This window comes from Triticum urartu, chromosome 1A, assembly GCF_056163025.1.
Source record: "Triticum urartu cultivar PI428250 chromosome 1A, HENAU_Tu73, whole genome shotgun sequence".
Classification (NCBI taxonomy): Eukaryota; Viridiplantae; Streptophyta; class Magnoliopsida; order Poales; family Poaceae; genus Triticum; species Triticum urartu.
The window spans coordinates 529,626,702-529,770,880 of NC_141873.1; the positions used below are offsets into that span (position 1 = coordinate 529,626,702).

General features: G+C 46.1%; 4 protein-coding genes across 6 annotated transcripts; 2 read left to right on the forward strand and 2 right to left on the reverse strand.

Moving 5' to 3' along the window:
* Positions 1-16,242: 16,242 nt before the first annotated feature.
* On the forward strand, positions 16,243-17,723 carry LOC147992258 (uncharacterized). The gene is made up of 2 exons (XM_087540097.1): positions 16,243-17,206; positions 17,277-17,723. Exons 1-2 carry the CDS (start codon positions 16,562-16,564, stop codon positions 17,721-17,723), a joined length of 1,092 nt encoding a protein of 363 aa, XP_087396223.1. The 5' UTR covers positions 16,243-16,561.
* Positions 17,724-27,297: 9,574 nt separating this feature from the next.
* Positions 27,298-45,464, reverse strand: LOC125530749 (protein ROS1C-like). 3 transcript variants are annotated; one of them, XR_015608872.1, is made up of 32 exons: positions 45,207-45,464; positions 44,872-45,094; positions 42,763-44,760; positions 42,140-42,230; positions 41,017-42,025; positions 40,676-40,755; positions 39,945-40,029; positions 39,779-39,870; positions 39,628-39,696; positions 39,457-39,493; positions 39,273-39,355; positions 38,521-38,952; positions 38,328-38,364; positions 38,190-38,253; positions 37,958-38,097; positions 37,282-37,347; positions 37,063-37,177; positions 36,951-36,989; positions 33,880-34,131; positions 33,177-33,297; positions 31,046-31,148; positions 30,807-30,958; positions 30,510-30,711; positions 30,226-30,420; positions 30,078-30,134; positions 29,895-29,979; positions 29,459-29,804; positions 29,176-29,371; positions 28,998-29,087; positions 28,658-28,914; positions 28,514-28,588; positions 27,298-28,437 (listed from the first exon to the last, which is right to left on the reverse strand). XR_015608872.1 is itself a non-coding variant. In XM_048690811.2 (19 exons), exons 2-19 carry the CDS (start codon positions 45,062-45,064, stop codon positions 33,971-33,973), a joined length of 4,791 nt encoding a protein of 1,596 aa, XP_048546768.2. In that variant the 5' UTR covers positions 45,065-45,094; positions 45,207-45,464; the 3' UTR covers positions 33,603-33,970. The 3 variants fall into 3 exon arrangements, 1 of the variants encoding a protein (XP_048546768.2); XR_015608877.1 differs by lacking the exon at positions 30,510-30,711; XM_048690811.2 differs by lacking the exons at positions 27,298-28,437; positions 28,514-28,588; positions 28,658-28,914; ... (8 more) ...; positions 31,046-31,148; positions 33,177-33,297 and having other exon boundaries at positions 33,603-34,131.
* A 35,259-nt stretch (positions 45,465-80,723) lies between these two features.
* On the forward strand, positions 80,724-82,929 carry LOC147992259 (uncharacterized). The gene has a single exon (XM_087528849.1). It carries the CDS (start codon positions 81,133-81,135, stop codon positions 82,642-82,644), a length of 1,512 nt encoding a protein of 503 aa, XP_087384975.1. The 5' UTR covers positions 80,724-81,132; the 3' UTR covers positions 82,645-82,929.
* A 37,936-nt stretch (positions 82,930-120,865) lies between these two features.
* LOC147992260 (silicon efflux transporter LSI3-like) lies at positions 120,866-121,572 on the reverse strand. The gene is made up of 2 exons (XM_087540106.1): positions 121,444-121,572; positions 120,866-121,041 (listed from the first exon to the last, which is right to left on the reverse strand). Exons 1-2 carry the CDS (start codon positions 121,570-121,572, stop codon positions 120,937-120,939), a joined length of 234 nt encoding a protein of 77 aa, XP_087396232.1. The 3' UTR covers positions 120,866-120,936.
* Positions 121,573-144,179: the final 22,607 nt, after the last annotated feature.

Sequence of the window (144,179 nt, forward strand, 5' to 3'; positions counted from 1 at the left end):
GTACCTTGACCTTATGACAACTAGAACCAGATACTAAATAAAACACACCCTTCCAAGTGCCAGATACAACCGGTGATCGCTCTCTCACAGGGCGACGAGGGGAGGATCATCGGTTAGGATTATGCTATACGATGCTACTTGGAGGTCTTCAGTCTACTCTCTTCTACATGCTGCAAGACGAGGCTGCCAGAAGCGTAGTCTTCGAAAGGACTAGCTATCCCCCCTTATCCCAGCTTTCTGCAGTTCAGTCCACATATAATAGCCTTATTCTAGTTGATACCAATGCATACATATGTAGTGTAGCTCCTTGCTTGCGAGTACTTTGGATGAGTACTCACGATTGCTTTCTCCCTCTTTTCCCCCTATCCCTTCTACCTGGTTGTCGCAACCAGATGTTGGAGCCCAGGAGCCAGACGCCACCTTCGACGACGACTCCTACTACACCGGAGGTGCCTACTACTACGTGCTGCCCGCTGACGACGACCAGGAGTAGTTTAGGAGGATCCCAGGCAGGAGGCCTGCGCCTCGTTCGATTTGTATCCCCATTTGTGCTAGCCTTCTTAAGGCAAACTTGTTTAACTTATGTCTGTACTCAGATATTGTTGCTTCCGCTGACTCGTCTATGATCGAGCTCTTGTATTCGAGCCTTCGAGGCCCCTGGCTTGTAATATGATGCTTGTATGACTTATTTTTATTTGTAGAGTTGTGTTGTGATATCTTCCCGTGAGTCCTTGATCTTGATCGTACACATTTGCCTGCATGATTAGTGTACGGCAAATCGGGGGCGTCACACAAAGATGGGCCGAAAGCAAGGGCAGACTTGAAATCAATGGGCATCAGGCAGGAGCTTCACGCTAATGATGATGATGATGATGATGATGATGATGATGATGATGAGGCGAAGCAGGATACAGAAACTCGTCGCAAAGGAAAAAAGGCCAAGACGACCGGAAGTGACTACCCTCCCGCTTGCTTCACTCTTAAGTCAGGAGGAGATCGAGCAGTTTTTCACCTGCCTCGTAGGAGTAAAACTTCCTTACGGTTACGCGGGGAAGATAAGCATATACCTAGACCCAGCGAAGCAGAAGTTCAGCGGGATGAAGTCACACGACTGTCATGTGCTGATGACGCAGATACTTCCAGTTGCAATCCGTGGGATCATGGACGCCACGTCCGTGAAACGCTATTTGGCCTATGCAACTTTTTCGACGTCATCTCTCGGAAGTCGATTGGCGTGAGGCAACTCAGAAGGCTACAGGAAGAGATCGTGGTGATACTATGCGAGCTTGAGATGTACTTCCCGCCCGCATTCTTCGACGTTATGGTGCATCTGCTGGTCCATATCATGGAGGATATCATCCAACTCGGGCCGACGTTCCTGCACAGCATGATGCCGTTCGAAAGGATGAATGGTGTCATCAAAGGATACGTTCACAACATGTCACGTCCAGAGGGAAGTATAGCCAGGGGCTTTCTGACCGAAGAGTGCATCTCCTACTGCATGAATTATCTAGGCATCGAGAACCCCGTTGGTCTGCCCGTCAACAGGCACCTCGACAGGCTCGCTGGATGGGGTCACCATGAGGGTCGCCGCGAAATGCATGTCGACTTCGAGGGTCGACTCGCTGACTTTGAAAGAGCAAACCTAGTCGCGCTACAACACATAGACGTGGTCGATCCTTGGGTGGTAGAGCACAAAACCTTTATTGAGAAGACGTACAATGACCAAGGCCAACAGAGGACGGACGGAGATATAATCAAAGAGCACAACTCATGTTTCACGCGTTGGTTCAAGCAGAAGCTTCTGTCGTACCCTTTACATGAGGATTCTTCCGCGGAAGAACAGCTCATATTCGCCTTGTCACAGGGCGCCAAGCACAACCTGATGACCTATGAGGCGTACGATATCAACGGCTACACATTCTACACCGAGAACAAGGACATGAAGAGCGATGGTTATCAGAACTCCGGGGTAACGATGGAATCCTACACCGGTAACGACAAGGACAGATACTACGGAAGGATCGAGGAGATCTAGGAGCTGAGCTACGCTGGAGAGAAGGTCCCGATGTTCCGTGTCAGATGGGCCAAGAGCGTCCTAAAATAAGACCGGTATTTCACCACCATGGTTATACCCGAAGCCAAATCCAAGACCGCAGGCGCAAACGTCACCGCGAAAAATGAGCCATGGGTACGGGCTTCCCAAGTGGACCAATGCTTCTTCATTACCGACCCGTCAAAGCTCAGTCGTGTTGTCGTGAAGAGAGGCAAAAGGAAGATCATCGGAATGGATGGAGTAGCCAATAAGCAAGACTTCGACAAGTACGGCAACCCGAAGATCGAACATGACGACGACGATGTAGTAGCAGCACACACCACAAGAAGAAGCAGGACCACCCTACCTAAAGGACGTCCGTTCCACAGAAGAACTCCATTTGCGAAAAAGAAGGGCAAGAAGATTGTGAACAGATAGCTAGCTAAGATCGATTGTATTTAAATCGTAGTCTTCATTTCTCGATTGTATTTCATGGGCACTTTTTGATATCATGAATATTTTTAAATTTCACGGGCACTTTTTGAATTCATGAGGACACTCGATCTCGATCCCCCTCCACCGCCGCCGACGAGCACCCGGCCCCCCGCACCCTCCCCCGCTCCACCGCCGCCAACGGGCACCCCCCGCACCCTCCCCCGCTCCACCGCCGCCGCCGATGATATTTTCAAGTAACAAATTTGAACATATTTTTTAAAAAATTATTACTATTTTTATAAAAAATATTACTGTTATGATTTAAACAAGTTTGAACATATTTAAACACAAATAAATATCAAACAACATTTAAAATGCAAAAAAATATCGCGGAGCCTGGGAATCAAACCCAAGACCTCCTGGTGTGTGTGCTGCGTGCTGACCAGTCGGGCTAGTGGGCGGGTTCTAATGTGGATTGGGTTAGGTGTAATATAACCTGTGCTCGAACTGTAATAAAAAAACATTCTAATAGCGCACCGCTACGGGGTGCGCCATTGCTATCTAAAAAAAGATTTCTAATGGCGCACCGAGGTGTGGTGCGCCATTAGTAAGCTTCCCCACCGCCGCCGCCGATGATATTTTCAAGTAACAAATTTGAACATATATTTTAAAAAATTATTACTGTTTTTATAAAAAAAATATTATTTTTATGATTTAAACAAGTTTGAACATGTTTAAACACAAATAAATATCAAACAACATTTAAAATGCAAAAAAAATATTGCAGAGCCTAGGAATCAAACCCAAGACCTCCTGGTGTGTGCTATGTGCTGACCAGTCGGGCTAGTGGGCGGGTTCTGATGTGGATTGGGTTAGGTGCAATATAACATGTGCTCGAACTGTAATAAAAAACATTCTAATGGCGCACCGCTGCGGGGTGCGCCATTGCTATCTAAAAAAAAGATTTCTAATGGCGCACCGAGGTGTGGTGCGCCATTAGTAAGCTTCCCCCTAGCTATCCTCCCTCTCCCTCGCCATATCCCCTTCGACCCTCTCTCCCTCGCCGCTAGATCCACCCGCGCGCTGCCCCGACCCACGACGCCGCCGCCCCGACCCTCACCGGACTCCACCCCCGCCGCCCCCGCGACCCCACCCCTGCCGCCCCGACCCTCGCCGGACTCCACACCCCCGCCGCCTCCAGAGAGACCACCCCTCGCCCGATTCCCCCTCTTTCCCCATCAAGCCGCCTCCTCCTCAGCTCGTACTCGAGCGCGAGAGCTCGTGCAGTGACCGCGCTCGCCGTCGTCATTGTCGCGGCCACCGTCGTCCCCACGCCAAGATAGTGTGTCCCCTGGCTTCACCGTCGTCTTCCACGTCGTCTACAAGTCCAGATCGAGCCAGGGCACGGCCGAACGACGGGATCGAGATCGTCTTCTTCCTTCTGCCGTCGTCGATTTCGCCTCGATCCGCGCCGCCTCGACCGCCCCCGACCTCACCGAGTTCGCCTACACCCCCCCCCTGTGAGCCCATCCGCCGATCCCCTTCTTCCTTCGCGTGGATCCATCGCCGTAGACGCTGCTTCCCGCCTGACCCGAGCTCGCTCCGCCCCCGCGCCCTCTGGCCGCTTCGCCCGCGTCCTCCTGCAGTCACCTGCGCCCGTCACCGCTACTGCTCTATTGCCACCGCCTGTTGCTAGCTGCACCGCGGCCGCTGCTTGCTAATGTTGCTAGCGCTGCAGCTACTGGCGGTCATGGCCATGGCCGTGTGCTTTGTGTGCGTGTGTGTACAAAGCCGTATGGACTTTGTTTGCGTGTGTGTACAAAGCCTGTATTGATGATGCTAAACAGAGATAGGAGTAGTAGTGGTGGCCATCTAGTTGGACTACTACTGCTAGGACTTGCTCCAGATTTTAGGATTTCTTTTCTTTTAGGATTTATTTTCTTCTAGGACTAGGTTTTTATTATTTTTCTGTTGTGATTGTTTTTTGAGCTCTTTCTTTTTCATTTCCTAATTATCTTAAATTGTTATGATGTGTGTAATAGGATTAGATCTTGGATTTGCTAGTGGACTTTGGGAGTTTCTTAGCCAGCTTGGTGACTCCATATTTTTCACTATTTCAGCAAGTCTTTTGTAAGCATTAAACTTTCAGCACTACATTTCTATCTTATGTGTACATCTGTTTGCTTCCAATTGCTATATATGTATTGTTGTTACTAAAAATGATGAAGCTCCTGTCAATTGCTATACATATATATGTGTATGATGATCCTCCTTTCCTGCAGTAGTATAACTAGGATATAAAGCACATTGAACTAACAATCTTGTATGGTGCCTAAACTACAATGATTCAGGAACATCAGATGACATAGCATGTGGATATTTACATAGGATGAGTAGATTAATAAGTGAGCCAAAAGTGATGGACAAACCTCATGCTAGGAATTCTCGAGGGTTGCAGTACATGGAATGCATTTGCAAATGCAGCCAAAACCTGATATATACCAAAAAAATTATATAGAAATATGCTGAATTTTCTGCTCTGATTGTTGCTCAAAGAAATTTAGCAAAAAAATGGGGTCCTGGGAGACGCCGCTGCTGCTTGAGGCCCTTGAGAGGCCCTTCGCGTCGTGATGATTTTGCAGGTACCCCGAGAGGCCCTTGAGTTTGCCGGAATGTCGATTAACTTCCGTTCTGGAAAATTCGGGTACTCCATATGTCCTATTTTCAGCAAAGGTCATGCTGAAATTTTCCGTGAATTTTAGCATGACTTTGCTAAAAATCGGACATATGAGGTACTTGCTACTAATGCATGGGCTGGGGTATCTTAGTACTTAATTAAGTAGGATCAACTGCCCCTTTATTCTTGCTGCATTAAACCATAGGTGGCAATAGAGCCAAGTTATTAGGCCCAACTTAGAAATTCTCCTCGGCATCGATAAACCCTAGATGATAAACCCAACATAGGTGGCAATAGAGCCAACTGATTAGTGCCAAGCGATTAGGCCCAACCTAGGGTGCCTCGGCATCGATAAACCCTAAATGATGAAAACTTAGCATTTAGGGTGCCTCAGCGTCGACAAACCCTAAATGATGAAACCTTGGCTTTTAGGGTGCCTCGGTGTCGATGAGAACCTAAATGATGTACGCTTAGGCTTTTAGGGTGCCTGGGCATCGACAAACCCTAAATGATAAAAGCTTAGCTTTTAGGATGCCTCGGTGTCGATAAACCCTAAATGATGAGACCATGATCTTGTTCCTTGACAATAACCAACTTTTTGACCAAACTTTTTTCCTATTTAGAGCGAAACATGGCCCACAACGATGAGGCCGGCGGTTCGGGCGGCAAGCAATTCTGGGAGTTGTTCCAGGAGTTGGAGGAAGAACCTCACCGCTATGAGGACGCCGCGGAAGACACAAATCCTGACTACACAACCCCTAGTGGTGTCGGGGATGACACCACTGATGATGGCGCCGCGGATGCCACCACTGATGATGGCGGCGCACGCACAGATGGCAGGCAACCGAAGAGGCAACGGAAGGACCGGCGCCCGAACGTGCTCGGCACCATCAGGGAGGAATTTACTGAAGTGAACTCCGACGGGCATCCGACGACGCCCAAACACGTAGTCAAGGGGTACTCGATTCAGCTCGGGTGCATTCTCCGGAGCACCGCCTCGATCAACACCGAGAACCTAAGGCATAAGGACCGAGGGAATTTGCGCAGCCTCCTCTTCACGAAGCTGCACGAACGATACAAGTTCCCCGCTGAGTTCGCAAACACATTCCTCTCGGGTAATAAAGTGAACGGTGCCGCCCTCATGACGATGAGCACGGCCCTGTCTACTTGGAAAAGCACGGTGAAGGCAATGATTGACAAAGGTGATAGTTATGAGAAGATCAAGGCGAAATATCCTTTGATGAGCGAAGATGACTACAAGGAGTTCAAGATCAAGTGCGAGAGCCCCGCAACCCCCGAATCAAGTCAGTGGGGGAAAGAAATGCGGCAGTTGAACATAGGGGTCCACCAACTTGGTCCCGGCGGTTACAGAGTGGCGGAGCCTGTATGGGACAAGGAGGACGCGGAGCGTGCCGAGCAAGGCCTACCGCCCCGCTTCGAGAAATACAGTGACAAGCAGACCAGGAACTTTCTCAGGGCCCGGTACAAGGAGGACCCGGTAACAAAGGAGCTTACCATGGATCCGAAGACCAAGGAGCTTGAGCTTGTTCTGGTAAGGAATACACCCCCGCGTAATTAGCTCCATATGGTTGCATTCTAATTAATCCCCAATATTTCTAAATGGTTCACGTTCCTTCCGCAGGACAAAGAAAGTAGTAGCGCGGGGTCGTCCCAGAGCTCCCCTTTCGACACCCCTTTGAATAGGGCATTGAACGTAATGAAAAATAGGGATAAGCTCAATAAGCCGACGTCAGCTGGTCGTGTGGCCGGCAAAGGCTTGTCCACAAAATGGTCGTCATACTATGGCGCTGGTGGGCGAAAGGAGAAAAAGACCAGCTCGGAAAGCCAGTCGCGCGAGGTTGAAGCACTCAAGGCGCAAGTGGCGCGGATTCCGGAGATGGTCCAAGAGCAAGTGCAACAACAACTGGGATTGACGCTTACCGGCATTATGCCTACCTTGATTCATGGGATAACGACGTGGATTGCGGGTGGCCAACAGGGGCCGCCCCCGATTCCCAGCTTCACGGCCAGCAACTCACACAACGCGCAGGCGGCGCCATTGGTGTCTCCGGCGGTGGCGGTATTGGTGTCTACAAGCGGCCCCTCCGTCAGTTGCACGCCCTCCGTTGGCGGTGCCTCGACATTAGCCGAGCTCGATGGCATCACGGTAACTAAGCCTCTCGGCCGAGGACTTTATCTCCTTGCCTTTGACTGGGCATCCCTGACGCCCTACATGTTTTCGCAGGGCGCTGCCAACGTTCCTTGCACTCTCCTGCACTTCGTGGGCGGCGAGTTGGTCGATGTCGCCAAGGGCAGAATCGTTCAACCGGGCAACCCCGTGTTCCACGGTAATCCGATGCCACCCACAATGTATAGGGTTGAAGTGGTTCGGGTGCTGCCAGGCTGCGATGAGCTGTAACCTCCGATTCGACCCGCTGGGGCCGACGAAGAAGATGAGATGACCCTCAGCGCCTGCGTAAGCTGGCCCCTGCTTTGGCCGAAGAGCCAGATTCATTTGGGGCAGGGGACACCACCCCACAGACAAGACCGCCAGTCGTGCCGGCCCCAAGCCATGGCAGAACGCCGCAACGCTACCGGACATGCCGGACATCCCTATGGCACAAGATCCGGACATGCATATGGCACAGGATCCGGACGACGACGACAATGACGATGGTACATTTACCAACGTCGATAAGTACTTTGCCGAACATGGGTACTGTGACGAGTTCTGTGGGCCTCCTTCTCAAGAACCCAAACAGGACGACCGTGATCTAGCTGGTACGGCGGAGAAACCCAATTGCAACAGGCGTCGTCTGGCGTTCAGTTCTCAGGAGACGCCTCCAGCTGCCGCCTTCACCGAGCCTCAGATAGCGGAGGTGCCAAATATTATCAGCCCCAACACGCTCAAGAAGGCGGTCTATGAGCAGAACTCGGTCCCATTACAGCAGATCAAGAAGAAGGGCCGGAAACGGCCGACTAAAAAGGCCGCCGGTGTGAGCCAGCCGGCACCGAGTATGATCCGTGCTCACGACGGGCCACCTTCACCTAAGGATATCTCGAGGAGGGTGCATGTAGCGGGTAGGGCGATGCTACCGACAAATATGCTCAATGCTGCAACCGGTGCTATGCGGAGTCTGCACGACAGTGTTCTTTCTTTGGAGAAGTGGCGTCTCAGAGAGAATGATGTGGCATACCCAGTTTTCGTGGCCAAGGTGCCACAGGGCAAGGGCTTTGTGGATGGCGCCATCGGGGGTACGATCGTCCTGCGGTTTGATGACATCTTTGCTATGTTCAACTTTCATCCGCTACACTACACCTTCGTTCGGCTATTTTCGCTGAGTATGGAGATGCTGATCATTAGAGACAAGATCCCGGACATCGTGATCGTCGACCCCTTCTACATGCGTGCCAAGCTCTTGAGCAACGCTGGGGACCGCCAAGTCGCGAGGTCACACCTCGAAGACGTCATTCTAGCAAACCCAGATAAGGATAACTTCCTTGTGCCTTACTTTCCTGAGTAAGTCATCCCTTAACCGCCCCGTAACATATGATTTCTTAGATTTCGATCGTTCTTTTTTTTCTAACATTCCGTGTTCTGTGCAGTGACACACATTGCACACTCATCCTCTTAAGCCCGAAATATTCCATGGCCACGTATTTCGACCCGAACCGTAACTCCAAGATAGACTACACAAATATCAAGAAAGTTCTTGATGATGTTCTCCCTGGCTACGCCAAATCTGGAGGCACCTTCATCAGGGCAGTTCGTAAGTACGGCAAGCACGTGTTCGCCCACAATACGACGCTCTGCTGCGTCAAGCAGCCGCCTGGCGGTCAGAAGGATGCCTACTACGCCCTCCATCACATGCGGGCGATCGTAAGGGACCATCATCACCTTCTGCTACCAAATAATCTCAAAGATTGGGCCACGAGCTTGTCGGCAATCCAGGACGCGGACATCAGACAAGAATTCTTTCGCATCCAGTCAGAGTTTGCGGACATCATCCATCAAGATGTCCTTCATACCACGGGGTAGTTCTTCCTTAGATATCAACCGTCCAACATTGAGATAGACGGAATGCTACAAATACAGGCTGACAACGCCCGCGATTTCATGACCATCACGACAGACGGCGGCTTCATCCGCGCTCCTGTCCATGAGTCGAGTCGAAAGTAGTGATGTGTACTTCTGAAACATTGATTGGCTCATGTTGTAATTAAACTTTAATGAATTGTATGTCTCTTTGGTTTGGACAGTCATTCAACTTAGATGTAATCGATTCTATTTATTAGTAGGACCATGAATCGTGCTATTAATGTCTTGCTTTTCTCTTCCGATCCTTTTGTTGCATACTTATATATTGCTTATGTATGTATTGTCAGTTGTTTGGCTTGTGCATAGAGATGCCGTCGTATGTCGTGTACAAGGGTAAGGTTCTCGGAATCTACGACGACTGGGAGGAGTGTCGGAGACAGGTTCACCGTTTCAGCGGTAACAGTTACAAAGGGTAAACCACTAGGGCGGAGGCCGAATCTAGATACGCCCGCTATCTAGCGGGAGAGAGGAGGGAGCGTTGGAGGAACCGGATGAAGACCAGTTTGATCGCGATGATGCTCATCGTGATGACCGCAGCTCTCTTCTATGTGATGGTAGTTTAGATGATTGATATCGACTTGTAATGTGAAGACAAACTCGATACTCGCGGTCTCGAGACTTATAATGTTTTATCTTTGTTCGGTCTTTTGAATTTGGAGACTAATATGATGAATTGTATTCGGAGACTAATCTTCTATTGTATTTGATGAATCTGTTGTTGTTGTGTGCTACTGTCTATATTCTGTCAAATAATATATTTTGTAACCTGTGCAAAAATCAGAAAAGTAAAAAAAACCAAATATTCATACTAATGGCGCATCACCACAAGGTGCGCCATTAGTATGCCAAAGGATACTAATGGCGCATCAAGACAGAGTGCGCCATTAGTATGCCAAGTATACTAATTGCGCATCTATCCGCAGTGTGCCATTAGTGTGCCAAAGCACATGGTTAAATATGGCCCCTGGGAGGCATACTAATGGCGCATGGTGTTATATACTAATGGCGCACTGGGTGATGCGCCATTAGTATACCAGATACTAATGGCGCACCAGTGGTGCGCCATTAATAAAAAATACTAGTGGTGTGATACTAATGGCGCCTCAGTGATGCGCCATTAGTAGGCAAAACTGGTGCGTCATTAGTAGGCCTTTTCCTAGTAGTGCGCGCCGCTCAGCCGCTGACGTCAAGAAGGCTTCGGCTAATACCATGACGTCAAGTGCCCATAACTGTTCCCGCGTAGTTGGTTAGTGCATATAGGCCAGTGGCCAGACTCAGATCAAATACCAAGATCTTGTTAAGCGTGTTATTTTGACGTAACCGCGGACGCCGACCAGGGCCAGGCTCACCTCTCTCCTAGGTGGTCTCAACCTGCCCTTTCGCTCCGCCACAAAGTAACAGTCAGGGGCCATCGGGAACTCAGGCCCACCACTATCTGGATGGAGCCACCTGTCCTTTCAGCCCTCATATCAGAATCACTTGCGGATACTCTACGAGCCGACCCGACTTTAGTCACCACATGTATCATATAATATGTATGTAAATATATACCCGTCATCACCTCCCGAGTGATCACGGCTCGGTAGTATAGCATGGCAGACGGACAAGAATGTAGGGCCACTGATGAAATACTAGCATCCTATACTAAGCATTTAGGATTGCATGTAAGGGTAACAATTGTAGCAATAATGACAGACTATGCAGCAGAATAGGATTAACCGAAAGCAGTAACATGCTAGACTACTCTAATGCAAGCAGTAGAGAGAAGGAATAGGCGATATCGGGTTGATCAAAGGGGGGGCTTGCCTGGTTGCTTAGGCAAGAAGGATGGGTCGTTGTCGATGTAGTCGATCACGGGGTATCGGCGGCGGTCTCGAGGTCTACCGAAGAGAAGTAATGGAGGTGGAACCCAAATAAATAATAGAGCAATCAAAGCAACACAAAGCATAACATGGCAATACGCGGTGCTAGGGGTGACCTATCGCAGTAGTAGGCGATACCGGCTAAGGGGGGAAACATCCGGGAAACTATTCCCGGTGTTTCGCGTTTTCGGACAAACGGACCAGAGGGGGAAGGTTGCAGGTTCGCTATGCTAGGGACTCGTGGCGAACGAATGGATTGCGTATTCAGATTCGTCTCATTTTGATGATCAACTTTCATATATAAAATATTTTCATCCGAGTTACGGATTATTTTATATGATTTTTCAGAGTTTAATTAATTTTTTGATATTCTATAGAATATTTTTAATTCGAATTTAAATGGAAAAATGGCTATGGATCGAAGGGGGAAGTAGGGGAATTGGAGGAGGGGCTCACCATGGAGCTTGTGGACGTGGTCAGGAGGTCGGGGGAGCTCGGGAGGCGGCACATCTAACAACGAACGTCGGCGGCCGTGGCGAAGAAGACGGGCGATGGCGAGCTTCCGGTGCGCCCCTACTCGAATCGAAGCAAGCAAACGAAGGAGTCGTCCATGTTGAAGCTCCTGGACATCCTCCCGGGCGACGAGGAGGCCAGTGGCCGCGAGGACGATGATGGCGCGGCAACAACGGCTCAGACATGATCTAAACAGAGAAGAGGAGGGCGAGCAACAGGGATATGGCCTGCTAGGGTTTGTCTACAGCGACGGGGGGCTCTTATCCTACTCAGGGGTGTCGGCGGATGATCGACACGGCGACATCCGCGGCCATGGAGGCGTGGATGTGCGCCACGACACGCCCCTGTCTCCTCCTCTGTACTGTACAGGAAGGGGAAGGCCTCAAGGTGGGCTGGCCCATGTACTATAGCACTCTCAGCCCACACGCCCAGTAGGATTTAGTATTTTCACTTTTCTTTTCTATTTTATTTTCTAGCCTCTGTTTTGCATTTAGTTGGAGTACTAAATGAATTTTTCCAGGGGTGGAACTTGACACATAATTCCATTGCAGTATTTTGGTGTTGTACAAAAAGTCTCCAAGCATTTGGAGTTGTTTAAGCATTTTTAGAAATTGAAAAGGTTGGTTAAAATGGCTGCTGGTCCACTGTTTAACTTCCAGGGGCATTTTAACAACTTCAAAAATGTTGGTTTCTTCATATCAAACAGTTAGTGAATATTTGCAATAAAATGAACATTTTTATTTATTTATTTGAAGAAGTTTTATTTTGACTTTATTTTAAATTTTGAATTTGAACTTGGTTTGGACCAAAGTGAGGTTTAGTAAATTAATAGCGATGACATGGCACCATTAGTGTGTGATTACTGTAGATGAGCTACCGGGGTGTTATAGTGATCGATCACTTGTTCACCAACACATGTATGCAAATCAATTAATTGTCATGACATCATAAATACGAAAGAGATATCGCTTGGACAATATCAAAATGCTAAATTTCATAACAAGTTAAGATGCACCATAGTTACTTTATAATTAGCAATTACAATACAATAATGATAATTAAGGATGACAGATGACTCACAATGAGCAACATAATTGCTCGTTAAACAGCCACACATAATACTGATTCCATTTCACTAAGCAAAATGTACATTCATGAAGACAATGTACTCCACTACAAGACAAAGCACTCTTGAAGAGGGATGCATACATAGGGTGAAAGAACAAAATGGATTCTAAGTTTTGATTGTAGAGACTGTTTGACAAAAGCGAACTCTTCGAATGGTCATACAAAAGGTCACAATGTATCTTGGAGGCGAAGTAGGTATTTCTCACTATTCGTTATATTAGAGAAAAGGCATCCACCAAATACGATGGCCAAGTTTAGGTCAATGCAATATTGACGTGGAAACATGCACTCCATCAGAGGAAGAAGACCTTGCCTACTTTAGAAAGGTTGAATATAATCGTAAGAGTCAATTGCAAGAAACCACCACATTTGTGGCTAGGTTTGCAGGAAACTACCAAGTCGTTAATCTGTTGCAAAAAACACTGTAAAATCTCTTAACCCATTGCAAAAAGCACTGAACAGCCGTTTAGCCTCGTTTGATCTCTTTTCCGACAGGTGGGCCCCAAAAACGCTGACGTGGCATGACGGACAGGCAAACGGCGCCATTAGGAACAAAACGCTCAAGACGCCACGCCGGTCGGTCCTTGTCAGACAGTCCCCCCGCGCCCCCTCTCTCTCGCCCCGCTCGCCTCTCCTCTCTCGCCCCGCTCCCCTCTCCTCTCTCGCCCTTGCTCACCGCCGGTGATGGCCACCTCGCGTGGTGGTGATGATGGCGGTGGCAGTGGTGCTGGCGATGCATCTGGTGGCAGTGGTGCTCCTGCAGATCCAACAGAGGTTTGCGGCAGTTCAAACCCATCTCAGGCTCCGCCTCTTCCACAGCCACCGTCGCCGTCTTACTGTGTTGAGTACGCGGCGGCGAGGGCGTTCGCCAAGGCCGTGAAGGAAGATCCAGAGGGGAGCCATCACTACGCATCCTCCTTCGGCGGTGTCTCGTAAGTTTTCTCTTTCCGTACCCGGATTTAGTTTCTAGGGTTAGGGTTCTAGGGTTAGGGCTCTAAGTGTTATAGGATTATTATTGTAGGTTGTTTATGTGGTCAGACATGTAAGTGAAGTGTTTATGTAGTTCTAGGGTTCTAAGTGTATGTAGTAGGCACCTAAACATTAACTGAAATTACTGAATGTTAAACTCAATTAGAACCTACTCAATTACATGAAATTACTGAATGTTAAACTCAATTTCAACCTACTCAATTACTGAATTTACAACTGAATATTTAAATGAAAATGTTACTGAATTTATAATTGAATCCTGTACTGAATTGTTAAGTGAACAAATTACTTTAATTGTATTTTGGACTGAAACTTTAACTGAATTTTTAACTGAAACTGTAATTTTAACTTAAACTGTATTTTTAACTGAAACTTTAGTTAAATCTTTAAGTGAAACATTAACCGAATTGTTTATACTAACTGAATATATAACTGAGTCTTTAACTTTTAACTGAATTTTTAACTGAAACTGTAATTTTAACTTAAACTGTATTTCTAACTGAAACTTTAGTTAAATCTTTAAGTGAAACATTAACTGAATTGTTTCTATTAACTGAATCTTTAACTTTTAACTGAATTTTTAACTGAAACTATATTTTTAACTGAATCTTTAACTTTTAACTGAATTGTTTACTTGAACTGAATTGCTTTACTTGAACTGTAGATTGAATGATGAAGTGTGGGAAGTCAGATTCCATTTCCATGACAGAGATAATCTTGAAAGAAGCCTAAATGTGGATGATATCACATTTTACAATCTGATTGCACTAATAGAGCTTGAAGGTTATGGGATGGCAGACTTTATGTATTATGTCAGAGATCCAGGTGTTGGGGTTTCAGGTATGGAAGAACTGACAGATAATGATAAGGTGGAGGAAATGTTGGATGACCTAGTTATCAAAGGCCAGAAGGTGGTGAACATAACCGTCATCAGAATCGATGCTCCAAGACCTAGTGATTTGAATATTGGACCAGTTTGTGAGGAGCAAGTTCCATTATCTGAAATAGGTGTGCCAGTGCTGTATGAGATAGATACAGCAGGAGTACTGTTTCCTAGCCCAACAAAGCCACAACCAGTGCCAGTGCGGGTCATTAACACATAGGAGAGTTCATTTTTGAAGCAGAAGTGTGCACCGGTACCAGAATTTGCAATGGAGATTGGTGAAGAGAGGCATGAGTATTTCATGGAGCAAGACCAAGATCAAGAGCAAATTGAGCAACTGATGGAGCAGAAGAGGAATGAAGAGATTGAGAAGTTCAGGAAAAAGGGGAAAGAAAAAGAGAAATACAAGGCAGCTAAAAGAAAACTTCCAGAGCTAATGGCTGAAGATTTCACTGATAGTGACAGTGACACAGATTTACTAGCAGATGAGGATATAATTGCTAGGCTTGAGGCAATGAAGAAGCATAGAGATGATCCACTTCATCATATTGAAGGGGACACTGATGTGGATGAGCCATATGAAGCATATGAGGAGGAGGAGGAGAAGGCACCAGAGGAGGAGGAGGAGGAAGGGAGCAGCATAGGAGGAAGTAGCAGAGGAAGTAAAAGAAAGGGGCCAACTACAAGATCTCATGCTAGTTTGGATGAGATTATTGAGGAAGATTGGTTTCCTTCATCTGATGAGGAGAGCAATCCTGGTGACCTAAGTCAGGAGGATAATGATGGGGCTCAAATACCTTGTGTGAAGCTTCCAACTGATAGGAAGAGCAGGGCTAAAAAGAAGAAGCCTAGAGTTTGGTATGATGAGCAAAGGGAGAACCCGGAAGAGCAATTTATGAAGAAGCTTTGTTTCCTAGATGTGACCCAGTTCAGGAGGGCACTTCTTAATTTTCACATCTCACAAAATAGGAACCATGCCTTCCACAGGAACTGTCCAGACAGGATTATAGCTGTCTGCAAATTTGAGAATTGTCCATTTTTCATTGCAGCTTCTCAGATAGCACATGAGAAGACATTCTGTATAAAGAAACTGAACTTGCTTCACAGCTGCCCAGTAGTACAAGAGAGCACAAAAGTTACTGCTAAGTGGTTGGCACATGAATGTGAGCAACAGTTGAGGACAGACCCCAACACACCTGTCCAGACTATAATTTCAAACTTGAAGCAAAAGCATGGAATAGAGGTATCTATACATATGGCCTATAGGGCAAGAAAGCTAGCCAAAAATGTAGTCCTAGGAGATCAGAAGGCACAATATCATAGGATAAGGGATTACCTAGAAGCTGTGCTAGAAACCAATCCAGGAAGTAGATGCATTGTCACAATAAAGCACCTGAAACTACATCCAAGCAAAAACCCAAGATTCCATGGCTTGTTCATCTGCCTCAATGCTTGCAAAGAGGGTTTCCTTAATGGTTGCAGACCATTCATAGGTATGTGCACACCTACTAATTAACTAGTGACTCTACATTTATATGTGCACACCCAATAATTTGTTGGTAATCTACTTGTGATCTTGTATGATAGGTGTGGATGGTTGCTTCATAAAGTTGACCACAGGGTAGCAAATCTTGGCTGCCACTGGAAGAGATGGAAACAATAACATATTTCCCATTGCTTTTGCAATAGTGGACAAGGAAAACACAGCAAGCTGGTCTTGGTTTCTTACTCAATTAAAATATGCCATTGGTGGTGAGTCAGGCAAGTTTGGCTACTACACTATTTTATCTGACAGGCAAAAGGTACTACTATCTCTACTCCAATCATTGCTTGCATTGCTTATTAATTGTCTTTGTTTATTAATTTCATACATGGCATTGTTGTAGTATTCTCAAACTATAGTTCATTCAAACAGGATATAAGTGAAGTTTTTAACAAGATGATACTTGATGTCAGAGCCAAACCCATTAGAACCATGGTAGATGGGATCAGGACAAAGTTGTTAGTGAAGTTCAATGCAAATAGGACAAAGACTAAGACTGCTAAGTGGCAGATATGCCCAACATATGCTGAAAAGCTAGAGGAAGCAAAACATCATTCTAGGTTTTGTCAGTCTATCAAAGTTGGACCTGATCTCTTCCAGGTGACAAGTGGAGAAAGCACATATGCAGTTAACTTGTTGCATCATACATGTGGTTGTAGGAAGTGGGACATGTGTGGAGTACCTTGCAATCATAGTGTTTCTGCAATCAACAAGGCAAAACTTGTGCCAGAAGATTTTGTTCATGATTTCTTCAAGAAACCAATGTATAAGGCAGCTTATAGTCCAATAGTTTTCCCTGTGCCTGGGCCTGATTTGTGGCCAAATACTAGAACCCCTGACATTGAACCACCGGTGTTCAAAGAAAAGCCAGGAAACAAAGAGACAAAGAGGAGAAAGAGCAAGTTTGAAAAGCCAGCTCCAAAGGATACATCTAGGATGGCAACTATCACTTGTAGCAATTGCAATAGGACTAGGCATAGATACACTAGTTGCAAGCAGGCTCTGAAACCAGCCCTAGCTATGAGAATGAACCGGCACCAGGTAACTATTGTAGTAGGTTTTTGTACAATTTCACATACCAGTTTCTAACATTTGTATGCTGTAATTTCAGGAAAACAGGAGAGATGATACACCCAGAACTGTATCTGCTCCTGCTCCCATGCCACCAAGGAGAAGTGCTCCTTCTGCTCCTGCTGCTGCTCAAACTGCAGCTCCAGCACCACTAGCTCCAAGGGCTCCAAGGGTAGCAAGGAGAGCTCCTTCTGCTCCTGCTTCAGCTCCCAGTGCACCAAGGAGAGCTCCTTCTGCTCCTAGTGCAGCTGCTGCTCCTCCTGCTACAAGGGCAACAAAGAAAGCTAAAACTACAAGGACTGCAACTTCTACTGCTGGTGCTGGTCCAAGTTCTTCTACTGCTGGTGCTGGTCCAAGTTCCTCTACTGCTGCTGGGCCAAGAGGAAGAAACAAGTTCATCCCCCCAAGAGTTGCAAGTAGTGGAAGAGTGAGGAAGCCATCCTTTAAGATGTCTGAGTGGTTCAACTGTTCTCAAGGGAGCAGGTGAAGTTGTGTTGAGCTGATGATGTTCAAAACATTTGCATTTTGGTTGTGATGACACCTTTCATGTAAGGTACCTAGTGGACTTATTGGGCTGCGAAGAAAACTTGTGTTGCTTCTGGTTAGCTGTTGATGTTCTAAACATCTTTATTCTGGTTGTCATGAGTACTTTCATGTAAGGTACCTAGTGGAATTGTTGGGCTGTGATGAAAACTTGGTGTTGCTTCTGGTTAGCTATGGCTTAATTTTGGTTGAGTACTTTCTGGTTAGTTGTGGCTCCTAATTTTCTTATTGTTTGCTAATAAGTGTGATGAATGTGGCTACTACTATGATCCAAGATAACCTAATTTGATCATCTAGGGTGCCTCGACGTCGACGGCATCCAAGATAACCTAATTTAATCATCTAGGGTGCCTCGGCGTCGACGGCATCCAAGATAACCTAATTTGATCATCTAGGGTGCCTCGGCGTCGACGGCATCCAAGATAAGCTAATTTGATCATCTAGGGTGCCTCGGCGTCGACGGCATCCAAGATAACCTAATTTGATCATCTAGGGTGCCTCGGCGTCGACGGCATCCAAGATAACCTAATTTGATCATCTAGGGTGCCTCGGCGTCGACGGCATCCAAGATAACCTAATTTGATCATCTAGGGTGCCTCGGCGTCGACGACATCCAAGATAAGCTAATTTGATCATCTAGGGTGCCTCGGCGTCGACGGCATCCAAGATAAACTAATTTGATCATCTAGGGTGCCTCGGCGTCGACGGCGTCCAAGATAACCTAATTTGATCATCTAGGGTGCCTCGGCGTCGACGGCATCCAAGATAACCTAATTTGATCATCTAGGGTGCCTCGGCGTCGACGGCATCCAAGATAACCTAATTTGATCATCTAGGGTGCCTCGGCATCGACGCCATCCAAGATAACCTAATTTGATCATCTAGGGTGCCTCGGCGTCGACGGCATCCAAGATAACCTAATTTGATCATCTACGGTGCCTCGGCGTCGACGATATCCAACATATCCTAATTTGATCATCTACGGTGCCATAGTTAATATCAATGACATAGTTAACATCATACTTAACAACTCTAGTCACTAACATAGTTAACATCATACTTAACAACTCTAGTCACTAACATAGTTAACATCATGACACCATAGTTAACATCATACTTAACAACTCTAGTCAACAACATAGTTAACATCATGACACCATAGTTCAAAGCTTACAAGACATAGTTCAAGGCTACACCCTACTTCAAATACTGCAAACTTCCACTAGTTCACACATGACAAGCCATAGTTCAATGCTTGAAACTTAAGATAATGACCCACATGGTCAGATTACGAATCACTCTTCATCACAAATATCCTTGATGTCCTTCAGCTTTCTCTTGTTCTTGTCACTAGCTTTGACAAGATCAGCAATGTGAAACTCCAAATTCCTCCTCTCAGTGCTCAACTTTTCCTTCTCTTTCAAATGAGCAAACTTCAGATTCCTAATCACATTACCTTGGGCAACCTGAATGCTCCTCAACTGGTCAACCTTTTACTTCAGTTCTTTGTTCTCAGCATCCATTGCACCCAGCTGTTCCTTCAAAGCTGAAATATTGTTGTCCAAAGGAGGAGTGATCTCCTCATGTTCACCTTGTTGGACCTCATTTTCCTTGGGAATATTGTCCTGGGTATCAAGTAGGTTGTTCACATCCTCAACAAGCTTCTCATAAGTCTCCTGTAGCTTGTTCTTCTGTGATGTGAGATTGTGGACAAGTGATGCATGTTCCAGACATGCCATCCTATTAGCACGCTGGCAATCCTCATACAAAAGCCATAGTTTGTGAAGAGCATTCTGCAGATGCTCTGGCCACTCCTCATCTACCCACTGAACAACACCACAGCTGCTTGCTTCCTGCAAAACAACAAGTACAAATGCATTTACTTCCTTTTTCACTTCACTTCTATTCAGTCCAATTCAAAACAACTATTGTATACTGCACATGCACAATTCTGCATTTATATCTGAATTTTTAACAGCATACTACACTGAATTTACTTCATTTATACCTTAATTCATTTAACAGCACAATACAATTCACTTCAATTCATTTACTTCATTTATATCTATGAACAATGCACTGTGATACTTTTTAACAACACAATTTACTCACTCAGTCACTATGGACACCTTAATTTATATCTATGTACTTAATTTTTAACATCGCAATTTAATTCATTTACTTCATTTATATCACTGTGGTGTTGTTCATTTATATGTATGAACAATTCATTTACTTCACTCACTCACTATGGTATGGTACATGACAGTACCTTTAACTAAACTACTAGGTGAACAGTGAACATGAACAGTGAACAGTGAACAGTGCATATGAACAATTTGTAGTTTTTTCACAAAATAAGCAAACTACAGATTTTTGCTAGCACTCACATCAAGTCCATAGGCAAGGAACCTCCTCCCAGTGCTAATGCCTGAGAAGCAAACATGCCTCTCTGCCGGCTGGCCATGCTCACACATCACCATCACCTCATCGTCAACACCAGAGTAGTTCGGGTCCTCGATTGTAGCCGGGATCTACATCAACAAAAGAAACGCACAAAATCCATCTCACGGGTTCAAAATGAGCAGGAAAAACAAAATCCCCAAACCGAAACCCTAGCTCAGAGATCACTAGCTACGAGTACACATCACTGACCTTGATAAGGGAGCCACCTGAAGAGTACTCGTAGCCCTATTCCTCGCTGTCGTCGCTCCACGAAACCATGGCGGACAGCGGCGAGTTGGCTTCTCACCGACGGCGACCAGAGCCAGAGAGAGGAGACAGAGGAGAGGGGCGCGCGCGAGAGAGAGAGAGAGGGGGGGCGCGGGGGGGACTGTCTGACAAGGACCAACCGGCGCGGCGTCTTGAGCGTTTTGTTCCTAACGGCGCCGTTTGCCTGTCCGTCATGCCACGTCAGCGTTTTCGGAGCCCACCTGTCGGAAAAGAGATCAAACAAGGCTAAACGGCTGTTCAATGCTTTTTGCAACGGGTTAAGAGATTTTACGGTGTTTTTTACAACAGATTAACGATTTGATAATTTCCTACAAACCTAGCCACAAATGTGATGGTTTCTTGTAATTAACTCATCCATTCACCACCAGAGAGGGCCTTCATGACCCGCTTGAAGGGCATTAACCCGTTAGATATTAGAGAAGCTCGTTCAAGATTTCAAGAATTCATATAGGAATTGACGACTACGTTGTCAATGGAAAAGCGACTGTGAGCACAACTACCACCATGAGCCGAGACCACACCGAGGGTCACCGTCGCCTACCAATTGACCACTATTTGGAAGAAACCAAAGACTCCTATTATGGTGCCTCCATTTGGCAACGACACCATAGAGTCACGATCACTAGTCTAACAAACTGGACCAATATATTTTGTGAATTTTGGTCAGTGCCACTACTAAACTTGGATATGCGAAGGGTGCCACTCTAGTTCAATCTGTGCCACCAACGCTTGCGTAAAAATTGGCAACATAACCCTGCGTGTTGTCTCCACCAGTTGGCATTAACCTGCCATCTCTTTCACGTCGTTCACTTCAATTTAGGACCCACCACTTCGTCACGTCAATAGGAGATTCGGTTGAACCTTCATCCATCGTGTCTCAAAAAAGGGCTTTCATCCACTAGGCCAGACGAGGAGACTTAGTTGGCCAGTCAAAAAAAAAGGAGATTCGATTGAGCCTTCATCTGCGCGTTGGGACCATGAGCGGCACTCGAGAGTCGCATGTTTCTAAATTTTCGCAAGTAGAGCCCCTTTTCTTCCAACCACTTCCAATCACATCTCCCGCTACTCTCACACGGCCCCTGCCTTGCTGCTGCCATGACCTCCATCCGCCTGATTCTTGATAGCGGCAATGAACGACAGCCTCCAGAGCACAGTTCAAAGTGTGGTTATGATCGGAGCGCACTTTCAGTGCACGGCGGCACTGGCGCACTTTATCAACGCCGTGCGCTGCATGCATCATGATGGAGCTAAAGAGCGACAGTGTGTAATACGTGGAACATATACTACTCGCATGCGGTAGCTATTAACTGGGGTTACGGTCCAGTATCTCGTGTCCTACGCCACCGAATCCTCTAGCACCCGTTCCAGATTTTTTAGTACGGGGCCGAACTCAGAACAGGTCCCTTTGCGTGCACTACGTTGTATGGCACAACTAGGGCCCTGTTTGGTTCATAAGTCCTAGGACTTTTTCTAGTCTCAACTAAAAAGTCTTTAGTTCCTAAAAAGTCTCTTCCTGTTTGTTTCCAGAGACTAAAAAGTCCCTAGTCCCTTTCTAGAGGTTATTAAATGACCATGTTGCCTCTAGTATATAGAAAAATAACAATCAAACAACACCATGGGATGGCGGGCCATTGAATACATGGAGGGGCATTGTTGGAAAAGTCCCAAAAAAGACTCTCATTGACAGTCTTTTTCATTTAGTCCCAAATGACTAGTTTAGTCCCTAAAAAGTCTTTTCCGACTTTTTCTAATCCCTACATAAAAAAAAGTCTCTGGAAACAAACACTTCCTAGTTGTGGCCGAGCAAGTGGAGTGCATGAAAGTTCCGGGTAGGACCAGCCAGGCCGTGATAGTGGACCTCAGCGGTTCGGCCGCATTGCATGCAGCGTGCTGGCCTCTGTACTGGGCTATGATTTCTCTAGCTCCATGGCATGCATATGCTAAACCCCAGGCACTCGGTTTCCGTCTATGTGGCGTGCTTGCACAATACCGCAACGGACGTGACTGCTCGAGCCGGGCTGTGGCTTACTATATATCGTCTCTTTTAGCAAAAATATAGTGCCGACGCTCAAACAGAGGGCCAGCTCACGGGGTCAAGTGTTGCATGCATCCACTGAACGTGCCTTAAGTGTGTGCTGGATCTGGTCTAGCATGTATCTTGGCCGTTATTCTGAAGTTCAAAAAATTTCAAACGATGAAGAGCACTGCGTGTGGTAACCGTACTTGGTTCCCTATGTATGATGTTGTGCTCGTGTAAACAATCTGTTTTTAACCTCCTGCATGGGCTCTAGGCAATCAAAAAATATGTCTGACTGGCATAGATTATATGGGTGTGTTTAGGGCACATCTAGATGTGCTCTAGTTATTGCACATCTAAATGAGTGAATCAAACATAAAGAGGAAAAGAAAAAAGAAAAAGAAAATATCCACACGGATCTCAACGTAAGATCAATGACATAGAACTTAGATGTGCAATACTTATGGCACATCTAGATGTTGTCATGTGGGGCGCTGCGTACAGGCGCGGCGCCCAGGGGCAGCAGCCGACGGCCACAGCTGGCGAGGCATGACAAGGAGTCCTGATCCTACGTTGATTCCTAGAGTCCAGGAGTAGTTAGTTTCCTAGTTTGTTAGGAGTCCAGGAGTAGTTAGTTTCCTAGTTTGTTAGGAGTCCAGGAGTAGTTAGTTTCCTAATTTGTTAGAAGCCCATAAGGCCTTTATATATCCTGTAATCTGCACCCTTGGACGCAGGCAATAAATCATTATCTCCTACCTCCTCCTCTATTCCTAATCTCTTCTCCTGCACCATTGAGCAGTTAGGCAAAAACCCTAGCGCTCCTATCAACCGAGACTACGAACTACGTAGTCGAGGTCCTGTTGTGTTGGGCACCGAGGTCCTTGACAACTTGGTATCAGGTTCCAGGCGATCCTCTTCCTCGTCCGCGCTCCATCCGCAGCCCGCCGCCACCCCTGCGTCCGCGCCAAGCACACCTCCATCGCCACCATCCGCCGCCGCCTCGGTCACTTCCGGCATGGCAGAACCAACCACCGCTGATCTGGCCACGATGATCGAGGCCTTGACTGCAACGGTGGCGTCCCTGCAGACGTCCGTCGCCGCGCTCCAGAAGGACAAGTTCACCTCCTCATCGAGCGCTGCCGGCGCCCACGATGGGCAGCACCACAATGATCGCCCGCCCCGGTTTCAGAAGATGGACTTCCCCAAGTTCGACGGCAAGTCAGATCCGCTCGCTTTCCTCAATAGATGCGAGTCCTTCTTCCATCAACAACGGATCGCCGAGGAGGAAAAAGTCTGGATGGCGTCCTACAACCTTGAGGGTTCTGCCCAGCTGTGGTACATGCAGGTCCAGCGTGACGAGGGCACTCCGCCGTGGCGCCGCTTCTCCGAGCTGCTCAACCTTCGCTTCGGGCCACCTCTACGCGCTAACCCGCTGGGCGAACTAATGGCGTGCAAGCGCACAACGTCCGTAGTCGACTTCCAGGAGCGGCTTGAGGCGCTCCTCCCCCGGGCAGGCATCTTATCAGAGACACAGAAGGTTCAGATCTTCACCGCGGGACTCCAGCCACCCCTCAGCCTCGACGTGGAAATCCACAACCCGCAGTCCCTCGCCGTCGCCATGAGCCTCGCCCGCAAGTTGGAGCTGCGCGACCAGTGCGCGCTCACCTCCGCGCCACCGGTGCGTTTTCAGCAGAAGGGCATCCTGCCGGCGCCCGTACCACGCCTCGCGCCCCCCGCACCGGCTCTACCAGCCGCACCCCCTGCTCCTAGTCTGCCAGAAGGGCGCCCAATCAAACGCCTGTCACAGACAGAGATGGAGGAACGCCGTCGCCTGGGCCTATGCTTCAATTGTAATGAGAAGTTTGGCAGGGGCCACAACCGCGTCTGCCAGCGCATCTTCCTCCTCGACCTGGCGCCGGACGACGACGACGACACGACCTCCGCCGCCGCTGATGCCTCGCCGTTCGACCCTCGGATCTCGCTCCACGCGATCTCCGGCGTGCGCATGAGCGAGACCATGCAGATGCATGTCACCCTCGGGGGTGTCTCCCTCCTCGCCCTGATCGACTCAGGCTCCACCCACAACTTCATCGCCGAGGAGGCGGCCGCTCGTGCTACACTGCCATCCCCCACCACCGAGAAGATGCATGTCACGGTGGCCAACGGCGAGCGTGTTTCGTGCCAGGGCGCATACCGCGCCGTCTCCTTCTGCATCGACCAGGAGGCGTTCTCGGAGGATTTCCTCGCCTTGCCGCTCGCAGGCTACGACGTCGTCTTGGGCACGCAATGGCTGGCGACGCTTGGACCGATCCTGTGGGATTTCCGCGCCCTCTCCATGACGTTCTGGCGGAGGGGCCATCGGGTCTGCTGGCGCGGCCTTGCCGGACCGGACGGGCCAGCCCTGCAATCATGCAATGGCCGCGATTTCCTCGACGCCATCCTCACCGAGTTTGACGGCATCTTCGCCGAACCCTTCGGCGTACCACCACTCCGCAGCCGCAACCACGGCATCATCCTGCTGCCCGGCTCCGCCCCGGTGGCCGTCCGTCCGTATCGCTACCCGGCCGCGCACAAGGATGAGCTGGAGCATCAGTGCGCCGCCATGCTCGCCCAGGGCATCATCCGAGCAAGTCGTTCCGCATTCTCATTGCCGGTACTGCTAGTCCGCAAGCCCGACGGGTCCTGGCGCTTCTGCATCGACTACCGCGCCCTGAATGCCATCACCATCAAGGATGCGTTTCCAATTCCGGTGGTGGACGAACTCCTCGATGAACTCCGGCGCGCTCGTTTCTTCACCAAGCTCGACTTATGCTCCGGCTACCACCAGGTGCGGATGCGTGCGGAGGACATCCCAAAGACTGCCTTCCGTACCCACGACGGCCTCTACGAGTTCCTGGTGATGCCGTTCGGCCTCTGCAACGCGCCGGCGACGTTCCAGGCACTCATGAACGATCTACTGCGGCCGTACCTGCGCCGTTTCGTTCTCGTCTTCTTCGACGACATCCTCATATTCAGCGAGTCGTGGGCCGATCATCTTCGCCATGTGCGCACCATCTTTACCGTACTGCGCCAGCACCGGCTCTTCGTCAAGAGGTCCAAATGCTCGTTCGCCGTCGAGTCGATCTCCTACCTGGGTCACACCATCTCCGCGGCCGGAGTGGCCATGGAGCCGGAAAAAGTGCAGGCCGTGGCCGACTGGCCGCAGCCTCGCTCGGCGCGCACGGTCCGGGGGTTTCTCGGTCTTGCAGGGTACTACCGCAAGTTTGTCAAGGAGTTTGGCGTGGTCGCCGCGCCCCTGACGGCCCTGCTTCGCAAGGACGGCTTCTCATGGTCGCCGGAGGCGGCAGCAGCTTTTACCGCCCTCAAGACGGCGGTCACCACGGCTCCCGTGCTCGCATTGCCCGATTTCACACGGCCGTTCATCGTCGAGTGTGACGCGTCTACATACGGTTTCGGGGCCGTCCTTCTCCAGGATCAGCACCCGGTGGCTTTCTTCAGCCGGCCGGCCGCGCCTCGTCACCGTTCTCTGGCGGCATATGAACGGGAACTCATTGGCCTGGTGCTCGCTATTCGCCATTGGCGACCGTACCTCTGGGGGCGCCAATTTGTGGTAAAAACTGACCACTACAGTCTCAAATTCCTCCTTGACCAACGCTTGGCAACCATTCCGCAGCACCACTGGGTCGGCAAACTACTGGGGTTCGATTTCACTGTGGAGTACAAGGCCGGTAGTACAAACACGGTGGCGGATGCCCTTTCCCGCCGCGACACGGAAGAGACGGGGGTCATGGTTATATCTGGTCCTCACTTCGACTTCATCGACCGCCTACGGCACGCTTCGTCCACCGACCTAGCACTCGTCGCGTTGCGCGAGGATATCACGGTAGGCGCTCGGCAGCTGCCGTGGGCGCTCTCCGACGGCCTCGTCACTTTTAACGGCCGCCTCTACATCCCGCCAACGTCTCCACTACTCCAGGAGCTTCTCACCGCAATGCACGATGACGGACACGAAGGCGTCCTGTGCACGCTGCATCGTCTCCGCCACGACTTCCACGCACCTAACCTTCGCAAGACGGTGCAGGAGTATGTCCGCGCCTGTGGTACTTGCCAGCGGTACAAGTCCGAGCACTTGCACCCCGCCGGTCTGCTGCTGCCACTGCCGGTGCCCACGGCCGTGTGGACTGACGTCGGCATCGATTTCGTAGAAGCGCTCCCTCGTGTGGGCGGGAAGTCTGTTATCCTCACCGTGGTGGATCGCTTCAGCAAGTACTGCCACTTTGTGGCGCTGGCCCACCCGTACACGGCGGAATCAGTGGCGCAGGTGTTCTTCGCTGAGATTGTGCATCTCCATGGCGTCCCGCAGTCCATGGTCTCTGACCGCGACCCCGTCTTCACCTCGGCTTTTTGGCGGGAGCTCATGCGCCTCACCGGGACCAAGCTGCACATGACGACGGCGTTTCATCCACAGTCGGATGGCCAAACGGAGGCTGCTAACAAGATCATTGTGATGTACCTCCGTTGTCTCACCGGGGATCGTCCCAGGCAGTGGCTCCGATGGCTTCCCTGGGCCGAGTACATATGCAACACCGCCTACCAGACATCAACCCAAGAAACTCCGTTCAAGCTTGTGTATGGCCGTGACCCTCCCACTATTCGCTCTTACGAGCCGGGCGATACACGGGTGGCCGCAGTGGCCAGGAGCATGGCGGAGCGCGACGAGTTACTCGCAGACGTCCGCTATCGTCTACAGCAGGCACAAGCGGGTCTACAAGTCCTACTACGACAGACGCCATCGGGACATTCGGCATGACGTGGGCGATTGGGTCTGGCTTCGTCTTCGCCAGCGCGCCGCGTCCTCTCTCAACCTGCCAACCAGGGGCAAGCTCAAGCCACGCTTCTATGGGCCGTACCGCATTTCAGAGGTCGTCAACGACGTGGCCTACCGCCTTGAGCTTCCGGCACGCTCGCGCCTCCATGACGTGTTCCACGTGGGCCTCCTCAAGAAGTTCTTCGGCACGCCTCCAACTGCACCACCGGGATTGCCTCCGATCCACAACGGGGCGGCTGTTCCAGAACCGGAGCGCGTGACTCGTGCACGACTAGCACGCGGCATTCGCCAGCTGCTCGTCCACTGGAAGGGTGAAGCAGCATCATCAGCTACATGGGAGGATCTTGACAGTTTCATCGAGCGCTACCCCGCTTTTCAGCTCGAGGACGAGCTGCTCGTCGAGGGGGGGAGAGATGTCATGTGGGGCGCTGCGTACAGGCGCGGGTCGTGCGCCCAGGGGCAGCAGCCGACGGCCACAGCTGGCGAGGCATGACAAGGAGTCCTGATCCTACGTTGGTTCCTAGAGTCCAGGAGTAGTTAGTTTCCTAGTTTGTTAGGAGTCCAGGAGTAGTTAGTTTCCTAGTTTGTTAGAAGCCCATAAGGCCTTTATATATCCTGTAATCTGCACCCTTGGACGCAGGCAATAAATCATTATCTCCTACCTCCTCCTCTACTCCTAATCTCTTCTCCTGCACCATTGAGCAGTTAGGCAAAAACCCTAGCGCTCCTATCAACCGAGACTACGAACTACGTAGTCGAGGTCCTGCTGTCTTGGGCACCGAGGTCCTTGACAGATGTGCTTTAGCAAAACTGTAGATTATATTGGTCTGGATACTAATTGCTACGGTACAGTACATAAGGATGTTTGTGCAAACCAAACTCCTGCTATCTGACTTGATAAACTATTGAGCCGACTAGGGGGGTACATTTCTCATCTGGTTTCTGAAGATGTCTACCAAACTACAAATTGTTTACAGTTGCTCTGATGTGCTGCATTGCCTTGTACGATGTGTCCGATTTGCTGTCCTCAAGCTTCAGAACGTCTTGGAGGATGGCTCGGCGATAGGCACATATGTTTTCCTGGCAGATAAAAACATACTGGAATGATTATATGTGTATTATAAATATGGTTGGAGAGTTGTTCTAGCAGACAAACCTTCGTGGTCGGGTTCCGTAGTGTCTCGCCTCATAGTGCCTTGCCATGAATAACGAATAGATGGTGGACTCCTCACTGAAGATGATAGCAATACATATTAACGTTTGATGGCATCAATGAACATATGTTAACGTTTAAAAATACCTTGCAATTTTTTCTATCATCAAAGTAGGAAACTCTCTGTTCCATCCATCAGAAGTGCATGGCCAACTTGAGAATAAAGTTTGCACACATTTGAAGAATGCCCCATGGATAGCATGACTGATTTGTTCATGGAATTTGACTCTGTCGGATGTAAATCCAAATGGGCCTGCTTGCGGATCTAGAACAACAATCCTCTTCCTCAGCATATCTAAAATATAACAGCACCATCCATAATGCAGAGGGGTGTGGAAAATGAACTGCATTGCAATGTAGACAGAAATGAATATTCATTGTAAAATATAATAGAGCAGGGGGCAGGGGAAATATATATGTGACGTACCATTCGGCACTGGTCGATGTGTTTCTCCATTAGGAGTTCTGTTTGGACTAAGACGGCGAACGTTGGGTCTATGTTGCGGATGGCAAGTGTCTGCAAACATTTGGTATTATTATCAGAACTGGTCATCCTGAAAAAAAATTAAAGTTGCATAGGAAAAATAACCAACATAGTAATGTACCGTAAAGTCTGGCTCGACGAACTTTCACCAAATTGCAAAATCTCCATCTTTCGAATTGGTGTGTTGGATTTGTGCTAATCGACGAACAATGGGAGTCAAGCATTCATGGCTTATTGCATCTTTTCCGATGATCTAGTCACATAAAATATACCCCTGCACTAACAACAGCCTGGGCGTGGGGTGCTCGATCCATGTCCTGGTACATAAAAAGGCAAGTAGAGGGAACATGAGTTAGAACAGTATGTTGATCATAATACAGTTTTGTTTACTGATGGGATATTACCTAGACATGCTGTCAGGCTGATCATTAGAGATGCAGAATGCAAAGATTTTGCTTGAATCAGCCAGTGGGGTGTGTGACGGTGGAGTCGAAGACCATGGGTCTGACACAAATGATTTTCAAGATAAATGTCTGGCGGGTGGGGTCGTGTCTGTTAACTGTGAGAAAGAAACTCCCGTGCAATCTTGGTAAGCGAGTACGATACTGGAAAAAAGACCATCATGATAGAAAACAAGGCTCATTAGGTCAGCGGATGAGTCGATGCCCCTTTCTGGAGTGGATGGATTGTCGTGGTTGCCGTCATGAACATAAGTGCCTTGTTGGTTATAATAGTGCTTCTTGTTTTGGCCTGAGATTGGGCAGAAAATAGATTCAGTTGGGCAAAATGGTGCATGCTTATAATTAATTATATATAAAAACAAAATTGATTAAAAAATACCGTTGTGCGTGTCGTCCATAATGTTATCACTGCTCTGTACATATACCCTTTTTCCGAGCTTGATGTACATGCCCAGTGGAGCTGCCTGTTGTTAAGTTGATGAAGGGGAAATCATAAGGATTCAATCAAAGGGTGCATATCGCTGTATTGGGTGTGAATTAGCTTTTTGTGACGAGAAACAACCTTCGCTGTCGGAAAGATCGTGCTGTTGTCCCAGCCGGTCATTGACAATTATTTGTCCTGTGTTCCATGCCGATGATGACTTAAACGAAAACATCTAGACAGAAAAATGGATCTACCCGTACGACAATAATTGATTTGGTGACAGTACCTGCTGTGTTGGTATCTACCAAACGGCATGTCGTAAGACCGGCAAGTTGGCAACATATGCATCTGCTGGACAAACATGCCCCTAGCTCGTCGAGAAATTTTAGCATCCCAATTTGGGTGGTGTGCGTATCTCGGAGATGTTTGCCATAAGCCTGGTATTGTGCTCCTTCAGAATGATTCCAACGAGGTCATTTGCCTGCATGACAACAATTAAAACTTTGCACATAGATAAAATTTAACTGCTGCCTAAATCTAAGATATTAAGGTTTCAATCTGGTGTGGTACCATGTTTGGGTACTTGCGTCTCATTATGTTGGCAAACTCTACAGGGCCAATAGTGCTTCGTGGCTTAATTAATCTTACTAGCAGCACGAAGGGGGACCTTTGAAGATGAAGGGTCACATATCTTGTTTGTGACATGGTTGGGATGGTGAACTTTTATATTCGATATAATATTCTCTGAATGAACAACCTCCTTCAGATCACACTAAAAAACAACAACACGTAACATGTGTGAACAAAAAAAGACTGCAGGCAAAAGGAAGAATTAATGGTGTTGAATAAAAATGCTTTTGAGATTACATCTGTGCCAGCAAAAAAACTTCTTGTCCTTCGTGGGATGTAATTGAGTCAATTGCCTTCTTTACTGATTCGTGATCGAAAACTTTGACATGGGGGAGGATATTCTGTGCAATGTGCCCGCTTGATTTTTCGATCTTGTCCAAAGCAATTACCTGCATGGACAAAATAATGTGAGGTCAACATGATAAAAAAATGTCCTACCTAAAAAAAATATTTACAAGATTGTTGAGCATGAATACCTGGAGGAGAAGGTGACATCCAACTATGTGAATTGTGATGTTGCCATTGGCGATATCGGATTTGATCTTTCTGACGCCTTTCATCAAACTTTCCGTGACTAACCTACACCAGTTGTACGAATTAATCTCTGACGGGACAACAAGTGCTGCCCTGTAATCAACACTAGTATAATTGTGCTTGGCGCATGGGTTCAGGACATGGCCAAATGAGAAGATTACAAATGCTATCTTAAAGCAGTCACATTCCACTTTGCTTGAATTCTCATCTAGATTCTTTGATAAAATAAATTCAGCGGCCTTCAAACTATGCACGCCTTTGATACTAATGCTTGAAGCCAATCTGCTGAACTCTATGCAAACTTCAGAAAGATCTGAATGTCCTGGAGGAATGACCCTACTTCCTTGGGGCAAACCAAATGCATCGTTTACTTCTTGGTCTGTGATTGGAATTTTCTTTGATTGATCCAATTCTAATAAGCATTGTTCTGGATCTACTCTGACCATCAATGAAGAGCTGAATTTCAAATTCAGTTTGTGTGTAATTTTTAAATGCATCAGCCCTCCGAAACCATCAATGAAGAGCTGAATTTTTAAATGCATCGTTTACTTCTTGGTCTGTGATTGGAATTTTCTTTGATTGATCCAATTCTAATAAGCATTGTTCTGGATCTACTCTGACCATCAATGAAGAGCTGAATTTCAAATTCAGTTTGTGTGTAATTTTTAAATGCATCAGCCCTCCGAAACCATCAATGAAGAGCTGAATTTTTAAATGCATCGTTTACTTCTTGGTCTGTGATTGGAATTTTCTTTGATTGATCCAATTCTAATAAGCATTGTTCTGGATCTACTCTGACAATCAATGAAGAGCTGAATTTCAAATTCAGTTTGTGTGTAATTTTTAAATGCATCAGCCCTCCGAAACCTGTTTCAGAAACAAGACGGCGCTTGAAGTTACTAAACTGGGATACCACACAACAAAACTTCTGAATAGATATGTGAGAAGTAAGAGTTGCATCTGCTAGCGTGATCCTGACAGATTCTTCTTCTCTGCCAGATATTGGGCTCGTTACATCTTGGGGGGTGGCTCTCCGTCTGCGTTGCCGTGGCTGGACATCGTTCTAATACTTGACAATCTGGCGATGAGAGACTACATCTTAGATAGGGCAAATACAGCAGACTCGATAAGGCAACACAACCAAAAAAACTGGATTGCAGAGCCGCACTAGCTATGGGGAACTATGATTGCAATGCCTACTGAAATATAAATGGAGATGGATTTGTCGATCCAAGAGAAATTCACGGTCGATGCTGCACTTGATATGCTTAAAATCCATACCTGGTGTGGGACGAGTGGGGCTGGAAGCATCGAAGAAATTGGGGCGCTGGGGGCCAAGGGTAGAATCCGTGACGGCGACGGGGGCCGGTCGGAAACACTTGAGAGTTTGATCTCCGCCGCCGCCGTTAGCGACTTTGGTAGGTGAAAGATGGGGAGGGGGAGAAGAGCAGTAAATGTTTTGCCTGTGCGTGGGGCTAAGACGATAAGGGCTGGCTGGTCTGACCAAAACAAATGGTTACAGTCGTACGTATCGGGCGATTTGTCTTGGCAATTAGAATCTCTAATGGTTCATATTGGAAGATATTAAGTTTAATAAATAAGAACTGTCAGCGTAAACCAGGTTGACGCTGCATGAATGTGTCTGTGAGGCTCGTACAGCACTGCACGCGATCCTCGGTTAAACGCACTTGATTAGATAAATAAAGCGGGAATAATTAACAACTAATTGTTGCATTAACATCTATAAACAAATGTCAACATGGCCGACGTGCGTTGAAGACTTATTTTGCTAAACCTGACAAGCAATCCAGCCGAGCGAGCTGGCATAATTTTACAGTGGCCTAACTTGTGCTCGGGGCCGGTTGGTCCAATATGCAACCTGTTCTAAATTGCGGCCTCTCATGGTGCTGGGTCGCGGGACATCTGCTGCGCATGCGGAAGGATCCAGGACCAAACCGGCTGGATTACGCGGGCAATACAGCCCGGTGAAAAACAAACGCATCACTACTATACATTGCACAGTTAATGCAAGACGATGATTCACATGCAACCGACTGGTGAGGATATGCATACCAATGGACGCCGTGCACCAAAGGAGCTTTTCGGGTTATGATCTACTACTTCGCATAGGCTAATACCTTCCAGTAGCTTGATGACATTGTTGAAGATTCGGCATGGGTGTCACACCCATCACCTGCCCAATGGTATCTTACAGTTAGTGGTAGTGTTCGCTCCTGAGTCAAAACTCTAAGAAAGGAATTGTCTTTATAGATTATAAATGAATTATTGCACAATTTTTTAATGAATTTAGAAATGATTGTGAATTTCAAAAAATATTACTGCATGTTCTAAAAAATATTCATAATTTTAGAAAGTTCATCATTTTTTCCTAAAAAATCTTTATTTTTAAAAATATTCATGGATTTAAATATGTATTCAGGAATTCTTAAAGATGGTCGCGCCTTTTAAGAAATCCCATCTTAAAAAATGTACATGGGCTAACAAAATTGTTCACAAATTTATTAGTGAATTTCTTAAAATATTCATGAATTAAAAATGATCATGAATTTTTAAAAATGAAAACTAAAAATTAGCATAAAAAGGAAAGAAAATGATAAAACAGAAAAAAGGGGTAAAGGAAACCCCTAAAAACCAGAAGAAACCCGATGGCCAAACCATAAACGAAATGAAAAAAAATCTTCATCAACCCAGTCCATCTAAAATCAGCCCCAAACAACACGTCTATAACCACAAGCGGCGGAGCGCGCTACCCTACCTGACCGTCCAGCATGTCCAGCATGGTTCATCCGACAGGAATTAACTAATACGGCCCATGCGCAGATCGAGAACTACCGGGGTTATGATACTTATGAAGCTGATGCCTTTGCTGAATCCGACTTCTGCTCTGCTGCTGCTGCTGCTGTTGTGTTGCGTCGTCTGGGCACTTTGCTTGCCACGACGTGCAGATGTTGGCATAGGGGCCTTGGTGCCCCGGTTTCCCTCTCGAATCCCCGCACGCACACAAATCCTGCATCGCATCACACTCTTTGTCAGGGAAACTCGAGATAAATCATGGAGAAAGATCATGTGCAATAACATCTTCCACCCAAATAAGTTTGGAAGCAATCATTTGCACATAAATGCAAAAAACGATGAGGTCCCTTGCTTTGTATCATTGGGAGTGTGGGAGAAGAGGAATATTGAGAGCTTAGTAATATTGATAAAAAAATTAAAAAAAGGAAAGAGAAAGAAAAATAAATTAAAGAAAACTAAAAAAATTTAAAAAGAAGTTATTAGTCCCTCCGGTCCATATTACTCCCTCCGTTCCGAATTACTTGTCGCAGGTATGGATGTATCTAGATGTATTTTAGTTCTAGATACATCCATTTCTGCGAGGAGTAATTTGGAACGGAGGGAGTACTTGTCATAGTTTTAGTTCAGCTTTAATAGTAAAAATGATATCTTTCATGTGTTGTATATATCAGTGCACGGGCCGTTTGGGCCACGGCCAATACCTCTGGGGCTGCTGCCATGGCCGGCTCATGCTAGTCATGATGCATGGCGTGTGGTGGCCTCTTTAGCGGGGACAGTGGGGCAACCAGTTTCCCGGGCCGGCGCAGTTGTAGGAGGTGCTAGGATTGTGCTGCCGAGTTTCCATGGAGTCGCACCGATGCATGTGTGTGGTCGTGGTGCTTCGGGCGAAAGCCCTGCTTGATACTTGTCCATGCCGACGACGATGTGTGTTGTTCCTATCTTGGTGGAACCATCGAGGACCCTCGATTCAACCCATCCTTCAGGGTCTAGTACCCCGGGTGAAACCAGGATCTAGCTTGCATGACATCAGCGTCGACGACGATGCTCCCTTGTGGAGGCGTTGTTCTTGGAGGTCTGACCCAAGGTTGGGGCGTGAGCCGGTGGCACTCACCTTTGCTCTAGCTAGTACTCTCTCCGTTGCTAAATATTTGTCTTTCTAGAGATTTCAACAAGTGACTACATACGGAGCAAAATGAGTGAATCTACACTCTAAAAATATGTCTATATACATCCGTATGTGGTAGTCCATTTGAAATCTCTAAAAAGACTACTTGATGGCATGGGTAGCAGACCATGAAGGATCCCGGCGTGGCGACGTTTTGGAAGCATAGGGTTACTCCATGAGTACCGACTGATGGTTCCAGGAGTGCGTTGCGATAGACCATGTATGTGGCGATGTGCGGTGGAGGAGTGTTCACGACGTAATTGGCGTTTGGCTGCTTCTGGGCCTTGGCACCGTTGCGGTGTGAGACCGGCGGCCTGCAACATCATCGACATATTGTCTTGGTCCAAGACGTTCGCGATGTGAAACCGTCCACAATGCTCCCTCTACGACCGCGCCGAGGAGGCCGGGAGGATGTCATATTGTTGGTTTCTCTCCTGTCACCATAAGCGAATCCCCGTCGCACCAAGAGGGAAATGCCTATATAGGGAGGCTGCGGTCGGTTGTAATCCCTATGTCCGAGATCAAGTCATTGTGTTCCATTACCACTTGGCGAGCAAAAAAAAGAGCCATAGAGAAGCCATGCCGCTGGCGTATGCTTTGCCACCACAAACGCCTGACCTGGCAACAGGAGCACACCGGCTGGCTGGGCGTGACACCGACGCACCACCCTTGCACTGGTCCTTTTTGGTCTAATTTAGAGGACTCGATGGCTGACCAAAATGGACGTGCCGAAAGTAGTCCCATCGCCACCACTATCCAAAAGGTCCCGCTCCACCAGGAGCGGACATACAAAGACCTGACCATGTGAGCGGTAGGAGAGGAAGAAGATAGATTGGTGTCAGCAAGAATTTAGTTGCCCCTCCAATTGCAGCAAACGGAAGAGGCATGGGAAGCACAGCTGTGTTGCCCACGGGAGAGACATGGGAGGCGCTTCAATCTGTGATTCTCTTCGAGGGCAGTGGTTTGGGCTTCAGCTCCTGTTCCAGATCCGGATGCTTCCCTTGGAGATCGATGATGCTGGCCTTGAAGAAAAGCTTGGTAATGTATTTAAGTTGTAATTTATTGACGGTGTCCATACTTCCGTGTGATTGAGTTGCTTTTTTTTAAGCATCGTGTGATTGAGTTGTTGCATGTTTCTTGAGGGCACAATTCTCCCAGAAAAGCATGTCCTCTGACTAGCTCCACAAGCTATCAACATATAAGGAGGGAGGGCGTGGATACCACATACAAACCACCAATCGTAAGGAACCCGAAGGAAACGGACACTACCAACTAGAGATCAGAAGGTCCAATAATTGCGGCAAACGTTCTTCAACCACAAGAGTGAAAAACAGAGGAGAACGGAGTCACTCCTGAGATCTAAACTAAAAAAGTAAGCCAGGCCTTAAGAGTATTTAGTAGCTGTATAGAATGGGATCCTCACCGACTTGTAGCCAGCAGAAGGATGGGGGTAGAGGGGAGGATAGGTGACGGTGGATTGCAAGAGTTTTTCTGTTTTACCAACGATCGCATGCAGGAGTCTCTGCTAAATTGTTTGGGGAGAACAAGAGCCTTCCACCTTTTAAATCTAAGAAGGCTACTATTTTTAATTTGGAACCTGGAAATTAATTTGCTCCACAGTGCATTTTGAAGATAAATTCCACTATAGTTAGTTCAGTGCTCCATTTCATACTGATGATCTAGCAGTTCTTTTTTTTTAGTTGGACATCTAGAAGTTATCAGTGTACATGGGTGCATGGGACGGGATGTGTGTTCAACCATTAATTTATACCCTATACTCATAAATTGTTCTTTGATGAGAAGAGGCAGCAAGATCTTCCCCCACGGTAAAATACATTTGGCAACCTACTGAAATATATTGTTCTTACCTTTCCAGAAGCACTGCTGTATTTCTTCAGTTGTTAGACCTACAGAAGTAAAATAAGAGCTGTTGGTAAACAGATAGATTTGTCCGAATTGGTGATGTATGTTGGTCACAACCTTTGAATATAGAAGACACCGAAGTCCCAAAGTAGACCATACGTCTTTCCAAGGGCCATAAGTCCTTCCTTACAACGTATATGGGATCATAGCTAGATTTATGGTCAGCAAATACCTGCGTCAATAAATTCACAAAAGCATTGTAACTTTGTAAGTCGACTCTGTAGAAATATCTACCCTATTCTTGAGGAAAAAGAAATATCTGAGTCTGCGACATACCTCATTAACTTGAAAATAAGTGCCGTTCAGTGGGAAAGTACCCTTCGTACCTGTTCGACATGGAACCTGTTCATGTTCCAGTAACTCGTCATTAGTAGACTGGAGAAGCGCATGCAATTTTTTAGACAACAGTGAGTTGTTAATATTATTACTAAAGCTTTAGTATTTAAAGTACCTCACTAACAATATTCTTTTGCATAGATGTAATAGCTAAGAAACTCAAATTTATGCAACCCTTTTTCAGGGCCAGTACTATAGATTATTCTCATACGATAAATACAAGTTACATAAAGAACACAAGTGCATTTGATCGAACAGCAATCAGTTATTCATATTTCTTAAAATGTTAGTAGAGTAGGTATTATGTAGCTTACCAATATATTTTTAGTATGTCTGAATTGGCCCAAAAGGCCAAAAGATACATAGATGTTCTTCTTTGGAGCAAAGATTATAGATTATGATCATGCAACAAACACAGGCCAACACAAATGTGTGTTTGAGCAAACACTATAGATTAAAAATGCTTTATGAGTTAAGAGGTTGAAAAACAACTCTGTTTTATTTATTTATTTTGTCAATTCAGTAATTTAGATGTAGCCTTCTGCTTTTAGGATGGCAAACTAACATATCTACTCTAAATCAGTGTTCATGATTGCCAGGTAATTTATTGCTTTACCAGAATCGTGGCTTTGACATATCTAGATTGGTTTTCCCGCTCAAGCACACAGTGCTGACACTTCTCATTATTACAAAATCCATCTTCCCTTCGAAAGTCAGAACATGGTTTGGGGGCCTTGATCATTGCATTTATGTCATCTGCATTGAGCCAGAATATCCAATAAAGATCAACTTACAAGTGCAGTCAAATTACATGTGCGGGCATGCATTCTCAAATAAAATATACTTGCCTTGCATCCATATGGTCAATAGGTAAGGGCTTGGATCGCCGTCTTCCCGTTGATGGAGTCCAAGCTGTAAATCAGTTTCTAGATCAGGAACAGGAACAATGTTTTGAAATGCTTAAATGAAAGTGGCAGAATCAAAACCTGTTGCACAAGGGAGTGTGAATCTGGAATCTCGTAACTGCAGGCAAAATCTTACTTCAGTAATGAAAGTTACAGAACTGAGCATTTTCTAGATAAATAAAATAATTTGCATGGGAAAATAATAGCTATATAGTAAGTGTAAAGTAATGCAAGTTTAAGCCAAAGCAAAATCAGTTCACTGCTTAGTGCTTACACATAGTGTTCTGTCCGAAGCCTGCTCACGTTCTTTAGTTTAGGGACAGGAATTGAAGCTGCTTCAGTGCTAATAGCAACAAGTGCTTTCTCGATATCATCAGACTGGAGATCCATATTGCTTTCTTTAATACAATTTTCCAAGTTGTGAGCAAAAGCTTCCATGTTAAGCTTAATTAGTGGGATTTCATCTGGATCATAATCTTCAATGTCATTTTCCCAAGTTTCTGGAAGTTCTTCCCGTGCTGGACTTGTTGGCTCCTCAATAATCGGCTCTGAATTGTTAGTGTGAAAAACCTTTCCACGGGTACTTTCCTCAAGCTGAGGAAGCACAGTTGAGTTCGGAGTAGGCATGCTACCGCTCTGAAAACTGAATTGATTGCTCGGATTCACCAAGCTTTTCTCCTGAGGTGCAGGAAGTGCAAGCCGTGCACTTCATTAAAAGGAATCAGGAAAACATAAGAAGATTCAGAAGGACAAGAAATTCACAAATCAATAATAAGTACACAAAAGAGCTCCCAGTTAAGACCAAGAATCCAAGATAAGTGCCACATAACTTTTGGTTGCACAAAAGAAAAGAAAAATGATGCATGATGCATGTATCGAAACTAACAGAAGCATCTGTTCAGAAACAGGTTATATTCTGAGTGGAAACTAATATGTGTCTCACAAATCTCAACCAACAGAAGGCAATTTGGTACAAGGATCGAATATAAGTTACTATTTCTGAAAGAGGATAAAATGTGATAATACCTCGCGAAGGCACTTGCGAAATGCCTACAATCACCTCTCATTGGACAAGCATTGCAATTTGGCTTTGTTTTAGTACAGAACACCTGCATTGATTGTGTGAAAATATTTATTTACCCTTTTTAGGGAATATTTATCTAGTACTTCGGAAGGAGAACCAATTCATCTCTAGATCCTAATAAAGTACCTTTCCAAAAGTGATCATATGATAATGTAGCTCGTACCTGTGAAAAATGTTGACTCTGTTAACTACTTTAGTTATTATTTACAGAGATTGAAATTTACATGGAAAGAATAACATATAATGTGCCAGTAAAAAAAACAAGTGCAGAATTTAAGCTAATATTACTATACTCACAGTGTTTTTTGATCAAGTTTACATAGACGAGGCCAAAGGTACTTTTGTACAGTCTCCAAGACAGGATATCTTTGACAAGAAAATCAATATGAGCAAATTTTAATTGAATATACAAGATGAAATAAATCCTTAGACAATGGAGGACGCTTACAGCTCGAGGAGATGTAGTTGTAGAGATTCAGGAAGGGGTTGAATAGGAACCCATCCCAGTCTTACACATATGCGGCCAACATTGGTGTCAACCTTCAGTGGCCAAAGCATTGTTGTGTAAATATGAAAGTGATTGAAGGTGATTTAAAAGTTTAGAAATAACTTACAGGGAATGCGAGTTGATGTAATGTCAGTAGACGAACACATTCAACACTTTTGAGCCCCAGTCCACGTATGCTAAGCAAATAATCCCTGAAAAGTGCACCAAATCGTTTTTAATAGGAAATCTTGTCATGCTGGATGGAGCTTGTTTTCCATGCTTTTTTGAGAAAACGCAAAGGGCTTTTGCGTTTCATTTCATTGAAAGGGGGGGGGGGGGGTGAAAAAAGCCTCCTAGGAGGTGAGTTTACAACAGCATTGGCCAGTTAGTGTACATCCCAGGATGTGGGCAGAACAACCCTAAGCCCCTGGGCACCGGCTCTAACCCAGCAGCGGGCCTCTTCTTTAATCCTATCCACTAGGACATCAATCGAGGGTGTCGCATTGTCGAAGACGCAGGCGTTCCTGTGCTTCCAGAGCATCCAGGGAACAAGCAAGGCAGCATGGAAAACAAGCACTTGCTCTGGTCAAGTCGGTACTCGGTGCTTGTTTTCCATGCTAAAACTGAACAAATCTTTCACTACTTTAGTCAACTGCACCACATTTGACAAACTTTTGTTCTATTCACGCAACTTCTACATTAGCAGTTTAGCACATAGTGCTCAGTTTTAGATATTAAATGCAACATCCAACTTGTTGTACTTCTTGCTCCATCTCATTCTTTCACACTAGGTTATAGTATTTCAAGCACTAGAAAGTGTCACCCACAGAAAGTAAAGAGATATACTCATTATCTTACTTTGCTGAGTCAGGGGGGGTATCTCTTAACCACTCCAGATCAATGGTTCCATGATCTCTGACCATTCGATTCAGGAACTCCTGAAAACAATAATTTTTGTGAGCATAACTGATATCTCAGTCCTACAAAAGAATTCAGTCCTGTGCTTGCTATTTCAACAAAACATCAAATACTGCATACAGAACTAGTAAATCATTGTCTCCTAGTCCTAGTTAGTGCTTACAATTAAACCCTAAGGTTACTGTGGCCTTAATTCTAAGAAAGAGAATAGCCATATAACTATCAACAAAGCATCAACCAGTCCAAACATAACTTATTAAATCCTACTGTTCAGTTTGTACCTGGATTCGCTCTGCCAAAACATTGTTTATTCCTCGTCCCCGGATGGCGCTAGAAATTGCTCGTACATCTGCACACCGTACTGCTTCCCAATCAACAGAGTCTCTTCTTTCAGACTTTCTTTCTTTCATGTGGCCATCAGCACAAGCCTGTCTTCGAAGTTTATCCCAATCGAAGTTTTCAGTTTTTTCTTTCCTTGTGGTTCTTGTTTTCTTTGGTCTTGCTTCTTTATCTGGTCCTCCATTATAGAAAGGAAAACCAGATTTGACAGTAGATTCATCCACCGTGTTTGCTGTTTCTGCTATCGTTCCACCAGTGATAGAGAGTGATTCATGCTCCTGGAAATCTGATGCTTCAAAAGTAGAGGGAATTCCATGCTGACTTGCACCATCATCATTTACTGTTGTTGTTTTGATTCTTTGGCATTCAAGTTCCTTGGTTGAGGCATCATTTCCTGCTAATGAATCGAAATTGCTTCCCAGCTGCTGAGAAGCTGCACCACCGACACTACCAACAGAACTGTTATGTGAAGGATTATCCCCAGAACTCGATAATTCTGACTGAAGAATAGTTTCCGAAATTATAACACTTTTAGAAGATGACATATCCTTCTGGAACTGTATCGCTCGTGAGCTTTTTTCTGATGTTATTAATTCGATGGAGAAATCTGGAAATTGTTGTGCTTTGGGGTCAACTTCTGCCTCTTGGTGGTCGCATAAATCTGCATTTGCTTCTTTGGAGTTGAAGGAATAATTTTCACCTTTAGTCAACTCATAAGCACTAGCATTGTTCTTTGTTTCTACATGTATCTTCTCATTGGTTATTGACAGCTCCTCAAAGTTCTCTCGTAGATCTGGTCTTGCACCGTTGTCAAAAAAGTCAAAGATTCTTACCCCTCCTACTGCAACCGTGCTAACTATTTCCTCATCGTCTTGACTGATAATATCATCCTTACAATTTCTATTAACTGTCCTTGGAGGAAAATTTGCAGCAAGTGACATATACGCAGAGCTGTATTTTGAAGAGAAAGAAATAGCAACCATAACCAGAGTTTGTAAACAAGAATAATTATTCATTTGTTTTAAAGAACAGAGAGTATCAGAGTATTGGATGTGACTATCATACCTGGAAAGATGGTCAGACACATTCTGAGTGAGGAAAACCCCTACTACGGAGTCAACTACTGATCCTTTCCATGGAGAAAAGTGCCTGTCGCCTAATAAACATGCAAGTCAACATAAGCTATATATCTCAACCATCGGCTCATGGAAATTTGAATTTAAATTTAAAAACAATATAACACTTTCACACCTATCTTTCACGTATACTGCAATTTGCTGTATTCAGAAATCATATACTACGAGTCTAAAGATTACTATAATATTCTACCACCGGTGTTAATGGAACATGAAGGTTTCCACATTTACCCTTTATGAAATTAAGCCAAAATCCAGGTTTGGAAGCAAAATGCCAGCTTCCCAAAAGTTCATTATGACAACATCATCCACCACATTGAGCAGTGGGGTTACTTCAGCGTTAAAGATTTTCAAACTAGGATGTCTGATAGTTGTTAATGTGGATATTTCAACAACTATATCAACCAAGTCTCTTTGGTTGGCAAACCTTTGAGATAGGTGTCATGTGGTAGAAAGGGCTATGAAGAATGTTCAAGGAAAATTGAATTCAGCATATCATGGATGTTAAAATTGATTTGAAATCTTAATGAATTTACACCTCCAACAAAGTACCTTGAACTAGTCGCATGCGTTCTACAAATGAATTAGCACGGCCTTGAAAAACTTTTCTTTCTTGTTGCCACCATCTCTCTTTCTCAACATCATTCCCATCTACAGGCTCATCAGTTGCTTTCCCCATCAAGAGGTTCCAAACTCTAGTTGTCTCAAAATCCAAGTCAACTTTAGCTCGAGGGCGCTGCTTCTTGACTAAATCCAACGGCCACTCATATGGGAAGATCATCTGACTATCAAATGGTACAAGAGAATTTGATAGACTACCTGTTTCTCCATAAGGGACAACAGCGGATGTGGTCAGGGATGGATACATCTCATTTGTATGTACAGGCTCGGTGTTCAAATCAAGATAATTCAGCCCTGATGCAACTCCTTGAAGGAAATCCATATATGTAGTTGATGTATATCGTGAGTTGTGTGACCTTTTTCCTGTTGCTTCATAATAAATATCATGGTAGAAATTTTTATTATTCGGAGGCTGAAAATTTCCCTCTGATCTGCGGTAATGACATCGTACCCTTCGTGAACGTTTCTTGGTAAAAGGTTTAAAACTGGGTCTTCCATACAGGGCCTCCAGGCATGACTGAGATGATAATCCTGGCGATACTTTTGCCCTATTCATCTCAACATTCATTATAGGAACATACGAAATCCTGCGGACTCGGACCGTTCGCTTCTTTTTTATCCCACCAGCTTGACAAAATCCTAGCATCTGAGCGGCAGTCCTTAAGATGATCGAGTCCCGTGAGCCGGCTAGAGAGGACTTGCTCTCTCTACGTTGTTGATCCTTCTTTTTCTCCACTCTCGACACCTTAGTCATCTGAAATTCTGTGGATGTTGTTTCACGTACAGACGTAGCTGAGCGACGCATAGAAAAACCAGCTTTGTTAGAGTCGTTCACCTCCAAGTCCTTGTTGTTCCCTTCCAGTATGGTAACCCCAATCCTTGTGGCATCAAGACTATGAGTGCTTCCTACACTGTCTTGTTTTCTTGGTGGCTCTCTGCTAAAACATCCAGAAGTTGCAGGTGAAACTTCTTGTGTACAGTTTATTGCCATCTCTGGCAAATGTATGTACTCATCTAACAATTTGTTCATCTCGCAAATCATGCCAAAAGCTAATCCTCCTGGTGAATTTTCCATGTCCAGATGCAGTCCATGTGCACCCTGCGCAGTTGATACAGTGGCGGTTGAACAGAAAGAGCTTTTAGCATGAATGAGTATTTCCTCAACGTGGTGGCATGAGTTGCCAGCTAATGATTTGCCTCTCAGCACTCCCTGTTCACAAAGTTCGGACTGCAACCTTCTTCGGACTGATGCAGCTCTGCTTCTAGCAGCATCTTCTGCTTCCCTAGAGACTGATTGGTCGCTAACAGGTCCCGAGCAATTCTCCAGAGAGCTGAGATTCCTTTTCTTCCGAACATAACTTCTCTTGGCTTTCTGATTTGGTGGTTTTCCTTCTGGTGTTGTAACAGCAGGCTTTTGCTTCTTGATTTGCTTGTCTTCGCGTATTACCTTGGCTCTATGTTTCTTCCTCCGGGGCTTCAGTTTTCCTGCAGGGGCCTCCTCATTTTCCTTGAATGCAGCAGCTGCTGCTGCTGACAGAGGTGTGTGATCGTTCAGTTGGCTTTGGGTCTTGAGCTTTTCTCGTGTCTGCTGATACGTTTGCATGTTCTGATCAGTTACACCTTCAGCAAGCAGTGAAGCCAATTCATTATTAGTATTTGAAGGAATAGCTGATTGTAATTTACTGTGCCTATCAGAGAGATCTGCTGCTGATGATGATGATTGTTGGCTATCATGTACTTGGAATAGTGCTTCTGCATCTAAACCATTTGGCTGAAGATGTATTGGTGTATGTTCAGAACTGCAATTAACTGAAACTGCTAGTACTGTCGAAGGATCTATGGCCCTGTCATTGGCAGCAACATCCGAGTCCCTTCCAAGTGACAAGAAATCCCTTGGAGCAAGCTCAATAGAAACATCATCTTCAGAATCTGCAGAGGAAAAACAGAATGATTCTTTTTTTTTTCAGCCCAAATTAAGCTTGGACGAAGCTATATCATAAAACTGAAGATGCAATGTTGCCGTGAAGAGAAAATGCTCACCTCCTGCGATGCCGGGCAGGGCAGGAACTAGAGTGGGCGTATGAGGTAGTGGCCTTCCGGTCAGCATTGGTGCAGGCAGGTTATGGGGCGGCCAGACGGAGTTGCCACTGCCTTGCTCGGCGGCGCCGCTCATCGCTACGGCTGTGGCAGCAAGATTTTGCCACGTGTTACCAGGAACGTTCTCTTGGTTCATTGCAGGATTTGACTGCTTCTTCTCCGCAACCTGAGCAGAGAAGTGGATAATCGAATCTGGTAAAAAAAGGACTGAATAGCAAGTGGATGATCGAATCTGATAAAAAAAGGACCAAATAGCAAGAGGCGAAAAAGAGAGAAACCTCCGCAAACCCCTGGAAACGGAGCGGCGGATTTGGGGGTGGCGCCGTGCCGTCCAATCTGCCGGAGAAAGATTGATCCGGCTGAGAGAGGGGAGGGCGCCAGAACAGGATGCGGAAGAGGCAGAGCTGCAGGAGGGGAGGGAGGGGCGGAGCGGCGGAGGCGCGGAGCAAAGCGGCGGCGAGTTTGTTGATGAACGAGAGCGGCGGCGGCCAGAGGTAAAGGGAGAAGGATGTGTCTCTTGCGATCTCTCTACTTAATTAAAGCATCTATAACCGATCCTACAAGATTTTAACTTCTTTCTTATCTTGAGGAGTTAACGGCACCTAGTCGAGCCTTCTTTTAACTTCTTATTATCTCAAGAAGTTAACGGCAACTAGTCGAGCCCTAAACTTCTTATCTTTAGGAGTTATAAGAGCGTCTTCAGCCGTTCGGCCCCTCAGAACTAGAAATAGCGTCGCCCTAAAAGTAAACCGGCGATAATTTCGGCGTGGGGTGATTAGGTTCCCAGCCGCCGCCTCTAGACAACGTTTTCTAAAGGTTTTTAAAAACATACTCGGTCAAAATTTGGCCAAACACGACATAGATTCGGCGATATTTAGACATTCCACCATCTTTTTACATATTGAAAATTTAATCTAAAAGAGAAAAGACTACTGCTGCCGCGCCGCTGCCGCCTGCGCACGCCTACGGGCCGAAGAGCTTGCTGAAGGCGTCGTAGTAGCCGCCGTCGTCATCGTCCTCCTCCTCCTTCACACTACGGCCGTCCCTGCTGGACCTCTGCCCGGGGTCGCACTGGCGGACGGGTTTGGCTGGCGGCGGCGCCTCGTCGTTGCTGTCCTCAAGGACGATGACGCCTCCCTCGTCGCAGCCACGGCGCCGAGTGGCGATCTCCTCTAGGGTGCGGCGCTGGCGCTCCATCTCCAGCCGGGCCCAGTCCTCACGTGCCCACTTGATGGTGGCCTCGTCGGCGGCGGCCTTGTCATCGTGCTCGCTCTTCACGGCGATGAGCCCCGGCTCCGTCTTCGGCTTGACGAGGCAGGAGGTAGGAGCAGAGGAGGCACGGCCGCCTCGCTGATGACGGGGGCGGCGCCACGGGTGCACTGGCCGAACGGCATCTCCACGGGCTCGGCCTTGACGCTGACGAGCGCCAACGACCCAGAGGAGTGGGAGGAGAAACGGGAGGAGGAGGAGGAGGAGGAGGACCTGCCCACCATGCGCCTTGGCAGCCACGGGCCGCCACTCCGGCGGGGGGGCTGGGGCCGGGGCCGCCGGGTACTCGAACGGTGGGTCATTGCCACCCTCGAGGTACTCGAGGACGGTGTGTAGCGTGCGGCCGGGGCCGCCCCACCACAGGCGGCGCCCGTCACTGTTGTTGCGACCCCTTATCACTAGCGCGTTGTTGGTGGATGCGAGCTGCTCCTCGTGGCGGCGTTGAAAGTACGCCGCCCAGTGTGCGTGGTTGCTGGTGGCGTACTCTGGGAGGTCCCGCTCCTCCTCCTGCAGAGAGGCCCGAACACGCTCGATCTCGCGCGTGGAAGGGGCTGGCCTCGATCGGCTGCGGGGAGGCGGGACGCCTCCGGCGCTGAGCCTCCACCGCCCCGGCACATGCATGTCAGGCGGCGCCGGGTAGTTCGCCTCGTGGAGGAGGTGGGCTTCCCACTCGTGCATGTCTCTTCCATCGTCGGGGAACCGCTCTCCCATCGGTGGGGCGTACATGTGGTGGCTTTAGACCGGGAGAGAGGGAGACAGGATGGGGGGCGTCGGCAACGAGAGAGGGGCTGCGGGAGAGTGCGTCCACCGATGAGGGAGGGGGCGGCTTTTATAGCGGCCGGCGGACGGCAAACGTGTGTACGCGTGGCGGGAGGAGGCGCATCGCCGCACTGTGCCTCCCGTGAGGAATCAATGGAAGGCTGACCGGCGACAGCCTTGGCATTGATTCCCCGCATGAAACCAAGGCGATGAGGAAGACGAGACGAGGCTGGTCGCTGACTCGGCGGCCTCACCAGGCTTTCGCGCCAAAACGCTTCCCCCGGGGCCGCCGGCGCTAAATTCGGGACTAACCGGCAAAAAATGAGTTTCTGAGGACGCGACTGTGCCGTTTTTAGCGCCGGCGATAAAAAAGGACCTTGGGGCCTGTTGGGGTTTGGGGGGGGGAGTGGAGATGCTCTAACGACTCCTAATCGAACCCTCAACGTTTGGAAGAACGAAATTATAGGAAGTCAAATCAAAGGTCCAACCCAGCTCTCTCATTTTTTTGACATAAATTTTGCTTCTCCAATCCCATGAACGGCGATTCCTCCTTCTGCCTCCGCCCCCGCAGGTTACCACCACATCCACTGGCCGCCTAAGAATGAAACTTGCACCGCCCCACACCTCGAGCATGTCTCTTAGGCGTGAAATCTCGCTGGTGGCAAGGGATTTCACGAAATCGACCGTGAGAGGGTGCGAGATGGCGCATATCCCTCCTCGTCCGTGATCACTGCCGCATACCCCGGTTATCATAAACCATTGTTGACAAGAGTTGCCGATGATAAAAAAACGATTGATTGATTAAGAATAAGGTTCTTCGGGACGCTAAGTATATCCTGGCGGTGTCGCGATCGTGGTTGTCTATGGAACAAATGCTAGTTACCATGATCCAAGGTTATTTGGACGGACGAACATGGTTGCGGGGTATCGCTTGAGTCCGGCGAGATCAGGAGTGTTGCACAAAAATCCTCCACCTCCAAATAATACATGCAAAACCCCCCGAGAAGTATGCTTTAGCATACGTTACGTTACAGAAATATGAGTTGCCATGATACAGAGTCATCTGGATCGAGGGACTTGGTTGCAGAGTATCACTCGTGTCCCTAGTACGCTTAGGAGTTAAACATCGATAGGATGTTACATTCTCTTCGTATGTTTATGATAATAATCTTCTCGATGTTGAGTGAAGTTGACCACTCAACATTTGCGTTCATGGATGAAAGGTTATTACTAACAGTTTGATGGTGGGTCTGCGGAGGTACTCTGGTGACAGAACTTATCTTCCTCCTTTCTTGACCATTCGATACGGGATTAACGAAGACTGCTTTTAGCTACATTCATGAGGAGACCATTAATCACCGTTGTTGAAAATGGAATGTGAGGAGGAATGGTAGTCGCATATGTGATACATGGCTGCTGCATATATGCACGCGTATGTAATTGGCTCCACCCAATTGTAGAAGCATACAAAGTGGATTAGAGATCATAACCTAGATAAGTTTTAGCATACGCTACATTAGATACATACTAGTGGAGAATACAGACACCCTGGAACGCCTTCACTCTAACTATTCCAAAAATCTTCATTACTCTCTTTCTCTTTTAATTTATTCTTGCACTTCTATTTTCAGTTGCTTTTCACCTGCAATATTTTAAACTCTGTATTCGCTTTGCTTTGGACCATCATTAACTTGCATGCAAATCTTAATAATTCTCCACAAGAAACCAAGATTATTTTTTGTGTTTCCTGTGGAATTGATACTTTTACTTTGAAAGTGCTATAACTAAGTTGTGTGCACTAGCAGGCTAACCGGGTGGTTAGCTTCTGTGGACAACACCCACACCATCTGCCGTGAGCGTTGGTAGGTCCGCGTCAACGAGGCGAAGCATAGACGGCACTTGGAGGGATTGGTGGTAGAGGGCACTGACACAACATGACAATGATGCGAATGAGGCCTCTATCATCGGCCCCGCCTAGTTCGCGCCGGCCACGAGCGACGACGAGACTGGACTGTCCGGCGCCAGGCCTGTCAGCCTCACTTTTGACGGAGAGCGGTAGAGTGGAATTTTTTTTGTTCTTTTAGTGTTCTTTTTCTATGTCAAATTATTTTGAAAATCAACAAAAATTCAGTGTATGTTTTTTTACGAAAAGTATCAAAGCTTTATAAAGATTCAACGAAAGTACAAAACACGTCAAACATAATAAAAATTACATGGTGTCTGCTTTATTTGGCTGACTCTGATTGGATGGCCGGGGCTGCACTCTGCCTGCACACACATTTCAACATGTCTATGGACATTTGATGTCATCTGTTTGGTGACCCGTGTTGGAGATGCCCTTAAGATGCATTTTAATATGAAAAATGCATCTCCCATTCTTGTGTTGAAGATGCATTTCAACACGATCTCCAAATAAAGAAAAATGGTATCCTTAGGGCATCTTCGACGCAGACGCTCAAACCACCAGCAACCTTCTAGACCGCGTGGTTCGAACCTGTTTTGCCATCCAACATGGTCTTGTATCGGTCCGCCGACTAGTCTAGATGTGTTTTTTCCTGCATTCCGGAAACAAACCGGGGGGAGGGCTTTGCGGGGCATCTGCAGCACTTTCACGCAAACGTCCGACAACCCTAACCCACCCAAAACCCTCTCCTTCGCCTGCACTGTAACGCCCTCGATGCGGCTATATCTCCCACGTGTCGAGTCACGACTTAGAGGCATAACCGCATTGAAAGCAATGTCGCAAGTTAGGCAATCATCACAACATCCCATGTAATATAGATAATAAAAGAGGAGATACATAGTTGGCTTACACTCGCCACGTCACACAAAGTACATAAATAGCATTACAACATTCAAACACTCATGACCCGACTACGGCGCCAAAATAAAAGATAACCCAACATGCGACACGGTCCCGATCACCCCCAACTGGGCACCACTACTGATCATCAAGGAAAGACACGTAGTATCGTTGAGAGTCCTCGTCGAACTCCCACTTGAGTTCAAGCGCGTCACCTGGAGCGGAATCATCAGGCCCTGCATCTGGTTTGGAAGTAATCTGTGAGCCATAGGGACTCAGCAATCTCGCACCCTCGCGATCAAGACTATTTAAGCTTATCGGTAGGACAGGGTAAAATATGTGGAGCTGCAGCAAGCGACTAGCATATATGGTGGCTAACCTATTCGCAAAAGAGAGCGAGAAGAGAAGGCAAAGCACGGTCGAATAACTAGGGGGCAACCTGCGACAAACATTACTCCAACACCGTGTTCACTTCCCGGACTCCGCCGAGAAGAGACCATCACGGTAACTCACACTGTTGATTCATTTTAATTAAATTAAGGTTCAAGTTATCTACAACCGGACATTAACAAATTCCCATCTGCCCATAACCGCGGGCACGGCTTTCGAAAGTTCAAATCCCTGCAGGGGAGTCCCAACTTAGCCCATGATAAGCTCTCACGGTCAACGAAGAAATAAACCTCCTCCCGAGACGTTTTGATCAGACTCGGTATCTCGGTTCTTCAAGACACTTCGACAGGTTAAAACAAATCCAGCAACACCGCCCGAATGTGCCGACAAATCCCGATAGGAGCTGCACATATCTCGTTCTCAGGGCACACTCAGATTGTCCAAACTTCCGGTAGGCCAGCCCAGAGTTGCCCCTGGTGGCCACCGGCGGCTGACGAGGTGGATCAACACTCAGAGGAGCACTGGCCCGGGGGGGTTTAAAATAAGATGACCCTCGGGCTCCGGAAACCCAAGGGAAAAGAGGCTAGGTGGCAAATGGTAAAACCAAGGTTGGGCATTGCTAGAAAAGCTTTAATCAAGGCGAACTATCAAGGGGTTCCCATTATAACCCAACCGCGTAAGGAACGCAAAATCCGGGAACATAACACCGATATGACGGAAAACTAGGGCGGCAAGAGTGGAACAAAACACTAGGCGAGAGGCCGAGCCTTCCACCCTTTACCAAATATATAGATGCATTAATATGACATGGCAATATAATGGTATCCCAACAAGTAAATAAATGTTCCAACAAGGAACGGTCTCCAATCTTCACCTGCAACTAGCAACGCTATAAGAGGGGCTGAGCAAAACGGTAACGTAGCCAATCAACGGTTTGCTAGGACATGGTGGGTTAGAGGTTCGACATGGCAATTTGGGAGGCTTGAAAGCAAGTGGTAGGCATCGTAGCATAGGCATAGCAAAAGAGCGAGCAATCTAGCAAAGCAAAGATAGTAGTGATTTCGAGGGTATGATCATCTTGCCTGCAAAGTTGTCAGAGTTGACTAGATCCTCGAAAGCAAACTCAATGGGCTCCTCGTTAGCGAACTCGTCTCCCGGCTCTACCCAAACAAGACAAACAAGCAAACGGAACACAATCAACCACGTGCAAAGCTCAAACAATATGATGCAAAGATGGTATGCGATGCGGGATGCGATGCGGGATGCATATGCAAGATTTGGCAAGGTATGAATGAACCTAGCCTCAACTTGGAAATCCAAGTGTGCCACTGGAAAGAAGAGATGAAATCGCTTGAAAACAATATAAAGAACGCCGGAATCGGAGTTACGGTTTGGAAGTGGCAAACAATTCAAATATGGCCATGTTCTGCGATTTACAGCAAGTAGCCATCTAAATGCCACAAGATGAACATGCTACAGCACCCAAACATGGCATCAAAATACATGGCAGGGATCCATTCATGAATCTTAACAAAAGTCTAGCACTGAGCTATGGCCAATTCATCCATTAACATGTTCAAACAAGCATGGCAAAAATGCATTTGGTAAACAGATCTCAGACTTAGTGAAATTAACACTTGTCTGGAATTTCAGATCAGATAGCACTTTTTGGAGCATGAAAACAATATGCTACAGGACCTGAACATGGCAAAGTAAAGCATGGCATGGAGCTACTCAAAGAGCTTAACAAAAGTCCCTTAGTGACCTTGAGCCAAAAGGGATCAGAAAATACATTTGCAAGCATGTGAACATGGCAAAAACATAATCAGATCACAGACTTAGTAAAAACTGGAGCATGCTGAAACAGATATCAAGTAGGCATGTTTACGAGCTCGATGCACTCACTACAGAGCAAGTCATGGCAATCTAAGCATACAGCCATCAAGAATACACAAAATGCAAGCTGGACATGGCAAGAACAATAGCATAGCATGCACGGATCAACTACAACATCATCGGCAAAATCGCTAACAAGTAGACAATCTGCCCAGATTCACGAAATGACAAAAGTAGAGCTCGATTGACTCAAGCTAGGGTGCTCCATAATTGCAAACAAAGACATGGATGGATAGAGCACTACAAGATTAACAAAATATCCTTACTGAACATCCTCAAAAGAGGCACGGATCACTAGGAAACAACATGAACATATGGCAATATGAGATGAACAGATCAAGGACTTAGTGGAAATGCTAAGTCCCTGAAATCAGCATTAATGAATGCACCACTTTGCAAGCTTGTGCTAGTCACCACACACATCACAAAAATAAATGGGTTGCACCTCTGGAAAGATGGCAAAACCCTTAACAAAACATATGTAGAGCTCAGGGGCATGTCATGCACACAATAATCATGGCAAAAATGACAAATAGCTAAATGGAGCAGCAGATCTGACAATTATCTCAAATAGCATTCTTCTAACAGCATTTCAGACATCAAGATGCACTCAAATGAAAATGATGCAATGAGATGAAATGATGTACTCTCTGAGATGGACATTTTGATATGCTATATGTCCAAAACGGAGCTACGGATGCGGAGTTATAGCACGATGAACAGGAGCAAATTATTAGGGTTTCGGGGCAAAAGTCAACCGAGCAATTTCTAGATCTGAGATCCGGCGGCACGCTTCCCGAGGACGGCCGGAAGTACTGTTCACCGGAGGGCTCGGGTCGCCGGACTTGGAGCTTGAGGGCGCGCCGACGACGAGGTAGGGCAGGGCGGTGGAGGCGGCCGGTGTGGCCGGGCGGCGGAGGCGCGGCGCCGGAGCTCGGCCGGCGCGGTGGAGCGGTGGAGCGGCAGACCGCGGCGGCGAGGTGGCGGCGCCCGCCGGCGAGGAAGGCAGGCGGCGGCGCGGCGAACGTAGGCGGCGGGGAAGCAGCAGCCGGGCGTGCGAGGCGCGCGGGCCGGGAGGGCCCGATCCGGGCTCTCTGGGCCGGAGGAGAGAGAGGGCCGACGGGGACACTTGGCGCCCTCCTATTGGTGCGGAGCGACGGCGGGGTTCGTCGGGCGGACGACGGACTTGTCCGGCCAGCGGCGGAGCGGATTTTTAGGGTTAGGGAAGGAGAAGATCCGGGAATTGGAAATGGGGTTCTATTTATAGGCATAGAGGGAGTTAGGAGAGTCCAAATGAGGTGCGGTTTTCGGCCACGCGATCGTGATCGAACGCTCTAGATGATGGAGAGGGTTTTGGTGGGTTTTGGGCCAAATTGGAAGGGTGTTGGGCTGCAACACACACGAGGCCTTTTCGGTCCCTCGGTTAACCGTTGGAGCATCAAACGAAGTCCAAATGGTACGAAACTTGACAGGCGGTCTACCGGTAGTAAACCAAGGCCGCTTGGCAAGTCTCGGTCCAATCCGGAAATGTTTAATCCCCACACATGAAAGAAAGGTAGAAATGACCACCGGAGGAGAACGAAGCGCAGGAATGCAAAACGGACAACGGGGAAAATGCTCGAATGCATGAGATGAACACGTATGCAAATGCAATGCACATGATGACATGATATGAGATGCATGACAACAATAACAACACACGGAGACAAAAACCCGAACCCGAGAAAATAAAATAACTTTAGCCGGAAACGGCAAGAGTTGGAGTACATATTGGGTAAATCACATCCGGGGTGTTACATGCACCCTTTCCTGCTCGAAGCAGCTAGCCCTACCCCAGAGCGTCAGTACCGCATTCATGCCTCGCCCAGAGCGGACGCGATCTCTTATGTTGCTTCGACATTGAAGCAGTGCGTCGGTCGAGAGCACCGGGAGCGCCGCTTCCCGATGTACATGACTGCTCCGTGTTCAAACGACAGCCCGTCGTTCTGCATCCCTACATTGAACATGTGTGGTTGCCGAGGAACCTACTTCGGCGCCATCCGTCCGCCTGCCGCCAACCATTAAACACCCCGCTGCTTGCCTTGCCATCCGCTTCCATTCTCCTCTCCGCACCATGCCTGCCAGCATGGCCTCCTCGAGATCCAAATCCATTTTGGACAACCTCTCATTTGAGCAGAAGAGAGAGATCGCCGCCATTGCTACCAGTTGGTAGGCTGATCGACAGGCAGACAGAGGCCAGCACTGCGGACGCCCCAATGAAGGAGGCGGCCGACAACGAGTTGGAGCCACCCTCCTCGCCGGTCCATGCCGGCATCACCATGGGCGAAGCCCGTGCTCACTACACCGAGATGGTGTTGGCCGAGCGGGAGACCGCGTTCCGGCCGGCGCAGACCGACTAGGAGTACAACCTCCGCCTCCTCGACGAGCACCAGCGCGCAGAGGAGTAACTCACCTTAGGCACCGCTATTGCACCGGACGCGGACGTGGCCGAGCAGGAGATACTGCTCAACTCCTATTGCTCCACCCATGACATCCGCCGCAACCGCTGGTGGTACCGCCTCCTCCAGGTGGAGTTAAAAGCCGCCTTCTAGAAGATTAACGGGGTGACATATGAAGTCTACGACAATGTAACACCCTCGATGCGGCTATATCTCCCACGTGTCAAAGCACGACTTAGAGGCATAACCGCATTGAAAGCAATGTCGCAAGTGAGGTAATCTTCACACAACCCATGTAATACATAAGGGAAAGAGATACATAGTTGGCTTACAACCGCCACTTCACACAATTACATGAATAAAGCATTACATCATCCAGATACAATCAAGGTCCGACTACGGAACCAAAATAAAAGAAGACTACCCCAAATGCTACACAGATCCCCGATCGACCCCAACTGGGCTCCACTACTGATCAACTAGAACGAAACAACACAAAGGACAAGATCTTCAACGAGCTCCTCCTTGAGCTTGGTTGCGTCACCTGCACGATATCATCGGCACCTGCAAGCTGGTTTTGGAAGTATCTGTGAGTCATGGGGACTCAACAATCTCACACCCTCGCGATCAAGACTATTTAAGCTTAGGAAAGGTAAAGGTATGATGTGGAGCTGCAGCAAGCGACTAGCATATATGGTGGCTAACATATTCGCAAAAGAGAGCGAGAAGAGGAGGCAAAGGCACGAGCGACAAACTATGATCAAGAAGTGATCCTAGAACAACCTACGTCAAGAATTACTCCAACACCGTGTTCACTTCCCGGACTCCGCTGAGAAGAGACCATCACGGTTACACACACGGTTGGTGCATTTTAATTAAGTTAAGTTTGAGGTTATCTACAACCGGACATTAACAAATTCCCATCTGCCCATAACCGCGGGCACGGCTTTCAAAAGTTCAAATCCCTGCAGGGGAGTCCCAACTTAGCCCATGATAAGCTCTCACGGTTAATGAAGGATATTCTTTCTCCCAAGACAATCCGATCAGACTCGGCATCCCGGTTACAAGACATCCTCGACAATGGTAAAACAAGTCCAGCAACACCGCCCGAATGTGCCGACAAATCCCGATAGGAGCTGCACATATCTCGTTCTCAGGGCACACTCAGATTGTCCAAACTTCCGGTAGGCCAGCCCAGAGTTGCCCCTGGTGGCCACCGACGGCTGACAAGGTGGATCAACACCCAGAGGAGCATTGGCCCGGGGGTTTAAATAAAGATGACCCTTGAGTCCGCGGAACCCAAGGGAAAAAGAGGCTAGGTGGCGAATGGTAAAACCAATGTTGGGCATTGCTGGAGGAGTTTTATTCAAGGTGAACTGTCAAGGGGTTCTCATTATAACCCAACCGTGTAAGGAACGCAAAATCCGGGAACATAACACCGATATGACGGAAATTAGGGCGGCAAGAGTGGAACAAAACACGAGGCATAAGGCCAGCCTTCCACCCTTTACCAAGTATATAGATGCATTCATTTAAATAAGAGATATTGTGATATCCCAACAAAAAATCCATGTTCCAACAAGGAACAAACTCCAATCTTCACCTGCAACTAACAACGCTATAAGAGGGGCTGAGCAAAGCGGTAACATAGCCAAACAACGGTTTGCTAGGACAAGGTGGGTTAGAGGCTTGGCTTAACAATATGGGAGGCATGATAAGCAAGTGGTAGGTATCGCAGCATAGGCATAGCAAAAGAGCGAGCAACTAGCAAGCAAAGATAGAAGTGATTTCGAGGGTATGGTCATCTTGCCTGCAAAGTTCTGAGAGTTGCCTTGATCCTCGTAAGCGAACTCAACGGGCTCCTCGTTCACGTACTCGTCTCCCGGCTCTACCCAAACAAGAACAACACGCAAAAGGAACACAATCAACCATGTGCAATGCTCAAACAACATGATGCAAACATGGTATGATATGCGGGATGCGGTATGCGATGCACATGCAAGATTTGGAAAGGAATGATTGAACCTGGACTCAACTTGGAAAACCAAGAGTGCCACTGGAAAGGTGAGTTGATTTCGGTTGAAATCGATATAAAGATCACCGGAATCGGATGCACGGTTTGGAAATGGCAAGCAAAACAAATAGGGCACCGGTCTGCGATAAACAGCAAGTAACCTTCTAAATGCATCAACATAAATAAGCTACTGCACTCAAACATGGCAACAAAATACATGGTAGGGATCCACTTATGATGCTTGACAAAATATGAACACTGAGCTACGACTAATTCGCTCATTAACAGGTTCAAACAAGCATAGCAAAAGTGCAAAAGATAACAGGTTTCAGACTTGATGAAATTAACAGCATGTCAGGAATTTATCATCAGGAAGCAATGTTTAGAGCACGATAACTACATGCTACAGGAATATATCATGGCAAATCAAGGCATGGCATGAGGCTACTCAAAGCACATAACAAAAGTCCCTTAGTGACCATGAGCCAAAAGGGATCGGAAAATACAATTGCAAGCATGTGAACATAGCAAAAACATAAACAGATTCAGACTTAGTGAAAAACTGGAGCATGCAAAACAGATAACGAGTAGGCATGTTTACGAGCTCGATGCACTCACTACGAGGCATTGCATGACAAACTAAGCATACACCCAACAAATAGACATGGCACAGAAGCTAGACATGGCAAGAACAACAACATAGCATGCACGGATCAACAACAACAAGCTCGGCAAAATTGCTAAACATGTTAACAATCTGCCAGGAACATTTTATAGCAAAAGTAGAGCTCGATTGACTCAAGCTAGGGTGCTCCATAAATGCAAACAAAGACATGGATGGATAGAGCACAACATTATCTACAAAACATCCTTACTGATCATGCTCAAAAGAGGCACGGATCACTAGGAAACAACATGAACATATGGCATAAAAATAAAGACAGGGCAAGGACTGTGAAATTCTAAGTCCCTGAAATCAGCATCATTGAGTAAGCTACTTTGCATGCTTGTGCTAGTCATCACATAGATCACAAAAATACATGGCATACACCCCTGTAAAGATGGCATGACATTCTTCAAAACACATGTAGAGCTCAGGATCATAGCATGCACACATTAATCATGGCAAAATGACAAGTGCATTTGCTGAAACAGATCTGAAACTATCATCATATAGCCCTCTTCCACCAGCATTTCGGGCATCAAGATAAGCTTAAATGAAAATGATGCAGTAAGATAAAATGATGTACTCGTCGAGACGAACATTTTGATATGCTACACGCACGAATTGAAGCCACGGTGATGAAGTTATGATGCGATGAAAAATGCACAAAATTACTGGGACTTAGACGAAATTCAACCTCCGGAGAAAGTCAACGGGATCTCGTGGTACGGGACGGCGCGGTGCAGATTTGGGGGGTGGCATTTGGATCGAGGGTCGAGGCAACTCCGGGACGACGCGGTGCCGTGGCGGGCCGAGGACGTCGGCGGCGAACTCGACGCCGGAGGCCAGGACGACCTGGATCTGGCCGGATCCGGAGCGGGGATCGCCAGATCCGGCGGCCAGCAGTGCGGGGACGAGCGGCGTGGGCTCGGGCGCCAAGGCGGGCGTGGTCGCCGAAGCTCGGCAGCTCGCCGGCGATGGCGGCGCAGTGGCGGAGCTGGGCGGAGGCGGCGGCCGGCGGGCGCGGACGGGCGGCGCTAGGCGGCGGAGATCTAGGGTGCTCGGGCGGCGGAACGCACAGGCGCGGGGCGGCGGCGGTTTGGGCCGGGCGGGCCCGCGATGGGCTCCGCCGGGCCGTGCGGTGGAAGGACGCGGGGAGGCCAGGTGGCGGGCGCCGGTTGGTCTGGAGCGGCGGCGGAGATGACGTGGCAAGCCCTCATTGGGCGGAGTGAGGTGGAAGGCGATGTGGACATGTCCGGCGGCGCGGGACGAAATGTCTGGCGGCGCGCGGAGGAGGAGGTTAGGGTTCATCTGCGCGAAAATTTCGGGAGGGACACATATTTATAGGTAGAGGGAGCTAGGAAGCTCCAAATGAGGTGCGGTTTGCGGCCACGCGATCGTGATCGAACGCTCTAAATGATGGAGGGGGTTAGGTGGGTTTCGGGCCACTTTGGAGGGGTGTTGGGCTGCAACACACACGAGCCCTTTTCGGTTCCTCGGTTAACCGTTGGAGTATCAAACGAAGTCGCAATGGCACGAAACTTGACAGGCGGTCTACCGGTAGTAAACCAAGGCCGCATGACAAGTCTCGGTCCAATCCGAAAATGTTTAATACCCGCACATGAAAAGAGGTAGAAAGGGACACCGGGTGACATAGGAGCGCCGCATTGCAAAACGGACAACGGGGAAAATGTTCGGATGCATGAGACGAACATGTATGCAAAAGAAATGCACATGATGACATGATATGAGATGCATGACACGCAAGCAATGACAAGGCAACAATAGCGAAAAACTGGCGGACATCTGGCACATCGGGCTCGGGGCATTACAGACAAGAGCGAGGAGGAGGAGGAGGACGTCGCCAGCTCCACCATGGTCGTGCCTGGCACCACGACCATGAAGTCGGCCCGTCCACGGGCAGCACTGACAACGAGGATGAGTAGAGCATGGGAGGTCACTGGCGCTCGGGTCCCAGGAAGGCCATCACTCTTTTGCTCCCGCTGAAGCCAAGCTTGGCGGGCTCATGATCGTCGGTTGATTTGTCGCTTACAGGTTGCGGAGGAGGAGCTTCATTTTACGGAGCTCATGGTCGCTCAGACATGTGGAACGGGTGCCGGCAGGCATTTAGACTAAGTTTAGAGTATAATTTAGTTGAAATATGTCAAAATGTAATTAGTTTGCTCCGTTTAGATAAAAAGCATCCGGTTTATATAAAATTATCCAAGTATGAATGAATAACGCCTGGTTTGTTTAAATATACATCAAATTTGTTCACTTTTGTTAAATTATTTCTAAAATGTAACTAGACATATGCGAATAGCTTTGGATAGCCGTGTCGGCTCCCGCATCAGTGTCTGTAGACTAGTCCCCCATATTCGGACAGATGCAGTGTCCAGTTTGAGAGTCGACGTTGGAGATGCCCTTGGCGTGCATCAATTACATATAGCACGTGTTGTTGTTGGATTCATATTAGATTCTTACTAGATCATGATGGACACGCGTTGCCTTGCTTGCCTATTTTATTGATAAAATGGTAGGTGATTCTACAAAATACTTTCTCTGTTTCTAAATATAGTTTTTTTTAGGGATTTCAATATGGACTACATATAAATGTATATAGATATATTTTAGAGTGCAGATTTACTCATTTTGCTTTGTATGTATTCTATATTGAAATCTCTAAAAAGACTTATATTTAGGAACGGAGGGAGTATATAGCAATGTGAAACATAAAAGTTACTCACTGTATAAACTTTTATAAGAGGTAGTACATGAGAAAATTAAAAGATACAACATTTAAAGTGGATATAAAGTATTCATTCATAATAAATGCAATTATGTACTAAATAGAATGGTTCAACGTTAAACGAGTTCATTTCGTTCACCACAAATATCTGGTTCATCTCCCCGCAAAAAAAATATTATATCTGGTTCATCTTCTATGGAATTTTTTCATCCCAAATGAATTTTTCTGGAAGACGAGGTACTCAACAGATTGATCCCCAGATACCTGCAAGAACATGAATTCTAGAACTCAGTACCAAAAACAGAAATAAAACATGCAAGAGCCATATAAAAGGATACACAAAATCTATGGTATCTATGATCAAGAACCCAAAGTAATAACTCACCTCAAGAAACTATAAATAGTACAGGCCAAAGCACTTGAGAAGTTGAGAGTGACACTAGTGTGGAAAGCAAGCATGACAGAGACCACGCCGGTGTAGAACACGTACGCGAAGGAAGGAAAATGTTCTGCCTCCACGATTGCATGCCCATCATCGTCGACTCGCAGCGCGCCGTGAACCGTCACCTCGGCATCGCCGAGAGAGCGCCCCCTCATGAGAATCATCAGTGACCAGTTGCGCGCTGCCGATGTTGCCTGAAGAATTCTGTGTCAAAAAAAGGAACGTTGATAAAGCCAATCATCGAGCGACTACGGCCGGCCGGTCAGCGAATCCTGAGTTCCCGAGGTTAGGTATGTAACTTACCGAAGCGATTACAGGCTGTGCAGTCATCGGCGCACAAGATCCAAAGAGACAAGTTGTTCAAAGCCTGCAAATATTTCATGGGAGATCTTCGCATATCTAGCTTTTTTGCTACGAAGAATGCCGATTTGATCTTTCCGGAGCCACATACATGCCACCCAACATTTTCTACGCATAGGTGTTCCTTGGACCACCCTGAAATTTCCCGGTATCCTATATATATGGCATAGGAAAATAGGCAAAATTTGAAAATATATAAATAAATTCGCGTGAGTAGTTCCACTGCTGAACCACTGGGCCATTGATTGGGTTGGATGCGTAGAGCTAAGATGCAAGACGCACCTGCTGTTGGAAATAAACCCTACGTAGTTACCGTGTCCAGATCGAACACGGAGCAATCACCTACACCTGGAAGGCGCTGTTATCATCATGCTACACAACATTGATCTATGTAGAGTACATCAGTTAATCATCAAATGTAAGCATGATTAGTCTCAGAAACATATGAACGCACTTGCATATCAGGGGCTGCCCTGTGACTGTGAGACGCATCCTACGTTTAGTATGGACAGATATATAGCTCACCTATTTGGATCGGAATTGAGAGAGCAGCTGAGGCAAATGGCAGGGCAATTCTCCTTTGGCACGCACGGCTTGCTAGCAAGCTGCACCGCACGCTCACCAGGCTACCACCATCATATGTACATGCATGCCACCGTGCCAAGGGAGAAGCGCCCTGTGATTCACACACGATCGGTCAAACTTGTCATGCCTTGCTAAACAAAGCTCTTTGCCTTTTTTCAAATATTGTATTTGCTAAGGCATGCTAGATGTTCTGAAGTTCTTGCGCTTGTCGCTGTGCCTCGGCCTCAGTTATGTACCGCGGGGTTGGCCTCGGATATGGATCTTCAGGTGGCATATGCGCCAAGAATGATCAACTATTCTAGAGAAAGAGCTGCTTTCCTTGCCAGTGGTCTCTCCATGGTTCTTCCTTTGGAATGTGCGCCAGGAATAATTGTCCTTCTCATTGCTCAGAACAACAAATATTCATTTCTTACAGGTTATCTTCCGGGCCACTACACTGATCCATATGTGGTCGCTACTCACTCCGACGGAGGCCAGGGAGCGTTTGGTTACTGGATCTATCCGATGAGAGACGGTAGCACGGGATATCTTCAACCGGTTTGGATGGCGGTCATGTAATAGGATAGGTGTTTAGCTTTCCATCTTATCTTTTTGCCTCCCGGTTGTGGCTATCCTGGTATTTTGTTTTTGCTCTTTGTGAGCCTCTTTATTTTTTTTAGACCTGAAGACTTTTGTTGGACCCTTTGCTTATAAATAATATGACCGTATGCATCGTTCTGATGCAGAGGCCGGGGGATGACCCCCTTTTCGGAAAAAAAAATTGCTCAAAACCTTGCCTTGCCGATCTCCAGTGCGAGTACCTTTTGCTGGTGCGGCAGCAAAACGTCAACGCATTCGATGCTAGATATCAAGAGATTTTCTTCTTTGATTGGCGACCTACGTAACTGGTTTTTTAACTGAGTTGTTGTCGTCGAACTACTCACCGTGGCATTCCACATGGATCAAGAGAATAAACTGATTTATGCTATTCTCTTGGCAAGCCACAAACGCAAATGTTCTTTCCAACGGTCCGAGATGGTACACTCAATTGGATAATCTCTATGCAATCAAACCCATGTAGCTGGCAGTTATCCCTGTTTTGAGGAATCGAGGTAGCTTTTCCTGACTGAAACACAGGCATAAAGGGGGCAAAGCTTTGCAGGACCAACACCGGGTACATAGCTCTTGGTGCATGGATCAGCCAGGTTTGTCCTTGTAGATGAAGATGGAATTTGCTAGCAAATGAGATCTATATTAATCTTTTCATAGTTTGACATCGGTTTTATTTGGAAATCTTGTATTTGAGACGTCCAGGTTTTATATCAAGTCGTAGACTCAAGCTTCACAATGTTCTCTGGACCTTGTTTCAACTGCTTTGCATTGTTATCTGAAGTGTCCCTCTAGCTAGTTAAATTCTGAAGTTGTGCTTCACTAGACACCCCTTTGAAAAATCTACAATTTCTAGGACAGAACCTACCCCTTAGTTAAAAAGGGTAGTGTAGGAAATACCGTGTACTAGGCCCCAAGTAATTCGTGAGAGACAAGTACCCGATTTGAGAGGACCCATCTTGCAGATGCAATGTGGCCTGGCAGTATCTTGCACGTATCTCGATGGGAGTCAATGACGCAGATAGGGGGTGTGGGTAAGCCCGGAAGCAGCCTAATCCTTCCGCTCAGTTAAATCATCATTTTTCATACTGCCACTCATCCCTACGTCAGATAAGGAATGTGTCCCTGTTGGTATCTTGCACGTATCTCTATGGGAATCAATGGCGTAGATAGGGGATGTAGGTAAACCCGGAAGCAATCTCATCTTTCCGCACAGTTGAATCATTTTTCCCGGTGCCGCTCATCCCTATGTCAAAGGTCATGCAAAAATAGCGACTGGGATAGTCTGTTTATTTGTTTGCTCGGGTGTATTGGTCAGGTCACCCTTCACATCTCTAGTCTAGCATGTAAAGAGGGCAACGACATATATGATGGTGGGCTAGTAGAGGTGTCGGCTTTACAAAATCATTATCAGACGTACAATAGCCATTGATGTGGTTGGCATGCATACCGCTCATACCAGGGAGGGAGGGTAAAACTCAACACCCACCGGCAAATTCAGACTGCCCGTCACATGCATCAGCCTTAATTTGGGAGTTGCTTTCTTCAGCATATGCTAGTGGGCGTAGAGCATATCCAAGATCTGCGATCGATCACAAGTTCACTAACATGTGCATGCAGGTCGATTGAGCAGGGATGGACAACAAGCGAGCCCGGCCAGCCGGTTGCCGGATCCAAACAGAACATACCAACGATTGGCTGTGCAACGTCGAGTCATCGAACAGAAGAGCAAGACATTTCATTCCGAGGCGTAGCACCAAATATGAGGCGTGACGTTTGAAAGGCCGGATTTGAGTCTGGCTGTAGATGCTCTAACTTGAGGTACTAACGATCGTCTGCACACAGAGCCATCAAAGAACAGAAGAGATAGACGTTTTGTTCAAACCGGCTTGCAGCCGGACGACCGGCTAACTTTTGGCAAGCACTATACACCGGCGTGTCGGCCCAATAGTTCGGCCGGTCACGTGACAGCCCTCAGATTCGAGCGCTGCGAACCGTCTGATCTCGTCCCCTTTCTTCTCTAAGGCACACAGGACCCTCCCCCCCCTCCGAGCGCTGCAGCCGGAGCACCGCCCTCGAGCTAGTTGGATCCCTCGCACGGCTGTAGCAGAGAGCACCAACGCCCCAGCTTGGCTGGTCCCCCGCCTTGCGTTGCTGTGCCTGCCAACCATCTCACTCATTCGGAGATCCATCATGGTCAGCTCCCCACCAAACTTGGCCATGTCCCACACAGAGCCGCCGTCAGCAGCAGTTGAAGCCCCTTGCCCCCGTGGTTGCAGCACTTGGTGTGCCACCCCCCTCCATCCTGGCCCTCGAGCTCGCTGCAGGGTGCATGTTGCAGGCACCGCCGGCGTCTTCTTCCCTGGGTAACCCAATTCTACATGCCGCCGTTGTAGCAAAACTGCCCGGCGTTTGTAGCTTTTCAAAATCCCCGATGTAGCAAAAAAAAAAACAAGCGCCAACACGTCGTCCAGCATCACTCCCTTAGATGTAGCAAAAAAATCACAGGTTCCAGCTTCTCTAGATGCTGATTCCAGCAATTCTACTTGCCGGTTGAAACCTTTTGTGCTGCCCCTTCCAGCAAAAACGGCGGCAACAGAGCAGCCGCTCTCCACCAATGTCGTGGCTGGTTCCAGCAAAAATATGGATCCAGCAAAAAAATCAAAAGACGTGGGTGGTAACAAAAATCAAAGACATTGGTAACAAATTTTTGAGTGGTTCCAACAAAAAGATGGATCGAAGCAAAAAAAAAATTCAAAGACGGGGACAGTAGCAACAACGAAGATGGTTGTAGCAAACATTTGTAGTGATTCCAACAAAAAATTCAAGGGCAGGTGGTGCAAAAAATCAGAAGGACGCTGGTAGCAAAAACAAGAGACAGTGGTAGCAAACATTTAGACTGGATCCAACAAAAAAGTACCCCAATTGTAGGATCGTAGCAAAAATGATTTTGATTCCAGCAAAACAACAAACTCGTTGTAGCAAGAAATCTCGCCAAATTGCAGCTCCTGTCGAGGCAGGATCCAGCATCTCGTCCATCAACAAATATCCATGGCCAGGGAGGTGGCCTCCTGTCACAGCACCGGCCGTCATGACTCGATGCAAAGCACCCCCTGCCCCCTACGCAGCTCCCCGACCTCTCGCCGTTGCGGATTTTCCAGCCATGGAGAAAAGCACAAGGAGGAGGGTTCTCTGCCGCCCAGGTGGTGTTGGCGGCCATCGCCGGTGTTTCGCTGGTGTAGCTGTGGTGTCGGGTGGCTGGAGCAGGACAACAAGGGGAGAAACAGATAAGGACGAAGGAGAAAAATGAGTGGTTCAAAGTTGTTCCCGTGTTTGGGAAAAAAATTATATGAGACCAGGTCTCACAAGCCATCACGTGAGACCCGTTTTAATGGATGACATGTGGCATTTCACAATCTCAAAGCAGCTACTCCGAGTTCGTCCATTAATTTTCATTCCGGACTGTTATTCCCGGTTGCAATTCCTACGTATGCTTGAACATGTACGATACACAAAGATTTAGGATTTGGTTGTTCGCTCTCGTACGTTCATGACGGCCAAGCCAACCTCGTCGCTGGCGGCCGCTCAGAATGACGCATTAACGACTTGTCGTCCGTTGCCGCGTCGAATGATCTCGTCACCGGCATCCGCACGAGATGAACCAGTGGCGGCTTCTTGTCAATGGCCGTGCTGGAAGACCTCACCACTGGTGTTGCTGGCTGGGCGGACTCCTCGTCGACGGCGGCTACACTGAAAGACAACTCCTAGTCGACGGCGGCTACGTTGCAGCTTATTAGATCCACAGACTTGTGTACAGGTTGCATATGACTTCCTATGCTTGAGCAGGCTTGTGAGACAAGTGACAAGAGGAGGAGCGGAGCTTCATCACACACATTGATGGTGTCGGATCTCGATGGCATGGCGCTCTGGAGATTAGGCGTCTGATGTGCGATGATGGACTCGCGCAGGAGGTCGTCGCTGTTTGGCGTCGTGGTGGCGTCGGCGGCAGCTAGACCGGGCAACGTTCATGCAGCAGTACAACTCTAAGATGGATTGGTGGCAGGTGGCTGCGGCGGCCTCATACCTGGCAGGCGTCCTGGTTGAGGAGCACGCCAGACTGGTGGGTGCCCATACCCGGCAGGCGTCCTGGTTGAGACCTCAGGTCTTAGATGTTAGGTTTGGTTGCGAGGTCTGTTTGGTATTAGGCCCAGACTATCAGCATCCCTTCATCAATTGGATAGGAGTAACGACACTTTTGTTGCCTAGACGGTGGCTTCAGTCTTACTATTGTATGCCTTTGTAAGGTCTTGTGTGAATAATTAATAAAGTGGTTGCATGCATCGTCCAGATGCAGAGGCCGGGGTCCTCCTCCATTTCTAAATAAATAAAATACGTGTAGGGTAATATTTTATTTTGTCCGGACATGCAGTATATATGGAGGTATTTATAAGAGAGCATTAGATCTATCACAACTATTTACTTTTAATCTTGTCATACATACTATATTTGTATACCCCAGTTTATCCTTGACAGGCCGAGAATTGAGATTGAATTATCCTCTTACCTCTTAGGAGGCAAGTAGAGGCTCGCGTATTGAGGCCGCTTGAAGGCCCCGCTCACCCGAAGTGATTTATAAAAATTCTTCTTTCTTGATGGTGATCGGTCATGGTACCCATAACGTTGCATCTTTTTTGGTCAAATCCGGATTTCGTTTTGCTTCTCCCGGTCGATCGACTCGACTCTTTTCCCTCCCCCCCCCCCCCTCCCCGGCCTCTCACTTCGTTTCATTCTTCCTCTGTACCCTCGCTTGAATGAAGACACACGATCGGCCCGACTTTCATTCTTGTTGAAAAATATATGTCACCCAAGGATCTAAGAAATCGAAGTTAGCAAGCAATTAGACTAATAATATTTGAGCCGAAAATGCCAAACGGAGACCGAGCTCCATGGAGGCCTTTATTTGAAAACTTTAAAATTCAAACTTTTCAGTTTCGAAAAAACTGCAAATAAATACACATATACCTAGATACATAATGTACATGTGTGCAAATTTTCATGTCGAAATACATTATAATGTGAGCTGCACAAAAAAGACAAATCTGAGGCTTTTTAGCATATGCCCTATTCATCTTTAAAGTCCATGATTTTGTGTTTTTTTGTGCAGCTTGCAGTTTAAGGTATTTCATCCTGAAAATTTTCACACATACACTTTACATCCTTGCATACATGCGCATTTATTTTCAGAATTTTTTGAAATTGAAATTTATGTAATTTTGATTTTTTTTTAAATAAAGGGCTCCATGGAGCTCGGTCTCCAAAATGCCCTACTCTATTTGAGCCATGTAACAAAAAATATATCATTTGAGTACAAATATAATGAGCTATCATGCTATTTTGCTATGCCACTATTATCTAATACTACATGTTTTCTTAGCTTTCCAGTGGCGTTTCTAGTGAGATGTTTTTCGACTCTCGGACTAACCTCAGGTCGATCACCGTTCCTACATATGAATCCTTTTAAGAAATCCAGGATGGTGTTTCCTACTGTGCATCTCCGGACAATTCATCGTTGATTGAGGACTGTTGTGGCATTCCATCACCAGTCAAACTGGTTAGTGCTAGCATGCACCAAGGCGTGTAGCATATCCTGGTAACATGGTAGACACTTACGGTGAACAAGTCATGGAAGTTGAATTGTTTTTCCCGGTGCCGCTCATACCTAAGGCATGGTCATGTCAAAACAGCAACTGCAACAAGGTTTTTCTTCACATCAAGATATGAAGCTTGGGCAAACAGAGTGATAGTCTGCATATTTGTTTATGTGGGTCATGTCACCACTCACCACGCACATCTCTAGCATATAAAGAGGACAAAGGTATATTTGATGGTATGACTAGTAGTTGCGGCTTTACTCATTGCACCAAAATTTTCAAGGGTAAAATAGCTAGTGTTTTTATCTTTTCAAGTATAATGGTGGATGTGCTTTACACCCTCAAGGGTTCAATGGCGAGGACTGCATCTCTGATGTGATGGTCGGGTACGTGCATGAAGACTTCATGGTTGTTGTCAGCAACGTCAGGCTACATCCAGCACGGGAGCGCTTGCAGAGGCACCTAGACACCTCGTTATGAGGCGATAGTGGTCATTCGGTGGTCCAGGGCCTCGATGTAATTCTTATTATGTATGGATGCTTTGTACTTCTGGACCTTTATAATAGATCCAGGTTTTTTTTGAAAAAAATATATACAAATACAATGATAATATTGAACCCCCAAAATTTTAGCATAATAAAAATTTGCACATATGTAGAACACATCTATATATACTTGTGGAGTTTTTTTCTACCTTTTGCACTTATAAATATGAACCTAAAAAAGTTGAAAAAATGGCTCACTGGAGCTCGGGTTCCTAAACATTTGCGCTTATAAAATTTCATAAAAAAATATAACTATCTGTGGTCTACAAAGAAAAAGAAAATGTTAACCAAATAAATATCGCAAATTAAAGTGTTCTAATGGTTTTCTTTTCCAGGAGCTATGTGGTCCTAAATTTGATCTAAACTTTAAAAACTTGCGTGCTACATCACGAAGCAGAATCACAATTTTTGAAAACTTTGAGGTGCCTCCGATGATATGGTGTATACAAGATAAAAAAAATTCCACACTCCGAAAGTTAACTTCAACGAAGCCCATGCGAGTGAGACCCCTCTCTCGTCCGTGATGTGCGTGCCACCGATCGACGTCCGGGAGCAAATCAGGACGGCCAGATCGGAGAGAAAGCTGATGAGTCTCCGCAAAACTGAGAAACCAAGAAGCACCAGGGAACATCTCTAGACTACACATTGCATTATTACTGAGTAAAAGCCAGCACGGCCTTACTGAGTCAAACAGATGAGATAATATGGTAACATGATCTCCTTTCAGTTAACAGTATATCACTAACTTGTCTGAGAAGGTGCACGTCGATTTGCCATGCGTGTACGCTGACGTGCGGACACGTCTGAACGTCGGAGCAAAAGTTACGGCGACCGAACCTAAGAGCCGGGACGATTCTCCGCGCGCGAGATCTGCCTGGAACATGCTCTTGGATATCCAGTCGTGATTTCCTTTCTCGCTCGCAGATCGCATCGCCTTTCGGCCTTTCCGCGATTCCGTTCCATCTTTACGCCGGTGTGTTGATCCGAGGGGAATAACAAATCTGCAGGGCATTTGCGACAAACCAGTAACATGTCCAGCCTTGGATCACCGTCGGCTAGTGGGTGGATTTCACAGACTAGCCTCCGTAAATCAGCTCTCTTCTCATTAGTGCTGTTGTTTACTTCGTTTTTCGTAAAGATAGAGAGGACCTTGTACTGCGAGAGATGTCCTCATCATGTCAAGTGTGAGCCCTTTCACACTACTCTCTGTAAAATGTTGTAAATGAAATAAAATCTGTTGCTGTTGAAATAAATAGTTTCGTAGAAATTCTACAATATTTGTATTACGTATTTTGGAGTAGACGCTCATAATTACACCTTTTTTGATTTTTTGACTGAGCCATCTGATGCACCACCACCCATAGGCGATTCAGACTGCCCGTCACATGCATCAACCTTACTATGAGCTGCTTTCTTCAGCATATGCTAGTGGGCTTAGAGCATATCCAAGATGTATGATCGACCACAGGTTCACAACTCATGCATGCAGATCATCCAGCCCGGGATCGACAGCTATAGCGAGCCGTCGTTCAGCCGGCCACCCCATCCAAACGTGATGTACTAATGATGAGCTGTGCACATAGGGCCGTCGAACAGTAGAGATAGACGTTTAGTTTAAGCCGGTCAGCACATATACTTTGTAGAAGATCTTCCCTTTCTTTTAGAGTTAATTGCACAGAAATACTACAATTGAGGCATCACATGCAGACACTAGTAGAAAACGGAGCTTTAGCGCCGGTTCGTAAGGGCCTTTAATGCCGGTTCCATAACCGGCACTAAAGGGTGGGCACTAAAGCCCCCCCCCCCTTAGTACCGGTTCGGCACGAACCGGCGCTAAAGTGCCACCACGTGGCGTGAACTCGCGCCCTGGTATGGGGGACCTTTAGTACCGTTGGTGTTACCAACCGGTACTAAAGGTTTTTTTTGAAATTTTTTTTGAAAATTTTGGAATTTTTTTTATTTTTTTTATTTTTAATTTGTTTTGAATTATTTGATGATTTAGTCTCTAATCACCTCTCTTAACTGCTCAAGTGTGGATCACTCATTCCAAATCATCTAACTTCCCGACCGGTCACCCATCCCTCTCACTACTCCAGCCCGAGCACGCTTAACTTTCGGGTTCTATTCTCCTTTGTTTCTGAGTCTACACTTGTTGTTTTCCTAACAATAGTAAGATGTCAATCCTATTAACCCTCAGGAGTTTAGCTTGAGCATGAAGTCACACATTTCACCGTTTGAGTTTGAAACTATTATTCTAAAAAACAATAATTATTTAGTAACGCTAATATTTCTTGAAAAGTTTGACCATAGTTTGACCAGATTTGACCAAAATTCAAAAAATTGAGATAATTATTTAGTAACACTAATATTCTTGAATAATTATGTAGTAACATTAATACTTCTTGAATAAGTAGTTTGACCAGATTTAACCAAATTTTTTTAAACAAACTTAAATTTGACCATATCTTTTTTCCTTTTGGAATCTGAGGATTCTAAAAAATTGCAAACAGGCCGTAGGCGGTCTCCATCAGATGCGGATTTTCGTGCTGAATTTTTTGATATATTATACGTTTTTTTTCTGACATCGTATGCAAAAGTTATAGCCGTTTTATATTTTCCCTACACTTTTTGCAAAACATGTCCAAATTGTAGTTTTTAAATTTTCCTAACTAGTAGATGTAGTAATATAACTACCTCTCGAAGGATTTTATTTTTTGAAGTTTTTATCATTTTTTTGATTTTTTCAGAACTGAAATGGCGACACACCGGGGGGGGGGGGGGGGTAGAGTTTGAAAATTGCCCTATAGTGCCGGTTTGTGTCACAAACCAGTACTATAGGTCAGACCCCTTTAGTACCAACCTTTAGTACCGGTTCGTGCCACGAACCGGTACTAAAGGTGATCGTGGGGCCCCGGCCTGACGCCAGCCTGCCACCACCCTTTAGTACCGGTTCGTGCCACGAACCGGTACTAAAGGTTCAACACGAACCGGCATTAATGCAAATCCGTTCGAATCGGCACTAATGGTACCATTAGTACCGGGCCAAAATCAAACCGGCACTAATATGCTTCACGTTTGACCATTTTTCTACTAGTGAGATTGATACCACGATTGCTAATTTTTGCGTGTCAGTACCAACATTGGTTCAGATTTTTGCAAAAAAGGCTAAAAGGCTGATTTATACGTATTGACAGTGTATCTGACTGTTGGGGCCCATCGGTCAGGTGCAGACGTGGCATACTTTTTTGCAGAAAACCCCCTTGTTTTATACGTAATCACATAAATACCCGTTATTTTTGCGGAAAAAATGTTAACATGAGAGTTTTTTTTTCGTTAGGACTTGTTTGAAAGTTTCCAACGAACTGGACAAATATAAAGTAAACACGAAAAATCGCGCTAGCCAGGTTTCAACCGGCACTAATATGCTTCACGTTTGACCATTTTTCTACTAGTGAGATTGATACCACGATTGCTAATTTTTGCGTGTCAGTACCAACATTGGTTCAGATTTTTGCAAAAAAGGCTAAAAGGCTGATTTATACGTATTGACAGTGTATCTGACTGTTGGGGTCCATCGGTCAGGTGCAGACGTGGCATACTTTTTTGCAGAAAACCCCCTTGTTTTATACGTAATCACATAAATACCCGTTATTTTTGCGGAAAAAATGTTAACATGAGAGTTTTTTTTTCGTTAGGACTTGTTTGAAAGTTTCCAACGAACTGGACAAATATAAAGTAAACACGAAAAATCGCGCTAGCCAGGTTTCGAACATGCGACCTCCAGAACGCAGGCCGAGTGCGCTAGCCAAAAGGCAATAGAGAATCTTTCGTTGGAGATTACAGGCGGGTCGCCCTTTATATTATAGTAGACACGCTGGGAAAGTTTTTGTCAAGGAAGCATTACAGAAAGTGAAAGAAAACAAGGCAGCCTATAGTTATGCAGAGAACATCGGCAAGCAGCACCTTTCTTCAGACATTGTTGGCTTGCGGCCGCAGGTATCCTTGCTTCAAGTCAGGTCCAGGAACTCTATGTGTGCAGGCCAAAGGCAGAATGGCAGCCTCGGCTGTCCAGCTTGGCTTCGCTGCAGGAAAAGGAACAAATGGCTGAATCATCTTGGCAGAAACAAAAGGACAAAAGTGCACACTAGCAGCAAAGTGAACATTTTACAATCTAAAGTAACTTTTTTGTCATATATGGGCATCATTTGGATGCTTGTGCTCCTAAACCCCCTTGTGCCACGGAATGAACATTTCTCAAAGAAAAGAAAAAACATGCATGTTGCCTCTCAGGACAAGCTATGTGTTTCTCTGAAGACAAATCATAGGTTCTTAAACATGTAAACCTACCTACAGAATGAATCATGCTAGTCAAAAGTGTTGTATGGACTGACGAAAAAATATCGATCACTCAGTCCATTAACAAAAATAAAGAAATAGGTGGATGTCATCTCGATATTGTCGCTAATTAAGACTTTCCAAGTTCATCAAGAATGCATGCTTATTGTTTTGCTAATTAAGAGTGCCATATTTCATTGTCAATAACAGCGACTTCAGGCCCTCCCGATAAAATTCTCCACACGCCCACCCAGTGTGGCAAACACATATAAGGCTGAGCTTTTTCTTTTAAATTGACTGATTTGCTGAATGAAAGCATGCCGTCGCTTTTAACTTAGTTGATTGATGCAGCCAGGAGAGAATCCAGTAAGGAAACATTAAGGAATGCAATGAAATCGTTGTTGATTTTCTCAAAATGGAGAAACCATTGAATTCACACTGTATCATAACAAGAATTGTGCAGAATGTCAGATAGAAACCTGGCGAACAGATTCTTACACCATCAGAGGAATGGCAAACAGAAATGGAATCTGGAAAGATTTTCTGTTGATAACCCATAATGTAGGCATAGCAAAAATCAGAAAAACAACATTTACTGCTTTAGTTACTGTTTAATATGCTATTGCAAAGATAATTGCTTCAATTTGTCTGAACCCGACTGAAATTGACAAACAATGACTGGTAATGGAAAAGACAACCTACACTTGGCCCGACAGGCATCATCATAACTACATCGCCTTTCACAATTAGGTCTGAATGGTCATGTAAAACCATCTCTGCATGTTCATCGTCGCAAACAAAGCAGGAAAATCAAATGAGATAGTACCTTCCAGTATACTGTGTACATGCCACTTCAGGCTTCTTGCTTAGAACCATTTCGGTCGTGGCCGTCATCTTTACCGATTGTGAGTTGGCAGTCAAGTAGACTTGTGGCAGAAGCATCTTCATGAGCAGTTTCATCTACCGCAGCATCAGGGGCCTGACTCACTTCTTCAGAGGAGCCAGTGGTGGCGCTCTGCACCGGTGACGTGATCGTGGCGCCGAACAGCTGTATGCTCCTCCTTTCTAAAAAAAATACTTTCTCCGGTTCTTTTTAGTTTGCATATAAGATTTGACTGAAGTCAAGCCTCGTAAAGTTTGATCAGCTTAGTAGAAAAAAGTGCCAACATTCATAATCTGAAATCAATACCACTAGCTGTGTCATGACTTAAAGTTTCATATTATATAACTTTATCATGGCAGACGTTGATATTTTTTTATACAAATACGGTCAAACTTTATGAAGTTTAACTTTAGAGAATTTTAATATGCAAAGTAAAAAGGATCGGGGGGAGTAAGTAATTCAGAGCACGCAGCCGCGCTGGGCTCGGCCGCCGGCCCAGCGTGTCTACTAATATAAATGACGACCCGCCTGCAAGAGAACACAAGCTTCGCTGTGGCCTGGTGGCTAGCGCGTTCGGCCTGCGTGTTGGAGGTCCTAGGGTCGAAATCTGGCTAGCGCGATGGCCTCGGTGTTCACACAAAACAACAAAAAACGTGTGTTGAATACGGTTGATCCTAAGGCATCTCTCTCTTCCTCCCTCTCTCTCGCTCGCTTTCTCTCACTCTTGCCATGAGAAATCTGTTGTTTTCCCTGCGACATTTTTCAGAAGTATGCATGTGTAGTTATCGATGTTTTCTTTTCCGTATATGGTCATAGTGGGGTGTTTATTTGCAATCCGGATCGCCGTCGGTATGAAAAAAAAGAATCTTGCGCTATAAATTATAAGTTTACTTTCATAATAATATTTTAAAAATATTTAACAGGTAAAGTTAACATCATATTTAAATTCCACACATTTTCTAATAAAATTTCATATATAATATGTTAAAATCAAAGTTATGGTTTAAAAGATACAGATAATTTAGAAAATCATTTGGTTCGACTCAAATAGATCCCAAAAGAATATTTAAAAATACTTAACAGGTAAAAATAATCTCATATTCATATTCTACATATTTTTCTAATCAGATTTCATATATAACATGTTTAAATCGGATAACGGTCTAAAAGATATGGATGATTTAAAAAAGCATTTGTTTGATTTAAATATGATCCATGGATGAATTACCATAAACATCAGGGGGGGTTTCGAAAAATGTAAAATAACGGTTCGGGTGTGACTTAAATCCAGACGACGGGTTGATTTTAGGAAACGACAAGGACTTTTGTGTAAAACACAAAAATAATGATTCATTTTAACTTAAAAAAAGACTGCGGGTTGAATTCTCTGAAATAGAAGGACTTTTCTGAAAAATGCCATAACAGACGAAAGAAACCCAACATGTTTTGATTTTTGGTTAAAAACGGATTTCGGCTAAATTTTGACCATTTTCGCCTAGGATGGAAAGTACCGAAATGTTTCAGCCGAAAATTATATATTTTGGTCAAATTTCGGCCACATCGCTTCGCGAGTCTGCCTTCCCCACAACTTATAGTTTATGGACATGTAATGCTCCTAGTATTAACTGATATTTCAAACGGGCAAGCAAAATCATAAATCTAAGCTCTTAAAGAAATAACTCATTAATTAATATACAAATACAACATAAAAATGTCAAATATTTTAGCCGCATTTCTATTTTCTTTCCCGCCAAAGCAATGTTCGTATAAATATTCAAACGACAATCAAACTTTCTTTTTATTTAAGTAGCCTTACACAATCCTTCACGTTTGTATAAATATTCAAACGACAATCAAACTTCCTTCTTATTTAAGTAGCCTTACACAATCCTTCCTTTTTAAGGATCTGAACCGTTTGAATCTGTCCTTATTTCTTGATCACACAATCCTCCTTCCTTTTAACTATTATTATTTCGGCCATTTTGGTCTAGGGCGAAAAGTACCTTTTGGCCGAAAAATATATAAATTTGTCAAATTTCGGCCACACCGCTTCGTGAGTCTCTGTTCCCCACAACTTATAATTCATGGACCTGTAATGCTTCTAGTATTAATTGGTATTTCAAACGGACAAGCGCAATCATAAATCTAAGCTCTGAAAGAAATAACTCACTAATTAATATACAAATACAACATAAAATTTCAAATATTTTAGCCGCATTTATGTTTTCTTTCCCTCCAAAGCAAGGTTGATATAAATATTCAAACGACAATCAAACTTCCTTTTTATTTAAGGATCCGATCCGTTTCAATCCTTCATTATTCCTTGGTCACATAATCCTCCTTCCTTTTAATTGTTAGTATCACATTCCTTACATTATTAAAGATCCCATCCATTTAAATATTCTGCCGAGCCCACCACAATCCTTCCTTTTAATTATTAGCCTCAACATAATCCTTCCTTACCTTATGATCCCATCCATTTAAATATTCTGCTGAGCCCACACAATCCTTCCTTTTTTAATTAGCCACGTCTATTTAGACACAATCCTTTCTTCTTTAATTATTCCCCTTAATTAGCTCTCCTTTTTTCACGTCTATTTATTCATTACTTCAGCGCCTGGTATATTAACCGGTCTGAGTGTGTTTAAAATCGCGAGGTGGGACTATTCACCATGTAACATGTTTATCTCAGTTGGTTGTTGTGGCTGAAAGAATTAGAGGAGATCCAAGTTCGATTCTCCATTGTAATTGATTTTCATTTTCATTTTTTGCGTCCAGTTAGATTGGCTGGTGTCCCTGCCGGTTTGGCCCGCTGCCAGATTTTATGGGCTAAAGCCCAGACGGCGACGGGTGAGTTTCGAGCTGAGCCGAGAGAAAAACTTTATTAGTACCACCTCACCAGCGAACGAAACGGTTTTAGTACCACCTCGCATATATGTTTTAAATTCAAACTGAAAGCGTAAAATCACGGGAAGAAGCGTATTGTGACGGTGAACTCACGGAGTCAATCCGTGCTTTATTATTAGGGAAAGATTTCGGCAATAAAAATAACTTAAAATACCAATGTAGCAACTGCAAGAATAAAAAAATTCACATTGATACTTGCCATAACCAAACAGATACAACATTTTTTTTGAAACTATAGTAATTTAATACATCATTATTCCAATGCCTGCGCTGTGAATACTTCAGTTACTAATACCAAAGCTTTCTAGTTTTGGTTTAGAAAAAAGAGACGTTGAGATCTTTTTCAAATACTCCAAAAATACCATGATACTGGGACTTTGATTTATGAAACTACTATATTACATGATGGCAAACGCGTCAAAGAATTTAAAACCGTGGTTTAAAAAACTGAGCAGCCAAACATGGCCTAAAGCATTGTCAAAACATACTCTAGCAGACCATCGAAAGACCAGGAAAAGAATCTACACTTCATCCTATGGAAAGAAGAAAAATAAACTAATGAAAGACAAATAATAGCTCAGCTGATTCCCTATGTATTGAACTTCAGCACAAGCATATTGACGGTATGACAAAATTTTACATTCTAATATAACTAACCATTTCCGGATCAGCCTATTTCTGGCGTACACATCAGCCATAATTAAACTACAATGTTGTTGTCATAATAAAAATGAAGAAAATGGACAGAAGAGCAAGATCGAACAAAAGCTGCTTCAGCTATAGCATCTGGGATTTTGCTACACACACACAACAACAAGCTGAATAACGAACGAAGAATATGATATGTATCAGATAGGCCTCTAATTGAATTGGAACACGATGATTTTTATCATTTTTCTAGAGCCCAAATTGTTAATTAGACCCGCTATACAAAGCAACATAACACAACATTGTTTACCAATAGACTTTTGGACTGCTTGATTAAAATCAAAACCACCAGCAAGAAGAACAGGGAGGTGAAAAGAAAGATGAAATCATTGCAAATAAATATCAGCATATCTTTCCCTAATGATTAATCTATTTAGTTACCTAATTATGAAAAGCCATGGCATGACTGGTTGCACAAAGAGACTGAACAAACTTCAGTTCTTAATTGTAGCTCCACCTTCTCGACCTATGCACGTGTATATCATAGATCAAACATGAACCAATAATCATATATCCAAATTCATGTGCATAAATAGGAACAAAGGGGATTAACTAACTCCTAAATCTGGCAAGTACAACTCAAAGAGGTGCTTGCCTGAGTCAACCCTTTATTTTTGACAGAAGCAAAACCCAGCTTGGCTGGTTCTTCCCTACGATTGTAAACTGGAGGCTTGGGTTCGATCCTCGCAAACCACATACTCCCTCCATTCCTTTATACAAGGCCACAAACTTAAATTACAGGTACCTAGGTAAAAATTTAATGACTACTTTGCAAGCCAACTTTTCTTCTTGTTAACTGGGATCATTAATACGTCTACATGCATGCAAGGAAGAAATGAGAAGAAAGTAGCACTGAGTCATTATGACTACATGCATGCAAGTATTAAATAAGTTGCTAGTACGAGAAAACGTCATTAAATTTTGCCTCGGTTACTGTTAGTGGCCTTGTATAGATGCAAAATGTATTTTTCATACTGACCTTGTATAAGGGAATGGAGGGAGTATTATTTTTCGTTGATCGGAGCGGCACAACGTCAAAGCTTTAAAGGGCCGGCCCATGATGTTGTTCGACGATCCAAACGTTTTTTCCCCTCACGTACCAAATTTTATTAGTACCACCTCGCCTATATGTTTTAAATTCAAAGTGAAAGCGTAAATTCACGGGAGGAAGCGTATTGTGACGGTGAACCCGACAAAGTCAATCCGTACTAGTAAAAGGGCCCGTGCGTTGCAATGGGTGAAAATCGCATCGGCCAAGCATAATCCAGTCACTGTGAATCCGCCAAAAAAAAATAAGTATGACCTAAAACATAATGATGATTTGATTTATGACCCACGTAAAATATCTGTAACATGAAGAAGAATTTTCTTTGAAATTCTTTGTAAAAATTCTTAACGTATGTGTGATTAAAAAAAAGTCTTACCGTATGCGTTGTTGGACTTGTGGGCCATGCGGCATGGCTCTCTCCTCCTTTGAGCATCACAATTTTTGATTTTACAAATGCTTTTAGGGCCGCTGTTTGTAAGCATTTTTTAGGTCTGCACTCTTCTTTCCATCTCTTTCCATATGCAACTTTTGCATGTCTTCCTCACACGTGCACGTCTTTCTCCATCATGTTAATTAGTCGACCATATATATAGATCTCTTCCTCCGCGTTATCCCTCTCTTACCGGGCCAGAGCCTTCATCTTTCCTTATTATCTCGTAATTATCCAATTATAATTGGCTGCGTGCCTATTTTAATCGGATGCGGCATGGCTCTCTCCTCCTTTGAGCATCACAATTTTTGATTTTACAAATGCTTTTGTGCTTTAATGGAAGAATTAAGAAGGCCCTGAAAGAAAAGGAAATCGATTAACCGATTAAAATAGGCACGCAGCCAATTATAATTGGATAATTACGAGATAATAAGGAAAGATGAAGGCTCTGGCCCGGTAAGAGAGGGATAACGCGGAGGAAGAGATCTATATATATGGTCGACTAATTAACATGATGGAGAAAGACGTGCACGTGTGAGGAAGACATGCAAAAGTTGCATATGGAAAGAGATGGAAAGAAGAGTGCAGACCTAAAAAATGCTTACAAACAGCGGCCCTCCGCGTTATCCCTCTCTTACCGGGCCAGAGCCTTCATCTTTCCTTATTATCTCGTAATTATCCAATTATAATTGGCTGCGTGCCTATTTTAATCGGATGCGGCATGGCTCTCTCCTCCTTTGAGCATCACAATTTTTGATTTTACAAATGCTTTTAGGGCCGCTGTTTGTAAGCATTTTTTAGGTCTGCACTCTTCTTTCCATCTCTTTCCATATGCAACTTTTGCATGTCTTCCTCACACGTGCACGTCTTTCTCCATCATGTTAATTAGTCGACCATATATATAGATCTCTTCCTCCGCGTTATCCCTCTCTTACCGGGCCAGAGCCTTCATCTTTCCTTATTATCTCGTAATTATCCAATTATAATTGGCTGCGTGCCTATTTTAATCGGTTAATCGATTTCCTTTTCTTTCAGGGCCTTCTTAATTCTTCCATTAAAGCACGCAGCTGACCCGCTTCCTTTCCAAGTCTCTTGGTTCTTTCCAGGGAAGAACAGGCCCATCGTTTACCCTCTTCTCCTTTTTAATCCTTAAGGCGGCTTATTGATTTGAATTCGCAGATGTATATAAACTGGTGTTATTGCAGGTAAAGACGCGAGGTGGTACTATATAAAAAGAGCTGAGACTCTACTGTTTTGAACAAGCATGAGATAGGTCAGTTGGACCACGTGATTTTATCCAAACGCAGGTTGTGAGTTCGAATCCTGCTGCCGCATCTTTTTTTGGCAGTAACTTAGTCCTCGAGCGACGGCCCAACTTGGCCCATATGCGTGAGACATGAAAAGAAGAGGCCTGAATTACCTGATTTCGTGGACAGGTCAAGGTGGGCCGGACGTACGAGACGGGAGGGTGCTCGATCACGCAACGCACGAAGCTCAAAATTTAGTACCACCTTGAATATGTTTTAAATTTAAACTGAAAGCGTAAAATTACGGAAAGAAGCATATTGTGACGGTGAACCCACGGAGTCAATCCGTGCTTTATTATAATATATATATTATTATTATTATTATTATAGGGAAATATTTGTCCAGTTCGTTGGAAACTTTCAAACAAGTCCGAACGAAAAAAAACTCTCACGTTAACATTTTTTCTGCAAAAATAACAGGTATTTATGTGATTACGTATAAAGCAAGAGGGTTTTCTGCAAAAAATATGCCACGTCGGCACCTGACAGACGGGCCCCAATAGTCAGATACACTGTCAATACGTATAAATCAGCCTTTTAGCTTTTTTGCAAAAACTTGGACCAATGTTGGTACTGACACGTAAAAATTAGCAATCGTGGTACCAATTTACATGGGATGCCTCAATTGTAGTACTTCTGTGTAATTAACTCTTTCTTTTACGTACCAGAAAAACTAACTAGCATATCTTCGGATATATCTAGCTACCTTGTGCTCCGCATAATGCTGGTTCCTTCTCCTGGTCCGGCAAACACGACCGTTGCGCGCCCTACACTTATAAATTCCTTGATCAACGACGAAAAACCTCAGACAAGCTTACAACAGTGAGCTTGTAGCAACCGCGGTACGGGCCCATGCATTACTGGGCGGGTCTCCTTTGGCAGTGGCCTCAGCCAAAGGAGACTTGCCCAGCGATGCAGCTTTTGCGCCCCATGAAAAGGTCATGCATCGTGTATAGTTTGCATAGTTGCTTGCTTTCAGTACGTTGTGATATGTGTAGTTGAAATTTCAAGTGTTATCAGGGCTTGTGGCTGGCACTGAAGGGCCGGTCCGTTTCCTCTCTGCAATGCATTCATGAACAGAGGGCGACACTGGAGAAAATCCCAACTAGTTGCAAGTTGCAGATGTAAATGCTTACAAGTTAATGCACTTCTCCACTCTGAGAGCATGACTCTCGCGACCGCGATCGTCCCCGCGTGAGTCGCGCGGCCGCCGCCGGCCGGATCTCCATGCTCCGGCCACCCCGCGTCTGCCGCTCCCAGATCCGGCCTTCACGTCGTCTGCTCCCCCCTTCCCTCCTGCCAGGAATCAGGTGTGGGAGCTGCGCCCCGGCGACCCCGCGCCGTCACTCCCGTCTTCACCGGCAGCTCCCCGTCGGCCATCCCCAACGCTGCTCCACGCCCCAGCGAGCGCGCTGTCGCCGCCTCCCGCTGAGATGTCTGCTGGCTCCGCGCCGCGCGTCGTCCCGCAGCCAGCCCCGTCTGTTGCTCGATCCCATCTGGATCGGGCCCCGCCGGCGCCGAGCCGCTCCGTCCATGCTGTTGGCGGGTCAGGGAAGGTGCCGGTGGTGTCCCCGAGCAAGTTGGTTGCGCCTGTGCGTGCGCCCGCGCGGCTGCCCGTGCAGGCCTCTGCTGCGTCGATATTGGAGGGCCCGGAGGGGATGTGCTCCCTCGTCGCCGCGCCACCGCATCTCGGCTCGGGTCGGCCAGATCCCGAGTCATGGACCTCTCTCGCCGCTGACGGCGACGACGACGATGAAGAGGAGCTGGCCCCTATGACACCGCCTGCTGCCAAGGCCTCGGCCCTAGTCGCTGCTCTGCCGGACGTGGTGGTGAAGGCGAGCGAGGGATGGCAGGAGGTGTTGCCCCGGCGTGGTCCGCGTCGCCCGACGTCGCTAGCCCCTGCAATGGCTCCCCGTCCAATCCCTGCTTGGCTGCACGGTAGATGTTGCAGATGCTTCGCTCCTGGGCATCGTGCGGCCGATTGCAGAGATCCGCTTCGGTGCTCCCGTTGCTTGGAGAATGGTCACCGTGCTCGCGGATGCCGCAATCCTTGGCGTCCTCTAAGTTTTTTGGCATGTCTTGCCATGCCGCCAGTCCTCGGTTCCATGCGCCATCCTGCTCTAGCTTCATGTAAGGATGCAATGAAATCCGTGCTCCCTTCCAAGGCGATTCACCATGGGTCTTGGGCGTCTGTCGTCTCTACTACCGTTGGCTCAGCAACCCCACCCGATATGATGTTGCGGTCCTCTCTGGCCGATCAGACAACATTGTTGCAGAGTTGTCTGGCACGGGTTCAGAGCTTTCTCGAGCGGGCGGAGGCTGCTCTTAGCAGGCTCTCCCTTGCACCGGCTAGGTCGCAGACCACTCTGATGTCATGCCCTTCTGGTGTGGAAGATGTTGCCTCTATGGAGGAAGGGAGGCAAGAGTTATATGGATGTTTCTCCCCTCGTGTTGAGAACGGTTCATCGTCACTCTCAGGCGAGTCCATTGTCGTGCTTGAAACTCCAGTGTTGCAGGTCATGCCCGAGCTACGAGAGCTATGTCTTCGCCCTGGTTCGCCTCTCTCTGTAGAGCATTTGGAGGTGGTCTCATCGGCGGCCTCGTGTGAGGGGCATGTGTTGCCAAAGTCATGTGAGCAACTGAAGGTGCCTGAGTCCATCGTGTTGGCGCTTCCTGTGGTCGATGAGGTTGCGTCAGTGATTCCTTTGGTTGAGGTTGTTGATGCGGTCAGTGTGTTGATGTCGGCTCTTGGCAGCGTCTTGGTTGATGACAACGAAACTAAGAAATTCAATGAGTTTTATGATTTTCTTGACAAATGGGTGGCTCATCAGCCGACATCTGGCAAGACAAGTGACCCTCCAAAGAAGAAGTCAACTAAGAAGAAACCAAAGAAGAAAAAAAACAAGAAGTGTGGCGCCATTCGAAAGGCGTTTGTGGGTTCATAATGGAGGATGGCCAGTTTTCGTTGGTGTGCTCGCTAGGAGTTTCATTGTGTTCTACAAGTATTGAGGGTTGCGGTTGTTGCTTGTTTAGAGGGCCGCTTGAGCGGTTTTGGGGTTTTGGTGTTTCGTATTTTGCGAGTAGTCCGTATTTAGGAGTCTGTATCGGTTTTCACTCGGTTTTTCGTAAATTAACCGGACAACTCTCTTCTTTTTAATTAATCGATGAGGCAAATATTTTTGCCTCCGTTTCGAATTTTTTTTTCAAGTGTTGCTTCTTGTCTGTAGGCCCGAACAGTCTAGGACCTGATCAAGGTGTGAGAAGAATTGTTATGCTCTACACGTACGCAAGCCGGCTGTAGGCAGGCGCGGTCGTGGTTGTTATCAGCAACTTCGACAAGTGATACATTGTTGAACTGACATCTCCGTATGCATATAGTCAGTATTCTGTACTAGTGGAAGGTACAAATGTTTCCCAGACTTTTTGTGATACAAACCATGCTAAGTTGTATGGTTAACACATACAACGATAATGTAGACTTCTAAATTTGTGAGTGTAAGACATAGAGAACAAGTGTTACAAGAAAGTTTGACTGAAAGTGGCTTTCGCACTGCTTTATATGGAATGCAACAACCAAGCATTACAACACGACAGTGCACCACACAAACGACAAAGGAAACTGCAAGATATAACGGTGATGAGGCTGGCAAGAAAGCCCCAAAACAACAAGCAAACAACAAAATAAAGATTAGAGCACCGCTTGAATCCTAGGAGCCCTTATCTACGATCAGGTAACCGGAGTCGAGAATGGAGCCAATTGGAGAGGGAGACTAGCCATCGGAGGAGCCTATGCTAGAGCCAAGCGTTGAGTTGTTCTTCTACCAGTTGACCTATGTTTAGTCGGTGCTGAGCAACCATTTAGTTCTTCTGCTTATGCAGCACTAGCTTTGCATGTCATCGCGCGTAGGTTGCTAGTTGTTACCCTTACAACCCAACTTCTTCTTTTTACCTATCAGTGAAATGATACACACTCTGTGTATTCACGATAAAAAATCCTTTTCTCAACGTCTCTCGTCCATAAGTCATGGCCATGCCAAAATAGCGATGGAAGCATGATTTTTTTCTTCTCAACGGACGATATGGAGCTTGGAGAAAAATAATAATAAAGAGATAGTATGCATATTTATTTGCTTAGCTACAGGCATGGATCACGACAACACTCACATCTCTAGCATATGTAAAGAGACCCTGGTGGTGGGGCAGTTCGAAGGTCTGGAGACCCTCCTTAAGATCCCCCTTTACCGGAAAGGTCACCTGCAGGTACTTCCTTAGCTCTAGAACAAAGGAAGCAAGCCACCTCTGTTGGCCTAAACCTCGACCCATTTGAGGGTAGCCGCCCGCTGGACGGCGGCGAATGGGGGGCAAACTCCTCAAAACGAAGTTCTACTTTGTCTTTCGAAGAATTGTTATGCTCTTTCTACCTATCAACAAAATGATACACACTTTGCATATTAGCGATTGACAAATCATTTTCCCAATGCCGCTCATCCCTATGTTATGGCCATGCGCTATGGGAGCAGTGTTAGCACTAATTTTGATTCAGTGTATCCGCATATTTAGTTTTTCTATTTGCATGTACTCTTAGACGGTCTAGGGAGTAGCTAGGCGGCAAGGTTTCAGCGGAGGCGCGCGGAGGAGGCGAGATGCCGGGCTGCCGTGCGATATGGCACGCACGACGAGATGCCGATGACAGTGTGAAGCTGCAATGCTGCACGAGGCGGCAAGGTCGTGTGATATGGCGATGCCGTGACAGTTGGTAATACGTGACAAGGCTGGAGCATGATGGATTGGTTCAGGTTGAGTCGGATGACATGACAAGTTGTTCGGTTTATTGGAGTAGCTTTACATGCGAAGAGTTGTTAGCTAAATGCATGGAGTTAATTTGTTAGTAGTGGACGGTCAAGTTAGTGGCCGAACCATCTAAACCTGGAGTGATTCTAGGGATGATGGACGTGTGCTAACCGTAGTGGGTGCGTGTGCATGGGTTGTGGACCAGGCCGTTGGCCCTGGCCGTGTATAAATACCTTTGATTTAGTAAGAATGAAAGAGGCCGTGAGGGCTGAGGCAGAAACAATGTAGCCAACGTATTCATCAAGGGGAAGAGCCTCTGGGCAAAGCTTTCTAGGCTCCTCCTTGGTCCATACGTGTGTGTGTTCCCCTGGTTGTGTGAGGTAGAAGAAGTGGCGCTGCGAGGAGAAGCGGCGCCAACAATTGGCATCAGAGCCCTGTTGATCCGAAGCGGCGACAGCGACGCGGTGGACTCCATGTGAGGTGGAGGACGCCGGCGCGAGGTGATGGCCGGCGGCGGCGCGATGCCGCCGGTAGGATGTTGCGGCGCGATGCTGCAAGGTGATGATGGTGTGGTGATCGGCGCCGCGATGGCGCCGTCCAAGTCAAGAGGAGGACCCCATGTGCGGCAAGTTGCTGTGGTGACCGGCACTGCGATGGCGTCATCCATGTCAAGATGGTTCATGGCGGGCGGTTGGCGCAGCGACGGCATCATCCACGACAAGTTTGTTGCGGTGCTGCGATGGCGCCGTCAAGTTGCTGCGGGTGATCCGCATCGGAGATGGAAGAATCAAAATTAGGGAGGAAATTATTAGCACTAATTTTGATTCAATGTATCCGCATATTTAGTTTTTCTAATTGCATGTACTCTTAGAAGTAGCTAGGCGGCAAGGTTTCATGGAGGCGCGCGGAGAAGGCGAGATGCCAGGCTGCCATGCGATATGGCAAGCACGACGAGATGCCGATGGCAGTGTGAAGCTGCAATGCTGCACGAGACGGCAAGGTCGTGCGATACGGCGATGCAGTGACAGTTGGTAATACGTGACAAGGCTGGAACATGATGGATTGATTCAAGTTGAGTCGGATGACATGGCAAGTCGTTCGCTTTATTGGAGTAGCTTTGCATGCGAAGAGTTGTTAGCTAAATGCATGGAGTTAATTTGTTAGTAGTGGACGGTCAAGTTAGTGGCCGAACCATCTAGACCTAGAGTGATTCTAGGAATGATGGACGTGTGCTAACCGTAGTGAGTGTGTGTGCATGGGTTGTGGACCAGGCCGTTGGCCCTGGCCGTGTATAAATACCTTTGATTTAGTAAGAATGAAAGAGGCCGTGAGGGCTAAGGCATAAACAATGTAGCCAATTTTATTCACCAAGGGGAAGAGCCTCTGGGCAAAGCTTTCTAGGCTCCTCCTTGGTCCATACGTGTGTGTGTTCCCCTAGTTGTGTGAGGTAGAAGAAGTGGCGCTGCAAGGAGAAGCGGCGCCAACAAGCAGAATGTTTTTTTCTCAACTGACGATATGAAGCTTGGAGAAAAATGAACAGAGATAGTTTGCATATTTATTTGCTTAGCTACATGCATGGATCTCGGCATCACTCACACCTCTAGCATATGTAAAGAGAGGTATATATATATATATATAGGGTCACGCTATTCGTCACCCTGGGTGAGGAATAGTTATTCTTCACCCTTTCTATTTTGACATTAATGCACCGTATTTTTACGTTTCGTAAATTATGTCTTATTTCATACATAAAAAGAGAATATAAGAAAATATGTACTCACCGTAAAAAAATATTTTATGTTACGTAAAATTACAAATGTAAAAACATAGTGTAAAACATACATAAAATGTGATTTTTCTGATCCTATAACCTACATTTTTGTTTTTTTATACAAAATTTTACATATTGAATTAATATGCATATAACTATTTATATTCTAAACGTAATTTATTTACAAAGTGGTCGTAAGATTACCTTGGGTGATGAATAACTTATTCTGCATTCTGTATGATGAATAATAACACTATATATATGACAACACTATTTTAATTTTGAAATTAGAATAACTATTTGGATCATGGTCGGCCCTATATATATATAGGCGATCGGTTGTTTCCCAAGGTTCGAAACCCAGGTAACCAGTGCGCCCTACCTTATCCATACTGCCCACCACTACCCCGCGAGCCACCGCTGCCTCCCTGCCTCCCGGCGCGCCACCGCCCACACCACGGCTCCTCGCCTCCCCGCCGCCCGATGCGTCGCCTCCCTGCCGCCCGATGCGTCGCCTCCCTGCTGCTCGACGCGCCGCCGTCCCACCCCACGACGCACCGCCTCCCTGTAGGCCGTCGTCCCCACGCCATGGCGCATCGCCTCCCTGCCGTCGAACGCGCCGCCGCGTCGCCTCCTGGCACAGCTCCTCCCCGCCTCCCAGCGCACCGGCGCCGCGAATCACGCGTAACTCGCCGTCCCTCGGGTGCTAGCCACCGCGCGCATCATGCCCGCCCCCACCACCTGAACGTCGATCCAGTCGAGGGGCAGCAAGATCCAGCCGACCGCGACCCTCGAAGACGGACGGGAAGCGGCGTGCGGGGGATTCCCTCCTGCTCACAGCCGATGGAGTCGTTGTTTCCGCCGCCGTCCTCCGGGGCGACCATGCCGGACGCCGCTAAACCGCTTGCTGGATCCTTATCTTCCCCACGTCCTGCATCGTGCGACACAACTGGACTTCAAACTGCATGGCAGCTTCCTTCCGCGAGGACAGCTTGCCGGTTTCTCTTGATCTTGCCCCAAAATCTCGAAATAGCCATGACTTAGTTTGGCCTCGCAAACCACTTGAGTTTGATGTTTTTCTTTGTTTAGAACAGCTTCAGTTAAATGTGTGTGTGCTGATGTGTTCGTCTGTGATGCATGCTCCCGTCCTCCCACCCTAAATATGCACCGGCGCCAAATTTTCTTGTTGTTTAGCCGCAACAATATTTCTTGATGCCTGCTCTTTTTACGGTGATTAACTGATGCTTGTTGATAATGGTGCATGATGTTGCCTGTATAAATAAAGTGTGCGGCTTTGAATTGATGGTTCTTGCTGATGCAATGACCGGTGCTTTGTTTCTATTCTAAAGCTTGAAAGTTTTTTATTTTCAGCTGGTGATCTTGTGCTATACGTGACCACTTGGTCGATGTTGTGTTGTTTCTTGATGACATATTATTTGTTATAACTACATCTGCTTTGCTTGTTTCTTACTTGCATCTCCTTGGCTCTTGTAATGGTACTTGCTCTGGTTGTAAATACGCGAAATTAGTGTACACACGACAGTTGCTGGACGAACTCTGGACGATTGAAGAATTGAACGGTACTGTTTACCTTTGCTCTACACATTGATGGCTTGATGCGCTACATCGTCTGAAGATCATCGATGCGCTACATCGTCTGAAGATCGTCCAGAACCCTTCGGCTGTGTAGCAGCACTCAAATGTACGCAGTCTGATGTTTGTTATGTGATTGAAATACGGTGCAAAACTGGGTGGAGTTGTTTCTCACATATGTATGTTCTCGACATGGTTGAAGCTTCATAGGACTTTTTTCCTTTCCAATGTCAGAAGTTAATTCGCGAAAAAGGTTTCGTAACCTCATTTACAGGAGAAGGTACACATAAAACCCGAGGTTCAAAATTTTTAACTACAATTGTTTGTGTCTGAAAGAAAAACTGCACAAAAGTTCGGAATTGGTAAAATTAGAAGGAACGGCAACACTAAGAAAACATCAATATGTTTGTTGAAAAAACAGGCCCCCAATATTTTGAAAGTTCACGCTAAAAAATCCATTAAGTTGGAAGAAGTTCAAAATAATAGACAACAATTCGTGTTTATAAAAGAAGGATTTTTCCATTTTAAATAATAAACAAGGAAGTTCAAATTTAAAAAGGTAAGCAGTTTGTTGTTAATAAAATAATCAGATTTTCTCATGCCTAAAAAACCCAGAATACATTTTTTTTGGATTTTCCATGTTTCTAAAAATATAAAATCACGAAGTTCAATTTGAAATAAACGAACAGTCCAGTGAGTATAAAACCCTAGTATTTTCCTGTTTCTAAAAAAATAACCAACAAATTCGAATTAAAATTACAGAGCAGTTCAAAAGTTTATAAAAAAAGCAGATTTTCCTCATTTCTAAAAAAACCATAAAGTTCAAATTAAATTAACAGACCGGTTCAATGTTTGTTATAAAACTGGGATTTTCACTGTTGCGAGCGGAAAGTACCAAAGTGTACGTCCATCTTCCCATGGATTTTGTATTCCTAGAATCTTTCTCGTGGATTAAAATGTCAATTCTTCCATGACATTTTTATTTTGGTTTTTGTTACTACCAAATTCTTTTTCATGGGTTACCTCCGAAAAATTTAATCAGCTTTGTTTTAAATGTACCAAGTTTCATAAAAAATGTGAAAAGTTAACACGTAAAAAAAGAAAGGTCAGACACGATTAGAAGATCAATTATTATTTTTAAATGCAAACGAGTTTCTTTGAGTAACTTTAAATGCTAATTAGTAACTTTGAATAACCAAGAAGTTCAACTTAAAAAAGCAAAGAAGTTCGAAGTTTTTAAAAGTTAGATTTTTTTTCTCGTCACTAAAGAATAAAACAAAAAATTTGAAATTAAAATAAAGGAACAACTAAAAAAATTTTAAATAGATTTTCTACATTTTTAAAACACAATAAGCTCAAACTAAAAGAGCCAAGAATTTCAAGATAAAAGAACAAAATGGTTCAATTTATACAAAAATGATTTCTTTTCTGTTTTAAAAAATAAAACCAAGAAGGTCAAATTGAAATAATATAGCGGTTCCATTTTTTAATATAAAACATATTTATCCAATTCTAGCAAGACTCCTAGAAGCTCAAACAAAAAAACTAGGAGTTCAAATTTAATATACGAAGCGATTCGATATTTATTATTAAATTAGAATTTTCCTCGTTACAAAAGAATACCCAAAGAAGGTTGAGGGAGTCCTGGATTAGGGGATGTCCGGATGGCCGGACTATACCTTCGGCCGGACTCCTGGACTATGAAGATACAAGATTGAAGACTTCGTCCCGTATCCGGAAGGGACTTTCCTTGGCGTGGAAAGCAAGCTTGGCGATACGGATATGTAGATCTCCTACCATTGTAACCGACTCTGTGTAACCCTAGCCCTCTCCGGTGTCTATATAAACCGGAGAGTTTTAGTCCGTAGGACGAACAACAATCATACCATAGGCTAGCTTCTAGGGTTTAGCCTCTCTGATCTCGTGGTAGATCTACTCTTGTACTACCCATATCATCAATATCAATCAAGCAGGACGTAGGGTTTTACCTCCATCAAGAGGGCCCGAACCTGGGTAAAACATCGTGTCCCCTGCCTCCTGTTACCATCCGACCTAGACGCATAGTTCGGGACCCCCTACCCGAGATCCGCCGGTTTTGACACCGACAAAGGCCAAAATAAAAAAAGAGCAACTCAATTTTTTTTAGAGAAAATGGATTTTCCTTGTTTCTACAAAAAACTTAGAGGTTCAAATTTAAATAACTGAGAAGTTCAATGTTTCTAAAATTACCAAGAAGGTGAAATTAATAAACAAGTAGTTCAAAAAGTTTACAAAGTTAGACTTTCCCTTTGTTAAAAAATACCTAGAAGTTCAAATTTAAATAATTGAGGAGTTCAATATTTATGATAAAACTACGACTTTTCTCGTTACTAATGAATAACACCAAGAAGTCGTAATTGAAAAAATGAAGTTGTTTGATGTTTATAAATACTTAGATTTTCCCCAATACTAAAAATGGTGAAGTTTGATGTCCATAAAAAATGCAGATTTTTCTCATACCAAGAAGTTCAGTTCGAAAATATCCAAGAAGTTGTATGATGTTTATTACAAAATTAGGATTTTTTCCCATTACAAATGAATAACACCAAGAAGTCCAAACTGAAAAAACCAAGAAGTTTAATTTTTAAAAAATACAATAGTTCAATGTATATGAAAAAAAATCATATTTTCCTCGATAATAAATAATAAACCAAGATGTTCAATTTCAAAAAATGGAGCAGTTCAATATTTATCACAAAAACTTAAATTTTTCCCATTGCTAACGAATAAACCAAGAAGTTAAGTTCGAAATAACGAAGAAGTTGTATAATGTTTGTTACAAAACTAAGATTGTTTCCGTATAAAAATCGAATACAATTCTTTACTCAAAATATAAAAAGGTAAAGTTCAAATTGAAATAACAGAGAAGTTTGAGTTTATTAAAACCTAGGATTTACCTATTGAAAAAATAAAAAACACAACACCATTTTTTGCACTTTTAAAAACAACTCATAAACGAAAAAATGGCTGCTAGAAGTTCAAGTGCTCAGCGAGGAAAAGTTTAAAAAATTTGTGTGAGAGAGGTTCACCGTGTATTTAGATGTCCAAAATACATAAAAAGTATGTTGTTTTTTGTGTTTTAAAATAATTCTCTCAAACCAAAGAGAAGTTCAAAAGTGATAACAACCGGAAGTTCACGTACTACATGATGTGTATTTCATATAATAAAAAAACAATAAAGTGAAACAGAGTGAAGTTCAAACAGACATGCCCTAGAAGTTCAACTACTTCACGCAGTGCAAAAAACAACACGTCAAAAATAGAGTGAAATTCAAATAGACATCCCCGAGAAGTTCAACTACTTCAGGTAGTGCATTTCCATTCGTGATGAAGGCATAAATCATGACCTCGTCATTTTCTAATTTACTTCAAAATGACAGGAATATCATTTGTGTAAGTTCAAGTCCTCGGTCGGAGAAAGTTAAAAAATATATTTGTGAGAGAGATTTGTACAAAAGGAATATCATTTGTGTAACACTGACGAATGAATGAGATAATTACAAAAGAAAGTATGTCACAGAAGTTCAACGTGAAAACAACACGAAGTTCAACTACTACACTGAATGAATTTCAGATGAAAAACTTTTAAAATCATCGCGAGTATGAAAAAACGATCAACACGGGAAAGTTGTGTGCTTACAGCAGCTTTCCACCGATATATCACTTGCTCAATTCCAGTGAGTGGATGGAGAGCTACGAGCAGTGGATGGAGAGCTACGGGCAAAAAAAGCACGTGAAAAACAGAGTGAAGTTCAAGTAGACATGCCGAGAAATTCAGGTTCTTCACGCGGTGCATTTTCGAAGAATCTGTTTCTCGATAAAGGCAGAACAAACGATCTCGCCATTTTTGAAATTACTCGAAAACGGCAAGGAATCACAGAAAATCATCAACATGAAAAAGTTTCAAATTTTCCGTAGCTTTTCAGCGGTATATTATTTACCCCATTCCGATAAAGTTTGTAGAAATTACGGCAAAAATACGTTTTTAGCTATTTTCAAAACTGATATAAAACTGTAATGAATTAGGAGAAACAATATATACAAAAAAGTTTCGCATTTCTTCATGCTTTCCAACGCCATATAATTTGCTGCATTTGGAGGCACGGTTAAAAATTAGCTCGAAAATACGAACTCGGTGAAACTAGTACCGTTTTCTAAATTACTTTTAAACCGTTCAAAATTAGAAAAAAAAACTTTTAACATGAAAAAGTAGCGCATTTTGCATAAGCTTTCCAACACCATATTATTTGCCTCAATTGGATTAGCCGTTTAGAAATGACATCGAAAATACAAACTCGGGTGTTCCATTTGCAAAATTCTACGATTTTCCGAATTACTCTTTAACCGTAGGGAATTAGAGAAAACTTTCAACATGTGCAATGAGCGGTTTTTCAGCAGCTTTCCAACGCCATATTATTTGCTTCATTCTGATAAACGGTTTAAAAATGCGATCGAAAATATGATTCATGTTTTTTGTATGAAGAAAAAGTGGTTTTCAAAACTGCTCTTAAACCGCTTACATTTTGCCAAAAATTTAACTTGGGTCATGATACTGATGTCCATAGTTTTCCAACGGTATATCGCAAGCCTCATTTGGACACCTTTTAACTGAAGTTCAACCTAGTACTCGGGAAAGGTCAGGCGCATTACTCGGGAAGTTCATGTTGTGATCAGAATATTATTCTGATTATATATAGGGCTGGACTATTCTGTTACCCGTAACAGAATAATATTCTGTTACCCTCGCGCCCTATATAGAGGAGGTGATCCGTTTGTCCAAAGCCCACCGGACCTCTTGCATCTGGTCAACCCCGACCTTCTCCATCCCGAGCGCACACCACCTCCACCTTCCCGCGCGCTGCCATCCACCACCTCCGTCCCCCGCGCCGCCGGACGTCGCCTTCCTCCCCCGCCCCGCCGGACGCCGCCTCCCTCCCCCACGCCGCCGGACGCCGCCTCTCTCACCAGCCCCGCCGGACGCCGGCGCCACCACGACCACCCTCCCTGATGCGCCATTGCCATGACCACCCTCCCCGACACGCCATCGCCACACCCCCCTCCCCCAGCGTGCCGCTGCCACGACCTCCCTCCCCAGCGTGCGCCGTTCGTCCCTCTTCCCCACCGCGTGCAGGCAGTTCAACGTGCGACCATGGGCCATTCAATGTCTCCGCCGTGGACACGCCCATCTACCTCCTTCTGGTTGCCTGTCATCCTGGTGTGGCCAGGGCGTTGGGTTCGTCGCCAGTGTGACCAGCAGTCCAACCCGGCCGCCCCAGGCCGTTCACTCGTCGCAGCTCCTAGGTCCCTGCCCACCCCCTTCTTTCTTCTTCACTGCATAAGCTTTTGCTAAGTGCATGCCATGTGTTTGCTAAAATGTCTCAGTGCACTCGCCTACTAGTTTTAATATGTTCATGTTCGTTTGTAGCTAATGTCAAATCTGGTTTCGCTTGAGGCAGGGACAAAGAAGTGAGCAAAAGGAGAAATTGATCAATTGCTCATTATGCAGCAGTGGTTTTCCTATGCACATGTTGACACAACGTATCATTAAAATGGGTATGATCAAAATGCCTCTCATAGGATTTGCTATAAATGTGCACACCTTTGTAGGCTTTTTCAGTTGCTAGCAAAAATAGATTTGTAGAAGTTCAACATAAAAAGTGAAATCAGTTAGTTGTTGGAAAATAATTCACTTAGATATGTATACACTTCAGTAGCAGTTTGATTCAAAAAATTCTATAGTTTGTTAAACAAAAAATAAAACACATACTGTGGTTTAGGGCCTAGACCACAAAAATTTTAGTAACTAAAACAGTTCAAAAAATAGGTACAATGGTAGTTTAGAGTTCAAATATAGTTGCGTTAGATAATTGGAACTTTTCAGATGTTGAGAGGGAGAAATGCACTGCTCAATTCAAAAAATAGCTGAATGAAAGGACTATAGCTTTCTGTATGCTTGTTTTGTGTTCTTGCATTAAGTGACACCAAACCTGTTTGATGGAATATTCACAAGGAATGATCACACACACGTGACACACTCAGTCAGAATCTAATTTTGGATCAGTGCAATTCTTATTTTCCATGTGTTCTGCATTTTAGGTGGCGGAGAACCAGTAAGTGCTACTACTGGTGTACGCCAAGTTCAAGGATTTTCCCATGCTCGAGCATACACTGGCTCTGACCTCCACCCGTTGCCGCATGCCTGGGATCCACAACCTCCGACCTCACATGTGGACCTCGGCTGGCTTCTCTGCCCCGAGTGTCGCCGCCGGTCTCCCTGCAGCATGGCTTCGGTTCCCTCCTCCGGATGCGTCTGCGCCAACCATCTCTACGAGGCACTCAGCACCCTGCAACATGACCGCTCCAAGGCCATGCCTTATGCTTCAGCGGCAAAAAGTGGAGCCTGCTAGAGGAGTCGCGGGGTCAAGGGCCACCAGCTCAACAGTCCAACTGGTTCCTCTATGGCCGGTCGCTCAAGGAGCTGAGTGCAAGCCGCTCCTTGCTGCAAGCTGCTACTGCACCTAGGACCGCCCGGCATAGCCGCATCCTTTTCTGTTGCTACCGATGCATGCCCCTACGCAGCTACCAATTGTTGCTATTGTTACCTCTATTTTCTATCTGAAGTTCAGTTCTAGTGCGGTGACTAGCGAAGCTAGAGAGGTACAGAATGTTGATTTGACCATAACCCTTACTCACACCTTTAATGTTGCTAGTGGTGGTGTTTATGTTGTTACTTCGATCGAGAAGGAAGTAGGAAGGAGAAGGAGAAGGAGCATACTAGCAACCTTGACGTGGAGGAGAACGAGAAGGCCAAGCATGCCGCCCATGGTGCCCCTCAACGAACAACTCAAGATCGACAAAGGTAGCTGCCGCAGTGCAATGAGTAATCAAATTGATTCATTTTGTTTGTTTCCTTCCATTCAATCTGGGGAACAATCAATTGTTCTTTAATCTTAACTTGTCTTGTTTGATCTCAAGTTCGAATCCATCAGCCAATTAATTGTTCTTTCCTCATACCTCTGCTCTCGACCCTCGATCCTATTGCATTACAGGAAGTGAGTGAGTTTGAGAGAGATTTGAGAGATGAATGTGTATGTGGGGTTGCTGTTGCTATGTATTCTGGTTTTGCATTTATAGGAAGTGAGAAGAAATTCAGGAAGATGAATGTGCATGCTGCTGCACTACTGTGTTTGTTGTTTTTAGAAAGTTGATTGCTATCAAACTTTTGTTGCTTAAAATGATGCTATTTGCTGATCGATGCATATTTACACAAAAACTCTGAAAAAGTTTGGACAGAACCCCCTAGATCGTTCGAACGCCAAACCCTGTAAAGTTCCCCTTGAAAAAAATCTTATCTTGTTCCTATTTTTTGCAGGTTGCAGCAAAAACAAGTTGCTAAAGTCAAAGTCCCCAAAAAGCCTATTCTTTGCATCTTCAGTACTCACTCAGGTGAGGTCTGAATTTCGTCAAAATCTGAAGTTCAAGTTCTTTGAAAATTTGGCAACAGTTCGATGAAAAGGTTTACCTCAGTACAAAAGTATGGGTACCCAACCAATTTCTGAACAATGTTTCTACTTTCTGCAGGTCCTTGTTGGGATGAGAGGGATGACTAGAAAGTTCAGAGAAATATATTTACTTGACCCAGAGGTGGTATAGTTTTATTGATCTCCTTTGTAATACTGTGTGGACTAGAAAATGGATTATTTTAATATATTGCAATTTTCAGTCAAGTTTTTGTGCCCAAGCTGAGCTTATTTTGTCCATGTACAGTAATAATTAGTGTGTTAATTGTGCATTGCAGAGTTTTGGTAGAAATGGTACTTTGTTTGGTTTGTGATATTTAAACTTACGCATCACCATATGTCTATGTTGATGCCTGTAATTTATCTACTTTGTGTTCCCGAGATTTCTTTTATAGGTCTCTATTACAGAGTGCTGACAGGGATTGATGTTAAATGTCGAACTTATGTTTTCGTGTGTAGTTGGTAAGATGTATACTGCACATCAGTGTAGTGAGAGAAATAAAAAATGCAACTAATTATTTTAGATGTTAGATTGTCTAGTGATTTTGTTTCACACAAATTGCAAAAAAGGTCGCACTTTCTTTCGCACTTAGTTCATGCGATTAGTTGTTATAAGTTCGAAGAAGTTTATAATACCTCCAAAGGACTATGAGATTTTTTTTTGCATCAACTGACACTACATCTGTTTTGATAGGATGTCCACAAGGAATGATCTTCAATGACGACTAACTCATGTGAATTCCTCCACTAAACTACAGTTTGGTCAGTTAATATTTCAGTAACACGCTCATTTCCGTTTGCTCATTTTAGTCTAGTACAATTTATTATTTTAGTTCAGTCCAAAGAACTTATTTTAACCGTGTAATATACATTGTTTGCAAAGATGAATATAGTTGTTATAGCAAAAATAGTACAAACTTTTTAAAAGTTTCTTTTTGAACTTCTCCCAATTAATATACATGAACTTGATTTTCTTTTTACATGTACTTACAACAGCTCGTTGAATTTTGTGCGTCTGCTTGTAACACAATCAGTTCATATCTCGGGAGACCATAAGTTCAAGTTCACTAGTATTTACAAATGTTGGTAGCAGTGCTAGCATTTAAAAACTTGTGACCTAAGAATTAAGCTTGCATCTTGTTACTTCTATGGAGGCACTAACCTTTTCATTTTTTTAGACCAACCACTGACCCGAGAATTAGCCATGGTGGTGATCGAGGGAGAACACTCGGCTAGAGGGGTTCCCAAATTAGTTGTGCATGGACGGCCACATCAAGCAGTAGTAAAGTTCATCATATGTAGACTAGTTATGAACTAAACATGCAACCTCCTCAATGTGCCTGATGATGCTTGACATACAAGTACATGCATTTGCCTGATATGCAAGTCTGTGTTGTTGGTATGGTCATCGCGGAGTATTGCAGCGGCACATAGTGGCTCTTCGAGCTGCAAGACTTGCATCTGTTAGCTAGCACCAAATTCTGCTACTGCTCCGACCACTCATGCCAAGAATAGAGAGCACAATTCGCAAGGTTCAGAGCAATCTGTCATAGTTGATTCAGTGTCTAGGTCTAGTGGAATCCCAAAGGTGCGTGCAAATCTATGAAATTGCTATGTATGGGATGAGTTTTGTTTGTTGTGAGTAATGGACTAATGGTTATCTGCTGCTCCTTTTTGTCAAGAATTTGTAACGAGTTTCAGTTCTGATTTCACTCGCTCACAGTACCATTGTTCTTCATAGCACACCACCTGTTTGTGCAACTACCTATGAGAGGATACCATACAATGGAGATGAAAAGGTGTGTTCAAAATAATGTCAAACAACCTGCTCCTTTCAAACATTTTGGATAAGTGCAAAAATGAACGTTTGCAAGTTCAAAACAACTAGTTCAATAAGGTATTCAGAGAGCTTTTTCAGATAAAAGTTTTCCTGCAATTATCATTTTTCGTGTGTGATCATTTCTCCACTTAGAGCAATTTTCATGTGTGATCTGTACTTTAGCTGCTAATATAAGAATTCGTGTCCTCAGGGAGTTCATGTATTACTACCATAGGAGTTCAAAAACTACACAATGAAAAAGTACGCCCCGTAGTACATTTAAACAAAGATACTCTAGAAAGTTTATTGGAAATAATACTTAACATGAGTGGCATGCTTGTTTTAGTGTGCCTAAAGAATGGTCCGAGGACACAAATGCATCATTTCTTTATTGTTTCTCTTGCTTATTAAGATCTAAATGGATAACTTATCTTGAACTGGATGTTGCTGCAGTTTGGGGATTTTACATTATATGGCATTTGGGGATTTTGCAGCAGTTTATGAAAAGCTACTAAGCTCAGACTCTGGAAGGAGAGATCATTGTTTGTTAAGGTTTGGTGTTTAGTTGGTGGTTATGTGGTACCTACACCGTCACTTTTCATCAGGACCTCAAGAAGAGATATCATCTCAAGGTGAAAAAAAAAATCCTTTTACCGCTCCCTTTCTTCTCTCACTCGTTCATCTTATTATATGCACACAAAATTCATGTCATCCTAAATTTGTTACACTGGTGCGGGAGCAAAAAATAGATACACAAGTTCATCTTCAGTGACACACTCGGTTCAAATTCTAATTTTTAGTTAGTACAATTATTATTATTTTAGTTCAGCGCCAATTTCTGACTTCCTCGGCCATCACCACCACCTCGTGTAAGTTCGTTGCCGAGAACAAGCATGACCACCTACAATCTCCGGTGGTCGCCTTGGCCGCCCTCGGCCACGAGCTTGTCCACCATGCTTACTCGCAGCCGTCCAAGTGGAGCATGGACATCAGTCCATGTAGAATTGAAGCACCATCTTCACCAAGCAGAATGGTTGTGCTAGTTCAATTTTTTCAGTCCATCTTCTGTGTGCTATTCAGTACTGTCGGTGTACTAGAGTAGGGGTACCCTAGTATCCCGAACTTGTGCACGGGCAGTCGCAGCATCCCGCGGCAAGGCTTGCCGGGTGACCGCCAAGATCCTTCGTGGTTCCTTTGGAGCCATTCAAGAACAAAGTACTCAAACCAAGGCCCCGGCAAGAGGAGCTGGCCGGTAAGGAAACAAAACCCCGGCAAGAGGAGCTTGTCGAGAAGGCCAACCAAGGCATACCAAGAAAACTTGCCGCGACGCGCCACGCGTCCCGGCAAGGCCCGGTGGGCGACAAGCTCCCGAACACGACAAGACGACGACCGCGGCAAGGAGCTTGCCGCGGGAAACCCCCACTTCGTGCCCGCGCTCCAGTGCACCCGCCAACGTGTCACTCTAGGACCCTCCCAAGCACACGTGGCAGGAGGCCGTGCAGCTAGGGGTGCGCGGTGGCAAGCAGGCGCTGACAAGATAACCATCGTGGCAAACGGTGGCGTCCCTAGTGGTCCCTTTCGGTACTGTTTAGGCGACACAGACGGGCATTTACTGCCCTTGTCCCCTGCCGTTAGGGTTAGGTATGATACACTGTAGCAGGTAGCTGTACCTACCACAGCACCTTTCCATTTTTACCCTTTACCTCCGTTGCCACCTGCCGGTGACCCCTTGAGCATATAAAAGGAGGCTCGTGTGCAACGTAGAGGGGGGTTAGCCAGTTCGAACACTCAGGCCCGGTCTCGCCAGCCGCCGGTGTGTACAGTAGCACTCCGCGCTCCCGAGCTAGAAATCAATACAAAACCACAAAGCAGGAGTAGGGTTTTACGCATCCTTGCGGCCCGAACCTGGGTAAATCGCTCGCGTGCTTCGCCTCGATCTGCTCTTTGCGCGACCTCCGCCCCCGCCGAACCGAAAGGGACCCGGTCCGCCGGTCCCATAGGTGCCCGTGGATCAGCACCCCGGCATCTTTGGCGCGCTAGGTAGGGGGCGTCGAAGTTTTGTGAACCAGATCCGGCGTTCTCGCGAGCTAGATCTTCATCATCTTCATCAACATGCCGCCGAAGAAGAAAGTTTCGGAGGCAGCTGCTCCGTCCGCGCTGAGCCAGCCACCGCCGGAGCAAACGGTTGGTGGGACAGGCGCCGGCGGAAGGACACGCGTCGACGAGGGAACTCACGGTGCTGCCAGGTCCCAGGACAAGGCTGCGCTACCCATCGGCGGCGTAGCCGGCTCCCACAACGACCGGGCGCACTCCAAGACCTCGGCGTCCGTGCATGCACCGCGCCCATCTCAGGAGGCGCGGGACCGGCAGCGTCATGGTACTCACGCTACCATGTGTTCGCTAGATCAAGATCGAGCTGGTGGGTCTCGGAGTGCTCAGGACCACCATGCACGTCAACCTGCTGGCGCGAGCGAGACGCGGTCGCCTAGACGAGATACTGCTCCTTCTAACGTAGTTAGAAGTCCGAGCATATCCCGCTCCTCGCATCGTTCGCCACCGCCACCCGCCACCGCAGCAGAAGCTCTGGCGCGAGCTCAGCTGCTCCTAGACTACCCTCCAGCGGCGGACAAGATCGACGACTGGAGGGCCACTATCCAGAGTCTCATCGGCTTCGCCAACGGCGACACTCCACGGCAGCCGAGCACGCCCCAGCCGCTGCAAGCCAGCCAGGCACGAGCCGGAGACGACAAGACTGGTGGGGGTGCAACTACTATGCACTCTCCACCCCGAAGGCCAAGATCGCCGAATCGCCGGGTCCACCTCGACAGCGACTCCACCGCGTCGTCAGATCCGCGAGCTCGTCGCGATCAGCGCCAAGTTCTTCAAGAACGACAACAAGAAGACGCTCGTACTCGCATCGAGCGCCGGAGAGAAGCGCGGCGTCAATCAGACCAGCGTGCTGGGCCCTCTGTTGACATGCATGCGCCAGGGGAACCAGGCGACTTGCCGTACGCGGTAGGTTGCCCTGCGTTCACTCGTGAGCTGCGGCAAGTCCAGTGGCCCAGTACGAAGAACTTCAAACCAGATGTACCAGAGAAGTACGACGGGAAGTCGCATCCGTCGGAGTTCCTCAGCATCTACACCATCGCGGTGCGGGCTGCTGGGGGGGCGGGACGATAAGATCCTTGCCAACTACTTCCCGTTGGTGCTCAAGCCCAACGTCAGGTCCTGGCTCATGCACTTGCCGGACAGCTCCATATCCTCCTGGGCCGATCTGTGCCATCAGTTTGTCGGCGCCTTCACAGACGGCCACAAACCTGATGGCCAAGAGAGCGATCTTCATCTGCTCGTCCAGAAGGAAGGAGAGCCCCTGCGCAAGTATATCCAGAGGTTCATCCGTGTACAGCACAACATCCCAAATATCCACCCTACCGCGGTAATCAGCGCGTTCCATCAGAACGTGCGTAACCGCAGGATGCGGGAGGAGATGGCGATGTGCAAGATTCGGGACGTCAGCGAGCTATATGCCCTGGCCGACAAGTGTGCACGCGCTGAGGAAGGAAGGAAATTCCCCGGAGAAAGCACTGGAGCAGGGGAATCTGACAGCGAGGATACCGCCCCGGCAAAGAAAAACCGGTGGCGCAACAACAGGAAGAAGCAGAACAAAGAGGTGCTAGTCGTTGAGCAGTCCGGCAGCGACGGCGGCGCCAAGCGAGCCAAGGTCAGTAGCTCCGGCAAGGAGGTTGCCGCATGCACCAACTGCCAGGCTGTGGCGGCCGCCGACAAGCAGGACGGCTCCGACAACCAATACTGCAAGATTCACCGCACCAAGGGCCATGACCTCCAGAGCTGCAAGAAAGTCGAGCAGCTTGTCCAGCAGCAAAAAGCTGAGTACGAGCGGCGCGACAAGGAGAGGGCCCAAGGGGGTGCTGGAGAATCCGGCAAGAAGCGCGCCGGACGGGGAGCACGCCGCGGCAAGGCCAAGCAGCGGCAAGGAGACAGGCCTCCCCGCGGCCGCGACAACGATGAAGATGATGACGACGAAGACATGGATGATGTTGAGACCAGTGAACAGGAGTTTCAGAAAGCCACAGAGGTCTTGTGCGTTGACGGCGGTGCTTCTCTGCACGCTTCACACCGCCAACTCAAGCAGTGGGCGCGGGAAGTCAATGCAGCGGAACCACCTGTCGAATCGCGCAAGCTTCTGAAATGGTCCAGCACGCCTATCATCTTTGACATTGAGGACCACCCTGATCGCACAACTGCGGTCGGGTGCCTGCCGATGTTGGTTTCACCAACTATCCGCAACCTCAAGGTCACTAAGATGTTAGTTGACGGCGGGGCCGGCTTGAACCTGATCTCCTCCGCTGTACTCCAGAAACTCCAAATCCCTGACAGCGAGCTCGAAGAGACCAGCACGTTCCAAGGAATCAACCCGGGAAGGAGCAAGCCGAAGGGGAAGGTCACGCTGCCGGTAACATTTGGCAGCGAGCTAAACTTCAGGACTGAGAAGGTCACATTCGACGTTGCCGATATCCCATTGCCCTACAATGGGATACTTGGCCGTCCAGCACTCGCCAAGTTCATGGCAGCCTCTCACTACGCATATAACATGCTAAAGATGCCAGGCCCGATAAGCGTCATTTCTGTCCCTGGCGACAAGAAGGATGCTCTTATCTGTGCTGACAAGATCTACCGGGAAGCGGCAGCCACGGCAGATTGCAACCCACTTGCCGCTGAAGCTCCCGGGGGGAAGAAGACCAAGTCCGGCAAGAGTTCTGATGCCCACTCCGGCAAGCGCACCTCTTCGGAGTGCTGCGCTGCCGTCGAGGACGCACCATCGAGCTCCACCGGCAAGTGCAAGAAGACGATGGCAGCTCCGCTAGAGACGAAGAAGGTATCCGCCAAGGAGGACGGCACTGGTGGTACCTTCACCATCAGTGCCACGCTCGACCCTAAATAGGAAAGCGCGCTCGTTGCTTTCCTGCGGGTGAATGTCGACGTGTTTGCATGGCAACCGTCTGACATCCCCGGTGTTCCCAGGAAGGTAATTGAGCACCACCTTGCCGTTTGTCCCCATGCGCGGCCCGTCAAGCAGAAAGTCAGGAAGCAGGCAGTGGAGCGCCAAGAATTCATTGCAGAAGAGATCAAGAAACTGGAAGCAGCAGGCCTTGTCAGAGGAGTGCTCCATCCCACGTGGTTGGCCAATCCTGTAGTCGTGCGCAAGGCAAACGGGAAATGGAGGCTTTGTATCGATTTCACCGATGTTAACAAAGCTTGTCCCAAATACCCATTTCCTTTGCCGCGCATTGACCAGATTGTTGACTCCACCGCCGGATGTGATTTGCTTTCATTTCTTGACGCATACTCAGGATATCATCAGATCTTCATGGCAGAAGAGGATGAGGAGAAGACCGCATTTATTACTCCATGTGGCACGTACTGTTTCGTACGGATGCCTTTCGGATTAAAAAATGCTGGTTTGACATTTGCAAGAGTAGTCCATGTTGCTCTTGAGCCACAAATACACAGAAAGGTGGAAGCCTACATGGATGATATAGTGGTCAAGAGCGAGGACAGAGCAACCCTGATTCAAGATTTAGACGAGACCTTTGCAAATCTGTGCAAGATCAGCCTCAAGCTCAACCCAGAGAAGTGTGTGTTTGGAGTTCCCCCCGGCAAGCTTCTCGGGTTCTTCGTGTCTCAGCGGGGAATTGAAGCCAATCCCGACAAGATCAAAGCCATTGAGCAGATTGAAGTACCAAAGCACGTCAAGGATGTACAGAAACTTGCCGGTTGCGTGGCTGCTCTCAGCAGGTTTATCTCTCGGTCTGCTGAGCGCGCCCTGCCGTTTTTCAAATTATTGAAAAAGGCAGGTCCAATGAGATGGACTCCGGAAGCGGAGGCTGCGCTGCAAGACCTGAAGAGATACCTGTCCTCCCCTCCAATACTTGTCGCACCTAAGCCACAAGAGAAGTTGCTGCTGTACATAGCGGCAACCAATCAAGTGGTTAGTGCTGCGTTAGTAGCAGAGAGGGAGGCAGATGATGAGCCAGCAACCGCGGCAAGCGCATCCAGCGACAAGCAGGGAGCTTCCCCGACAAGCTCTGGTCCCGACAAAGACGGATCTGCGCAGATACACGACGAGACACACAAGAAGATGGTGCAGCGCCCAGTTTACTTTGTCAGTTCCCTTCTGCAGGGGGCTAGGTCAAGGTACTCTGGTGTGCAGAAATTGCTTTTCGGCCTTCTCATGGCCTCGAGAAAGCTGCGCCATTACTTCCAAGCACATGAGATCACAGTTGTCACTCGCTTTCCGCTGAAGAGGATACTGCAGAATCCAGAAGCGACAGGCAGGATTGTTGAGTGGGCACTGGAACTGTCAAGCTTTGGCCTTAAGTTTGAAAGCACTTCAACTATCCAGAGCAGAGCATTGGCAGAATTCATAGCAGAATGGACGCCAACATCAGATGAAGAAATTCCAGAAACGAGCATCCCCGACAAGGAAGCAAGCAAAGAGTGGCTGATGTACTTTGATGGTGCCTTTTCGCTGCAAGGTGCCGACGCTGGTGTGCTGCTTATCGCACCCACCGGAGAGCACCTCAAGTACGTAGTCCAGATGCACTTTCCCAAGGAGCAAGCAACAAACAATACTGCAGAGTATGAGGGATTGCTCGCCGGTCTCAGGATCGCGGCAGACCTTGGGATCAAGAAGCTCATTGTCAGGGGTGACTCACAGCTTGTCGTCCGCCAAGTAAACAAGAATTATCAGAGTCCGTTGATGGAAGCTTACGTTGACGAAGTGAGAAAGCTAGAAGAGCACTTTGATGGCCTACAAATGGAGCATGTTCCAAGAGCTCACAACGCCATTGCTGATGGCCTGTCAAAATGCGCCGCGCTTAAGCTACCTGTGGAACCAGGAATCTTTGTGCTCAAGCTGACTCAACCGTCCGTAACACCATCAACTGGACAGAGCAAGAAAAGGAAGTTGATTTCTGGTGACTATTTGCCGGCAGAGCTTCCTGAAGCCGCCGCCAAGAAGGTCCCTAAGATCAACGTCGAAGGCGCTGAGGAGCAGTCTGCTCCGGCAAGCCCTAGGGTTTGTTCTGTTGAAGCAGAAGCTCCCGGCAAGCTTGTCGGGGAACGTCAAGCTCCGGCAGAGACACAGCTTCTCGCCGTAGAAGCGGATGTTCCTGCAGCAGCTGAGACCAACACCAAGAGCGCTGAGGAGCAAGATGCTCCGGCAAGCCCTAGGGTTTGTTCCGTTGAAGCAGAAGCTCCCGACAAGTTTTGCCCCGGCAAGCTTGTCGGGGAACGTCAAGCTCCGGCAGGGCCGCAGGTTCTTGCCGTAGAAGCGGATGTTCCCGCAGCAGCAGAGTTGCCTTTAGTCCTTGTTGTCGAGCCACAAGCTCCAACATGGGCGCGGCAGATTGTCCGTTTCCTTCAGACAGGAGAACTTCCCGAAGAGCAAGAAGAAGCGGAAAGAGTAGCCCGGCAGTCAAGTATGTACGAGTTTGTCGACAAGACACTGTACAGAAGAAGACTCAACGGTGTGAAATTGAAGTGTATTCACCGGGAAGACGGACAAAAGCTGTTGGCAGAGATACACGGAGGCATATGTGGTCACCACATTGGCGCAAGAGCACTTGTCGGCAAAGCATTCCGGCAAGGTTTCTTCTGGCCAACCGCCCTCCAGGATGCAACTGCACAAGTAACCAAGTGTGAAGCGTGCCAGTTCCATTCCAAGCAGATACACCAGCCAGCTCAAGCTCTCCAGATGATCCCTTTATCCTGGCCATTTTCGGTCTGGGGGCTCGACATCCTCGGCCCCTTTCCCCGAGCTGTCGGGGGCTTTGAGTACTTGTACGTTGCAATCGACAAGTTCACAAAGTGGCCGGAAGTGGAACCAGTGAGGAAGGTGACAACACAGTCAGCAGTCAAGTTCTTCAGGTCGATTGTTTGCCGCTTCGGGATCCCTAACAGGATAATCACCGACAACGGCACGCAATTTACGAGCCGCACCTTCACGCAGTACGTCCAAGATCTTGGCGCCAAAATCTGCTTCACTTCTGTTGCTCACCCGAGAAGCAACGGTCAAGCGGAGAGGGCAAATGCTGAAGTGCTGCGCAGGCTCAAGACCAGGACTTTCGACAGGCTGCACAAGTGCGGAAGAAACTGGATCGAGGAGCTGCCGGTGGTTCTTTGGTCGATCAGAACGACGCCAAATCGAGCCACTAGACAGACACCTTTTGCTCTAGTCTATGGAGCAGAGGCAGTTATCCCCACGGAACTCGTATACGGGTCACCTCGAGTGCTCGCTTATGATCAGCTCGAGCAAGAGCGGCTGCGACAAGATGACACGCTGCTCCTTGAGGAAGACCGTCTTCAGGCTGCTGTGCGAGCTGCTCGCTACCAGCAAGCTTTGCGCCGCTACCATAGCCGCAAAGTTAATGCCAGAAGTCTCGAGGAAGGCGACCTTGTTCTTCGGCGCGTTCAGTCCGCCAAGAATTCCAACAAGTTGACGCCGAAGTGGGAAGGCCCTTACCGGGTGAAGCGAGTCACAAGGCCCGGCGCTGTCCGCCTTGAGACTGAAGATGGCGTACTAGTGAGCAACTCCTGGAACATTGACCATCTTCGTAAGTTTTACCCGTAAGGCGCGGTTGTCGGACCCTGTCCGACACCACCCTTTTGTACAAGTCTTGCCGCTGTTGCATGTAATCCTTTGTACAAAGCTAGGCGCAGACCCTGAGCACAAGTAAATGAAGCGCTGACACCCCGGGGTTATAGCATGCATGCTAGGTCGAGTCTCGTCCTTGGTTAGGGTTGATAGTGCCTAACAACGGCTAACCCCTAGCTTAGAGGTCGAGTGTCCGTCCCTTTGCTTCTCTTTCGTTCGCAGGGCTCGCATATCCTGGCCAGACCGCTTGAGGACGAAAAGGAGAAGAAGGACGCGCCGGCACCTGGGCCCCGGCAAGCCAGTATTGCTGGGGGCTGCGAGTACCAAGAGTCATCCGCGGCAAGCCAGAGTTGCCGGGGGCTGCGATATCAGATAAGTCTTTCGTCCCTCATCATGCATCCTCTTATGGACTGGGGAATGCGAAACCGCGTTTCTTCCCGAAAACTGCCGTGCTCCCTCAACTCTAGGCCCTGAGGCTCGTTCCCGGGGCCAAGTTTGGTCGTAGTCGCGGCAGCAAAGGGATGAAACGAGGGGGCCGCACCCACCTCGTTCCCGCCTCCGTCAAAGGCGTGAGAAAGGTCGAGCGACGTGGGAAGGCGGCAGGGCCTGTTGCCGGGAGATGAAATGTCTGTCCGAGGGATACCAAGGATTTGCTCCTTGGCGTGGGTTCAGCCCACGAGACAAATAACCCGGCAAGCATCCCCTTTTCATTAAAAAACATCCCACTCAGGTACAGTCCATAGAGGATGAAAAACATGAAAGAGAGGATTACAAGTTTTAGATGCAGCTACGGCCCGAAGGCTTACAAATTAAAAAGATAAGATGCCCGTAATCCCTTTCCTGTCCCTCTCTTCAGGAGGTAGGTCAAGGAGGCGAAAAGGGCAAAAGGGGCGCCTAGGCGAGCTACGGGTGCTAGAAGACACCAAGAGAAAATCCCGGGGGCCGTCCGAAGGCTGGACGGTGATGGCAGCGCCGGAAGCGGGGCTCGAAGACGGGGCGGCAGGACGTCAGCACGCTGTCGAGGGCACCACGCCCTCGTACTCCGACCTGACGGCCTTGTCGCCAGCCCTCTTCCCCTTCCGCAGCCTCCCAACGCCAGCCGCCCAAGGAGACGGCCCCGGGGAGTTCAAGGAGCCGGCGACACGGATGATGGGGTCACCGGTGCCGCACGAAGCGGCGCCCGACGCCTAGTCGGACCCGCCATCCCGCCGCCCGCTACCCTCATCGTCGCTGTCGCTCTCCCCCTCGTCACTCTCGCTTGAGGGGGAGCCTTCACTATCGGAGGAGCTGTCCACGCAGCACTTCGCCCGAGTGCCGAAGCACCCGAAGACCTTGACGGAGAGGAGATCGCCCTCCATCAACTTAAAATGGAGGGTAAACCCCTCCATCAGGCTGTGGATACGGGCGAACGTCTTCCACCCTCGATCAAGATACATCACATTAGGGGCTGGGAAGACAACGCGGACTCGCGTGCCGCTGATCCCACAGCCCCTCATGTGCAGTCTCAGTGTCTCGGGCGGGTCCAACTCCATCGCGCTCGCAAACGGAGCTGGAAGCCGGAGGCGACGACGAGGCGCCCGGCGCAGCCTGACGAAGAACTCGCAAGGGTCGTCCCCTATATGGACCGCCGTGGGGAGAGGAACCGCCGACGGAGGCGAAGCTGGCGCGCCGCCCCGTCCGCCTCTTCCCCGAGCGCCTCGACCTTGTCCTCGACCTCGGCCACGACCTCGCCCCCTCCCTCGTCCCCTTATGGCTGGCTCTGCCACCACGGGCATGGGAGAGGGAGGGGTGCGCTGTCTGGCGGCGACCCTCGCCGCCACCGATGAAGGGCCAGGTTTCCCTTTCTCCATGGCGAATGAGAGAAAGGGGAGCAGAAGCTGAAGAAAGGAGGAGATGAGAGAGTGCGGGCTTCTGTGCTCCCCTCCCGCTCTTTATAAAGGAGCGAGGTGGGGGCTCGGCCGCCCCGCTCAGCGAATCAAGGCACGGGAAGAGCAGGGAGTCGGGGCCGACCCGCTGCCTCTGCTCGTGACGGCCCAGCTTTCCCGCTTCCACCATCCGCGACCCCAAGCGCATGGGAGCCGTGTGGCGGGGATGCAGAACCAAGGCGACGGAGGAGGCGGCCTCGCCCCACCCCGTGATCGCGGGGAGTGGACGCCTCGAAAACCGCGCACCGGCCCCGTCCAGTAAATGCACCACGCCCCCACGCCTACCTCCGTTTAGGGAGGAGGGTGTGAACCGTCCCCTTTATCATAGCCTGACGCATGCTCGCGGGGCTTAGCCCCGCGCACGCCGCCCATGTCACCCACGACGCCGCGTTTGACGCGTGCCGTTCTGGGCGTGCGCGGCGGCGTGACCTAGGCCGCGCGTGCCCGTGCACTGTTTTGGGCCTGGCCCAACAGCGCTCGGCACCGTGTATGGCCCAGGCCCAGGGGCTCCTGTCGGTGTACTAGAGTAGGGGTACCCTAGTATCCCGAACTTGTGCACGGGCAGTCGCAGCATCCCGCGGCAAGGCTTGCCGGGTGACCGCCAAGATCCTCCGTGGTTCCTTTGGAGCCATTCAAGAACAAAGTACTCAAACCAAGGCCCCGGCAAGAGGAGCTGGCCGGTAAGGAAACAAAACCCCGGCAAGAGGAGCTTGTCGAGAAGGCCAACCAAGGCATACCAAGAAAACTTGCCGCGACGCGCCACGCGTCCCGGCAAGGCCCGGTGGGCGACAAGCTCCCGAACACGACAAGACGACGACCGCGGCAAGGAGCTTGCCGCGGGAAACCCCCACTTCGTGCCCGCGCTCCAGTGCACCCGCCAACGTGTCACTCTAGGACCCTCCCAAGCACACGTGGCAGGAGGCCGTGCAGCTAGGGGTGCGCGGTGGCAAGCAGGCGCTGACAAGATAACCATCGTGGCAAACGGTGGCGTCCCTAGTGGTCCCTTTCGGTACTGTTTAGGCGACACAGACGGGCATTTACTGCCCTTGTCCCCTGCCGTCAGGGTTAGGTATGATACACTGTAGCAGGTAGCTGTACCTACCACAGCACCTTTCCATTTTTACCCTTTACCTCCGTTGCCACCTGTTGGTGACCCCTTGAGCATATAAAAGGAGGCCCATGTGCAACGTAGAGGGGGGTTAGCCAGTTCAAACACTCATGCCCGGTCTCGCCAGCCGCCGGTGTGTACAGTAGCACTCCGCGCTCCCGAGCTAGAAACCAATACAAAACCACAAAGCAGGAGTAGGGTTTTACGCATCCGTGCGGCCCGAACCTGGGTAAATCGCTCGCGTGCTTCGCCTCGATCTGCTCTTTGCGCGACCTCCGCCCCCGCCGAACCGAAAGGGACCCGGTCCGCCGGTCCCATAGGTGCCCATGGATCAGCACCCCGGCAAGTACATCTAATGCCAAATCGTAAGTACAATTGCCTCATCTTCATATAACATAATTCAATTTATAATGTTGTTTACTGTCCTAATTTTTTGGTACCACTAACCTTCCTATATACATGTGCAGCATCAGTTCAGCCGCTGTTATGGTAATAAGTAGTTTAGTAACTAGAAAAACAACAAAAAGTTGGTTCACTTTTTTTTCTCAGAAGCTTTTTTGGTTCACCTTGTATATGGTTTTTCAGTTGACCTTGTATATGCCTTTTCAGTTCATTGTACATGTTTCAAAAGGAGCTCCCTTAGTTTTAGTAGATGTGGAGATTGGTAAAATCTAAAGTTCAACTTTTCTGATGGGGCACTTCATAAAGCAAAGAAAAAAGAAAGCAGAGCAAAAGTGAAGAAAAAGAAAAGAAAACCAAAGTGGTTCTGAGAAGAAAATGCCTACTATCTAGTAATACATTCTCTCAGTAGTCTATGGTTATTTGTTCATGAGAATGAAAAAACAGTGGTACTATACAAATTACGTGAGCTGTTCATATAAAAAAATGCCTCAGTTTGTGTAACATCAGTTCTAACTTTTATAGCTTGATAAATGATTAGAAGTCAATCTGAATTCATTTTGATCCATTCTCTTGCGATTTTAGGATGAACTCCAATACTTGCATCCGCCACCCTAACGTTGGCGTGTTCCCTCAGTCCTCTCTCGAGAAATCCAACAGTACAGGTTCTTCGGTGCGCCAAGTATTTCCTGCGGTGATGCCTGCATCATGGCCCATTGAGGAGATCTTGTGTATTCCACATAGAAGAAATATTGTCAGTTCATGAATAGAAAATTTATGTTCCAGACTTAATATTAGTTTGATGCATATTCTATCTTCAGTCCATGAAAAATCACAGAATAGTTGGTGTGTGTGCAGAAATATCGTCAGTGCAAGTTTCAAAATTCTGTAACTTTAGTTATATCACCTAAATAAGTAATGATTTGTAGCGAGTCCATGAAAAATCACAGAATAGTTGGTGTGTGTGCAGAAATATCGTCAGTGCAAGTTTCAAAATTCTGTAACTTTAGATATATCACCTAAATAAGTAATGATTTGTAGTGAGTTTCTTCAAAATTCAGTAAAGTTTAGATATATCACCCTAATATCGTCAGTGCAAGTTTCAAAATTCTGTAAGTTTAGATATATCGTAAAGAAAAATCGATGAGTCACCATCTGCTTTATATTCATGTTCTCTGCATCACAAGTAGCAAATGGGATTGACTGGTAGTGATCCCTGAACCATTTCATTGAAGTCCATGGTTTCCAACAATGCTAATGCTACCAGAAAGGAGCTGGAGGTGATGAAGCCTCCTGGCTTCTCCAATTAGCATGTTTGGCCAGTCCTGAAGCTCCTCCTCAATCTCTTTGATGATGATTGGGCGCCCATCAAGGACGAGAGCTACCTCATCCTTGTTGACACCATAGATTGCAAAAGCAATGAACCAATACCTACCACTACCCGTCATGTAAAAAATGCTACTTTCGTTTTTGTTAGCCTTCCTTAATTACCACTTGATGCTCACCTTTCCAATTGCAGTTTCCAAAAAAATTTAGAGCTTCAGTCCAAATATGTTGCTTCTGTGATTATCCATATGTAGAAAATCACACTAAAAGATTGTTTTGTTCTCTGAACCTAAACACATTTTTTCTTTGAGCTTAAATGCATTTATTCTCTGAACATAAACAGGATGGCTCTCTGAACTTAAGTGTGTGTGTTCTGTGTGTATTCTGTGAGTGTTAGAGAATAATATGATGTATTTTGTTCTTGTAGAATGAAAAAATGATGTATGCATTGCTTCTTGGCCCAGCTGAGAGAACCCTCATGTTAAAAAGTATAAAGCAGTTTTGAAGCAATTCCTAGTGTCTTTCGAAGCATTCATGGTTAAAAAGCAACGACAACCTCCTCCGTTCGAGTTGAGCATTGGTCATCGTCCAAGTTGAGGACTAGGTGCCGTCCAAGTTCAAAAAGGGTCGTATGCAAGTACAGAAGTTTGTTTTAGTGAGAAAAATACGGGGTTTTGACAATATTCTGTATGATTCATATGTTCAACCTTAGAACTTGGTGATATTCAGTATATTTTTCTATGACGAAGGCACACATGAAGTCCTGTGCAAATGGTTACCCCCCCTAGTGCTTCCAAGATTCATATTTTGTTTCTTGAAATGTGGTGTGTGCCTGTTTGATGTGGTAAAGCAAAGTAAAAGGTGAAAATATCATTAAAAATACTTGGAAGTACAAATGTGAAAAATAAATAATTTCTGATTCTCGTCAGGTAGAAAGTTTGGAGAAGAAAACATAAGTTTTTAAAAGAAGGGAATGGTAAAAATGTAAGTCCGTTCAACTACATAAACCATGAAGGTACGATGTGTGATGACACCGTCAGTAAGGATAAGGATGAGAAAGAAAACTAAAAACTAAAACTAAAAGAACATCGAGTGATTATTTTTTGAGAAGTACAAACTCTCTAGTACCATAAGTACCATAAATAAAAAATAAAAAATTGCATCAGTTCTGACTCAAGGGACATTAAATTTGCAAAAAAATTGTACTAGTAAAAGTTCGAAGGAAAAAAGCAACTTAATAAATGAAAAAAATAACAAGTTCACAACTACAAAAGTTGTACGTTCAAACATGACGTCTCAGATAAGTTTGGGAAAAAAACTCAAATAAAAGAAAAGCCCACGGAAATTCAAATGGTAAAAGTTCAATTCACAAAACGCGAGAAGTTCAAAAACATCGTTGCAAAAAAGAGTTCAAAAAAGAAACACACAAAACATTTTATTTTTGAAAAAATATCATTCAATTCAAGATATAAACCATGCAAGTCCGAGGACTATGATACCGTAAACCATTGAAAAGTTACGAGGAAAACCATACCAAAGAAAGAGTAAAGTCTAGTCTGCGAAAACACGATCATTACAAAACCATACAGACATCAGTTCAAGTAGATTTTTTGGAACCATTCAAAATTACTCTGTGAAAAATACCTCCAGAGTACACACATACACATAGATCAGTACGAGTACTCTGTTTTTTCTGACGTGAAAACAATACGAAGGGTCTCACCGTATTTCAAATTATTCTTCACTAGTTGCGAATTTGAGAAAACGTTCAACATGACTAAGTTTCACATTTTCAATAGCTTTGCGTAGACGTTGAACTAAAATCTTTGGCCTCTTTGAAAGTTTCGCATTTGACAATTCTTTGTGAAATTTCGTGGATAAGCAAATAAGCACTCTGGCCCTTTCAAACAGTAAATGGGTTTGGATTCGTGGACAACAATAATTGATGGATGCAAATAAGCAATCTAGCCCTTTCTCTCAAAAAATAGAAATCGGAAACTTGCTATATACACAATTAAGGAACAAACTGCCTCCTCTGTTTCTTCCCAAATTGGGAAGAACGCAATACAACTAGTACTATGTATAGTATAACTGTGCTCTACTTAGCTAAACGATTAACTCCACACAGCGTCTGCGTCTCCGCCATGCCGCTGTGCTCCCTATCCTCTCGCCACGCTCCAGCGTCCGGCGGCTCGATGAGCATCCCCTGCGCTAAGCTCTCATAGTACGACCCGGCAACCATGCCGCCAAACCACTGCTCGTCATCGAGCTCCAGCACGTCACCTGACAACATGGAGAACAGCGCGCCGCTCGGGATAACGGCCTACTCCTCTGCTGGGCAAGGTACCGGAAGAACAATCTGCTGCCGCTGGAACACTAAATTGCTGTCAAGATTGATAAATTAAGGTGTTTTTTTGCAGGTTCAATCTCTGATTATTTTCTTGTGGGGAATCCAATCTTTGGTTTACCTTGTAAAAGTACCTCCTTCCGGGCTCCAACCCATTCATGAGGCCATCAAAGACGAAGCCCGGATCCCTCCACCCTACGCTGTCGTTCGCCGGCGCGTCGCACATGTGCTTCTGCTCGTACGTCCTCACCTCCGTGCCCACCTTCGTCCAGCCCTTCTCCTCCTCCTTCTCAAGCCCATACCTCACGGCCCTCTTTCCGGCGTACGCGCACATGAACATCACCCGCATCTCGTTGGCCCTATCGGTGAACGTGAGGTGCACCTGCTCGGGCCACGTGGCCGAGCCCGTGAAAGAGACCTCGCCAGAGTGGAGGACGCGGTGGCGGCCATGGAGGAGTGGGTTACCGTCATGGTCGACGTGGTGGTAGGAGTACTCTTTGGCAGTACAGCGAAAGAGGCGGAACTGGTAGGGCGCCCGCAGGTTGGGGAGCCATGGGAGGGTGAGCTCTCCATGGCTGTTGCGCCAGGAGGCGGAGCCATTGAGGAAGATGTAGCCGAGAAAGTCGCGGTCGCTGGAGGTAGGGCCTGGGTTGCCGGGAGGGATCTGCCACAAGCAGCTTGGTCGACGGCTAGAGTGGCCGGCTGAACGGACGGGGGGAGAGCGGGAGGGGCTCTTATTTGCATTTTTAATAAAAGATGATCAGTTCAACGAAAATGACAGAATCAGTACAACCCCTCGAATGCATCAGTTCAAGTAGGGTAACAGAATAATATTCTGTTACGTGAAACAAAATAGCCCAGATGTATACACATATATATATATACATATATATACACACATATATATATATATATATACATATATATATGTATATATATGTATATATAGGGTGGGTCTATTCTAATAACACCCCTTAAGACCTTATTCTGCTAAGACCTCGCTTATTCTGATAACACCCGAAGCAAAACCCGCGACACAGATTCGAAGGAACACACACGGAAGAAAAAAATCCTCCCCCACCCCACCCCCAACCTCCCACTCGCAGCGGCGCCCGCATCCCCCACCTACAGCGCGCCCACCACCACCCACCCCATCCGGCGCACCAGCACGCCCCGCCACAACCCACCTCCCGTGCCCCACCACGCCGAGCCACCTCCCTCCAGCGTCGGCCAATGCAAGCACCACCCTAGCCGGTGCCCTGCCACCACCCACCACCCGGTGCCCCGCTACCTACCTCCGGCGCCGGCTAGTGCGACCACCACCCGAGCCGCCGCCCCACCACCTCCTACCCTGCGCTGCACCCCCTCCACTTCTTCCTTCCTCGCCGTCAAGATCCACAACGATGCTCTCTCCGTTGGTTCAAGGATGTGCTCTCGGTGACCGGCGTAGCTCAAACCCCCTCTATCTGCTAGATCCCGTGACCCCAGGCCCCGGTGGCCCCACCCTAAGCACCCGCCGCACCGCCCCGCCCCTTGACCACCTTCCACCGGCACTATTTTCTCCTTCCCAGGAGAACCACCTTCCCGCCCCCTCACCACCTGCCTCCCGCCCCTGCTCGGATCCGGTAGATCACGATCACCACCTCCCTTCCCCCACCCCCGCTCGGATCTGGCAAATCACGACCACCACCGCTTGATCGTCGGATCCGGTGTCGTTTCTGGTCAAGGCTCCCGTGAGCAGGGAGCTTGTGCGACGGCGGGAACTGCAGCGAGAGTTTGCGTGTGGCTTGGTGGCGGAGGTATGGCTGTGGTGACCTGCGGTGGTTGGGGGTTGGATGCCTGCTGCTGCTCCAGCACCCTCTCCTCTGCTTTAGCTCCCCTGCAACACGATGCAGTTCGCCACAGCAACCCCCGCAGCTCTCTCCTCCCCAATCTGCAAATAGCCAGCAACCCCGCCCTCCTCCTCCTCCGTCAAGCTCACCTCGACCTCCGTCGGTTGTCTTCCCATGGCGTACCAGCAAGGCAAAAAAGGTGCACCCACCAATTCGGTGACCCTAGTCCCCTCCACCTCAATCTGTACACCTCCCCTCACCGATGAGCCCCCCTCTCCCAACCATCTGCCAGCACGAGCCGCCGGCGGGCGAGATCCGGTCGTGCGGATCTTCTTAGGAGTGCAGTTTGGCTCTGGCGTTGATGCAGTGCAGCACGGCGTGGGCGTGGTGATGTAGTTGGCTGACTTCCCATCTGCAGTTCTTACCGCCCCTAATTGATTTTGTGGCATTCGCCTTTTTGTTTTCGGCAAGATGTTAAGTACACTGCACTGTGCAGTTCAGTTAGCAAAAACTATAGCGACATTCTTGTGTTGATGTGCAGTGCACGAGGAGTGCGACAGCCCACGCCATTGGCTATGCAGTGCTCTTGTGCGCAGCTTGTGGGGATGGGTTTATCCATTCATGTGTGAGACAAAAAGATGCCATGTCTATGTAAAGAAAACATGAATGTGTGCGAAAGAATATGATTGTGCTCTTTTTCAGCCGTGTATATAAAAGATTTTGTTTATAAAAGAAGTTCATTTTGAAATTGTGTTGCGGCTCATTTTCCTCGATCATGCAGTTTGCTTCTTCGAACGTATACAACTCGCCATGGGGAAACCCAAAACTCCAAATAGATAATAGAAAGAAGGAAATGCAGTGCAAAGACGTGTTAAATGAAAAAGGTAGAGAAACAACGAATAAAGTAAAGTCGTTCGCTTTCATCGGTGATGTTGTTCACTCACGCCCAATAGTCACTTTTTTGACATATTCATATTGGAAGAAGTTGGTTTTTCTTAATGCAGCTCACTCAGTTTTTTTGAACGTAGCTCACTCTGTTGTTGTGTGTAGTAAAAAGAAAATCGGTAAAGAAAAATTGATTCAGTACACTCACCTCGTCCCTGCAGTGCATACTCATTGATAAAAAAAATTTACGGAGACGATAAAAGAAAAAGAATGTGGTTCACTTTTCATAGTATTGCGGTTCACTAACGCTCGACATGAAGTGCACTCCACCTCGCTTGAGAAAATTTACGTACCACAAAAAACAAATCATGCAGTGCACTTGTCAGTCCGATGAAGTGCAGTTTTAGTCTAAATAAGTGCACTCCACCTCGTTTGGGAAAAAATTACGTCCCACAAAAAAGAAATCATGCAGTGCACTTGTCTCCAATGAAGTGCGGTCTTTAGTCTAAATAAGTGCGGTTTTCTGTCTGATGCAGTACGGCCCGTTTACGGTAGTCTCGAGGTTCACTTTTCATAGTCTTGCGGTTCACCAACACTTGACATGAAGTGCACTCCACCTCGCTTAGGAAGATTTACATACCACAAAAAAGTAATGCGGTTCACTTCTTGATAGTGTTGTGGTTCATTTACACCCGATGTGAAGTGCACTCTACTTTCTCATCCTTGAAAAAAAGTATGTTTGAATAAAATAAACCATGCAGTTCTCTATCACGTCTGATGCAGTGTGGTTTTTCGTCCGATGCAGTGCGGTTTTCAGTCGGATGAAGTACCCATGTCGATTTGGGTGTCGCGAAAAACAGAGTGTCCGCATTTCGGTAAATTCGAAATTCCTCTTAAACCGTAAAGAATTACAGAGAGTGTTTTACATGAAAAAGTTGCGTCTCGTCGATATCTTTCCAACAGCGTATGATTTGAATTATTCTGACCAGCCGTTCGTAAAAATTTCGCGAAAAAACAGCCGCTGCCTCTCGAAGTCAGCCACACGATTTTCAAAATTAACTAAAATCCGTAAGGAATCTCAAAACCATTTCAACATACGAAAGTTGCGCCTTGTCCGTAGCTTTCCAACGGCGTATCATATGTCTCGTTTCGACAAACGGTTAGAAAACTGGAGCAAAAACAATACCGAAAATTTCAAAAAATTTGAAAAACAGAGTTCCGCGATTTAGTAAATTTGAAACTGCTCTTAAATCGTAATGAATTAGAGAAATATTTATATATGAAAAAGATGAGCCCCGACGATATCTATCCAATGGCGTATCATTTGCTTCATTCCAACAAGCGGTTTAGAAAAAAAACACGAAAAAACGCTCGCTGCCACTCGTCATCCGCCGCACTATTTTCAAAACTGCTCTTAAACCATGTGGAATCTCGAAAAGTGTTCAACATGTAAAAGTTGCGCCTAATCCATAGATTTTCAATGGTATATTACACGCCTCATTCCGATAAACGGTTAAAAAATTAGAGCAAAAATAGTATCGAAAAAATAACACGTGCAGTTTTTTCCGACGAGAAGTTCATTAGTCTCTATTGCAGTGCTCGTCGTCAAAATGATGCAGTGCGCTTCTGTTGAGCGTGCAGTGCCGAAGTGGTGTGCAGAATAGTTATTCTGCTAATATTAGCAGAATAGACCGTCTATATATATATATATATGGTAGACTAGTAGGTGCGGCTCTAGCTACACTCATTGTACCAAAATATTCAAGGGCAAAATAGTAATTGATTTTCATGTTTTCAGGTACAAGTACAGTGGTTGGCGTACCATGTTCTCTTCATGCAAGGGTAAAACATACCCATCGGTAATTCCCGCTGCCTCCGTCACATGCAGCATCCTTAATTTGAGTTGCTTTCTTCAGCCTCCGTCACATGCAGCATATCCAAGATCTGTGATCGATCACAAGTCCACCAACACTATATACATGCAGAACGATGGAGCCCAGATTCGACAACTAGCGAGCCTGGTCAGCCAGTCGCTGAATCCAAACAAAATGATTGGCAGTGGAACGCGGAGTCGTCGAACAGAAGAGACAGACGTTTTGTCCAAGCTAGCACGCACAAACTTCATTGGAAGATCTTACTTTTTCTTAAAAGCACATAAATGCCAACATATCTTCAGATACATCTATCTAGCTTGTGCGGAGCACAATGCTGGCTTGATCTTCTGGTCCGACAAACAGGGTACCGCGCACCATGCGCCCATACATTTGTTGGCCGAGAAGGAGAAACCTCGAACTTGAACAGTAGGTGGCTTGAGCCTAACATGTGCAAGCCGCGACTAAGGGCCCAACGACCGACGTACGAGTCCATGCATTAGTAGGCATGTCTCCTTTGGGAGTAGCCTGATCAAACAACCGGCCACTCCCGCTCCCCCGCTCCCTAGGGTTTCCCCGCCGCCGCCGCCGGCTCCCCCGCATGGAGCCGCCACGGCGGCGGCCGGAGCCCGCCGGAGCCGCCAGCCCCCCCTCCCCCCGCCCCTCCTGCACGTCCCTGTACCCCCGCACCGCCTCCCCGAGCGAGGCGGCCGGGGGCCCTTTCTCCCCGCGCCTACAGCCCCTCCCCGCGCCCATCCCTCCTCCCAACGCCGTCAGCCTGCGCCGCCGGCCCTCGACCGCGTGATGCTGGCGGCGGTGGGCTTGCCCTTACCCATTGGCAGGGGAGCGGCTTGGACTGGGACAGCAACGCCGACGGCGTACCAGCTGCTACGCGGAGGTGGGAGCTGTCCGGGCCTTTGAGGTCCCGGTCGGGCCTGTGGGGCCACGGGCCTGATACGTCTCCAACGTATCTATAATTTTTGATTGCTCCATGCTATATTATCTACTGTTTTGGACTATATTGGGCTTTATTTTCCACTTTTATATTATTTTTGGGACTAACCTATTAACCGGAGGCCCAGCTCAGAATTGCTGTCTTTTTTGCCTATTTCAGTGTTTTGGAGACACAGAATATCAAACGGAGTCCAAACGGAATAAAATCTTCGAGAACGTGATTTTCTCACCGAACGTGATCCAGGAGACTTGGACCCTACTCCAGGGAGTCAAGGAGGAGGTCACTATTGGGGAACGTAGCAGAATTTTAAAATTTTCTACACATCACCAAGATCAATCTATGGAGTCATCTAGCAACGAGGGAGAGGGGAGTGCATCTACATACCCTTGTAGATCGCGAGCGGAAGCGTTCAAGAGAACGGGGTTGATGGAGTCGTACTCGTCGTGATCCCAATCACCGATGACCGAGCGCCAAACGGACGACACCTCCGCGTTCAACACACGTACGGTTGGGAAAGACATCCCCTCCTTCTTGATCCAGCAAGGGGAAGGAGAGGTTGATGGAGATCCAGCAACACGATGGCGTGGTGATGGAAGCAGCGGTGATCTCGGCAGGGCTTCGCCAAGCTCCAACGAGAGAGAGAGAGAGGTGTTACGAGGGGAGAGGGAGGCGCCAGGGACTTGGGTGCGGCTGCCCTCCCTCCCTCCCACTATATATAGGACCCCTAGGGGGTGCCGGCCCTAGGAGATCTAATCTCCAAGGGGGGGCGGCGGCCAAGGGGGGGACTTGCCCCCCAAGTCAAGTGGGGCGCCCCCACCCCTAGGGTTTCCAACCCTAGGCGCAGGGGGAGGCCCATGGGGGGGCGCACCAGCCCACCAGGGGCTGGTTCCCCTCCCACTTCAGCCCGTGGGGCCCTCCGGGATAGGTGGCCCCACCTGGTGGACCCCCGGGATCCTTTCGGTGGTCCCGGTACAATACCGATTAGCCCCGAAACTTTCCCAATGGCCGAAACTGGACTTCCTATAAATCTTCTCCTCAGGACCATTCCGGAACTCCTCCACTACAAGAAATATGTCAACTTGTGACCACCACTATTGGTCACTGAATGGTCACAAATTTCCATTTGTGACCTTTTTGTGACCAAGAACATAAGGTCAAAAGCTGGCCGTCATAAACTGACTATAGCGACCTTTCTTCTGGAATGGTCGAAGACGTTTATGACCAAAATACGTCTACTGTGGCGTTTTGGTCACTAGCAACCTCCCCAGGCCACGTAGGCGTCCAGCGTGGCAATCTGACATGGCACAAGATTCAGCCCGGTCCAATTCGATTTTCTACATGGGCCTAGCCCAACAATTCAGCCTTTTTAATGTATTTTTTCTATCAATTTTTGATCAGCTTCATGGGACAAGCCCAACATTGCAGCCTTTTTTATTGTTGGGTTGTGGCTTTTTTGTCTAAACGAATTTAGTTTTTCTTTTTTTCCCAAAAGAAGGGTCCACTAGTCAGATAAGTGGGTCCATAGTCAGATGTGTCCCAATTGTTAGGTTCTGGTAACAGGTTTCCATTTGTCAGGTAAGTGGGTCCCATCTATCAGACTCATATTCTTCATATTTCAAGCAGTATTTAGATTGGTAGAGACAAAAACACACACAATACTTAAACAAGAGCAACCAGATCACATAATACAAGCTCTATCCGTGCCATTACAAAGGGCCATGTATAATACAATACTTTACAAGCTCTACAAGTGTAATATAGTACTGCTTCACAAGCTCCTGGACTCGCTGGACTCTCTCATATTTCTATGCAACTTCAACAGGACAAAAACTTCAATAGTCAGGGCTGGAACCATAGTCAGATGAACAACACGCCGGACTCGCTCGATGGCGATAGTCAGGGCTGAGACCAAACAAAACAGCAACATGGCTTCATCTGTCATCCTGTTACATGAATCAGAGAAGAATGAGAAAAACTGGGGCAAATATATTATGAACAGACCATTCAAGAAAAGGACATGTATTTAGAATGATAACACAAATTCAGCTAGTACCATGCTTTTTGTTGTCGAGCTAGTTAAAATGAGATAGTAGTTCATATAAGAAATAGAGACACAATATGAATATGCATGGCACATATGCAGGTTGTGCAAAAAACTGCACTACAACACATTGCGCCTGAAACAAAATACCATTCTACTATCACGACCATACATTCAACTAACAAGATCTAACAATACTCGTCAGCACACGCATACTAACATCACAAAGGCAGGAGAGAATAAAGGGAACCAAGGAAGATACCCGTGGATGATAGTGTCGATGATGATCTGGATTGAGTTAGCATTGATGAGGAAGTGGATGGTGTCCATGGTGTGCTTTAGATGCACACAGCCATGAGCTTCTTGCCGCTGTTGCATCCGTTCGCTCGATGATGGGTACCAATGCATCCAAGTAGAACAAAACCACCAACATTAACCCACAGCTTCAAGTACAAGCAAGTATATATCAAGTGACAGTGAAAACAAGTTGAGAAAAACACTGTAAATATCTATTTCATGTCATGCAATATTCAAACCGAATAAACCTATGCATACGAAGGTGAAATATTACAAAGAAAGCACTCATCAGGTAGCATGCATACAAAATCTCTGTGTTGGCAGTAGTAAATACTCTCTGTGTTAGCAGTAGTAAAACTCATGCAGTACCAAGTTAACAACTTTGAGTCAGAAAAGCTAGAAGTGTCTCTTAAGAGAGACCAGAACTTAGAATTAAGGCACATATCATATTCTGAACAGCATCAGCACCATGGTAGTAACAATTAACAGTAGTAGGACATCAATGGGGCACAACTTATTTAACTACAGACGGATGGACAGACAATTACCTTCTCGAGGCAGGGGCGAGCGTCCTTGAAGTCGAGGAAGATGAGCGTGAGGGCGACGCTAATGGCACTCCAGGATATGTTGAGGCCGAGAAGCAGCGCCACAAGCATGCCCAAGGTGATGGTGTACATGCCGAAGGTGATTTTCTCCTAGATTCAGTGCATGGAACAGCTCCCTTCCGTTCCCAACAGCAGTAAGGTACTGGTGCTACTGTCGTGCAAAGAAAAATCTTGTAAGCATGATAGAAGGCTGGGATGGCAGGAAGTGAAAATCTTGTCTAACAACATGAGCAGAGCACTAGTTACAAGCATGATAGAAGGCTGGGTGAAGAACATACGAAACTGAACCAATCAATTCAATTCAATTCAAAGGTAGTTTTGCAGCAGCAACAAGTATTAAAACAAGCTACTCTTATTACTATAGTGTAGTTCAGTACTATAGTTCAGTACCATATGCCTACAATCAGACACAAGCTTCAGTACAATCAAAGTGTAATTACAAATAGGATTAAGAATCAAACTTGTTACTCATGGGATCGTGGCACAGAGCGTTCAGTAAAGAGTATAACACAAGCTACACTTATAAACACATGCTTCAGTTCAGTGCAGAAATAAACAAGCCTCAGATTGTGAGCAGCAGTGTTAGATTGTTTACCTTCAGAGTTCTTCTTCTCCCACCTCCCCATCCTGCACAAAGCCACCCTCCACCTGACCAAATCAAGCTTTCAGTTCAACATTTAGCTACACAGAGAGGAGACAAATCGATCCGAGACGAACAAGGTAATAGGATACATTACCTCCTGTCGTCCACGGGGACGCCCTCATAGTGGCACACGCCTTGTCAAATGGGATGAGGTCCCCGACAAACTCCGGGACGACGTCCTCACTGGCGTTGGCCTTGGCAGCCACCATCCAAGTCGGGCGCATCTATTAAATGAAAGACACTTGAACACAAGTCTAGGAGCTAGAATCAGAATCTACATTGAACTAGATAGGAAACTAATTCAACGGCCCATAACACAGAATTGTCAAGTCACGAGCAGTTCCAACGGAGACGCACGCAAGGTACATTTAACTTCGGAATGCGGCACAAGATAAACAAGACGAGCAGAAGCTCTAGTAGCATGGCATCGTAACTGAAGAAGCTAATGTGCAGCATGCCAATTGCCAAGGAGAAGCATCAGTTAGTTAATTAGCTGCAAGTTTTAGTCAGAGTCTGAAATCCCCTGAAACTTGCAATCGATAAGCCAAAGCCACCTATGCACATGCTAGTGAGAAGCAGCAGCAACAGCGGACCCATCTGAACCTTCACAAAATCTCAACATCTTCACAAAGTGGCACATAAACTAGTCGCTGCAATTCACAAAATAAAGGAATTAACAAAAAAAAGCAAGTAATAACATCAATTTTCTATTCTTTATACAGCTACCAATCAACTCTGAACCAACTCTTGCAGGATTTCAAAAGGGGCCATGAGTATTAAGCAAGATTTACAAAACAATTTGGGTGCACAAGAAAATCAATGAAAGGATCTCTGAACATTGGCGTTCATGTCTGCACTACAATAGCACCATCTGAGATGAAATTTTGCACAAGAGCAGGATCGTTGAACACAATCAAGAATAAATGGCATTCATGTGCCAGATAACAACACAATCAATACCACATCTATCTCAAACTACCAAGCCTTCACTAGTTAACCCAGGGACAGACCTAACGAAATTTCTGAAAATAAACTAGTGTTGGTAACATGTGAGATGCAGAGGGTGGTAACGGAGGAAGTGGAGAACAGGGTCACGTCGACGTCTGCCGGAGAAGGGGTACGAGAACTGGCTCGCGGTGGAAAGGAAGAGGAGAAAGGGCCTCTGGCGGTTGGTCTTGGCGCTCGGTGTGCTCGGGCGAAACCCGTCTAGGTCCCGCCGGAGATGCGCCGTTGTCGACGACCACCACAGCAGCAAGCTCCAGTGTGGTGTGGTGTGCCGCACCACACCGATCCGGCCGGCCTCCATCGCGCAGGTGGATCCCGATGCGGCCGACCTCCATCGCACAGGTGGGTGCGGATCCGGCGCCGCCATCGCCAGAACTGGTGCGCCCCATCCATCCATTCATCCATGGGTGGGCGTGGGTGGGTGGGTGGATCCGTGGAAGAGGGGGTTTCCATGGGTGAATGGACGAGATGAGGCGGGAGGTCGGTCGGAGGCGGGGGTGGGGATGGGGAGGACGAGGAGACGAGGTCGCCGATGGGGGTGGGGATCAACGGCGGCGGCGGAGATTGGAGAGGAATCGAGGGTTGGGGAAGGGGAGCAGTTTGTGGGCAGCTCCGCGGGGCCCGACCGTCGACGAAGCTGAGGAAGGGGTCGTCGTGGAAGGGCGCGGCGGCCGGGGACGGCGGTGAGGTGGGTTGGTTCGGGCCGTAGATCGAGATCGAGATCTGAGGGAGGGAGAGGGCGGCGGTTGTGGGTGTGTAGGGGAGAGAGGGGAGCGAGAGGACGAGTGGTGCGGGTTGTGTTAGGGTTAGTTGGGTGAGACGGTGAGGGGGTCAAGTCTGCCATTGGATCCGGGACGATCGGACGGTTTAGATCGTCTACGGTAGGGTGATCCAGGGGAGACATCCTTATTGGTTGGAGACTACCAACAATATTTAAAATATAGTCTATAAGTGCTAAAAACAAAGGGGTTTATGAAACAACTACCAACAATATTTTGCAAAATGGAACCATTAAAATTTTCACTCAAGTTATACCACATTTTATGGATGATAACCAACTTGTATGCATTTTCTTTGGACGAAAAAACCATTTTCAATTTTTCGAGTGCCCAAAAGGAGGTTTTTTATGAAGGACCTCCAAAATAATTGTTGCAAAATTGGACCAAATCATTTTTCTAAAATACTAGGACATATTTAATGCACAATTGACAAAATGGTTGGGTGTAAAAAGTTATGATCCAACTCTCGTGAAAAAGACAAATTTCCGTCGATTTAGTTGGAAGCGGGTCAAATTTGAACTGCAGGTGCCTCATAGTTTGCTATTTATTTTTTCCAAAAATCATTTCTAGGTACATAAGTATCTATTTAATCAGAGAAAGGCCAAAAAAATTCCAAGATTCAACCACTAGCTAGGAACGGTCATTCCTGCCATTTTGACCGCATTTTGAAACAGACATAAAAAAATCAAAAAATTGGTAAACCTTCGCCTTGTGTCATTATATGTGGCCAAATTCCCAGGAAAAATAACAAACTTGTAATACGACAATTATTTTTAAAAAGTGTTCTCAGAAACGAGCTATCACGTGTGGAGATCAATGGCTTTCAAGCCAAATGATCAATCTTATGGCCACATTCATGGCATAGTTTGTTCAAATGATCTCATATTGTGCACAAGGGTGCATATTGGAATGGCAAACAATGTTGCCTAAGGAAGTTTTCATTTTCTTTGGACGAAAAAACCATTTTCCATTTTTTTAGTGCCCAAAAGGAGGTTTTTTGTGAAGGACCTCCCAAATAATTGTTGCAAAATTGGACCAAATCATTTTTCTAAAATACTAGGCCATATTTAATACACAATTGAGAAAATGGTTGGGTGTACAAAGTTTTGATCCAGCTCTCGTGAAAAAGACAAATTTCCGCCGATTCAGCAGGAAGCGGGTCAAATTTGAACTGCAGCTGCATCATAGTTTGCTATTTATTTTTCACAAAAATCATTTCTAGGTACATACGTACCTATTTAATCATAGAAACACCAAAAAAAATCCAAGATTCAACCACTAGCTAGGAACGGCCATTCCCGCCGTTTTGACCGCATTTTGAAACGGGCATAAAAAATTCAAAAAAAAAATCAAAAAATTGGGAAACCTTCGCATTGTGTCATTATATGTGGCCAAGTTCCCAGGAAAAATAACAAACTTGTAATATGGCAATTATTTTTAAAAAGTGTTCTCAGAAACGAGCTATCACGTGTGGAGATCAATGGCTTTCAAGCCAAATGATCAATCTTATGGCCACATTCATGGCATAGTTTGTTCAAATGATCTCATATTGTGCACAAGGGTGCATATTGGAATGGCAAACAATGTTGCCTAAGGAAGTTTTCATTTTCGTTGGACGAAAAAACCATTTTCCATTTTTCGAGTGCCCGAAAGGAGGTTTTTTGTGAAGGAACTACCAAATAATTGTTGCAAAATTGGACCAAATCATTTTTATAAAATACTAGGCCATATTTAATGCACAATTGACAAAATGGTTGGGTGTAAAATTTTTTGATCCACCTCTCGTGAAAAAGACAAATTTCCGCCGATTCAGTTGGAAGCGGGTCAAATTTGAACTGCAGCTGCCTCATAGTTTGCTATTTATTTTTTCCAAAAATCATTTCTAGTTACATAAGGACCTATTTAATCATAAATTCATGGTTTGGTGGCGATACGTCGAGGTTTGGGCGGTGGCCGAGGGCCCCAACTCTAGAGCGCGTAAACTCGCATGCCCGTCGCGTGGTCACCGCGTGACCGTAATGTTGCCATGTGTTCTGGGCGGCCTAGGAATGTCTAGTGGGTTGGGCACTCCCCAGGTTGGTGCTAGGAAGAAAATTACAACATAAGATTCTCACGAGGAGACCGATCGATGCTCAAACATGAATTAGCAGCCAAGTGTTTGATTAGCGGTACGGGAAATGCACATGGCCAATGGGCGTGAGTTGTGGCTGAGGATGATCATCTACTAAGGAGAATGTCTTCACAAATTTTTAGCTCAAAAGGAGGATCCTAGGTGGTACTTGCTATGCAAAGTACCACGCTGGACAAAAATATGAATGTTGAAATTGGGCTCAAAATAATGAATGGAGTGAGCTGAAATTTTGTGGAGGATGGTTATTTGGGCATAGGAAAGCATTGTAGAAAATTGATACCATTTGGACATGCCAAAGTAGTACTTCCTTCACAATGCTCTTCTATGGACAGAAACTTGGGAAAACTAGTGAGAGAGATTGGATGAATGAAATGACCTCAAAATTGGTGTAGTTAAGTTACTTAGGTATGGTCATGAGCTGGTAAATTTTCAGATCATTTGGGTAAGCCTAGCTAGTACTTACTTCACAAAGCTTCTCTCGAGGTAGAAATTTTGGAAATTTCCCGAGAAAGATTTACTAGGAAAATTGAGCTGAATATTATCATGTGGCAATGATTTGGGTATGGAAGAGTTCCCGAAAAGTTTGAGGGTAATAGGAGGGGTCTATATAACACTTGCTTTGCAACGTGCCAATTTGGCCATAAAATATAAATTGAACCTGGGCTCACATAGATGATTTGACTGAGCTGCAATTTGGAGGAGGGTGATAATTTGGGCATATGAAGGAACTGTATAAATTTCATGTCATTTAGAGATATAAAAAAGGTACTTCCTTCACAATGCTTCTAGGTGGACAAAAACTTTGGAAAGTTGCCGAAGAAGATTTGCTAGGCAAATGGAGCTGAATTTTGTCATGCGGTAATGATTTGGATAGGAAAGAGTGTCCAAAAATTCCAAGGGCAATCAAGAATATATAAATAGCACTTCCTTCATAAAGTGTTGTTGTGAACAGAATAGGAAAATGAATATTGTTGAATTAGTTTTGAACTAGGCAAGGAAGGATTTTTACATATTTGATGAAGATATGCCCCAAAGAATTTATGAGATATTTTGGGAATTTTGGGAATGATAGAAATATATGTTGCTTCACAACCTAGGGCAAAAACTGCCACATGGACATGACACATAGGCAAAACTGATGAGATGGCGCCTAGTCATCACAACCCACCACAATCTACAAGGCTATGACCATCTATATTGGTCATTAACAACTAGAAATAAGGCAGCGGACTAGCACTGTTTGCTTTGTGACCATTTCGTGTAAGGAAATTTCGACCTTTCTGACCAAAATGGTCGCAATGGTTTAGGGTTTGGAGCCCCCTGAACAGCTTTTGACCAATTGGTCTAAAATAGTCATAAATTTATGACCAATTCTTCGAGGGTCACTGACAGAAGGTCATAAGTTGACATATTTCTTGTAGTGCTCGTGACGTCCGGGATCTCATCCGGGACTCTGAACAACTTTCGGGTTACCGCATACTAATATCTCTACAACCCTAGCGTCACCGAACCTTAAGTGTGTAGACCCTACGGGTTCGGGAGACATGCAGACATGACCGAGACGACTCTCCGGTCAATAACCAACAGCAGGATCTGGATACCCATGTTGGCTCCCACATGTTCCACGATGATCTCATCGGATGAACCACGATGTCAAGGATTCAATCAATCCCGTATTCAATTCCCTTTGTCAATCGGTACATTACTTGCCCGAGATTCGATCGTCGGTATCCCAATACCTCATTCAATCTCGTTACCGGCAAGTCACTTTACTCGTACCGTAATGCATGATCCCGTGACCAAACACTTGGTCACATTGAGCTCATTATGATGATGCATTACCGAGTGGGCCCAGAGATACCTCTCCATCATACGAAGTGACAAATCCCAGTCTCAATCCGTGTCAACCCAACAGATACTTTCAGGGATACCTGTAGTATACCTTTATAGTCACCCAGTTACGTTGTGACGTTTGGTACACCCAAAGCACTCCTACGGCATCCGGGAGTTACACGATCTCATGGTCTAAGGAAATGATACTTGACATTGGAAAATCTCTAGCAAACGAACTACACGATCTTGTGCTATGCTTAGGATTGGGTCTTGTCCATCACATCATTCTCCTAATGATGTGATCCCGTTATCAATGACATCCAATGTCCATAGTCAGGAAACCATGACTATCTATTGATCAACGAGCTAGTTAACTAGAGGCTCACTAGGGACATGTTATGTTCTATGTATTCACACATGTATTATGATTTCCGGATAACACAATTATAGCACGAATAATAGACAATTATCATGAACAAGGAAATATAATAATAACCATTTTATTATTGCCTCTAGGGCATATTTCCAACAGTCTCCCACTTGCACTAGAGTCAATAATCTAGTTACATTGTGATGAATCGAACACCCATAGAGTTCTGGTGTTGATCATGTTTTGCTCGCGGAAGAGGTTTAGTCAACGGATCTGCGACATTCAGATCCGTATGTACTTTGCAAATATCTATGTCTCCATCTTGAACATTTTCACGAATGGAGTTGAAGCGACGCTTGATGTGCCTGGTCTTCTTGTGAAACCTGGGCTCCTTGGCAAGGGCAATAGCTCCAGTGTTGTCACAGAAGAGAGTGATCGGCCCCGACGCATTGGGTATGACTCCTAGGTCGGTGATGAACTCCTTCATCCAAATTGCTTCATGCGCTGCCTCCGAGGCTGCCATGTACTCCGCTTCACATGTAGATCCCGCCATGACGCTTTGCTTGCAACTGCATGAGCTTACTGCCCCCACCATTCAAAATATACACGTATCCGGTTTGTGACTTAGAGTCATCCAGATCTGTGTCGAAGCTAGCGTCGATGTAACCCTTTACGACGAGCTCCTCGTCACCTCCATATACGAGAAACATATCCTTAGTCCTTTTCAGGTACTTCAGGATGTTCTTGACCGCTGTCCAGTGTTCCATGCCAGGATTACTTTGGTACCTTCCTACCAAACTTACGACAAGGTTTACATCAGGTCTGGTACACAGCATGGCATACATGATAGTGTTGGAAATATGCCCTAGAGGCAATAATAAATTAGTTATTATTATATTATATTTCATTGTTCATGATAATCGTTTATTATCCATGCTAGAATTGTATTGATAGGAAACTCAGATACATGTGTGGATACATAGACAACACCATGTCCCTAGTAAGCCTCTAGTTACTAGCTCGTTGATCAATAGATGGTTACGGTTTCCTGACCATGGACATTGGATGTCATTGATAACGGGATCACATCATTAGGAGAATGATGTGATGGACAAGACCCAATCCTAAGCCTAGCACAAAGATTGTGTAGTTCGTATGCTAAAGCTTTTCTAATGTCAAGTATCATTTCCTTAGACCATGAGATTGTGCAACTCCCGGATACCGTAGGAATGCTTTGGGTGTACCAAACGTCACAACGTAACTGGGTGGCTATAAAGGTTCACTGCAGGTATCTCCGAAAGTGTCTGTTGGGTTGGCACGAATCGAGACTGGGATTTGTCACTCCGTGTAAACGGAGAGGTATCTCTGGGCCCACTCGGTAGGACATCATCATAATGTGCACAATGTGATCAAGGAGTTGATCACGGGATGATGTGTTACGGAACGAGTAAAGAGACTTGCCGGTAACGAGATTGAACAAGGTATCGGGATACCGACGATCGAATCTCGGGCAAGTATCGTACCGCTAGACAAAGGGAATTGTATACGGGATTGATTGAATCCTTGACATCGTGGTTCATCCGATGAGATCATCGTGGAGCATGTGGGAGCCAACATGGGTATCCAGATCCCGCTGTTGGTTATTGACCGGAGAGTTGTCTTGGCCATGTCTGCATGACTCCCGAGCCCGTAGGGTCTACACACTTAAGGTTCGATGACGCTAGGGTTATAGGGAATAGATATACGTGGTTACCGAATGCTGTTCGGAGTCCCGGATGAGATCCCGGACATCACGAGGAGTTCCAGAATGGTCCGGAGGTAAAGATTTATATATGGGAAGTCCTATTTTGGTCACCGGAAAAGTTTCGGGTGCTATCGGTCACGTACCGGGACCATCGGGAGGGTCCCGGGGGTCCACCAGGTGGGGCTGCCTGCCCCAGAGGGCTGCGTGAGCCAAGTGTGAGAGGGGACCAGCCCCAGGTGGGCTGGTGCGCCCCCCCACCAGGGCCCAAGGCGAAGAGAGAAGGGAAAAGGGGGAAACCCTAGGCTCAGATGGGCCTAAGGCCCACCTAGTGGTGTGCCCCCCTCTCCCCCCCTTGGCCGCCCCCCTAGATGGGATCTAGGGCTGGCCGCCACCCCTAGGGGTGGAAACCTAGGTGGGGGCGCAGCCCCTCCCTTTCCCCTATATATAGTGGGATTTTGGGCTGCCATACACACGAGAACATCTCCTTCTTGGCGCAGCCCTACCCCTCTCCCTCCTCGTCTCTTGCGGTGCTTGGCGAAGCCCTACTGGAGTACCACGCTCCTCCACCACCACCATGGCGTCGTGCTGTTGCTGGATGGAGTATTCCCAACCTCTCCTTCTCCCCTTGCTGGATCAAGGCGTAGAAGACGTCACCGGGCTGTACGTGTGTTGAACACGGAGGTGCCGTCCGTTCGGCACTAGGATCATCGGTGATTTGGATCACGACGAGTATGACTGCATCAACCCCGTTCACTTGAACGCTTCCGCTTAGCGATCTACAAGGGTATGTAGATGCACTCTCCTTCCCCTCGTTGCTAGATTACTCCATAGATTGATCTTGGTGATGCGTAGAAAATTTTGAATTTCTGCTACGTTCCCCAATAGATAGACCCTATGGCTGAGGCATAGGGGACGACAGCCATCTTTTCTCTATCTTCTGCCATGGTCGGACATTGAGCTGAGCTCAATTTCATACCTTGCAACACAGGCAAGAACCCCTTCTTGGACTGATCCATATTGAACTTCTTCAATATCTTATCAAGGTATGTGCTTTGTGAAAGACCTATGAGGTGTCTCGATCTCTCTCTATAGATCTTGATGCCTAATATGTAAGCAGCTTCTCCAAGGTCCTTCATTGAAAAACACTTATTCAAGTAGGCCTTAATACTGTCCAAAAGTTTATCATTTCCCATCAAAAGTATGTCATCCACATATAATATGAGAAATGCTACAGAGCTCCCACTCACTTTCTTGTAAATGCAGGCTTCTCCATAAGTCTGCATAAACCCAAACGCTTTGATCATTTCATTAAAGCGAATGTTGCAACTCCGAGATGCTTACACCAGCCCATAGATGGAGCGCTGGAGCTTGCATACCTTGTTAGCATTCTTAGGATCGACAAAACCTTCCGGCTGCATCATATACAATTCTTCCTTAAGAAAGCCGTTAAGGAATGCCGTTTTGACGTCCATTTGCCATATCTCATAATCATAGTATGCAGCAATTGCTAACATGATTCGGACGGACTTCAGCTTTGCTACGGGTGAGAAGGTCTCATCGTAGTCAACCCCTTGAACTTGTCGATAACCCTTAGCAACAAGTCGAGCCTTATATATGGTAACATTACCATCCGCGTCCATCTTCTTCTTAAATATCCATTTATTCTCTATCGCTCGCCGATCATCGGGCAAGTCTGTCAAAGTCCATACTTTGTTTTCATACATGGATCCTATCTCGGATTGCATGGCTTCAAGCCATTTGTTGGAATCTGGGCCCGCCATTGCTTCTTCATAGTTCGAAGGTTCACCGTTGTCTAACAATATGATTTCCAGGACAGGGTTGCCATACCATTTTGGTGTGGAACGTGTCCTTGTGGACCTTCGAAGTTCAGTAGCAACTTGATCCGAAGTGCCTTGATCATCATCATTAACTTCCTCTCTAGTCGGTGCAGACACCACAGGAACATCTTCCTGGGATGCGCTACTTTCCGGTTCAAGAGGCAGTACTTCATCGAGTTCTACTTTCCTCCCACTTACTTCTCTCGAGAGAAACTCTTTCTCTAGAAAGGACCCGTTCTTGGCAACAAAGATCTTGCCTTCGGATCTGAGGTAGAAGGTATACCCAATGGTTTCCTTAGGGTATCCTATGAAGACGCATTTTTCCGACTTGGGTTCGTGCTTTTTAGGTTGAAGTTTCTTGACATAAGCATCGCATCCCCAAACTTTTAGAAAGGACAGCTTAGGTTTCTTCCCAAACCATAATTCATACGGTGTCGTCTCAACGGATTTAGACGGTGCCCTATTTAAAGTGAATGTACCTGTCTCTAGAGCGTATCCCCAAAATGATAGCGGTAAATCAGTGAGTGACATCATAGATCGCGCCATATCCAATAGAGTGCGATTAAGACGTTCGGACACACTGTTATGCTGAGGTGTTCCAGGTGGCGTGAGTTGTGAAACGATTCCACATTTCCTTAAGTGCGTACCAAATTCGTGACTTAAATATTCTCCCCCACGATATGATCGTAAGAATTTTATCTTTTCGTCACGTTGATTCTCTAACTCATTCTGAAATTCCTTGAACTTTTCAAAGGTCTCAGACTTGTGTTTCATCAAATAGACATACCCATATCTACTTAAGTCATCAGTGAGAGTGAGAACATAACGATAGCCACCGCGAGCCTCAACGCTCATTGGACCGCACACATCAGTATGTATAATTTCCAATAAGTTGGTTGCTCGCTCCATTGTTTCGGAGAACGAAGTCTTGGTCATTTTTACCCATGAGGCATGGTTCGCACGTGTCAAATGATTCGAAATCAAGAGACTCCAAAAGTCCATCTGTATGGAGCTTCCTCATGCGTTTGACACTGATGTGACCAAGGCGGCAGTGCCACGGATATGTGGGACTATCATTATCAATCTTACATCTTTTGGTATTCATACTATGAATATGTGTAACATCACGTTCGAGATTCATTAAGAATAAACCATTGACCAGCGGGGCATGACCATGAAACATATCTCTCATATAAATAGAACAACCATTATTCTTGGATTTAAATGAGTAGCCATCTCGTATTAAACGAGATCCAGATACAATGTTCATGCTCAAAGCTGACACTAAATAACAATTATTGAGGTTTAAAACTAATCCCATAGGTAAATGTAGAGGTAGTGTGCCGACAGCGATCACATCGACCTTGGAACCATTCCCGACGCGCATCGTCACCTCGTCCTTCGCCAGTCTCCGTTTATTCCGCAGCTCCTGTTTTGAGTTACAAATGTGAGCAACCGCACCGGTATCAAATACCCAGGAGCTACTACGAGTACTGGTAAGGTACACATCAATTACATGTATATCACATATACATTTAGTGTTGCCAGCCTTCTTGTCCGCTAAGTATTTGGGGCAGTTCCGCTTCCAGTGTCCCTTTCCCTTGCAATAAAAGCACTCAGTCTCAGGTTTGGGTCCATTCTTTGGCTTCTTCTCGGCAACTGATTTACCGGGCGCAACAACTCCCTTGCCGTCCTTCTTGAAGTTCTTCTTACCCTTGCCTTTCTTGGAACTAGTGGTTTTATTGACCATCAACACTTGATGTTCCTTTTTGATTTCTACCTCCGCGGATTTCAGCATTGAAAATACTTCAGGAATAGTTTTCACCATCCCCTGCATATTCTAGTTCATCACAAAGCTCTTGTAGCTAGGTGGGAGCGACTGAACGATTCTGTCAATGACCGCCTCGTCCGGGAGGTTAATGTCCAGCTGGGACAAGCGATTGTGTAACCCAGACATTTTGAGTATGTGCTCACTGACAGAACTATTTTCCTCCATCTTACAACTGTAGAACTTGTCGGAGACTTCATATCTCTCGACCCGGGCATGAGCTTGGAAAACCATTTTCAGCTCTTCGAACATCTCATATGCTCCGTGTTGCTCAAAACGCTTTTGGAGCCCCGGTTCTAAGCTGTAAAGCATGCCGCACTGAACGAGGGAGTAATCATCAGCACGTGACTGCCAAAGCGTTCATAACGTCTTGGTTCTCTGGGATGGGTGCTTGACCTAGCGGTGCTTCAAGGACATATGCTTTCTTGGCAGCTATGAGGATGATCCTCAGGTTCCGGACCCAGTCCGTATAGTTGCTGCCATCATCTTTCAGCTTGGTTTTCTCTAGGAACACGTTGAATTTGAGGTTGACATGAGCGTTGGCCATTTGATCTACAAGACATTTTGCAAAGGTTTTTAGACTAAGTTCATCTAATCAAATTATTTAATGAACTCCCACTCAGACAGACATCCCTCTTGTCATCTAAGTGATACATGATCCGAGTCAACTAGGCCGTGTCTGATCATCACGTGAGACGGACTAGTCATCATCGGTGAACATCTTCATGTTGATCATATCTTCTATACGACTCATGTTCGACCTTTCGGTCTTCCGTGTTCCGAGGCCATGTCTGTACATGCTAGGCTCGTCAAGTCAACCTAAGTGTATGGCGTGTGTAAATCTGGCTTACACCTGTTGTATTCGAATGTTAGAATCTATCACACCCGATCATCACGTGGTGCTTCGAAACAATGAACCTTCGCAATGGTGCACAGTTAGGAGAAACACTTTCTTGAAATTATTGTGAGGGATCATCTTATTTAATCTACCGTCGTTCTAAGCAAATAAGATGTAAAACATGATAAACATCACATGCAATCAAATAGTGACATGATATGGCCAATATCATTTTGCTACTTTTGATCTCCATCTTCGGAGTGCCATGATCATCATCGTCACCGGCATTACACCATGATCTCCAGCATCATGATCTCCATCACCGTGTCTTCATGAAGTTGTCTCGTCATCTATTACTTCTACTACTATGGCTAACGGTTTAGCAATAAAGTAAAGTAATTACATGACGTTTATGTTGACACGCAGGTCATAAATAAATTAAGACAACTCCTATGGCTCCTGCCGGTTGTCATACTCATCGACATGCAAGTCGTGATTCCTATTACAAGAACATGATCAATCTCATACATCACATATATCATTCATCACATCCTTTTGGCCATATCATATCACACGACATATGCTGCAAAAACAAGTTAGACGTCCTCTAATTGTTGTTGCAAGTTTTTACGTGGCTACTATAGGTTTCTAGCAAGAACGTTTCTTACTTACGCCAAAACCACAACGTGATATGCCAATTTCTATTTACCCTTCATAAGGACCCTTTTCATCGAATCCGATCCGACTAAAGTGGGAGAGACAGACACCCGCTAGCCACCTTATGCAACTAGTGCATGTCAGTCGGTGGAACCAGTGTCACGTAAGCGTACATGTAAGGTCGGTCCGGGCCGCTTCATCCCACGATGCCGCCGAATCAAGATAAGACTAGTAACGGCAAGTAAATTGACATAATAAATGCCCACAACAACTTGGGTTCTACTCGTGCATAGAAACTACGCATACACCTTGCTCATGATGCCGCTGTTGGGGAACGTAGCAGAATTTTAAAATTTTCTACGCATCACCAAGATCAATCTATGGAGTCATCTAGCAACGAGGGAGAGGGGAATGCATCTACATACCCTTGTAGATCGCGAGCGGAAGCATTCAAGAGAACGGGGTTGATGGAGTCGTACTCGTCGTGATCCAAATCACCGATGACCGAGCGCCGAACGGATGGCACCTCCGCGTTCAACACATGTACGGCTGGGGAAGACGTCTCCTCCTTCTTGATCCAGCAAGGGGAAGGAGAGGTTGATGGAGATCGAGCAGCGCGACGGCGTGGTGATGGAAGCAGTGGTGATCTCGGCAGGGCTTCGCCAAGCTCCAACGAGAGAGAGAGAGAGAGGTGTTACGAGGGGAGAGGGAGGCGCCAGGGACTTGGGTGCGGCTGCCCTCCCTCCCCCCACAATATATAGGACCCCTAGGGGGGGCGCCGGCCCTAGGAGATCCAATCTCCAAGGGGGGCGGCGGCCAAGGGGGGGACTTGCCCCCCAAGTCAGGTGGGGCACCCCCACCCCTAGGGTTTCCGACCCTAGGCGCAGGGGGAGGCCCATGGGGGGCGCACCAGCCCCCCAGGGGCTGGTTACCCTCCCACTTCAGCCCATGGGGCCCTCCGGGATAGGTGGCCCAACCCGGTGGACCCCCGGGACCCTTCCAGTGGTCCCGGTACAATACCGATTAGCCCCAAAACTTTCCCGATAGCCGAAACTGGACTTCCTATATATAAATCTTCACCTCCGGACCATTCCGGAACTCCTCATGACGTCCGGGATCTCATCCGGGACTCCGAACAACTTTCGGGTTACCACATACTAATATCTCTACAACCCTAGCGTCACCGAACCTTAAGTGTGTAGACCCTACGGGTTCGGGAGACATGCAGACATGACCGAGATGACTCTCCGATCAATAACCAACAGCGGGATCTGGATACCCATGTTGGCTCCCACATGTTCCACGATGATCTCATCGGATGAACCACGATGTCAAGGATTCAATCAATCCCGTATTCAATTCCCTTTGTCAATCGGTATGTTACTTGCCCGAGATTCGATCATCGGTATCCCAATACCTCGTTCAATCTCGTTACCGGCAAGTCACTTTACTCGTACCGTAATGCATGATCCCGTGACCAAACACTTGGTCACATTGAGCTCATTATGATCATGCATTACCAAGTGGGCCTAGAGATACCTCTCCGTCATATGGAGTGACAAATCCCAGTCTCAATCCGTGTCAACCCAACAGATACTTACGGGGATACCTGTAGTATACCTTTATAGTCACTCAGTTACGTTGTGACGTTTGGTACACCCAAAGCACTCCTACGGCATCCGAGAGTTACACGATCTCATGGTCTAAGGAAATGATACTTGACATTGGAAAAGCTCTAGCAAACGAACTACACGATCTTGTGCTATGCTTAGGATTGGGTCTTGTCCATCACATCATTCTCCTAATGATGTGATCCCGTTATCAATGACATCCAATGTCCATAGTCAGGAAACCATGACTATCTATTGATCAACGAGCTAGTTAACTAGAGGCTCAATAGGGACATGTTATGGTCTATGTATTCACACATGTATTATGATTTCCGGATAACACAATTATAGCATGAATAATAGACAATTATCATGAACAAGGAAATATAATAATAATCATTTTATTATTGCCTCTAGGGCATATTTCCAACAGTCACGAGGGTGTGGGGCGCCCCCCTAGGGCGCGCCCCCTGCCTCGTGGGCCCCTCGGTGCTCCACCGACGTACTCCGTCCTCCTATATATACCTACGTACCACCAAACGATCAGAACAGGAGCCAAAAACCTAATTCCACCGCCGCAACTTTCTGTATCCACGAGATCCCATCTTGGGGCCTGTTCCGGAGCTCCGCCGGAAGAGGGTTGTCATCACGGATGGCTTCTACATCATCCTAGCCCCTCCGATGAAGTGTGAGTAGTTTACCTCAGACCTTCGGGTCCATAGTTAGTATCTAGATGGCTTCTTCTCTCTCTTTGAATCTCAATACAAAGTTCTCCCCCTCTCTTGTGGAGATGTATTCGATGTAATCTTCTTTCTGCGGTGTGTTTGTTGAGACCGATGAATTGTGGGTTTATGATCAAGTCTATCTATGAATAATATTTGAATCTTCTCTGAATTCTTTTATTTATGATTGGTTATCTTTGCAAGTCTCTTCGAATTATCCGTTTGGTTTGGCCAACTAGATTGGTAGTTCTTGCCATGGGAGAAGTGCTTAGCTTTGGGTTCGATCTTGCGGTGTCCTTGCCCAGTGACAGAAGGGGCAGCAAGGCACGTATTGTATCGTTGCCATCGAGGATAACAAGATGGGGTTTATTTCATATTGCATGAATTTATCTCTCTACATCATGTCATCTTGCTTAAGGCGTTACTCTGTTTTTAACTTAATACTCTAGATGCATGCTGGATAGCGGTCGATGAGTGGAGTAATAGTAGTAGATGCAGAATCGTTTCGGTCTACTTGTCACGGACGTGATGCCTATATACATGATCATGCCTAGATATTCTCATAACTATGCTCAATTCTGTCAATTGCTCAACAGTAATTTGTTCACCCACCGTAGAATACTTATGCTCTTGAGAGAAGCCACTAGTGAAACCTATGGCCCCCGGGTCTATTCTCATCATATCAATCTCCATCACTTTAATCTTGCTTTGCTTTTTTTACTTTGCCTTTACTTTTTACTTTTCATCTTTATACCAAAAATACCAAAAATATTATATCTATCAGATCTCACTCTCGTAAGTGACCGTGAAGGGATTGACAACCCCTAATCGCGTTGGTTGTGAGTAGCTATCGTTTTGTGCAGGTACTAGGGACTTGAGCGTGGCCTCCTACTGGATTGATACCTTGGTTCTCAAAAACTGAGGGAAATACTTACGCTACTCTGCTGCATCATCCCTTCCTCTTCGGGGAAAACCAACGCAAGCTCAAGAAGTAGCAAGAAGGATTTCTGGCGCCGTTGCCGGGGAGTCTACGCAAAAAGTCTACATAACAAGTACCCATCACAATCCCTATCTCTCGCATTACATTATTTGCCATTTTCCTCTCGTTTTCCTATCCCCCACTTCACCCTTGCCATTTTATTCGCCCTCTCTCTCTCTATCCTCCCTCTCTATTTGCCTCTTTTGCCCGCTTGCTTTTGTTTGCCCGTGTGTTAGATTGCTTGTTTGTCGCGATGGCTCAAGATACTACTAAATTGTGTGACTTCACCAATACCAATAATAATGATTTCCTTAGCACTCCGATTGCTCCTCTTACTGACGTTGAATCTTGTGAAATTAATACTGCTTTGTTGAATCTTGTTATGAAAGATCAATTCGCCGGCCTTCCTAGTGAAGATGCCGCTACTCATCTGAATAGCTTCGTTGATTTATGTGATATGCAAAAGAAAAAAGATGTCAATAATGATGTCGTTAAATTGAAGCTATTTCCTTTTTCGCTTAGAGATCGTGCTAAAGCTTGGTTTTCGTCTTTGCCTAAAAATAGTATTGATTCATGGAACAAGTGCAAAGATGCTTTTATCTCTAAGTATTTTCCTCCCGCTAAGATCATCTCTCTTAGAAACGATATTATGAACTTTAAACAACTTGATCATGAACATGTTGCACAAGCTTGGGAGAGAATGAAATTAATGATACGTAATTTCCCTACTCATGGTTTGAATTTGTGGATGATTATACAATTTTTTTATGCCAGATTGAATTTTGCTTCTAGAAATCTTTTAGATTTGGCCGCGGGAGGCACTTATATGGAAATCACTTTAGGAGATGCTACTAAACTCCTAGATAATATTATGGTTAATTATTCTCAATGGCATACTGAAAGATCTTCTAATAAAAAAGTGCATGCGATAGAAGAAATCAATGTGTTGAGTGGAAAGATGGATGAACTTATGAAATTATTTGCTACTAAGAGTGTTTATTCTAATCCTAATGATATGCCTTTGTCTACTTTGATTGAGAATAACAATGAATCTATGGATGTGAATTTTGTTGGTAGGAATAATTTTCGTAACAACGCTTATAGAGGGAATTTTAATCCTAGGCCATATCCTAGTAATCCTTCTAATAATTATGGGAATTCCTACAACAACTCTTATGGAAATTATAATAAGATGCCCTCTGAATTTGAGAATAGTGTTAAAGAGTTTATGAATTCACAAAAGAATTTTAATGCTTTGCTTGAGGAGAAATTGCTTAAAGTTGATGATTTGGCTAGAAACGTTGATAGAATTTCTCTTGAGGTTGATTCTTTAAAGCTTAGATCTATTCCTCCTAAGCATGATATCAATGAGTCTCTCAAAGCCATGAGAATTTCCATTGATGAGTGCAAGGAAAGAACCGCTAGGATGCGTGCTTCCAAAGATGCCTTTATTAAAGCGTGTTCCTCCAATTCCTATGAAAATCAAGATGAAGATCTAAAAGTTATTGATGTGTCCCCTATTAAATCTTTGTTTTGCAATATGAATCTTGATGAAACTAAATATGATATTCCTTTACCTAGAAGGCGTTCTAAAAATTCGGAGTACTTAGATCTTAATGATGAAATTGATGAAAGTGGGATTGAAAGGAATAAAAATCTAGATGTTACTAAACCCACTATATTGGATTTCAAGGAATTTAATTATGAAATTTGTTCTTTAATTGATTGTATTTCCTTATTGCAATCCGTGCTAAATTCTCCACATGCTTATAGTCAAAATAAAGCCTTCACCGAACATATTGTTGATGCCTTGATGCAATCTTATGAAGAAAAACTTGAGTTGAAAGTTTCTATCCCTAGAAAACTCTATGATGAGTGGGAACCAACTATTAAAATTAAAATTAAAGATCATGAGTTTTATGCTTTGTGTGATTTGGGTGCTAGTGTCTCTACTATTCCCAAGACCTTGCGTGATTTGCTAGATTTCCGTAATTTTCATGATTGCTCTCTAAACTTGCATCTTGCGGATTCCACTATTAAGAAACCTATGGGAAGGATTAATGATGTTCTTATTGTTGCAAATAGGAATTATTTGCCCGTAGATTTCATTGTTCTTGATATAGATTGCAATCCTTCTTGCCCTATTATTCTTGGTAGACCTTTCCTTAGAACGGTTGGTGCGATTATTGATATGAAGGAAGGGAATATTAGATTTCAATTTCCATTAAAAAAGGGCATGGAACACTTTCCTAGAAATAAAATAAAATTACCATATGAAACTATCATGAGAGCCACTTATGAATTGCCTACCAAAGATGGCAATACCTAGATCTATCCTCGCTTTTATGCCTAGCTAGGGGCGTTAAACGATAGCGCTTGTTGGGAGGCAACCCAATTTTATTTTTATTCCTTGACTTTTGATCCTAATTAGTAATAAATAAATTATTTAGCCTCTGTTTTATTGTGTTTTTTGTGTTTAATTAGTGTTTGTGCCAAGTAGAACCGTTGGGAAGACTTGGGGAAAGTCTTGTTAAACTTGCTGTAAAAAAACAGAAACTTTAGCGCTCACGAGAACTGCTGTCATTTTTATTTGAAGAGTGATATTTAGTTAATTATTTTTGCAGATGATTAATAGATAAATTCCTCACGTCCAGAAATTTATTTTAGAATTTTTGGGGTTCCAGATCTTGCGCTAGCTACAGATTACTACAGACTGTTCTGTTTTTGACAGATTCTGTTTTTCGTGTGTTGTTTGCTTATTTTAATGAATCTATGGTTAGTAAAATAGTTTATAATCCATAGAGAAGTTGGAATACAGTAGGTTTAAGACCAATATAAATAAATAATGAGTTCATTACAGTACCTTGAAGTGGTCTTTTGTTTTCTTTCGCTAATGGAGCTCACGAGTTTTCTATTTTGAGTTTTGTGTTGTGAAGTTTTCAAGTTTTGGGTGAATTATTTTGATGGATCATGGAACAAGGAGTGGAGAGAGCCTAAGCTTGGGGATGCCCATGTCACCCCCAAGATAATCCAAGGACACCAAGAAGTCAAAGCTTGGGGATGCCCCGGAAGGCATCCCCTCTTTTCGTTCACTTCCATCGGTAATTTACTTGGAGCTATATTTTTATTCACCAACATGATATGTGTTTTGCTTGGAGCGTCTTGTATTATTTGTGTCTTTGTTTGTTAGTGTGCCACAATCATCCTTGATGTACACACCTTTTGAGAGAGCCATACATGAATTAGAATTTTATAGAATGCTCTATGTGCTTCACTTATATCTTTTTGAGCTAAGTAGTTTTGCTCTATGTGCTTTACTTATATCTTTTTGAGCTAAGTAGTTTTGATCTATGTGCTTCACTTATATCTTTTTGAGCTAAGTAATTTTGCTCTATGTGCTTCACTTAAATATTTTGAGCGTTATAATTTTGCTCCATGTGCTTCACTTAGATCTTTTAGAGCACGGTGGTAGATTTGTTTTAAAGAAACTATTGATCTCTCATGCTTCACTTAAATTATTTTGAGAGTCTCTTAATAGCATGGTAATTTGCTTAATAATAATATGCTTGGTATTCAAGATTTGTGAAACTTTCTTTTGAGTGTGTTGAATACTAAGAAAAGATTGAAGCATGATAATTGTTTTGAGATATGGAGGTGATAATATTAAAGTCATGCTAGTTGAATAGTTGTGAATTTGAGAAATACTTGTGTTGAAGCTTGTGATTACCGTAGCATGCACGTATGGTGAACCGTTATGTGATGAAGTCAGAGCATGATTTATTTATTGATTGTCTTCCTTATGAGTGGCGGTCGGGGACGAGCGATGGTCTTTTCCTACCAATCTATCCCCCTAGGAGCATGCGCGTAACACTTTGCTTTGATAACTTCTAGATTTTTACCATAAGTATATGAGTTCTTTATGACTAATGTTGAGTCCATGAATTATACACACTCTCACCCTTCCACCTTTGCTAGCCTCTCTAATACCGCGCACCTTTCATTGGTATCATACACCTACCATATACCTTCCTCAAAACAGCCACCATACCTACCTATTATGGCATTTCCATAGCCATTCCGAGATATACTGCCATGCAACTTTCCACCATCTAGTTCATCATGACACATTCATCATTGTCATATTGCTTAGCATGATCGTGTAGTTGACATAGTATTTGTGGCAAAGCCACCGTTCATAATTTTTTCATACTTGTCACTCTTGATTCATTGCATATCCCGGTACACCGCCGGAGGCATCCATATAGAGTCATACTTTGTTTTAGAATCGAGTTGTAATCATTGAGTTGTAAATAAATAAAAGTGTGATGATCATCATTCAATAGAGCATTGTCCCAAAAAAAAGGCCAAAGAAAAAAAGGAAGGCCCCAAAAAAGAAAATAAATAAAAAGGGGCAATGCTACTATCCTTTTTTCCACACTTGTGCTTCAAAGTAGCACCATGATATAGCGAGTGTCATATATTGTGCTTCAAAGTAGCACCATGTTCTTCATATAGAGAGTCTCATATGTTGTCACTTTCATATACTAGTGGGAATTTTACATTATAGAACTTGGCTTGTATATTTCAATGATGGGCTTCCTCAAATTTCCCTAGGTCTTCGTGAGAAAGCAAGTTGGATGCACACCCACTTAGTTTCTTTTTGAGCTTTCATACATTTATAGCTCTAGTGCATCTGTTGCATGGCAATACCTACTCACTCACATTGATATCTATTGATGGGCATCTCCATAGCCCGTTGATACGCCTAGTTGATGTGAGACTATCTTCCCCTCCTTTTTGTCTTCTCCACAACCACCATTCTGTTGGGGAACGTAGCAGAATTTTAAAATTTTCTACGCATCACCAAGATCAATCTATGGAGTCATCTAGCAACGAGGGAGAGAGGAGTGCATCTACATAACCTTGTAGATCACGAGCGGAAGCGTTCAAGAGAACGGGGTTGATGGAGTCGTACTCGTCGTGATCCAAATCACCGAAGATCCTAGCGCCGAACGGCGGCACCTCCGCGTTCAACACACGTACGGAGCGAGGACGTCTCCCGCGCCTTGATCCAGCAAGGAGGAGGGAGAGGTTGAGGAAGAGGGCTCCAACAACAGCACGACGACGTGGTGGTGTTGAAGCTGCAGTACTCCGGCAGGGCTTCGCCAAGCTCTTACGGAGGAGGAGAGGTGTTGGGGAGGGGAGGGGCTGCACCTTGGATGTTGTGTGCAGCCCTCCCCTTGCCCCTCTATTTATAGGGGTAGGAGGAAGGGGGCCGGCCCCCTCTAGATGAGATCTAGAGGGGGGGGGCAAGGGGAGGGGGCTTGCCCCCCAAGCAAGGGGGCGCCCCCTTTAGGGTTTCCCCCCCCAACCCTAGGCGCATGGGCCCAAGGGGGGATGCGGCCAGCCCATGTAGGGCTGGTTCCCTTTCCTCTACAGCCCATTAGGCCCTCCGAGAGAGGTGGCCCCTCCCGGTGGACCCCCAAAACCCCTCCGATGGCCCCGGTACAATACCGATATGCCCCCGAACCTTTCCGGTGACCGTATGTCAACTTCCTACATATAAATCTTCACCTCCGGACCATTCCGGAACTCCTCGTGACGTCTGGGATCTCATCCGGGACTCCAAACAACATTCGGTAATCACATACAAGTCTTCCTAACAACCCTAGCGTCACCGAACCTTAAGTGTGTAGACCCTA

What these genes read in the sequence shown, in the direction of transcription:
- LOC147992259 (XM_087528849.1), top strand. Translation starts at nt 81,133, where the DNA reads ATGTCTGCTGGCTCCGCGCCGCGCGTCGTCCCGCAGCCAGCCCCGTCT.
- LOC125530749 (XM_048690811.2), bottom strand. Translation starts at nt 45,064, where the DNA reads ATGAACCAAGAGAACGTTCCTGGTAACACGTGGCAAAATCTTGCTGCC. An exon ending in CTTATTTTCAAGTTAATGAG is followed by an intron (nt 37,178 to 37,281) that starts GTATGTCGCAGA and finishes TTATTGACGCAG; the next exon opens with GTATTTGCTGACCATAAATC. An exon ending in ACAGCAGTGCTTCTGGAAAG is followed by an intron (nt 34,132 to 36,950) that starts GTAAGAACAATA and finishes GATGCGATGCAG; the next exon opens with GATTTGTGTGCGTGCGGGGA.
- LOC147992258 (XM_087540097.1), top strand. Translation starts at nt 16,562, where the DNA reads ATGATACTTGATGTCAGAGCCAAACCCATTAGAACCATGGTAGATGGG. An exon ending in TGAGAATGAACCGGCACCAG is followed by an intron (nt 17,207 to 17,276) that starts GTAACTATTGTA and finishes CTGTAATTTCAG; the next exon opens with GAAAACAGGAGAGATGATAC.
- LOC147992260 (XM_087540106.1), bottom strand. Translation starts at nt 121,572, where the DNA reads ATGTACACCATCACCTTGGGCATGCTTGTGGCGCTGCTTCTCGGCCTC. An exon ending in CTCGCCCCTGCCTCGAGAAG is followed by an intron (nt 121,042 to 121,443) that starts GTAATTGTCTGT and finishes TTGTACTTGAAG; the next exon opens with CTGTGGGTTAATGTTGGTGG.